The sequence below is a fragment of the Triturus cristatus genome, chromosome 3_2 (assembly GCF_964204655.1).
Source record: "Triturus cristatus chromosome 3_2, aTriCri1.1, whole genome shotgun sequence".
Taxonomy (NCBI): Eukaryota; Metazoa; Chordata; class Amphibia; order Caudata; family Salamandridae; genus Triturus; species Triturus cristatus.
The window spans coordinates 461,742,407-461,886,585 of NC_140584.1; the positions used below are offsets into that span (position 1 = coordinate 461,742,407).

General features: G+C 44.5%; 1 protein-coding gene across 1 annotated transcript; it reads right to left on the reverse strand.

Moving 5' to 3' along the window:
* Positions 1-13,105: 13,105 nt before the first annotated feature.
* Positions 13,106-98,674, reverse strand: C3_2H11orf58 (chromosome 3_2 C11orf58 homolog). The gene is made up of 5 exons (XM_085648092.1): positions 98,471-98,674; positions 75,987-76,070; positions 61,585-61,645; positions 46,335-46,444; positions 13,106-13,682 (listed from the first exon to the last, which is right to left on the reverse strand). The coding sequence occupies exons 1-5, from the start codon at positions 98,537-98,539 to the stop codon at positions 13,461-13,463; spliced, it is 546 nt and encodes a 181-aa protein (XP_085504218.1). The 5' UTR covers positions 98,540-98,674; the 3' UTR covers positions 13,106-13,460.
* Positions 98,675-144,179: the final 45,505 nt, after the last annotated feature.

The following is a 144,179-nucleotide window of genomic DNA, read 5'->3' on the forward strand; positions in this document are numbered from 1 at the left end:
CCAGTCACCAACATGACTTGTGGCTGGAGAACTTTCATTACAATGGTTGCAGTGCTGATGAGGTTTGCTTTTTCACGGACCTACGTGAGGCCCACCCTCCATAACTCTTTTCTCAGTAACTGAGAACTTTATGTTCAGGGACAGTTTCTTCGGGAACCTTTGGTATTGAGTGGAGCCCTGCTTCAATTAGGGCAGATGCGCGACACTTACTGCGACAGATGCTTCAGCAGTTTTGAGGTATTGGGTGGAGTGGGTGGGGGAGAGGTTGGGTTTGTTAAATGTTATTGATAATACGGTGTCCTACTTGCTTATTTCTGTGGTCTATATGCCCCGTGACAAGCCGAAATTCTACTCTTCTATTAGATGACTTGCCCTGAAATGGACCCCGCTGGTAGGCTTCAGGTGGTTATTCGGAACATACAAGGGGCTTTGAATAAGATCAAACGAGGTGCGGTCCTTCGACAGGCCAAGCACGCAACAGCTGATGTTCTCTTACTGCAAGAGACCCATCCTATAGTTACCAAGGCACTGTGCCTCGCTCGCTTTGGCTATATAAAAGTTTTTCATGCGGGGTTCAACAGGGGCTCCCGAGGAGTGGCAGTCCTCTTTCACCGCCGAGTCAAATATATACATTCTAAAACGTGGTCTGAACCCCAAGGTAGGTACATTATTGTGTCAGGGCCACTGCATTGAGAGACCATTACACGGGGCAGTATATACGCACCCCCCGCTTTCTGACTAGTTTGTGGAGCACCTAACGACAAGGCTGCTAGACATGCCTATGGGCTTCTCTATTATAGATGGGGCCTGGAATGATGTGGCAAATGTGGCGCAGGACAGGTGGCGGTCACGCGCGGTACCCAAGACACCGAGGGATACATGTCTGCATGCGCTAATCGGAGATATGGGATGGTTCGACACGTGGCGACACCTACACCCCACTACATATGGTTATATGTATTATTCGGCTGTCCATGACTCTTTCTCCAGGCTAGATTATATATTCATACCAGGCTCATATTCTCGAATTGCTGCGACGCATATATTACCTAGGGGTTTATCTGATCACTCTCCAGTGGCCCAGACTCTGCGCTTGGGGGTGGCTCGTCCCACCTTTCGATGGCGCCTGTAGCCGTGGCATCTCCAAGACTCACAATATAGATCAAACATGTATCAGGCACTGACATATTTTGCGGATAACCTGGGCACTGTGGATTCTCCAGTTACGGTCTGGGAGGCTATGAAGCCCACCATTAGGGGAGCGGATATTGCGTACTGTGCCACTCAATGTAAGTAGCGCTGGGAGGCATTGATTCAGACTGAGGCCCAGATATTAGAACTAGAGCAGTGTAGAGGTGAGCACAGCGGGCCAAATCGCCACCAACTGCTCCTTCTCCAACAAACCTATGCTGATACGCTACGCAATGAGGCCAGACAGGCTTGGCTGGCGTCCCGCAGTAGAAGTTATCAATAGGGCGATAAATCAAGTTCTCTTCTACACCGCTTGTGTCAGCGAGCTCTCCGCCCAGTGAGTATACTGGGTATTCTCGATAGTGACGGCCGGACACTCGCGGATCCTACTCAAATTGCTGCTAGTTTTTCAGCATACTATAAAGAGCTCTATGCTCCCAATGACGCCCTGCCGGAACCGCTGATTCACCAATACCTCGACGATTTGCCTCCCACGACCATTTTGGATGCCGCAAGGGAGGATCTAAATGCCCCGCAGACTATTGAGGAGCTCTGTGCTGCTCTGGTCGACCTTCGATCCGGGAAAGCACCGGGTCCAAACGGCTTCCCATGCAAAAAATTTCAATGTTACAAACTCAATTCCACACTCACTATCTGGGAGTCATCCATGCGGCCCTCGAAGAGGTGAGATTCCCGCCGGATTGACGACATGCTGAAATAATGGTCTTCCCCAAAGCCAGGCCGCCCCCCGGATGACTACTCCTCGTATCGACCTATTTCATTGCCGACTGTTGAGGCTAAGTTATTGGCCAAAGCCATGGACAATCGTATTCTCCCCTATATGTTGGAACTGGTTCACACAGATGAGGCCGGCTTTATGCCCCATCAGGCTACCCGTCACAACATCCGACGAGTGCACAATGAGGTTGCGTCAATTAATCACCTGGGGGATCCGGTGGCTCTGCTCTTAGCAGACATCGACCGAGCATTTGACTCGTTGGGATAGACTTACCCGTTTTCTCTTTTGCAACGCCTAAACATAGGCCCAGGCCTCATGTCCTACATTAGACTTTTATATACTGACCTCTTGGCCTCGGTCAGAATAGCCGATCTGGTGCGGTATCCGATCCCTTCTCTTTAGGACGCGGTACCCGGCAGGGGTGCCCCCACTCCCCATATTTATTTGCCTTAGCTATGGAACCATAGCCTCATGCGTTCGTATGGACGCACAGGTAAGGGGCTTTGAATGGCCGGGTTTTTTGGGGGGGATTGCTCTTTATGTGGATAATGTCCTGTTTTTTCTCATGGATCCACATCGGACGGGACCTTGTATTCTCCGCATCATGCAGATTTTCAGCCACCATACTGGCTTGTATACGAATGCTAAGAAATCTATTCTCTGGCCTATCCATGGGGGTTCGGACATGGGCACCTGGACGGCATTAGTAACGTTGGCTACAACCGGACTGAAATATCTGAGTGTACATCTCGGACACCCAATCGGTTATGTGTGAAAACAACATTCCCCTATCTGGACGCGCACTCTGACAGAGATGGAGTCTTCGACGCGTATGCCCCTCTGCATACTGGGCAGGTCGGCAATTTTCAAAATGGTGTCCCTCCCTCGCCTCCTATATCAACTACAGAACCAGCCCTTTCAGACAGAAATTTCCTGGTTTCAACAGCTAAATTCCAGGTTGAGCTGCTTTTTGTGGCAAGATCAGGCCGCTAGGGTACCACTTAAAACATGCTTTCAATCAACCTACTGTGGAAGTATAGCGACCCCTGATATCCAATCATATCATGCAGTATCCCACCTCTTGGTCTTAAACGACTGGTGGTATGGAATTAGCAATGACCCAGCATATCGGGTAGAGAAATGGCTGATTGGGGATATGTTGCCACACAGACTGCTCTACACGCTGAGAGAGATGCGTAAGCTGCTGCCAGCCACTCGAGTAATCTTTGGAGTGTGGACAGACTCACTGCGCAGGATGGGGTGGTGGAGGCGGCTGACGGGGGAGACCCCCTCTCTGGCAGAGCAGCCCTAAGCCACAAGTGACCGCATTAGCAGGGTTTAAACAATGGGGCGCTATAGGTAGCACCACTGTGGGTAAATTATACATGGCACCATGATGAAATCCTTCCAGGAATTCACACATGAATATGATATGCCACATACACAATTCTATAAATATTTGCAACTGAGACATGCCTTATCCCCATGTTATGCACCTAGAATCCCTTCCCGAATTTAACCCTATTGAGGCCAAAGTTTTTATGGGGGATTTGGACGAAAATAAAACCGCAAAGTTTTACCAAACTTATGTGACCAATCTTTCCACGACTCTAGATCCCCTCCGGGATAAATTATCCAATTCAAGTATTTACACTGCGCCTATTTCACTAGATATCAACTTTGGAGGGCGGGGCTGATAGACTTCCCTATGTGCCTACGATGTGGCAGCAAGGAAGGGTCACTACTGTATGCAACTTGGAGCTGTGATGCGCTGGGTCGGTTTTGGAGGGGGGATACTCGCTGCTTATCTGAAGTGCTAGGTTGGGTCATACCTCTCTCTCCTAGGTTTGCTCTTCTGCATATCAAGGATGAAATTGGGAGTAACATCTAAAAAAGACATTTACTGTTCTTGGGTCTTACCCTAGCTAAAAGGGATATTGCAAGGGCATAGAAGGATCCGGCTCAACCCAAATTGAGTGCTTGGAGGGCGGGGCTCGACTGGTGTATGGGTCAGGAGCAGCCTATCTTTAAAGCGCGAGGGTGCCCTTGGAAACAATGTAAAATATGGAAACGATGGGCGGATTTTAGGTGTCTCCTATTGGAACCGGCCCCACCACAAGTTGAAATCATATAGAGAGAGCACAGGGTAGTACGGTTGTTCAATTAGATATGATATACGTAGATAGGCTTGATGGGCATGACCAGGGTTTTGTTCTGCTGTCTCTGACAAAGATGTTAAGAATGTTTGGGGCTGTTTAGGGACCGAATAGTTTACTTTCTTGTTTTACCAATGCTATATAATAGTCACCTGCTTAGAAATCAATATATTGACTAGTGTATGTTTTGGCTACTTTGTAATGCTTGCAATTACTATATCTGGTGACTCAAAAAGTTTTGGAAAAAAAAGTGGGGAACACATTAAAGTCTAAGGAGGCATTTTATTTGTTAGGGAAGTGAATACAAGTAATAAAACTAAAGATATCATGCACCATACGTTGATGACTTGACAGATATGCTATGTATTCAGAATTTGGTCAACGGTAATGTCCATCATCACTTGATTGTTGATAGGATATTGGACACAGTTGCACCATGATGAATTCCTTCAAGTTCATAAACCATTTAAGAAGCTGTCACAATGACAGGATGTCATCAATGCAGTTATCAGTTATTTCATTTAACATGTCAAGAGTAATGTAATATATGACATCAGCAGTGCATGATGGTGCACAAGTTGTAGTTAGCTCACTAAACTAAAGTGGAGTATTTCAGAAGGTTTTCAGGTTTTAAACATCAGTTCATTTCAATACTTAACTAAAACGCTAATTTTTTTCCAGTGAATTTCTAGTTTTTTTTCTTAGTTACCCAACTATAACTTCACCTTAAACACATTTTTGCCAGTTGCCTATGTCCGTTTATGGTTCAGCCACTTTTTTCCATTAAAAAGGCATTTTTTTTTTTAAATTTGCCAAGAACTTGCGTACATGGATAGATTTGTATGACATCTGGAAATCCGTTGGCATAGTCCGCAGTCTTCGTGAAGATCTGTGCAGGTAAAAAAAAAAGTTACCAACACTAGGACATTTTGCTGCAAATTTGAGATTAAAGCAGAAGTTTACTTTGAAGCATGTATAAATTGGTGTGGTGTAAATCTGTTCAGTAGTTTTGGAAATCTAAGCAGAAGTTGCAGGGCAGCCTTGAAAGAGTGAACAATTGCATATTCCGCCATTCAGAAATATTCAGTTAGAAAATCACCCATCACGTTCTAACTTTTTTTTTAAATCAAATGTGATAGTCTAATAAAAGGGGTTAATTTTTTTTTTTTACTATCTTGAAATATGGGATAAAAAAACACTAGGTAAAACATGGAAAAATTGGCTCACTGATAACATTTTATTCAAAATTGCAATCAAATGGCTGCTATTTTGTGGACAGGAAAAAGGGCATGGTGTGATGAAAGTTTCCCTAAGATAGGGGAAAAGGAATATGCTACTTACCAGTATGCATCTGTTCTTGGCATGTAGAGCTGCAGAGTTGTACACTTTGCATAGATCGCCATCTGGTGTTGGGCCCGGATGTTTGCAGTTTGTTTTTGTTCTTTGGACAGTCTTTGGAAGTCACGAGTTCGGTGACTCCTCCTTCGGTCCGTACTGCGCATGGGCTTCGGCTCCATCCTCAGATTGTTTTTCGCCAGCAGGGAAATGGAGCGTAGTAATAATAGTGAGAAACCCATGTGTGTTGTATCTAAATAAGATAAACTGGAACGGATACAGGTAGCCGGGGAGGCGGGTGGGCGTGTACAACTCTGCAGCTCTACATGCCAAGAACAGATGCATACTGGTAAGTAGCATATTCCGTTCGAGGCATATGAGCTGCAGATTGTACACTTTGCATAGATTATATAGCAGTACCCAACCTTAGCGGCGGCCACCGGTATCCGTTGCAGCGGTTTGAAATAGTGTATTTAGTACAGCCTGGCCCACACTAGCTTGTTGCTTGGAGTGCACGTCTACACAGTAATGTTTTGTGAAGGTGTGCGGTGTTGACCATGTGGCTGCTTTGCAGATGTCATCTAAGGGTATGTTCCCTAGAAAAGCCATGGAAGCCCCTAACTTTCTAGTAGAGTGGGCTTTAGGTGGAACAGATAATGTTCTTTTTGCCTTTTGATAGCAAATTTGTATGCACTTTACAATCCACCTAGCTATCCCTGATTTAGAGATGGGGTTGCCTTTATGCGGTGGAGAGGAGGAAACAAACAATAGTTTAGTTTTCCTGAAAGGTTGCGTTCTCTGTATGTAGTACAGTAAAGCCCTCTTAACATCAAGTGTATGTAGAGCCCTTTCCGCAACAGATTGAGGTAGCGAGAAAAAAACAGGTAATTCCACCGATTGATTGAGATGGAAGGGGGAAATGACCTTGGGCAGAAACTTTGGATTTGTACGAAGTATCACTTTGCTGTGATGTATTTGTAAGAAGGGTTCCAGTATAGTGAACGCTTGTATTTCACTCACCCTTCTAAGGGAAGTAATGGCCACTAGAAAGGCTGTTTTCCAGGTGAGGAACTGTAGCTCGCATTTATGCAGTGGTTCGAAGGGCGGACCCATTAGCCTTGTAAGAACTACATTTAGATTCCATACAGGAGAAGGCGGTGCCCTGGGCGGAATTATGCGTTTAAGGCCTTCCATAAAGGCTTTAATAGCAGGCACCCTGAACAGTGATAAATGCTGTCTGTTTTGCAGGTAAGCAGCAATCGCTGCTAGGTGTAAGCGTATGGAAGAGTATGCCAGGTTATGCCTTTGAAGATGGAGCAGATAGCATATAATGTGTTGTATGGATGCATCTAAAGGGTTGATTGTATTGTTACGGCAGTAAACAACAAATCTCTTCCACTTTGCGGCATAGCATGCTCGAGTGGTAGGACGTCTGGCTTCCTTGATAATATTCATGCAGTCAGGGGGAAGGTTAAGGTACCTAAATTCTAAGATTTCAGGAGCCAATTCGCAAGGTTGAGCTGCGCTGGGTCCGGTTGTCTGATTTCTCCATGGTTCTGAGTTAGGAGGCATGGGGACAGGTGCAGTTTTTGGTGTGGTACCACTGATAGTTGTAATAGTGTGGTGTACCACGGCTGCCTGGCCCATGTTGGGGCTACCAGAATGTGCGTGAGGGAGTGCTGTTGCAGTTTCCTGACCACTAATGGAATTAGTGGGAGAGGTGGAAAGGCGTATGCAAATCTGCCTGACCAGTTCATCCATATCGCATTGCCTTTGGACAATGGGTGTGGGTATCTGGCGGCGAAGCTTGGGCATTTTTTGTTTTCGTGGGTGGCGAAGAGGTCTATCTGAGGATGCCCCCACTTGTGGAAGAATGGGCGAAGAACTTGTGGATGCAGTTCCCATTCGTGTAGTTGTTGCGTTTGTCTGCTGAGCAGATCTGCCATGGTGTTTTGTATGCCTGGGACGTGCTGTGCCAGGAGAAAGATGTTTTGTGGAATTGCCCATCTCCATATGCTCTGGGCTAAGCGGGAGAGCTAGGGAGAGTGTGTCCCCCCCTGTTTTTGAATATAATACATTGCAGTCATATTGTCTGTGCGAATGAGGACTGCTTTGGCTGAAATCTGTTTTTGAAAGGATTTTAGGGCTAGAAAGATCGCCAAGAGCTCCAGATGGTTGATGTGGAGCGACTTTTGCTGTGGCGTCCATAGACCTTGCATTGTGAGGTGTAGGAGGTGCGCTCCCCAGCCGGAGAGCGATGCGTCCGCTGTTAGAATCACCTGAGGAACCGGGTCCAGGAACGGCCGCCCTTTGGAAAGGTTTGTGGTGTGCCACCACTGCAGAGAGTGATGGGTGCGGCCGTCCACCAACACCAGATCCGTCAGCTGTCCTTGGGCCTGGTTCCACTGTTGTGCTAGGCACTCTTGGAGTGGACGCATGTGGAGTCTTGCATGGGGCACTATGAAAATGCAAGATGCCATCATCCCTATTAGCTTCATAAACACTCTCGCTGGGAGAGAGTGCTGAGCAATGAACGTTTGGCGCAAGGCTTGTATGCTTGCGATCCTGGCTGCGTTGGGATAGGCTATACCTTTGGAGGTGTCTATAGTGGCCCCGAGATATTGCTTTGTGTGAGATGGTACGAGGTGGGACTTTTGGTAGTTCATCGTGAAGCCTAGCTGGTGGAGCAGTTGGATGGTGCTGTTTGTATGTTGCACACATTGGTCGTAGGACGCGGCTTTTATCAGCCAGTCGTCTAAGTAAGGGAAGACGTGAATATGCTGACGTCTGAGGTGTGCTGCTACTACCGCTAGGCATTTGGTAAACACCCGTGGTGCGGTGGTGACCCCGAAGGGGAGAACCGTGAATTGGTAATGCTGACCGTCCACCACAAACCTGAGGTACTTCCTGTGAGAAGGGTGTATTGGAATGTGAAAGTATGCGTCTTTCAGATCCAAGGTAGTGAGAAAGTCTCTCTGACAGAGGAGCGGGAGGACTTGTTGTAGGGTGACCATGTGGAAATGGTCTGAATGTATGTATGCATTTAGAGGCCGGAGGTCCAGAATGGGCCTCAGGGTCCCGTCTTTTTTCGGTATTAGAAAATACAGAGAGTAGACCCCTAGATTTTGCTGATTGACGGGGACCTGCTCTATAGCGTGTTTTTGGAGGAGGGAGAGCACCTCCTGTTTGAGCAGTGTGGAATGTTCCTGAGACATTGGACGGTGCCTTGGTGGGATATTGGATGGGGTAGATGTTAGCTCGAGACAGTACCCTGACCGAATAATTTGGGTCACCCATTTGTCCGATGTTATGGACTCCCAGGTGTGGATAAAGTGTCGCAGTCTGCCCCCGACCGGAGTGGGATGGTCTGGGGGGAGCGGAGGGAAGTCATTGTGCGGGCGGGGTGGCAGAACGGGTGATGTTCGTTTTGCCCCTGCCCTTATTGTTGTTGCCCCTGTATCCACCCCTTTGAGAAGGTATTTTGAGGAGGGGACTTGTAGGAGGTAGAGGCGCTATCGGTGGAGTAGCCTCTGCCTGTGCTACGAAAGGACGAACGCCGAAAGGAGCGTTTAGGGGTCTGTGATTGTAATGCCCCCATAGACTTTGCTGTGTCCGTGTCCTTTTTCATTTTTTCTAATGCTTAGTCTACCTTTGGCCCAAAGAGATTTTGTTGGTCAAAGGGGTGATTTAGTATGGATGCCTGTACTTCTGGCTTGAACCCTGAGATCCTGAGCCAGGCATGACGACGAAGCAGGACACTAGTATTTATGGCTGTAGAAGCAGTGTCCGCTGCATCGAGGGCACATTTAATGGAGGTGTTAGTGATGAGCTTTCCCTCCTGTATTAGGTCATGAGCTTTACGTTTGTGTTTTTCCGGGAGGTGCTGCATAAGAGCCTCAAGCTCATCGTAGTGTGCTCTGTCATAACGCGCAAGCAGCGCTTGTGTATTCGCAATGCGCCAGATGTTTGCGGCTTGCGAGGCAGTGCATTTACCAGACGCATCCAGGATTTTTGATTCCTTATCTGGCGGTGGGGCCTCATCTGAGGACTGGGAGTTAGACCGCTTTCTAGCTGTGGACACAACTAGGGAATCTAAGGGAGCATGGCCCTTAATGTACGTAGGGTCTGTGGGTGCTGCTTTGTACTTTTTTTCTATTCTGGGGTTTAAGACCCTGGCCCTGACAGGGTCTTTGAACACCTCTGCAGCATGTTTGGTGACACCCTTAAGCATGGGCAGGATGGCTGTGGACTTATCCTGAATATCAAATGTATCCAGTAAGAAGTCGTCTTCCACTGGTTCGCTGTGTAGTTCCACCCCGTGGTAGTGTGCTGCTCTCTGCACTAAGTGGTGAAACCCTAGTGAGTCCTCTGGGGGAGATGGCCTGGAAGGGTATAGGTCATCTTGAGGCACATCTGGTATGTCAGGGTTTTGGTAATCTTCCCATGGGTCTGGGGTCCCCGTTGGTGTGGGGTCCATTGGGGCGTCCGCCGGGTCATAATCTGGATCCCCGAAATCCGGATCTAGGGACGGGGTCGGGGAATGATGAGGCAAGGGTGGCAGAGACCTGGGAGGGAGAGGAGGTGGAAGAGGTGGAGGAGGAGGCTGGAACCGTAGAAGTTCGAAGTCGGAGCACGAAGTATCACATCCGAGCCCGATGGCGGAAAAAAAACAATCTGAGGATGGAGCCGAAGCCCATGCGCAGTACGGACCGAAGGAGGAGTCCCCGAACTCGTGACTTCCAAAGACAGTCCAAAGAACAAAAACAAACTGCAAACATCCGGGCCCAACACCAGATGGCGATCTATGCAAAGTGTACAATCTGCAGCTCATATGCCTCGAACATAATTTTCCCATGCAAAGAAACAAATCTTGAGCTACAGCCAAAGGGCTCATAGAAGGGTTTGGGAGCACGCCTGTGCTGGGTTAGTTGCTGTGCCTAGCCTTAGGCCGGATCCTGTGGCCAACCAGCACTGTGCACGGTCAAAATCCATGGGCAACGGGGTTTCACAATATTGCAAATTTTATTTTGTCAACTATAAATTCAATGAAAGAAACAGCTAAACAGAATTTAGCTTTAATGTGTCAAACCTTTGAAATTGGAACAGTCAAGTTTAGCAATGCAAAAAACACAACGCACAGTCTGCCAAGCTGAATGCACTCTTTTGCCAGCCTCTCTCTTGTTGAAGGCAAATCCATAACAGCCTAGTGAAATGTCTTAACATCCACCTATGTGCAGTGCAGAGCCTAGGGAATTTACAGTAGAAAATGACCAAAATATGTGGCAAGAAAAGGCAAATTATAATCATGTGATAGCATTACTCCATTATTTTGTCAGTTTTACATATGTTAACCCTGTCTGGGGAAAGGTTTCTCCTCAATAGTACCAATTTAACACCACAAATACAGCAATATGCAACTGAAAGGTGACCAGGCAACCTTTATCAAGGGCCTTCCAATGAAGCATGCATCGACATATTTTTACTATCTTTTGATCCGTTTGAGGTAGAAACTAAATATTTCTGGTTAAGATCTGTAAATTATGCAATTAAATTTTGTGGCAAATGGGACTAATCCATAATTAGAAGGAAAATGCCACAGCACTACATCATTACAGTTGCCCTGTCTATGTGCTCCCATTTATTCAGGGGTCACAAACCAGGATAAAATGCACTGAAGGCTCCCCCAATGAGCATGCATGGCCAGCATAGACATGAAAGAAGGCGTCCTGCCACAAGCAACAAGGCTACTGAAGTGAAAGGGATGGGGACAGGGCAATAGCACCAGAATGCATAGGTTTGTGTGGTTTATTTTGGGTATGGGTACCAATACCAATCTGCGCATCACCAGAAGAGATAAGAAAAAAAACAATTTCACAGGATACAGCATGGAAATGCAACTTGCAAAATAGTCCCATTTATCACTTTGTGACCATAAGCACTTACCTTGGCAAGATCTTTGACATGTCAAGCCAATAAAGTATTCCTGTGGAGTATTTCCACAAGCCATCCTCCTGGAGGGAAGGGCAGGACCTGTGAGGTCCATGTGACACAGACCATCGCTGACCTGTCAGGAAGGTAAGTCAGGCAGAGGTATTGAGCTCTGGAAACTCCATCTACATCACATAAGTGAGTGGGCAGAACAGTCTGTTGATTCCATGTCTAGAGCGCAATTCTTAATTCTTTTTCTCCTCCCGAACCAGAAATTCCAGGAAAATGAAGGGAGTTGGAAGTAGGGTATGAACCTAAAAGCTCCTCCCCTGATCTTCAATCTTCTCACTCTCTACTGAGCAGTGGTTCCCATGAGTCAAAATATGGATAAGAGTATGCACGAATGGCGAGGGTATGAATAGAAAGTAGTCTGTCTTGTCTAGGTTCTCTGCCCCTTCCCCCAATAAATTAACTACTTCTGGATGCAAGTCCATGATACCTGCTATGGACATTCTCTTGCACCACGTTAACTAAATGCTATCGGATCTGTTGAACAAATGCCAATGTTCAGTTACTCAAGTTGCACTATCCCTCCATCTTTCATGCTACCTCCTTGTCCTCTCTAGTCCCTCTGCTGTGATTGCCATGAATTGCTATAACATGAAAACAACAAAAACAGAAATGTTTATCTTTTCGCAAATTGGAAAGGAGACTGGACATAAAACAGGCTGATATTTAGTATATCATACATGAGTTACGTCAAAAGTTACACTTTATTATACTGAACGTAGTTGTGGGAACAAATGGTTAAATGTGAGAGCATTCTAGACTTCTTAAAAAAAAATAAAAAATATATACTTTAAAACGGTATGTAACTTGAAACATTTTCCTGCACTGAACATTAATAATAAAAGGCATGAAAAAACAGGCTAAAGTTCAATAAACAGATTCAAAATTCTACCAATAAAGATAAAAGACATATCTTGCCTATACATTAAAGATTGGACTTCCCTCTGTGAAGAAACTCCTTACTGTGACAGACACCAATATAAAACAAGCATTTGCAATGCAATAGGTCTTGCATTTGCGAGAGTTTAAGCTATTGGCATTGTAAATGGCAATACCTTTTATTTCTCTCTTTTGAAAATTAATATATGAATAGAAGGCATTGTGATTTTAAATGCCAATACCTCAAATTCTCGTTAACGCAAGACCGATTGCATAGCAAACAACCGGCTGTCATTGTCCCGGGCTGCTTTGAAAGTGAAAGCATGCATGGCACGCTGAATGTTGCAGGAAAGAACGTTGAGCCTCTAGTAGGACAAAACTCATTAAAAAAATAGTGCTTACAGTCTAAATAATGCATCCAGTGTAACAGAAGCAAAAGAGCCAGTCCTCATGGGAGGTTACAAATGAAGACAAGACGGTACTAAGGAGGAACTAACAAGCCTATTAACGAATCAGAAGCCAGCATTTACTAAAAACAATGACAAGCCAATCAAAAATATTGGCACGGAGTGGGCAGGCCTTTAAGTCCATACTCCAATACACCAGGTCTCGCAGAGCAACGCATGCGCTGCCCACGCTCGATCTAGATTTTAAAAAAATGACTGAGACCTGCTCTAATGCAGTCTGTCACAAGCAATACATTTTCATGTCTCTGTTAACAGCACCAGTGTGGGTCTCACAAAATACATCAATGTCTACACATTCAGCAGTATCCATGGCATTACAAGAAGGGACACAGACAACCAGGTATTGAAACAAAAATTTATAACAGAAAGCAGAACAGAAAAAAATACATGAAACAAATTAGTATTACAGTTTTTAAAAAAGGTATGACCTATTCATAATCCATATTCATGCTTTCTTTCTCAAGTTATCCTAAAAACTACCAAATGCATTTATGATCCACACAATGAGATTGTTATGTGACAAACTGTGAACTCGCTTATAAACTTTCAGCAATAGTCCTTCCACACGGTCTTCCACGCCCAAGAAAATGACGCTTCTTCAAATGAAACCATATCTGGGTTTGAGCTAGAAGCAGATTTTTCAAATATGAATTTTGACCAGGCTTAATCTTAATACTGAAAAATACATAATACCAATTAGGAGTCACTGGATTTAACAAACATCATTTTATAATTTCCCTTTTTGTCCTGCGGGTTGTTTTCTTCACTTTTCTTGGTGGATTGACATTTGTCTGTAAGCTCTTCTTCCTCAGAGTCAGATTCCGACGAGACAGACTCACTTTCACTTTCGGAGTCTTCTGAACTACAAGGGCTTGGAGGTTGCACAACATGAACGGGTTCCTCTGCATTTTCCTCACTCTAAAAAGAACAACAACTAACAGTTAAGGATTGTAATATCACTCCTCACCCTGCCACAGTATTAGATTTAGAAATGTCCACTAACTTGCATCCCCTGTTAATAAAGGCACCGTTCAACGTTTTCAAGACCCATCATTACTGCTCAAATATGCAATTCGATTTACCAATCAGTAAACGCTGACATCATAGTATTGAAAACAAGACTAAGCGTTTGGAAGCACATATACAGCTGTGTAAGGAAAACTCACTATTTCTAACAAAACACATGAGTGTCTGTTCTCCCTCATCATAACTTCAACTGTGATCATGTAAATACACAAGAGTGGTTGCGTGCAAGATTAAGGAGATAATTAAATTTAAAGATCACATGCATATTTTGGTGGTCAGCAAAAGGAAATGAAAATCTTAAGTATTGTGCAAATTATTTACACCAGGAAACTTTGGACCAATCACAAATTCCTTGGGAAATATCTGACGTACTCCTGCACAGGAACTCTCCAAAAATTCAATAACTCCTGGAATTCTGCAAATTTTGTTTTTTTTTTCTTTCCCATGGCAAACACAATTCCCCCATAGAGAAATCTACACCTCCCCTTCAATTTGAGGAGATCCTCTCACAGTCCTCAAACACATACTTTTAGTCAGATCCTTGAGATCAATAAGTCTGCATGTACATTCATGTTGGGAAATTCCTAGCAAATGAGAGGTCAACACTAGCAAATTTGATGTCAACACACTAACTGTTCACTAGATTGCTGCTGATGGACCCACAAAGGAACGCTAATAGACTGGTGGGATATCCATGTAAGCAATTTCCATTTCCATGGGAAATTTTCCACCATTCACAAGCCTGTTAATCAGGAACATGATTTGGCTTAACAAATTGGATACTCTTGAGTAATTAAGATGAACTTCGGACACAAGGAACAAGATTTACTAAGGCTTTGTACTGGTGCTAGAGTAATGGAAAGTAGAGATTGCTTTTTATTATCCATCACAAAAGGTGGTTTGAGCTGGATAGGTGAATTTTTCACAGTACAAAACCCACTTTGCGTCATGGGAAAATTAGATAGGCAGTTCAACGTAAACAGCCATATCTTTTCACAAAAAGAACCTATCAACTAAGAAAGCTAGACCGTGGTGGGCATTAAAAACGAATAGCTTCTTACCAGTCGGTGTAGTTTTGCAGCTTGAAGAACTTTCTGGATTCAATATGCTGTGCATTATTCCGCCATCTAGTGGCTGGGTCCCGAATTGTAGTATTACTTCTTTTTTAGGTCGAGCCTACAGCAGCGCATGCGCTGTTGCTCGACTTTTAGTAAGTGGGTTTTAAAAGTGCTTCCCACTGGCTTTTGCTGGCCTAATGCTTGCGTTCACGCGAGCGTGAACGTGCACAGCTGCCAGCTTTCCGATTACTTTCACTTTGGGCGCTGCTGCGCGCACACCACTCACGTGTTTGCCGGCGCGCGCGTGTGCAAACAACTCCCTCCACCTCTCTCTCCCGCTGCAGTCCCCATCTTTGCATTCCCCGCGACCAATGCTCGTTTAGAAGTGTGGTAGCAATGGTCAAACGTTACACAGCAGGCAATGAACATAAAACCCTCAGCACACACGGAAGCCCGGAATAAATATATAAAAACTGGCCCCTAAAAAATCTTTAGACAGTCTGGTTGTGACTTCACTAAAAGCCCGTAATCGTCAGTAAAAAGACGAGCGCGTCAGTACTGTAATGCGTTATCGCAGTTGACTTGTAACCCCAATGTCTGCAACTCTACAGAGGTTGAGAGACCTGGGCAGAAGTTAAACTGGTATTATAACAACGAAAGGAACAATTAGCTTTTCAGCTCTTTCCTCTGATTTTTTTTCTCGCCTGAAAAGTTAAGGCCTTTAGCGGGCCATTCAAAGTACGTTATTTTTTAGAATCAAAATGAAACCTCCCCCTCCGTGTGACCCCACCCCCTACTTCCTCGTCCACGGGTAATGCCGGCCGCGACTGTCCTAAACCCACAAATTGGGAGCTAAATGCAAGTTTCAAAGCAGTCCACGAAATTACATGATCAACAAAGTCAGCACTCATTAAGGACACAGAAATATCAACTTTGGTACAGAAATAACCCCTGCTCTCCACTGAAGCACACCATTGCAACTTTTCGCTGCAATACTTTGTGGGATGGTGGTGGGCCTGGGGTTACAAAGGAGACCGGTGAGTTTTATGGCAACCACATGCTTGCTGTAGCAGTGCGAGCCAACTCTACTTCCGCATCCTGAAAGCTCGGTGTCTGCACTCACTGTAGCCCCGGGTGTCAATGGCGTAGACAATGTCCCGGAGGCCTTGCCTCTCTGCCCCTCCCTTCAGCATCAAGAATTTGCCCCACAACTTCTGAATCCGCAGCACTTGACACTGTCTCTCAGAAGCTCCATTCCTATGTGTGTCCCCTCGTTCCGTTCAGGTTTAAATGTGTGGGTGACCGTTACCGGAACAGAGGTCAGTGAAACAATGAATTACTATCAGCCCCTCTGAGCACTCATGGCATGCGCAAGACGAAGGCGGTCTGTGCCAGCAGCAAAGCACGAGCACCCAACTGCTTTCCTCGCCTGAACCACTGCTGCAGCAATGACTTTAGTGTAGTGCCCGCTACCCTGGTTCTTTCCATTTTAAATCCGCCATCTTCCTTCTGCCCGTGCACTGTCCCAGAACCTTCAATGGACTCCAGCAGCCTCTCCTTGCTCGCCAGTGCATGCTCCCAGACTCCTGGCAATGTTTGTAGGTATCTGGTGCCCCGTCTGGTTTTGGTACGTCTCCGACGGTGATATTTCTGACTCCTATGCTATTCCAGTTCTCTCTGTGGCTTTAACGCTTATATAGATCTTTCACCATAAAAAAAAAAGAATTATAAAAAAAAAAAAACGACAGATTTTTGCCGGAACAACTTCATGATCTTTTGGAATATACTTGCAGTTATAACTAAGCCTGGGCAAAGCACTACACTACGCTCGCGTAGTTTGCGAAGTTTGCGTACTTCAAGAATTGCACGTAGCACAGTGCAAACACGCGTAGCGTTGCGTAGTGCAGCGGTCATTTTTTGCTTGCTCGCGGTCCTCAACGTCAAGTTGGCGACCGCGAGCAAGCAAAATGACATCCCGGCGAGACTTTTTCCTCATTCGCGATCAGCAACATCAAGTTGGCGATCGCGAGCGTGGAAAATAAACCTCCCGGCGAGATTCTCAACGCGGGGAGGTCAGGTTTCTCATTGCGAGTGGTCGCGTATGCTCGCGACCGCTCGCGATGAGAAACTTCCAGTCCGCGTTGAGAAAGCTGCCCCTCGAGTAAAAATCTACTCGAACGGCAGAAAACTACAGCTCGCACTGTGCAAGATGCCGTTTTCAATGATTGCACAGTGCGGACAAGCATCCAGCACAGTGCAATCATTGAAAACGGCATCTTGCACAGTGCGAACAGGGTACTGCGAAGTGCTACGCGTGGCTCGCGAAGTGCACTTTGCGTAGCTACACGTAGCGCTACTTCGCGAACTACGCCCAGGGTTAGTTATAACAAGCATTGGCATAGCCAATAGGTCTCGCCTTTGGAACCTTATAAGTGTTTAGTTATCCAGCACAATATCCTTGGTGCAACAACATCAAGTGTTGCATGGCTAAACACTTATAAGGTCCCAAAGGCGAGACCTATTGGCTATGCCAATGCTTGTTTTTTTTTTTTGCTGTTGGAGTCGACGATGTAGTACCATTTGGTGCCCTTCTGTGACGTCGACAGGATTGCTCTGACGTCAACAGGATTGCTCCGAAAGCTCCCACCTTTGGTAGCCATCTTCATATATTTTTTTCCCTAATATTTATTTTCTCATAGTTCTCTTCCTTGGCGGAGGAGGGTGGGTTCGCAGGTGAATCCAGAAAATTCTTCAAGCTGCAAAACTACACCGACAGGTAAGAAACTATTCGTTTTGCAGCGTGAATCTTTTCTGGATTCACTATGCTGTGCATACACTTTGTAGCGGTTTGCTAGTCTTGTGGCTGGGTGGAAGAGTAACTTTGGCTTGTAAATAGATGCTGTAAAACCATTTTGTCCTACTTGTGCTTATTTGTTCATTTGGATGTGCACACAGTAATGTTTGGTGGAAGTGTGTACCGAAGGCCATGTTGCAGCCATGCAAATGTCTTGGACTGGTGTGTTTGCAAGAAGAGCAATTGTTGCTCCTTTCTTCCTGGTTGAATGCGCCCATGGCGCCCCTTGTAAAGTTTGTCCTGCTTGCTTGTGGCACAATTGTATGGCTTGTGATATCCATCTTGCGATTGTGCTCTTGGTTACTGGTCTTCCAAGAAAACTTTTTGCAAAGGATACAAATAACTATTTTGTTTTTCTGTTTTCTTTAGTTCTTTCCACATAATACATGAGTGCTCTTCTTACATCAAGTGTGTGCAAAGCTCTTTCCGCTTTCTTCTTTGGAGTTTGAAAGAAACTTGGTATTTGTATAGTCTGATTTATGTGAAATCTTGATACCACCTTTGGCATCAATTGTGGATCAGTCCTAATGACAATCCTGTTACTATGTATTTGGAAGTAGGGTTCCTGTAGTGTTAGCGCCTGCAATTCGCTAACTCTACGTAAGGATTCTACTGCTACTGAAAATGCCTTTTTTTTATTTTTTATAGTTTTTATAGTTAGCATTTGTAGCGTTGCTTTGTGTAATGGTTCGAAAGGTGCTCTCATCATATGTTCTAGAACGATGTTCAGATTCTAAGTTGGTGCTGGTACCATTTTTGGTGGTGCAATCCTTTTTGCACCTTCTAGGAACCGTTTGACCACGTGTGAGGTGAAGAAACTCTTCCCTATTTCCCAATTGCTGCTGAATGTACTTTCAGTGATGTAAAACATAATTTACTTTGTAGGAAGTGTGTTAGGTATATTAGCACTGTTCTTTCTTTTGTAATCTTTCTTGAAAGACTCCTTTGAAGACACCATTGTGGGTACCTTTTCTTTAGCTGTATACCCTTTTCTTGTAGTTGGTTTCCTAGCTTCTCTTAAAACAGCCATTGTGCCTTCTGGTAGTTTGAGATGTGCGAATTTTAAGTCTTCAGGAGTCATGCCACTAGGCCTAAGCTCTCTAGTTCTGGATGAAGCACTTTTCCGTTTTACATTGTTAGCAAATCTTTTCTTTTTGGAAGTTTGTGCATTGTTCCTTGTGAAATTTCCATTAGTTCCGAGAACCATATTTGTCTGGCCCACTGTGGCGATACGAGAATCATTGTCATTTTGCTGATTCTGCATTTGCTGATCACTTTGTTCAGTAATGGTATTGGGGGAAAAGCACACGCAAATATCCCTAACCAGTCTATCCATAGCGCATTCCCTAGAGACTGGTTGCAAGGTCGCCTGGATGCAAAGTTTTGGCATTTTGGATTGTGGGGAGTTGCAAATAGGTCTATTTGTGGTAATCCCAGTTTCTTGAAATTCGCACTTCTGTTTGGTTCAGTTCCCACTCGTGGGATAATGTTGTCTGTCTGCTCAGTCTGTCTGCTTCTACATTGTCCTTTTCTGGTAGGTGTATTGCTAAAATGTCTATTTGTTTTGGGATTGCCCATCTCCAAATCTCCTGTGCTAGAGTTGAGTGCCACAGACTGAGTCCCTCCTTGTTTGTTCATGTAAAACATAGCTGTAGTGTAGTCTGTCTGTATCAACACCCTTTTCCCGTATAGCTCTTTCTGAAAGGCTTTTAAGGCTAAGAACACAGGTCTTAGTATTCAGATATTGATGTGTGTCACCGCATCCTGTGGTGCCCACAATCCACTTACATTGAGGTTGTTCATGTGTGCTCCCCATCCTACTAGGGACGCATCTGTTATGGTCCCTCTTGGAGTTGGTGGTATGATAAGTCTCCCCTGTCCTATGCTTGCCTTGTTCCACCACGCCATCTCCTGATGAACTCTGTTTGTGACAACCACTAGATCCTTCCAACTCCCTGTAGCTTGTGACCATTGTGTTTGGAGCCATTCTTGAAATGGTCTCATGTGTAGAAGAATACTGGGAACTAAATGGATGCATGAGGCCATCATTCCTATAATTTCCCCACTGTCAGATGATGCCCCTTCTGGTATAGGTGAGTCTCCTTCAATAGAGCAGATCTCCTTTTCTCGCTGGGGAATGCTTTCCCTAACACAGTGTTTATCTCTGCGCCCAAGAACACTTTTTTGCATTCGGGTTCTATTGATGACTTTTCCCAGTGTATTGAGAAACCCAGCTGAACTAGTGTCTCTATCACTTGTTGTATATGCGGTTTGCATAGGCTGTAAGAGTTTGCTCTTACTAACCAGTCGTCTAAGTAAGAGTAAACACGAATTCCTTGTCTTCTGAGATGTGCTGCTACTGCTGCTGCCAGGCACTTTGTGAACACCCTTGGTGTTGATTTTAGACCGAAGGCAAGTACTTTGAACTGGTAGTGTTGTTTGTTCACGACAAATCTGAACATTGTTTTGTGTTTTCTGTTTATTGGGATGTGTAACTATGCATCCTTTATGTCTAGTTGCCATGTAATCTCCCCTTTGCAACTGAGGTAACACCTCCTATAGTGTAGTAATCGTGAATCTTTGCGTTTTTATAAACCGGTTTAGAAACCTTAAGTCTAATATTGGCCGTAATGTTCCGTCCACCTTTGGAATTAGGAAGTATGAGGAATATACTCCGCTGTTCTTTTCTTCAGGTGACAATTCTTCTTTTGAATGTGTCCTTTGCTTCGGCTTCCTGTGTGGAGGCTGTTTTGTTTACTCGATAAAGTAACAGTGCAGTATTATGTTTAGAATCCACTTGTCTGTGGTTATTTGCATCAATTTTTGTTGGAAAAATGTTAGTCTGCCCCCTACTGGGAGGTGGAAAAATGTTAGTCTGCCCCTACTGGGAGGTATTGTAAACTGGTTTTCGCTTGTGTTAGTAACTGTTTCTTTTTTGTGTTTACTTCCACTGCTGTAGTTTGAGAGTGTACCTACTTGGGAGTGCAGTCACATGGGAGAGGTTTGTTGTCCACCTCTTTGTGGCTGTCTTTACATTGCAAGAACTTTGCTCAAAGTAACCCCCCCCCCCCCTAGCCGTACCGGACATTTCTGGTCACCGCTGCAATGAACATGCTGAGTATTTCTCTACTAAAGTCCAAAATATTCTCCAGGGCATTCCCCTAAAGGATAGCGACATGATAATCGAGCATGTGGATTCCGGCCTGCATAAAAGTCAACATTCCTTGGAGGCCTTCACCCCATTGACACACGTCTCATTTCAAGCCATCCTGACATCGATCAGAAGTGGATCACCAATAGACCCAGCTCCACTCAACATCATGAAACCGGTAGCGGAGACAGTTGCCCCTACTATCATTGACCTGATCAGTGCTTCACTTTCCACGGGTACGGTTCCCTCAAGTGGAAAAGGGCAATGGTGAAAGCACTGCTGAAAAAGCCTAACCTGGACCGATCTAGGCAACTATCGCCTAATTTCGCTCCTTTCTGGAATCAGTAGGATTCCAGAAATACACGTTAACCTCACGCTCTCTTCGTTCCTTGAATCTCATGATCTTCTCCACCCTTCCCACACAGGCTTTCGCCCACGTCAAGGCACTGAAACCGCCTGGCTGGCGGTGGTTGAAGAATCCAGAAAGATTCTTGATTCAGGAGTGTCATCAGCCATAATCCTCCTCGACTTGAGCGCAGCCTTCGATACGGTGAACCATTGAATTCTGGTCCACTGTCTTAGGAGTGTAGGGGTGACCGGCTCAGCCTTATTGTGGCTGCAATCTTTTCTAGAAGAAAGATTCTTCCAGGTATTCGAAGGCGATGCCATCTCAAAACCTATCCCCTTGCAGTGTGGTGTCCCTCAGGGCTCATCGTTAAGCCCCACTCTTTTTAATGTCTATTTGGCTCTGTTGGCGGATATTGTATCCCACTTCAGGATCCATATAGTAACATACGCTGATGACACCCAACTGGTCGTAGCCTTGAACCACGCAGACCAGATGTCCAATGGCCTCCACTCCTGTCTCGAGGAAGTTGACAAGTGGAAGAGTGTCGCATTTAAATTAAACGGCGAAAAGACCGAGCTCATGGTTCTTGGCAACCCTCCAAGTTTCAAAGCAAGCACAATGTGGCCAGCCTGCATGGGCCCGGTTCTGGCCCTCAAAACAGAGTAAAAAAAGTCTGGGCATTTGGCTAAATCAGGACTGATTTGCATAAGGTGGGCCTCTATCTATATTGACAGAGTGAGTGAAAAACAAGGGTTTGGAATTATACCCAGAGCAATTGTCAGTGGTTTAGTCCATTAACATGTTTTGTGTGTTTGGAGTGTTTCGTTTAGCTGTTTGGATAGCTCAGTGGTCACACAGCCACAGTTGCTCCACCTGAGGCCATCAGTAATCCCCATATTTCAAATGTTACTAAAGTTATTCAGCTTTTTAGATGGAAGCCCACCAATCAGCACAGCTGTCTGGTTTACAAAAACATCTTAGGGATATTCTGAATGCTTCTCTGGGAATGCATTCCACCCATTGCTTGCCATTGCCTTTGGAGGTCTAGAGTGATTTTCGAGACTTCTAGTTTTTTCGAGGTCGACGACTCTTACCTCCTTCGAAGTCTTCTTCTCGACTTCCACAACCAAGACGTCTTTCCTCGTCGCCTTCTGGTCCTTCGGCAACGTTATCTTCCTTCTAACTGGAGAGGTCCAGGTCTCGCAGCGGTATTGGTGGTCCTTGGCCTTGCATGTCGTAATTGGCTCGTCGCTGTCTTTATCCTACCCTCAAAGTCTTCGGGGTGAAGACTGAGCAGGCGTTACAGTTGTCGCTTTGATGATCCAGTGACAGTCACAGGTTACAGACCGGGAGCTGATCCCTTTGAGCGTATTTGTGGTGGCAGTTCCTACAGAACTTGAACAGCCTCTTGTCCATTACAGCGCCCTGGGAGCGCCCAGCATGTGCATTCTCCGATCATCGACAAAGTTTTCGATTTCGGTGGAAGACCCGTTCTACCGATTTTCTTCGATTCTTCTCTCGGATTTTCCACGACTCTTCTCTCCAATCTTGGGAGCTTCTCCATATTGATCCAGACCCAACAGCGGAAAAAAAGAATCTGAAGATGGCTACCAAAGGTAGGAGCTTCCGGACGAAGCCTGTCGACGTCACAGAAGGGCACCCAATGGTAGTATAAAAGAAATACTACTATTCTGGACCCAACCACTAGATGGCGGAATAATGCTCAGCATAGTGAATCCAGAAAAGATTCACACTGCAAAACAAGCAGCTACTTTGGTACTGGGAGTTAATAAATGCAGAGGAGAAAAACATTAAAATCCCACAGCTCCCATGAGGACCCTTTCCAACACTGGATTAACTGAACTTATGGCAAGCATCTCTGAATCTTCTATACTCCGCTGTGAAATCTGCTATCTTTACAGAAAATATCATTTTTATATCTCACACAGAATACACCAAAGAAGTTCACTACATTTAATAAAGGGAAAGAACCCCATTGCAAAAGGTGTGGCGAGACAATTACCAATGATGAACATATGTTTATTACCTGCCCTGTTCTTGAGAAATTTTAGGAAGAAGTAGCTGGGAGGAATCCTTGGACCAGAAACAAGGATCCTGGGACCGGTTTTAATTCCCTGTTACCCCAAAATTGGTCCCAGGATGCTTGTTTACACTTCAGGAAAGACCTGGCTTGGCAGTTTGGGCTGGACTGTTCCCATGAGGCACAGGGTCAAGACTGATCTGCATATAGCCGGGCCTGAATGGAGGTTGCGTAGTGAGCTAAAGAACGATGATGGATTCAACCCAGATTTGTGACTAGGGGTGAGTGTCTGAAAAGTTTCAACGCTCTGTCCATCATCTCCTTGTGTTTGCTCTGTTCATAACCATTAAATAAAAACAATACCTAATTAAATGGTGTTAACCTTCACATCAAATGCCGTCACTGTTGATATAGAACTGGCCTTGCTATACTGGAATGTAACCTGCTGTGGATCTCAAAGGTCCTAAAACACAGGAGGCATGTTGTAGGGTTCGAAAAATCCCATTTATCTAGTAGGGCACTGGGATGACTGTGCCAACTTAATTATTTCCTTTAGAGAAGTGAGGAAAATTCCCATTCAGGCTTATTTGAAAAGTCCAATTCATTATGAATAACATCAAAGACCCACATGCCCTGGAAAGGCCAATAGAGCTATTGGCTTTTCAAATGTGTTGCAGCCATGTTGTACATCAACGTGGCTGCTGTTCAGCATGGCTAAACACTCGCTACTAGAGAAGAGTGGATTGGCGCAGAGTGGCATGGCGCAGAATAGAATGGAGTCAAGTGTCGTAGAGTGGCAAGCGTGTTGGGTGTTGAGTGGGGTGGTGTAGAGTGACTCGAAGTGGCATCGAGTGACGTGGTATTGAGCGATGTAGTGTCAGAGTGGCGTACCATAGAGTAGAGTAAAGTGTCGTAGAGTAAAGGGAACGATGCCCGATCGGTGTAAAGGGAGGGTCAGAGTGGAGGAAAGGTGGTGAGAGAGGGTCCGAATGGAGTGGCCCAGAGTGGCGTGGTGTGTCAGAGCAGAGTGATGTGGAGTGGCGTGGTGTGTCAGAGCAGAGTGATGTGGAGTGGCGTGGTGTGTCAGAGCAGAGTGATGTAGAGTGGCGTGGTGTGTCAGAGCAGAGTGATGTAGAGTGGCGTGGTGTGTCAGAGCAGAGTGATGTAGAGTGGCGTGGTGTGTCAGAGCAGAGTGATGTAGAGTGGCGTGGTGTGTCAGAGCAGAGTGATGTAGAGTGGCGTGGTGTGTCAGAGCAGAGTGATGTAGAGTGGCGTGGTGTGTCAGAGCAGAGTGATGTAGAGTGGCGTGGTGTGTCAGAGCAGAGTGATGTAGAGTGGCGGGGTGGGGCAGAGCGGGGTGGGGCAGAGCAGAGTGGGGCAGAGCAGAGTGGGGCAGAGCAGAGTGGGGCAGAGCAGAGTGGGGCAGAGCAGAGTGGGGCAGAGCAGAGTGGGGCAGAGCAGAGTGGGGCAGAGCAGAGTGGGGCAGAGCAGAGTGGGGCAGAGCAGAGTGGGGCAGAGCAGAGTGGGGCAGAGCAGAGTGGGGCAGAGCAGAGTGGGGCAGAGCAGAGTGGGGCAGAGCAGAGTGGGGCAGAGCAGAGTGGGGCAGAGCAGAGTGGGGCAGAGCAGAGTGGGGCAGAGCAGGGTGGGGCAGAGCGGGGTGGGGCAGAGCGGGGTGGGGTAGAGCAGAGTGGGGTGGGGTAGAGCAGAGTGGGGTGGGGTAGAGCAGAGTGGGGTGGGGTAGAGCAGAGTGGGGTGGGGTAGAGCAGAGTGGGGTGGGGTAGAGCAGAGTGGGGTGGGGTAGAGCGGAGTGGGGTGGGGTAGAGTGGAGTGGGGTAGCGTAGAGGAGTGGGGTGGAGTGGGGTAGAGTGGAGTGGGGTAGAGTGGAGTGGGGTAGAGTGGAGTGGGGTAGAGTGGAGTGGGGTAGAGTGGAGTGGGGTAGAGTGGAGTGGGGTAGAGTGGAGTGGGGTAGAGTGGAGTGGGGTAGAGTGGAGTGGGGTAGAGTGGAGTGGGGTAGAGTGGAGTGGGGTAGAGTGGGGTGGGGTAGAGTGGGGTGGGGTAGAGTGGGGTGGGGTAGAGTGGGGTGGGGTAGAGTGGGGTAGAGTGGGGTGGGGTAGAGTGGGGTGGGGTAGAGTGGGGTGGGGTAGAGTGGGGTGGGGTAGAGTGGGGTGGGGTAGAGTGGGGTGGGGTAGAGTGGGGTGGGGTAGAGTGGGGTGGGGTAGAGTGGGGTGGGGTAGAGTGGGGTGGGGTAGAGTGGGGTGGGGTAGAGTGGGGTGGGGTAGAGTAGAATGAATCTGAGCGGAGTAGAGTGGCGTGGAGTAAAGTAGGGTGGTGTGGCGCACATTGGTGTGGAGGGTCGTAGTGTGTTGTGGAGTATAATATGGCAGAGAGGACTGGCGTACAGTGGAGTATGCATGGTGTGGTAGCACACTGCCATTACAGACAACACATTTTCATTTGAAATTACCATTACATTTTTACAGATCTACAGTTTTACTGGTAAAACTATACAGTGCACAAACGCCAATAGATGGAAATGGCACCACAAAGTGTACGGATTTTTTTTGCTTGTATTAAAATGTGTTTGCACCACACATCACAATTACAAAAAAAAAATCTTCATTTGTGCTTTCCTAATTCCGATATATACTAAAATATTTGCACAGTTCACTTTTGTTGTGTGCTAGAGAAAACATCCTACAGCTATACCTCTCATATAGGTACACAGCAGGATCATCACATATATCCTTTCACTTTTAAGTCAGAGAAAGAAAAAGTAAACAATAAGATCCCTGTAATGTACAACCCGTCATTTGACTTTTGTCTTTGAATGCACAATTTAATGGCCTGTTTACAGAATGAGAGCACTCGTGATAGAATACAAGGAGCAACGATGCACAGGCTATACTCCACAGGAGAGATTAAAACATGCTGGACAGCCTAAACCAAATAAAGCCAGCAAATAGAAAGCAATCAAATGTGACTTACGAACAATAAAGGCAATGGGTGGAAAGCGTTCCCAGAGAAGCATTCAGAATATCCCTAAGATGTCTTTGTAAACCAAACAGCTGTGCTGATTGGTGGGCTTCCATAACTTTAGTAACATTTGAAACAAGGGGATTACGGATGGCCTCAGGTGGAGCAACTGTGGCTGTGTGACCACAGAGCTATCCAAACAGCTAAACCAAACTCTCCAAACACACAAAAGATCTTAATAGACTAAACCACTGGCAATTGCTCTGGGTACAATTCCAAACCCTTGTTTTTCACTCACTGTGTCAATATAGATAGAGGCCCACCTTATGCAAATCAGTACTGATCTTGGTCCTTCCTCCTCATGGGAAAAGCCCATCTCGAGCTGCCAGGTGAGGGCAGTTCTAGAAGGGACCATAAGCATCCCCAGATGTTTAGGCCTTATAGGCTTCAGTGAGAGGCAGCTTGGATCTTATGATCAGTGAGCAAGGGACCCACATCTGGAAATAACCTTGGCCACTTAGGGTGTAACATTAAACTCGTACAAGGTGAAGGAAGAAATGCATAATGAAATATTTCATGCCCAAAGTCTCAGATGTTGAGCCCATCAATGTGGAACAAGGACTGCAAAGCAACTTTCTAGAAGGACTAGAGTTTCTTGCACTATAAAATGTTAAAGTACAGGTAGGTTAATTCCATTACGCTCAGCCTGAATAAGTGTTTAAAACAGCAGTTACTCACGCAGAAGAAGAGAGAGTATGGTGAATGACCTGGCTTGCTCCATGGAGATGTAACCTCAGTTTCTCTGCTTTCCCAGAGGAAAATCCTCCTCCGTAGTTATAAATATCAGCAAACATGTCGGGGATAGTTTTGCCTCAAGGGCTTCTGCTGGTGAGATGAAGCTCTTATGCCAGAACTAAAGTGCCGATTATCTGACATGTGTGGCAAATAGTATACTAAGTTTTTTGATTTTGTAGGAACAACCTTCCAAAGTGTGGGTGTACTTCTGCCAAAACAAAAGGGTTGTGACGAGCTAGGCGCTTTCTAGGGGTAATTTTTGTAATTTCACTTGTAAGCCCACATAGGTTTCGCTAGCAGACCCAAATATGAAATCTGTAGGGTGTAAGGGCCACCCTTTAAATGGGGACCGTCTGACGTACATTAACCGGCACCCCCTTGGCGGAGGGGTAACTGGTCAAAGGTTTCTATGGTTTCAAACTGAGGCTTCAAAAGGGGAAAATCTAGTGTGTCGTTCACCTTTACATGGAAAAGGTAAACTGTAGCTCTGAACGACAGCAGTGGTGGCTGGCGCATGGGGGGTGGGGCGCTACAGCACCTCCCCTCTTACCTCAGCAGGCACGAAAGAAGCTGTGACTAACCGCTTAGAGTGGCAGAAAATGTAAACAGCCGAACTGACAAATGTGTCCGTCTGGGTGAATACTTTTCCACGACCTGGTGCTGACATCACAAAGTGTGCTTGACCGCAGCAAACGGGGTTGGCACAAAGATTGCCTAGTGAGGGGCGCTTTTCATTGCGACCCTCTCGCACATTTACAATTCGACAGACATGCAACACATGCTTCGTGCAGCGCAGCATGTCTAAAGATAGGGATCAGTTCGGGCGATGATGCATTTGAAGCAAGGCAGCCTGCAGTCCTATCAGAACGTTGGATAGAGCGGGTGAATTAGGATCAACTCCTGCCCCGTCCTGAATCCGGATAGGCTGCCAGCAAGGTACCTGCAGTCTTTGCATAGATGACGCTCGCGTAGAAGATTCGCCACGGAACAGTCTTTGATTAGAAGAGCTGGATGAAATGCATCATAAAAACAAGCATTTGCAATGCAATAGGTCTCGCATTTATACGAGTTTGAGCTATTGGCATTGTAAAGGACAGTGCCTTTTATTTATGTTTAAAAAAAAAAACTTAAATAAAAAGCATTGTCATTTACAATGCCAATAGCTCAAACTCGTATAAATGCGAGACCTAGTGCATTGCAAATGCTTGTTGTTAAAGGGAATTCAGAGACATGGTAAGATCTTATTTGCCGGAGAAACTTGCCAATCCAGTCCCTGCCCCAAGAGGCAGACACCAAATGTTGCCACCCACACTGCGCCTCATAATAACCGTAGAGCCCTGGAATGTGCCAGCCCCTTCAGGAACAAACAATGCCCTGGCTTCATTAGAATACAGCTGACATTTGCAACGGCACACACACTTCCCAAGCGGACGGCAGCAGGGAAAAGCACCCCAAAACTGAAACAAAAATGCCAGCAACACGGTCCTTAAAAAAGACAAAAACCACAGAAAAGTTAAAACTCTCACTCATGTTTTAAATTTAATTATACACTTGTGGGCATTTAATTTGAAGGTCTACAAAAAATGCACATGATTTGCTGGATAAAACAGCAGCTATACTGCAATCTCGGTTGCCAAAGTTCCTTCTTAATTAAACAACTAAAAAGCAAAAAATAAATGCATGTGAAAGCCACAAACTATTTGTAAATATATAAAGTATCGTGAAGTGAATGGTGTTTTACATGAATTTTTGTAAAATTGTTTTCTTTTAATAATGGCACGTTTTAGAAATGAAGGAGAAACGCTTAAAATTAAAATCGGCATTTGAAATAATTGTGTTTCAGCATTTCATTGACAAACTCAACCAACTCTTCACCCCTCCCCCAGTCCCCTCGCAGCACACTGTAGTTAGCCTGCCTGCAACTTGCAATGCTGGCTTCAATGTAGCATGGAGGCAAGGTGCGGTTTAAAAACAGGATACGTCCAGGGCGAAACGGCCGATGTTTATGCGCACAATAAATCACAGCGAACAACAAACAACAAGCGCGCACTGAAGTTGACGAGGAGGGAGGGGGAGGGGGAGTGGGGGCGGGCACAGTGGTGCGGGACATCAAAGGGGCCGCGAAAGTGAAAGAAAACGAGTGCTTTCAGGCTGCCAAATGGTGCGCGCGCCCGGGGCACATGCACTGTATTTGGAGGCCTGAAAGCACTCGATTGCACTTCCAAAACTCGCTTACTATAAGTCTCGCCAGAGCAGCGCTAAAGCGCTGTCTCAGGCGAGACCTAATCAAGTGATGAGGACGTATTTCAGCTGTACGTTAATGAGAGAGGGTGTGCAAGACGTTTTTACTTAGGACTGCACGTTTGTCTTCAGAAGCATGAAAGGCAATGTCCCGCTATACCGAACAAATCAAACAAATATCAGCAGCAGTCCCCTTGACCCGTTAAGCTATCTCATTAACACATGCGAGGCATTTGTTTGCCCAATAGATTTATGCACAAAGCATTTCCGGTAATTTAAGTTAGGAGGCCATGGTTAGTAAACATCTGTTCATTCACCCGTCATCACGGATCAGTGCATCCATCTGTTAGTGCTGTAGACACTGTCTGTTTTATTTTCCTAAACATGCATCCAACAAACCATGCCTTTTGGGCAGCTTGAATTACATTACATAAAAACGCTTTGCTGCCCTTTCAACGATGGCTGTACGAACAAAATAAATAAATAAAATAAACAAAAAAAAAAAAAAAAAAGAGGTAAGGCAAAACAATGTTAACACAAATACGCAGCTGCGTACAACTGCCTCTAATTTGGGCAGGAGGAAGTCCAGAAGCGGAACCTTAGCCTTAAAGAACACCCCATGCTTTTTAGTTGTAATATTTTTCACAAAGGAAAAATCAAAATAAATGCGATTGTGGTTTGTGCTGAAGGCGAACTGCCAAGAGGGCTTAGCATCTACCGCTCTCATTCTACTACTCCCCTCTGTTGGCAAGCGTCTCATTCTGTTCTGGGTTTAGTACAGGTTTGATACAGTAAAAGGTATTTCTTTATCATATAGGTGCTGGTGCGGAATAGTCCCCTTCCTAAAATCCATGCTGCAACCCTTGAGGGAACACCCTTCCCCAGCTTAGTAAAGACTTGTTTCATGAATCAATTTAAAGTCTGTTGGACCTAGAGTACAGTAGACTATACATGCATACAGTCAGTTAAAAACCCATATTTCCAACAGAGGAAATTTCAACAAATGTCAGGTATGCAGTTAGCTCGTCAGTCTCATAGAAGCGGAAGGAGAGATAGATGTATTGTGTGTTTAGAAGATCATGTATGACATAGATGGAGGCTGGCGCAGACACAGGGTATAGAAAATCACTTAAGATCGAAATGGCTGTACTCCAATATATAGGTGGAATATTCTGCTTTAAAGAGAAAAACCAGATGGGTAAAATGTGCAGAGTATCCTGCAGGAGGGAGATGGCAGTGCCTCAGAAGAGACGGATGTTGTGTGCCTGCCTAACATCCTGATCTGCATGGTAGAGTTCCAGCAGCAATATTCTATACGCTGGAGAGGCCCTGGTAGAGTTAGGCGCGTTGTCAGTTTATCCTAAACAGTGATGGAGGCCCAGGCAGGAACAGTGTCCCACATAATCGAGATTGTGTCCAAGGCAGATATAAGTTGTGCGTCTGCTGAATATGTTGCAAAGTCTCTAGGTAAAAGCTCAGCAAGTTGTATATTATATTGTTCAATTAGAGTTGAAGGGATTGGTCATTGACATTACTTCCTTCTTTCATGTTCTATAACCAGAACAGAGTGTATGACAATAGGTGGAGAGAGGACCAGAGTCTCCCATCTTTCTCAAATATTCATTGGGGTGGGGCTGACAGCGTCCCCCTGCCCCAGAATAGTTGGGGGGCTTCTGAAGATCTGGGAGTCCCACTGCACTGCAGGCTGTGCAAGAGCCTGCATTACACCCCTGGACACATCTTCCAGCGACAAGCCACAGAACACCGTCTTTCCTCTCTCTTACAAGACAGAACTGGTGTTTTCTATATCACTCCTACTGTCTGAGGCCCAAGAATGTACAACTGATGTAAACTGGTTTCATCTTTTTAGTTCATGTAATTAAGTTGTAACGTTGCTGTAGGAGCATGTAAGATCTACCTAGCACGTGTCTCTTGATCTACCAAGCACTTGTCTCGTCTTTGTCAAAATGTAGCAGAGAGCTGGACTAGGACAAAGACCATCAACGACTAATTGGAGGGGGGAGCTAGCTTCTGAGAGTGGAAGTAGAGTAACTTCACCGTCATGTAATGCTCTTTAATGAAATGTGTTGTTAGCTTGCTATTAAGTTGGAGCAGGGTTGGGCTGGCTTCATGGATGTCAGAATGCCATTGCAGATCTTGGATGCTTCAATGGAGAAGGCCTAATGTCTTGTTTTTCTCCTTTTTACACTTCATCCTCAGGTCCACGGTGTCCTATTTGCAGGTGTGCCAAGAACCATCAGAGCTAGTTATGTTCGTCACATAGGCAATGGGCGCTGGTCATAATGGCATTGTAGATAATGCTGCTGGTATAGAAGGTGGTGCTTGCTGGCAAGGGGAGCCAGTTGAGGCGGGAGGGTGATGTGGTAGATTTTTATAACTTTTAGTTCCTGCCTGTCCCTTTTTTTTTTTAGTCATTTTATTTTAACCAGTCAGAATATTCAAAACGTACGTTTCAAGGAACAAGAGTGCAACCATACACAACAGAAAGCGTCATTATGGTCACATAATAATAAACGACAACATAAACAATACATACAACCACAAAAAATGTTTAAAAAAAATTAGATATATATAATGCGCATGATATTTCTAAATACTAACAAAAATGTCTTAGTAATACAATGTGTCATGTCCCAGCTGAGACCCGTCCAAGTTTTATCAAATTTCCTGAGTGATAAAGGCCCTCTAGTTTTAGCAAGGGTCCGCTCCGACTCTTATATTTGTCTCAAAAGCAGCCACCATTTAGTTGCGTTAGGAGGAGCCTCTGCAACGCAAACACAGACCACACTTAACCGGGCACAGACTATCATTGACACTAAACCCTTGGTGCCGCTATCACATACGTATTTAACACAACACCCATCAAAATCTCTTTAGGGTACAAGACCATATATAAGCTTAGACAATGAGGCATTAACTTAGTTACATGGGACCAAAACTGCTGAAGAGCCGGGCATACCACAAACATATGAGCCATATCTGCTGACTGTAGCCTGCATTTAGGACACCTAGATTTATCCCCAGAGCCTTAGAGCTCCATTTAGAGATTATTTTGGCGTGTAAAATAAAAGACGGATAGTCTTGAATTGTTGCAGCCTCAGACTGATAGAATGGACCGATCAGTCCAATACACTCCGTATATCTGAAACACGCACATCTGTACCAAGTTGCCACCTCCATTTTGAAGCTAGTAACATATCTTTATTAGATACTGACAGAGAACCTGATATACCAAGCTTATCGTTGGTTTCCTGCCTACTGCATATAGGCAGACCATTGGGTTACAATCTACAAAATCCATCGGGTAGCAGAAACGTGTCAAGAAATAATAATTTCTTTGCAGTTATTTAAAGAAAAAGTGATGCGAAAGCCCATAACTAGCCTGTAAACCAGAAAAAGAACAGAAGCCATTCACATCAAACACCTGCCCATTGGTCTGTATCCCATTTCGATCAAGTTTGGATCTTGAAACATTGATAGGAAGGCAGGATTGCCCCACAGTGGCGCTGAAATATTTAAAAAGGAAATTGAATATTTGTTACAGATTTGGACAGATACCAATAGCATCCTTCAAGACCTTAAAGCGGACCCTTTTGTAATAGTTTGGGTCCCCAATTCAGTATAAAAAAAGCCAATAGTCTACACCTAGCGAAATGATAGCAGGAATCTGTTTGATCTGAATCGGCTGGGACTAAAAGGCTACGGAGATGGCCCGAGAACGCAGGCCAGAAATAGAACTTAAAATCGGGAAGTTGTAGCGCCATCCTCATTTATATGGTAGCTTCATAAGTCGGATTGCCCGTCTCACTCGCTTGTTGCCTCATAAAAAACATCCAATAACTCTTTCAAAACGTCCAAAAAAAAAAAAAGAGTCTGGGACCCGCAAAGGAATAGCCCGGCAAAGAAATTTCAGGAGGAGATTTATTTTGACGATATTACATCGTCTGATTATAGTGAGTGTTATTTGTTCCATGCCTTCATTTTGGCGCTGACCGATTTTAAAAGAGGCACAATTTTATACAGAGATAAATAGTGGCTGGAACTACCCCTGCCATTGGGGCATCTAGCTCGAAATCCATAAGGACCTGTGTTTTTGAAATATTTAACTTATACCCAGAAAGCTTACCAAACTCAGCAGCCTCCTTGACAACCTGTCCCAGGGCATTAAGTGGATCTGAAGCATATATGGCCTCATCATCTGCGTAAGCAGCGATTTTGAGATCATTGCCACTGAATTCCAGCGACAAAATGCCAGGGTTCAGTAACAACGATCTCAAATATAGTTCAATATATAAAACAAATAACAGAGGAGACAGCGGACATGCCTGACTAGTTCCGCGATACATCTTGGGAGGTACTCAAGTACAGTGCAGATACATCACCCTAGCACCCAGGGTCTTATACAGTGCCTGCAGTATTTGTATAAATGTATCCTCATCCCCAAAGGTGGTTAGTGTAGCCCAAATAAAATTCCATGCAACACTTTCAAAAGCTTTCTCAGCATCTAAAAGGATCATACCCATCCTAGTATCAGTTTTTCCTGCAACATCGAACGCAGAGACTGCTATTTTTATGTGACTGGTGGTATCCCTTCCTGACACAAATCCATGCTGTTCCTCAGAGACTAGCATCGGAACGAAAGAAGCAAGTCTCATCGCTAAGACCTTAGCAAACCATTTGAAATGAAAACTTAGATTGCATAACGTGTGTATAAGTGAGACAGAATGTAAATAAAAGTGGGTTGTGATCTGATACAATCCTAGGGCAAAGATTTATTTCTGCACTTACTAATGGAAGCCTCCTGATGATCACCATATCAATCCTGGAATACTGCCTATGCGGGCAAGAATAGAAAGTATATCCAGGATTAGCTGGGTGCAAAGTTCTCCATGCATCAGATAGCCTATGTAGCCGGATAAGTTCTTTGATTGACAACCTAATCCTAGTCATACGAGGGGTAGTTTTATTATTGGTTGAATCAATACTGTAATCCATTACACAGTAAAATCGCCCATAATAATCAGTTCTCCCGCCCAGTCTAAAAGCTCCGAGGAACGCATATCTAAACCTCTGAATCGTCTGTTAGGCCCATACAATGCACAGATAAATCTCTGGAATACAGTAGCAGCTGGGCAATCACTCATCTACCATTCGGATCAGCAGTCGTTTTCAAGATATTACATTGAAAATTCTTTGCAGATAATAAAGCGACCCCCCCATATAGAAACCGTTACTGAGGTGGTGCTCACTATGCAATAGCGAATGTGCTTTAGTAAAAGACTATCCTTATACGCCAAGTGGGTCTCCGTTAAGGCCAAAAGATGTGGTCTATAAGTCGCTATTTCCTCCAATACCAACTGTCGCTTACATCACAAGTTCAGGCCGGAACATTCCAATTCATATATTTAATCCTAGCCATTAATCCAACAGATTATACTGCCTGATCCTAGACCCACAACACCACACAACAAGCATTGGTATAGCCATAAGGTCACGCTTTTGGGACCTTAGAAGTATTTAGTTATGCAGCATAATATCCTTGGTGCAACAACATTAACTGTTGCATAGTTAAACACTAATAAGGTCCCAAAGATGAGACCTATTGGCTATGCCAATGCTTGTTTTCATTACGTTTGCTTATGACTGAAAATGCAGCGCCTGCCAACAGCTTTTATCAAGTATGTTATAACAACTAGAAATACGTGTAACTAATAAATGGCAAGACCTTTTGGGAAATGGTGGCAAATACTAAACAATTTTAGGTGCCTGCTGATGGGGGCTTGTTAGTACTTGAATTCCCCGGCTTCCCAGTTGAGGTTCTGGCCCATCAATTAACAGTTTAATACTTTATCTAATCCCAGCCAGGAGGTGAGTTCAGCGGCAAGCTTTTGCAGATGTTCACATCCAATAATCTATCCATAATTAATAAAACAGGGAGGTCAGATGTAATGGCTGCTTCTATTGCAGCAACAAATAAATGGTATTTACAACATACACCAGTGTGGTGCTGAGTGGCAAGCGGTGACGCACGCGTGGCTGCGGCTCCAAGGTGGAGGCTGCGCGCGCAGGGGAGGGTAGCGCCTCGTTACTGTGTGTAGTGTGACATACGGGCCGTGCTGAATGACTTGGGCTGTAAACCGATGGAGGGGGCTGCTGAAAGAAGAACAGGACAGCAAGCCGAAACAGGGAAGGAAAAAACAACAGGAGACTGATAGACAGACTGCTTCCGGCTGTGGTAAGTGGAAACGCATGTACTATTTTAAAGTGCGCCTGCATAGCATCAAAGCAATCGAGGCGTCGGTGTGGCTTTTATCGATCTGAAGTGTCTATGGAAATAGACTGTACCCGGCAGCCGAGCGGTTGTCGCGTTTAAGGAGTCTATTTACACAATTTCACAGGTTAGTGCCTTAAACTTCCTATTAATGCACACATGACATTTTACATCCAGTTCCACTTTGATATACGAAACGCTCCTCATAAATACAATAACTGCTTCTGCCCGTCAAAACATGCAAATACAGTATACAGTAGGCAATTTAGAAAAGAGAGAGCAGAAAGAGCAGTGAAAAGGATGATAGTCCATACATAAAAGCGAAAGGAGAAATTACGCTGACCGTAGAAGCCAGGCATTCGTTTGTACGGCTCAATCCACACACGAATAACCTCCAGTAAACAAACTAATAACCAGACAAGCACAAACTGATAGACCTTTCAGTAAAATAGGAAACTGTGATTTTTCCCCTGTACAAATTCACCTGACATAATTTTAGCAGGGAAAACCGTCGGGTGTGCGTGAAATTTGTCCATAACTCACATTCACAATCAAGGCTCAAATCGGCAATCGAAGGGAACGTTTGTCAGAGCGGATGTAGCTGCCAGCGGTGTAACTCCCAATGGTTGGCCTCCCTTCGGCTGTGAAAGTGATGGCAGGGACGCGCTCTTTGGTGGTGGGGGGAGGGGGCGGGGGGGGGGCCAGAGCGAGGCGCTTGGGAGAGCAAGGCTTAATGAGCTCGTGAATGCAAGCTTGAGGGCAGGAAATGATTGTGGTAGCACTTTGAAAAGCCACTAACTAAACGTCCCGCAGAAAAAAGAAGAAGAAAGAAAGATCCAAAAATATTCTGACTTGTTTTACTCCCCCCCCCCCAACCCGAAATAAAATTCTAAGTTGTTCCCTCCCTCTTGGAGTGATGGAACATAACCAACCCTCCCCACCACATCCCCTGCCCTGGTATCGCCCCCGTGATAATAATAAGTCACCCCAACCCTCGAAGCTGTCGGTGCCCTGACAGCCCAGATGGGAGCCAGTGCTTGATGCCGCACCAGGCTTCCCACCACCCACCAAGCCTGGCCTCTAATCCCAATCAGCAACATGAAAGCCAAAAAAACTGAAACTGGATATAAGCAGAGACATATGTGAAATAAAAGGGCATGGAGATGGTAGTGGAAACAGAAAGAAGAAGAAGAGAAAAAAAAAAAAAACCCACAGAAATACATCAGTCATATTATGATCATAAACCGTTCTAATTGGAAAAGCCCTTAAGGCTAGTCAGACCCTACGAGGTGTCATACTTAGGGTGCCACATCTGTACTTGGCCGTCCTTCATGATCTTGAGCCGGGCAGGTTCCTGGAGGAATACCTGTGCTCCAATGGTTTTCAGAGGACCAATAACTTAACGCAGCTTCCACCATCGGTCCATGGTGGATTTGCAGAGATCTGATCTGGCTACAATCGAAATTGCATCAACCATAACAAGTGTTTTTGGGCATGCTTTAAGAGAGATTGCCTGTCTAAGTTTCCAACATAGATTAAAATTGGACGAGGCGGCATGGAGTTGGAGTTATCCGTATTGCGATGCAAAGGAAGGCTGTGAGCAGGCTAAATCTGAGAATACCAATCCATTAGGTCCGGAAAGGCCTTGCTAAACAATTACACAATGAATTGTCGGGTCGCTCCTTTCCCTTCCTTCCGGTATTGCAAATATCCTCAAATTATTTCTCCTCTGTCGTTTCGCCAGATCTTCAATCTTGATTTGAAAGGCCTCCAACTGTCAATCGTGATTGCCAACTGCTTTAACTGTAGCTGTCCCCATCTCCTCAGTGTCGGAAACACGTTGTTGTAACTCAGCGACCTCCGTGGTGAGACTAGTGGATCCTTCCCGCCATATCTGAAACTGTATGTGGTGTTTTCAGGTTGTCTGCCCTTGACTCAGCGGAGTAGGACTGTGCCTCAGAGCACTGAATCTGCAGTATCTGCATGATTGCCGATAAGGATGGTTCTTCGAGGTCTTCCTGTATGGCTGTTTCGTTATATACCAGAGCAGCAGAACGTTCGGAGGGGTCTCCGCAGGTTGCATCTAAAGATGACTGAATGCGAGGGGTAGACAGCTGAGAGGAGATTGTTTATCTACGGATCGCTCATTCTCTGCAGCGTCTGCCTGAATCCTGACAAGCGGGAAATAAGTGCCTTTACCTCACCCTTAGATGCAACCCAATTCCTGAGTGGGCTACCCTTTGCTCTTGACCTGTTTGTCTGCCGTTGCCTCTTTGGCCATTTTGAAGACTTTTATGCGGCCCGAAGCCTTCTGTTTGCGGTTACTCTTGCTCATTAAGGCCCGCTGCCCCCCCCCCCACCCCCCGACTACCCATATAGGAGTCCATTCCATCCTCGGTGGCGGGAGGAACAACAGATACATCAAAAGGGGGCACAGTCACATATCTGCAAATCCAGCTGTCCTAGCCAAGGCCCTGGCCCCTCGTAGTTTACACCCCGACCACCACCTCCTAGTCTGCGAAAGAATCTGAAACAGCACTTACAGATTTTGCAATACAATCCAGTGCCTTGTGTTCTACCTGGTGCTATGCCAAAGGAATAGTGTTGTCATTCGTGTGCAGGGGCGATGTGCACATCACTCTGTGGGATCCTTGATGATGGGGATGGGAGCAGTCAGCTGGACAAGACTATGTGCCACAGACTCTGTGCCGTGTCCACTGGCATCTTTATCAGTAGTTAAGGGACTGGAAGAGGAAACCGCATTCCCTCCAGCCAAAGCTGCTGCCATCAATGAGTCAACTAATAGGTAGTCGTAGACAGCTGGCTGTTCTTTGGCTGCATATACATAATCCTGTGCTGCTCTGGAATGCAACTTCCAAAATTTGGCGCCCAACATACGACTTTGCGTGGCCTGTTACTTTTCAGCAGGCCACTCACTCCTTGTTGCCATCCAGCTCTGGGGAATCCCTATTACTCCCTTTAGTAGCTCTACTGGCTCCTTGTGCCCCATGTAGCACAGTCCCCTTTTCTCCCCAGATATCTGCGCCGTCAAGTCTCCAGACCAAGTCTGAAGCCAAGAATCTGCAGCAGTCAGGAATGTGGTAGAAAACATGCCTCCATCCATGCGGTGCAACCCACAATCAGCAAAGTAAGCAAATCCAAAAGTTACTTGCATGGAGCTTTATAATTTATGGCACACAAGAATTTTAGCAGTGTGGTTCAGCCTACCGTCTTCTCCCGTGATGTAAACTGGGCGTCGCGCCACACAGAAGAGCAGCCACAGCACTCTCCCCGCCGAATCTCCAAAATGAGCCAGGAAACAGGAGCAGGTGAGTTGCGGCTGTGAGGAATACAGCTGAAAGCATGCGCCATTCGCGCAATTCAGCCCACAGTTCAGTCCGCCGTCTTCATTCTCCTATTATGGTGTTTCTGGACATCACACCACAGAGAGCAACCGCAGCGCTCTTCTCGCCGAATCTCCAGTCTGAGCTGGGAGCTAGTGAGCCGCGGCAGTCAGGTATGCAGCAGGGAACATGCCCCCATCAGCGCGGTTCCCCACGCCATCTTCTTTCCCCCACAACCCTGCCTGTCCCTACCAAGTACAAACATAGTTATAAATGACAAAAAAATGCTATGTACATTTTGAACAAATGGTGTGCCCAGTGACATTCAATAACTAGAATGCCTCAACTATATGCAATGAATAGAGCTCTTTAGTCAAAGTTATCTTGTTGAGTGCAAAGTTTCCTGGCACACCACAAAAATTATGAAATGATCATGAAAACCCCCTGGATTTTTAGCAAATGCAATAGAAAATTGTGCTATGCAATCCACTATTATGCTCTGCTGCTTAAATATTTTCTCAGTGGGAGAAACCCCCAGACACCAGGGGTTTCGTTGAATTAGCCCTTAATGTTCTAAATGAGGCAAACACCTTTAATTGGGAATATCGCTAACTGCTCAAATGAATACATGTTATCCGCATCCACTTACAGTCTCCAGGGCAGGTGGTGAGTCATCTGGCCAGTTTAAAAGAGTATACTCCAGTCTGCAGAATGCCCAAAGCAAGTCTCCAAGAATTGACAGAAAAATGGCTGAAGTTTTCAAACCTAGTTTTCAAACCTAGTTTTCTGTGCTGAAATAGAATTGCGTTGGCTATCAGGCGATCTGAATACAACATGTAAGCCACGATGAATCTAAAGAAATTGATAAGGCAAAGGCTCTCCAGCTGCTAAGGCTCTCCAGCTGCTAAAAGCCTTCCTGGTAGGTTCCTGGAATATTAATGGACTGGTTGGCAAAATGGGCGACCCTGAAATACTACAATATCTGCGAACCTTTCAAACGGTGCTGCTGCAGGAGAAATGGGCAGTTGATTCTGTGCAAAGTGCAAATGTAGGGCTTTACAAACAACTTTGTCCCTGTGACTAAGGCCCTCAAACACAGGCACTGTAATAGGGGGTGGTCTTGCAATTTATATTGCCCTTGCAATGGAAAGCAAAGAGGTCTGAGACACCAAAAAAGGACTTCGAGTTGTGGAATCGGTCTTGGAATCGATAGAGGGCCCCTCAATAATCTTTGTAGCAAATGCCTACATTCATCGAAACAAGAAGGGAAGAATCGAGTTATCAGAAAACCTGGTAGATGAAATTATGACATTGCAAAACAAGAACATTAGGTCCGAACTCAGTCTCGGGAGACTTTAATATGTGGCTCATCAGAACTAAATGACATACTGATGGCACAAGAACGACATTAGAACATACCACAGCAGGAAAGAATGCATCAGCAAAAAAGCGACAGGAAAGGTCTGTCACTACTTGGAAATCTTGAGCATCTGTGCATCCCAGGGATTAATGGCCACTTCAGCCCAGACAAACTGCCTGGATTCTCATACCATTCAGAGACAGGAGTCTGGTTGACTGATTATACCCTGTTGAGTTTGCCTTTAATGCATTATGTACGCTCTTTCAGACTAGGAGATGGGTCCAATAGCGATCATCTCCCCCAGGAGCTAGAACTGTCAGTTGGAGGTCATAAGAGTTCTGCCAAACAATCATGTTCAATTTACACAATTGACAATAAACAGATAAAATGTATGCCTGCCTCCCTGCAAACTCTATTCAATGATGCTAAGCAAATTTTAGAGGAAGTTAAGAAGGAGGCACTAAGTCCCACCCACCAGGTACTGGGTAGACTTCAACAGTCAATTTTCAGGACGACATGTCAGATCAGTAAACCATCGGAGGCAGGTGACCAGCAGCAACAGTAATCTTCAAGTTTCCTGGGTGGGGAATATTCTTATCATGAAATTTAAAAAAGCACAAGGCACTCAGGAGAGACCAAAGTGGTCAAGTGATACATCTTGAACTTAGAAAAGCCACAAAAGGCTTCAAAAACCAAAAGTGGAAATTGCTGTGGGAGATCAAGAGGAAGAACCTGACCTATTTCTAGCATACAGTAAATTATATTAACAGATCTTTAGCCACAGTAAAAAAAATTGAAGATCCCAGAATCCACACAGGTACAATGTCTATCAGAGCATATTAACACAGGGAGCATAAACTACACCAGAAAAGATAACCCTGCCCCTAGTCTGCGAGGAGAATGCAGAAGCTTAATACCTTTGTCGAGGATCCTCAAAAAATACCTCCAAGGACAAAGACCGTTCTACAGGAAATCAGCTGGAATGGTGCATATGGGGTAAAATGTTCCCTGTGGACGCAAATCACAATTCGACCTGAACACCTGTCGAGTCCAGCAATAAAAGAGTTTGCCCATCAGCTTGGCTGCTATTCAAAGACATATATCTAAGGGGCAACAAGAAGAGGCTCCGGGTCCAAATGGTATTCCCCCTGTGATTTATAAGGAAGAGCCCACTTTTAAGTAAGAAGAATTGTGCGCACTTTTTAATGGCATCCTATGTAGTAACAACATACCCACTTCATGGAATGGTTCAATAATTTCACCAATATACAAAGTAGGAGATAAAAGCAATCCAGAAAACTATAGCCGGTCGTCCTTAATAAAGAACGGGAGCAAATATTTTGCGGGGACCTTACTAGAAAAATGTTTGTCCTGGTGGGCCAGAGACAAAGCGATAATTATACTGAATCAAATAGGCTTTATCAAGAACACAGGAACAACAACCAACATCACTGCCTTTTTTTTCCCTGCTGCCAGACTTTGCAATTGACCTACGTTTCATAGATTATTAAACTGCTTTCGACCAGGTGGACTGGGAGAAATTATAGCACCAACTGGCAGAATGGAACCATTTGTGTTTGCTAAGAGCAATACAAATGCTTTACACCACATCGGTCCAGGTTAAGCTGGGGATAGTTCCCACCTGTCGAAGCTATAGATACAACGCAGGGTCTAAAGCAGGGTTCAGTGCTTACACCAAACCTTTTTAATCTGTTCCTCTCTGACCTCCCACATGCACTAAATAAGATCAACAGCCATACCCTTAAATTGGGAGGAATCTCTCTCTCCAACTTACTTTACGCTGATGATGTAATGCTAATCAGCAGGACACTGGTGGGCCTACAATAGCTTATGGATGCAACTAGCTTTTTCTGAGAGCAATGGGCTTATAGTAAATATGGAAAAGACCAAAACCCTAACCATAAACTAAAAAGGGTTAAAGCACCAAAACTGGCCTCTGTGTAGAGACAAACCTTGGAGTGCTTCCTAATGCCAATGGAATGTTCAGTAATCAAATGGAAGACAACAGAAGGAAGGGCAACACTCTGGTTCGGGAGCTTCGTATATAAAACTGAAGGGCCCAATCATAATCCCACTATTACAAGTCGCCCAAGCAAAGATTCCTCCCACCATGACCTATGGGAGTGAGTCTCAGAGAGGCCGCAACAGTATCACTTCGGATATAATAACACAAATTTTCCAAAACACTATAAAATTACCAAAATACGTCTCCTGCCCAGATTCGATTAGAATTTGGCATAGTGAAGCAATCCCTGGCAGGCAGCTTTTGTGAACTGCTATCACAAACTTCAAATCAGCAAGCGAGGACTCTAAGTCACCCCTTTTGGTTTGAATTACAAAGGAGGGCCCGATCACCAGCAGGAGCCTATTTAAAAACAGCCATAACAAATCTGGGCCTCTGTTCAGCATGGAATCGAACACTGAGCAGAGTTGCAATTGAAAAAAATAACAAAATCAAGCACTAAAACCCTGCCACTCTTGGGAGGATAAAACCAGGAGTAGCCATGGCTCGCTAATTCTTAATAATTATACAAAGCTAATGCCGCTGGGGTTACCTAGAAGACCTCTATAACAACCTGTTAAATATAAAGTTCTTAAAATACAGTCTGGTAGCCCTGCCTGAATTGAAGCATGCTCCACCATGGAGAAGAAAAGAAGATTAGGACAATTGAAGTCTGCGCGGACAAGGGATTGGAGATATGGCCCACAAATTGTGCCTGTGCAAAGCCACTTATGAAGACCGCTGATCAATTCTATGTAGGAAATTCAACAAAAGAGGAATAAGGACATGTAGAGAGGCAGTGGTAGCTGGATTTAACTCAAATGATCCTCGAGTTTACTGTGCACAGGTAAAATACCTTCATAGACTAGAGAAAAAGGAGTCGAATTCGGCAACAGAAATGAAAACAGACATAAAACGCAGTTGAACTGGAACTAATTAAAATTATGTGAACAGCAAGAGCGAAACAAGATTCAAACTGTCAGCATGCGGACCTGTAAGGTGTAACTGGAAGATGAGCATGGTGCATTTTAAGAACAGTTTGCAGATCTGCGCCAGGCTGAGATACGCACCACAGCACTTTATATTGCGAGCACTGTAGAGTTTCTTATGCTCAATCATTTTAAAGCTATTTAAAAGCATTGAATGATGCAGTTAAGTTTGTTTAGTATATTATTCTTGGTATTTTACATACTTTACTCATAATATATCAAGTCTTTTTTCTTTCTCTCTTCTACTTTCTTATGACTTGTATGAACCAGCTCCATATATTTTTTGCACTTCCAAATATTTAATTGTATGAAGTATTGATGTTTGTTGACTTTCTTTCAATAAACTTACTATGAACTAAAAAAAATTGTTGTAGTTAAGGAATTACTTGAATAATTTGTGCTAGGTGTATACTAGATACAAAAGTACATTATTAATGCTAATACATCTGTATAGTAGATTTTTGCTGCTTACTGTCACTTTAAGTAGGCAATTAATTGCCTTGAATATAAATTGTAAGTGCTGTAGCCAGATCTCAGGACAAGTTATTATTGAATTGCATGCAGACCGTATTGCTAGTATTATGAAGAATCAAGGAACTATTATACTTTACTAGCTTTGGGTCGTGTATTGGCACAACCATGTCTATATAAGTATAAAGGCCCTGCCTACATTTCCTTTACTCTTATTTTATTTGCACTTTTCAGAAAGGTAATTTGTAAACTTTTTAAGTAGTGATCATTGTATGCAACTCCTGCTTTATATGTATTGCACTGGTTTTTATCAATCAAGAAAATTAACGAATACATATGGAATTATTCAGTGAGAGAACACACCCAAACCCCCCCATGAAAAACCCAGGCTCTATTGCTTCATTCTCTCAATATTGTTTATGGTGGGTGTTTACTGCTCACCACTTTCAAAGTTCACCAGCAGTCGGTAGCCAACAGGCATTCGCCACCTTTTGGCAGGTTCCCTTCAAAATGAAAGCAAAGGGTCCTAAAGATCTTGAGTAATGAATTCAATATTCCACTAATATTTATTTACTGTTGAGCGCATACAGTGGTGGCAGGTTGAAAGCTGCACCACTTCAAACTGCAGTGATTGGAAACAGCCTCTACTAAAACCTCTGGGGTGCATCCACCATAAAATGCTTTACAATCAAATTCCCTTTCCATCCCATCATGATTCTTAGTAAGATACCAGGCCATCCGGCAATAGTGCAGATGAATTTTTCCATAACTTGCCATTCCACCTTCCAACCGTATCGGAATGTCAAGGTCTGGATGCACATTTCAGATCATGGTCATTAATCCATTTTCAATGGCATTCATGGCTTCTGGAACTTTCTATGAATTTTCCAGTCCTCAAGGATCCTCTTCCAGATTGTGATCAAATAAAAAAAAATCTCCATGAAGCACTTGGGATATAAACTATCAACCCTAATCTTTACACAGCATTTTTTTTCTTTTTTAATCTCAGGTGGTCTTTTAACCTGAAAGGGATTCGAGGCATTCCATTGACTGTTGCAGTCTTCATTAGTAAATGGTGGGATCAGCTCCAAATATGAAGCCACTTGTATAATTGGGATGGCTTCTGTATGGAACCAGATTGCAAATTCATTGACCATATTAGACATTTCATCAGACCACCCCAAACTTACACACTTTCAATTCTACCTTTGATGCTGGACATGGCTCGGCAAAGTCATAGCAGACCTCTTTATAACTGATTAAAATGGCCCATGAACAAATGGCACAACTCAAGTTGCTGGCAACACAAGTTTAAATTAGGGGCGTTTCATTGCTTGTGCCAGCGTTTTTTTTCTTCAGCAGTGCGAGGTAAGCACTCATTAATAAACCCCTGTTTTAATTTTGATGGGGTGGTATGTGTTTAAATCTTAGAGCGGTTGATTCCTCTGGCCACAGTGTCCATAAGCACTATTCGATGTGGGTTATTATCTCATACGCCGATCTATTTCTTGTTTTTCATGTACTGGATGTGCACACAACGGTGGAACATCATGTGGCATCAAGGTGTTCCTGATGCTTATATTTGTGTTTTACTTCGTTTTGTTTTTTCTGTCCTAGGTACTGATCAGGAGCGGTTACATCATGCAGCTGTAGCCAGATTTCAGGTTACTGCCCGCCCTGATCTATTTTGAGGGTATTTTAATTGGTTTTCACGTGCACATTACATTTTAAAGTTCTGGTCCTGACGAAGCGCCAACGACCCTTATGGCGACGCAGGCGCGAAACATGTTGACCTATGTCTTTCTACACCCGGGCATAGTATGCCTTTGGGGCTAGATTTTATTTAGCAGTTGAGTCTGCTTAGGGTACACAATTCAGACAATCGCTGCAGGTTTACCCTTCACGAATTTTCTCTTGACACTTGCACGCACTTTTGTTTTCACCCTCATTGGACCCCCCACCCCACACACCCAAATGCACCATCCGGCAGTCCTATAAAAGATCTCCGACAAAGAGACCCTTCGGGGGACCCGTAGGGAATTGCAGCGCCGGCCCTACGAGGAGCAACTGCCCGATGATGAAGCATGACACCCTTTGGGGTGTGTGAGGGCAACAGAGGACACATTATGGTTTTCCCTTTCATCTGAGGGTCCCTTCACCTAGGTATTTCTCTTTCTTTTTCTTTTTCCTTCCTCTTTTCTCTTTTTTCTGATTCCTCTTCTTAACATATGGTGACTGTTTGCACCTTATTGTATGGGTGACTTTTTGCACCCTACTTTTCAGGAACAGTGTCCTTTTTGTGATATTAACACAAGTTTGATGTCAGGATAATTCCACAAAACATTGATCAAACACTGATCACACTGAGTTGGCTATCAGGACTGAACCGTTCATCTTCAAGTTCCACATTAAAAAAACACAAAGTAGTAACGTCAAAGATCCCCCTAGGCTAAGCAGAAAAAACATTTGTGGTAGCAAAACAATCATTTGCCAATAAAATAGCAAACTATATACAGTCTAATTGTTTAAACCCTAGCACACTGCAACAAGACATTAGAACACTGGGACATTGATGGATGCAGGATGCTTAAGCACAATGTTACCTCGCTGAAACCTAGCCCACAATGTCGACGATTTCTTCCAGATAGTTTGCTGTCCATGCCTTGATGAAACTGATTCTCTAGTTCATCACAAATTTTCTTATCTTCTTCACCTGAAAGTACAGTATATCAAGGTTAGGTAGGATTTTAAAAGCTTTCACTGAATAAAAAGAGCAAGCGATATTAAAAGTTATTTTTCCATGCAAACGTCATTACCCTTCCTAAAAGACAATAGCTGTATCTGTTCAACAGCAATGGGTGTAAATGGGTTATCTGCATGCTGACACGTGTCCCCGACGCCATGGGTCCGGTTATGACCAGGACCGTCAACAACCTGCACTATTAGGGCACCCCCATTATAAACTTCACCAGTTTTTCATCTGCAGATGCTTATTAGAGTTTTCTCTGGCCGCATTTCCGGTCGTTGGATCCCACACAGCTTGGCATTTTAAGTAACATTACATCCATATATATTAAAACCAACTAGTATTGAATATAACCAACCATTAAAGTAAGGATATGGTTTCTCCGCGCGATGACAACCTTTTTTACCAAAACAAGTGTCTGGTTTTTCAGAGGAACCATCATTAGATTGTGTATACTGTGACGGAACCCCGATGAAGGCTTTGCCGAAACGAGCGTAGTGCCAACATACCACCAGTTGTCCTATTGTATTATGTTATCTGAATGTCTATTACATCAGAAATGGTTGTCTAAGCTCTTGACATGACTCCTTGGATAAAAACAAACCACTAGAAGTAATTTAGGATTGATGTAATAAATCTGTATTCACTGAAATTTTGAGACAACAGTAACAATATTTGGTGTATATCTGTGGACATGTTTTTGTATATGTAATGTTTTCCACAAAACTGTTCATATTTTATTGAAAATTAATGTGTTTTAAAGATAAGAAAAAAATATATTTAACAAATAAATGTAACAATTTCATTAGTATTGCATGTTTTCCCATTTGGCATTCACTATATAATTCATGTACTAGGTTTTTTTGCCCATTCTTGTACTGTTCATCGCCTTGCCTAGGCTTTTATTCAATTGTGAATTTCCTTGTTAATGGCAAGTACATCTTGTTTACATGGGCCCGTTGTTTTTCAAGTCATTGTAAATGGGTTTATGACAAATATAATATAACTAAAAGACAGCTATTAAAAAATGACAATGTAGTGAGGAGACCTCAACTTTAGTAATAAACACCTCTCCAAAATAACACAATGGTCAAAAGCATTACAATATATTATCTAATGTTACATACTTGCCATTATAGGAGAATATATCCTGGGAAATCAGTATTGATCACAGCAGAAACTAATGCCAAATTATAGAATTGATTCAGACATACATTGGCGGCTTGCTTGCACAGAGCGCTACAAAACTAAACTTGTGTTGTAACTGAATTTATATAGCCTTGACTACCCCTGACGAGGCGTCAAAGCGCTGTTTCGGCGAGTAGCACGCTACTCTGGAACTCAAAGGATTAGTGTTGAATTAGTATAGTAAAATATGAAAGTAATTTGAGTGGCGGATAGGTAGTCAGTTATTTGGATTCAGAAGCATAGCGGAGGGATATAAGAGGCAAAAATGTTTGCATTTAAATAGCGCTCGTTACCCCTGATGGGGTGTTGAAGCACTTTTTTGGCGATTAGCGCGCTACTCCGGAACCCATGAGGATTAGTGGTGAATAAGTATAGTGAAATATGAAAGTAATTTGAGTGGACATAATTAATGACTTCATCCAAGCTTCTTTTGTACACATTACTCTATAAACAGGTATACCATTAGAGCTATGAAAGTGCACAGTAGCTCATAAGAATATAAAGAGTCTTTACTGCTATCATACATACAACCACAATAGGTAAAGCAAGCTTGTATTATTTGCAACATCATCCCTATACCCAGGGCTTTAAGTGGCATGAAAAAACTGGAAGGTGTCTCAAAGGGGTGTGGCCAATGTAATTAAGGGCATGGCTTAAAAACACTCAAACAAAAAAACCCTGTGCTTAGCATAGTGTGCCGCCCGACTTGTATTTTGCGGTTTCTGTCATTGCATCCAGATATATGATACAAGTAACATCATACCTACAACAAGTCAGGACTATTGGCTTTGGCAATGGTTGTTAGTTGCATTAGATTTAAAAAAAAAAAAAAATACAGCAGCTATGGCTTGTTGTATAGAATATTAAAAAGCTTCCACTTAGAGCCCTGGTGACACCGGGACAAGTTTCAAAAAGAGAAGGGAAATCCAGAGAGAAAATGACTCTCTTTAAAGGATTTCCCTTCCCCTACAACGCTCCCCTGGCATGACGTCATGCCATACTTCTCCACAAGTGAGAAGTGAGCAGTGTGAGCACGTGCACATTGATGTGCCTGCTGTCACTGCAGTCCGGAAAAAAACCGGACTGCAGTGACAGCAGGCATAAAACAGAGCCCGAAAGAGACCCGTTTTGAGGCCTCCTTTAAAAAACTGCCGGGGCTCAGACCTGGTGAGACCCGGCCCACTTAAAGCCCTGCCTATACCATTCATTTTATGGGTAGCCAAGTTCATGTTGACTATTACCCACAGGTGAAAGGGTAACCTATCCTGATCAACTACAATGTACATGCACATCTAGTCAGTCAGTTCCTGTCCTTATTTCATAGACTAGGAAAGCTTAAAACCATGAAGGTGCAGCTCCCCATTAATGAGGACTTTTGTCCTGTTGCTCAACGACATTGCAGGAAGCCGTTGAAAAAGAAACAGAAATGCTGTTAAAACATTACATAATTGAATGCTCTACTGGTCCGACGCCCTGGGTCTCACCCATAGTGATAGTGCTAAAGAAGGAGAGTGGAGGTGCTGTGCACATCTGTGTTGAGATGAACAGGGCCAACAAGGCAATCGAGCGAGAGTGACATCCAGGTCCACACATTGCAGATATTACTACACAGCAAAATGGTGCCAAAGTATTTTCCTGCCCATTTGTCAACAAGGGGTATCATCAACTTGAACTGGAAGGAAATTGCAGGTACATTACGACCGTTTCGCCCTATGTTAGTTTATTCAGATATAAACGATTAAGCTTTGTGGGTGTCATCAGCTGTCGAACTCTTTCAGGATGTCATTTGCCACTTAATACTGCCTGCCACTCATGCCTTTAATTACAGTGCTGATATATTGGTGCTTGGGGCCACTCGAAAGAAACATGACAAAGCCCGACACAAGTCTGCCGATTACTGGCTGAAGGTCTCACATTAAATGCAGAAAAGTGCGAGTTTCCCAAAATAAAGCTAAAATTCTTCTGACTTGTTTTCTCTGAAGGGGGAAATGACAAGACTCGGCTGAAGTACAAGTTTTACCATCCACTAGTCCCCTACTGAATGTGACAATGCTGCTGTCCTCCCTTGGCATAGCCAGTTACTGTTCCAAGTGCATTCGTGATTTTGCCATGGTCAATGCACCATTGAAAGATATAACAAAAACGGGGGTCCTAGGAGTGTGATCACAGCTTCATGAAAACCAAACATGCATTTCAGAACGCTACTGAAATGGCCTATTTTGATCCAAAATTGCATTTGGAGATTGTGGTTGAAGCAAACCCGATGGGGGTTTGGTACAATCCTTGCTCAACACAATGGTCATGAAAATGCAGAGACATTGTGGCTTATGTGAGCAGGAGTCTGTCACAAACTGAACGCGTTTATCACACTATTAATTCATGGTCCTGGTCAAAGCAAGCAGGCATGCCTGCAGCTCTTCTGACCGATGTCCACCACAAACCTTCAAGAAAGTTCTTCTAACTACCTCTGCTGCCACACCAGTAAGACGAATCAACAATTCCTCAACTACGGGAATATTACCATAAGACCTAAAAAAATATATATATTTTTTAAAGTCATACATACGCCCATTACTAAAGAAAACAAACCTAGTACTGCTTAACTCAGACAACTACAGACCGATTACAAATTGACCTTCCCTGGGCAAACTGATAAGAGAGCAACATTCGCCAAGGTGTCACAATTCATTAAAGATAATTCCATACTTTCAGACTTCCAAGCAGGACTCGTCCAGGATGAGGCACAGAATCTGCCCCATTGCAATAAGGGATGACCTTAAGAACACATTTGACCAAAACGGGGTTTCTGCACTACTTCTCTTGGACATCTAAGCAGCCTTTGACACAGTTGAACAGGATACAAATACAAAGACTATGGAGCCAGCATAGAGGGGGGACTGCTCTCGACTGGATCACATCCTACCTTCAAAAACAGAACTAATGTCGTCCATACCCTCCTTTCTCATCCAAACTGTACTTCACAAAAGCAGGGGTCCCTCAAAACTATTATCTCACCCATGCACTTCAACATCTACATGAAGTCATTACAGGCACTGATCAATCAATTTCACCTCACATGCTTTAACTATGCAGATGACAATTGCTCCTTAAACTGGAAAGCCTCAAAACATTTCAGTTGCCTCAGAGCCATTGTTAAGTGGATGACATGGAGCCATCTCAAACTGAATGCTTCAAAATTGGAAATATTCATGTGGCGATTGGAAATAGGACCCACTCGCTTCCTGGCCTCACTATGTGGGAACACCGCCTAAAGATTCTAAGGAAGTAAGAAACCTCAAAATTACCATGGAGTTCAAGCTTTTAATGAATTAGTGGATTAACTAGCAAGATCCAGTTTCATTACTATAAAAGCTCTGCAACGCATCTTCCCCCACCTGGGATTTCCACACAAGGTCCAGGCTACTATATCTCTTGTTCTGTAAAAACACCATAACCAATAGCTTCTACCACAAATCATCTTTGACTATGAAAAGACTACGACAGATTCAGAACTCTGCTGCCACGCTACTCTTACATATAAAGCCATAAGCCCATATTTCCCCCTGCTTTCAATGCCCTACATTGGTTACCAGAAGATCCACATTCAAGCTGCTTTGCATGACCCATAAAAAGTTACATGGAACATGGCCGCTCATCATCAGGAAAAAAAAAAATCACCAAATACATTCAAAGGAACCTGCTCTCTAGATTGGCACCTCGCCTCAAAATCCCACCATAGAAGAAAAAAAACATGGGTGGCAAATCCTTCTTTGTTCAAGCAGCCAAACTATGGAACTCGTTACCCCCAAACATAAAATCCACGGATAACTACCATTATCTTCAGAAGACTATCCCAGAGGTGGCTCTTCCCCACATAACCAAACTCAAACAAATATAAAGCATATCGCTGTGTATAAAAGCAGTTATTTGGATTATATGTGTACTAAGATATGTGTATTCCTTTGTATAAATGGGTATAATCTGGTTTTTAAATATATAGATTTTCATTAGTTCTGCTTAAGGTACATATTACTTATGGTTATATTCTAGGTTTAACATGTATATAGGTCACTGCATAAATTAGTAAATTTTTTGTAATAACTATTCATCTACAATTGTTTGACCATTGAAAAAGAAATATATATCTATCTATCTATCTATCTATCTATCTATCTATCTATCTATCTATCTATCTATCTATATATATATATATATATATATATATATTATATGAATACCCAGTCCTGCTCCCAAATATATATACATTTCCAAAGACACTGCTCCTACCGACTACATGGGACCCAAGGGAAGTGGCGCACACACCGGCGGAGCGCGCCGGTAATTCAATCAATGAAAAGTTCCAATGCAGTGCGCTCTAAGCATGCACAGATTCAACAACAATATAAGTTCCAAGGGTGTTTATTCAGTGAATAAACACCCTTGGAACTTATATTGTCGTTGAATCTGTACATGCTGAGAGCGCACTGCATTGGAACTTTTCATCGATATATATATATACACACACAAACACACTAATAAATTAGCTTAACGTACAGCAACACTTTAAAGTCTGAGTTTATTAAAACTTAAATCTAAATACAATATCACACTTATACATACATACCTATGTATCTTTGCATTTAATACTTTACTACTAATTCAGCACCTCCAATGCACTACCCAATATCTCACACTATACCTCTTATAATATCCTCTACCTCAACTCTTCCACTCATCCCAAACCCTAATCTACTATGCTCTCCAATGCAGTACCCATTTTCTCACACTATACCTCTCTCAATATATCCTCTACCTTAATAATATGATCCCCAAAATAAGCCCTTCTAAACTCATCCCTCCTCTACCCCTCCTTGCATCACCTCAAACCTCTTTTACTATTTCGGTCTCCTAAACAAACATTTCTAAACCCTTCCCTCTGTCTCTTCTCCCTCTCCAGCCCTCTGCTCATCCCAAACATCTTCCTGCTGCTATGATCTCCAACACTTTCTAGACCCATCCTTCTATCCTCCCACTATCCTTTTAAACCCAAACAACAGACTCACATGTCCACGGCTTAAATTAATTTCATATTTCCCTATACTAATTCACCACTACTCCTTTTTGGGTTGCAGAGTAGCGTGCTGGTCATCGAAAAGCACTTCAACGCCTCGTCAGGGGTAGTAAGAGCTATATAAATGCAATTACAATTCCCAAACTGAAAAAGAAAGCCTAGCTGTGGTGTGGGCTTGTGAACATTTCTATGTGTTTCTATACAGAAAACATTTTACCCATGTCATTGACCACCAGGCACTGCTCACAATGTTTGGGAATCCAAAAGCCAAGAAGCCTCCTCGAATTGAGAGGTGGGGGTTGAGATTGCAAGAGTAGGATTACACTATTGTGCACTGAAAGATCAAAATCCTGCTATTTTTCCCCAGAGTGCCTTTGGAGTGTCATGATACAGTGTTCAAAGTGGTTGAGGCCTACCAGAACTTCATAGTCAAATCCTGCCTGTCAGTAGAATGAGTTCTGGATGCGACAAACAAAGATTGAGATACGATTACTCTCAGACATTTCTCAACAATCCTGGGGGACAACATACTCTACCTCTAATGGAGGACTGTGAATATCAAAAGTTCAAAAATGTGAGAGAAGAACTTTGTTACTTAAGAAGGCATTCTATTACGAGGATTGTCATACCTGAGAACTTGAGACAAAAGGTTATTGAACTGGGTCATCGTGGCAACTAAGAGCTCGTCGAGATTGTGTGTGGTTACCGCGCATTGATGAGTCGAAAAATAATTAAATGCCTGTCACTTGTGTAACTATTTGTCTCCTAAAACAACTCAGTACACGCTAACCATGTCCGAACTTCGGAAACATGCTTGGGAGCGGATTGGTATGGACTTCTTCAGACCTCTCAATAATCATCTCCTGGTAATAACTGATGAATACTCAATATTTCCCATCGTGGAAGACATGTCGTAAACTAAACATGATAAAGTCATTGGGGTATTGAATGATGTTTTTGCAACTTTGTGTGTTACATCCACTCGTAATTCTGACAATGGCCTACCTTTCAAGAGAATTTAGAGATTGTCACAAGCATGAATGTCAAACATCAGAAAAGCACACCTGCTGGCCCCTGGCGAACGGGGTTGTCAAATGTTTCAAGGGCACCATAAAGAGAGTGGTTCAGCGTGCTGCGCTGGAAGGAAGTGACCTCCGATCTGCTCTTTGTTTCCCCCCTCTGTGCCTACTGTTGCACTCCCCACTCCACAACAAGGGAAAACCCTGCCACCTTGATGTTTGGGAGAGCCATGTGAACGAAGCTGCCACAATGGATCCAGACGAGGTTGACCAATGCAGACGAGATATGTGAAACAGATTTTTTGAACAAACTGTAGATGAAACAGAATGCTGATCAACGCCGAGGTACTATGGACATGGTCTTCAAAGATGGAGACCAAGTCTTAGTCAAATAGATGCGGAAGCGCAAGTCTGATGCTCCATCCGATGCTGACCTACTGTGCGTCAAGACGAGCAAAGGACATATGGTGACCGCTCAACGTACCAGAAAGTCCATTACCAGAGACTCGCTGCACTTCAAGCTCCTGCATAGATGTTGGACGGCTCCAGATATCCGAACTGAGGTATTCCTACCCAAGAGTCTTGAGAGTTCAACCCATACATCTGCATCCGCATCACCTGTACCAGGTGCAGGTACCTCTCCTTTGTCTCTGCAACCTCACACAAGATCTGGAAGGCTAATTTGGGCGCCTCGACGACTAATTGTAGAGCTATGAGTGTATGTATGTAAAATTGTAACTTTTTATTTAACAAGGGGGGGTGATGTAGTGTCTTGTATATATTTGTATAGCAGGACCCTTGTGTTCCCCAAAGGACTCCGCAGGAATGACAGAAGCATTGGGGCGAGTCTAGGTGTGGTTAAATCAAGTTGGTGACGTATTGTCAGTCAGTTAACAGTTGTACTCTAAAGAATAAAGATGTGCACTACAGAGCTACGTGTGTGGCATAGTCTTTTACATGCTACCGGGCTGGGGAGGATGCTACAGGTAGAACAAAATGCTGCCTGAATTAAGCAAAAAATTAAAAACCTAGAGTAAACAGTCAGCCCTAAGAAATATCGGTGCACACCTTGTTCAAATTAAAGCATTGAGCAAACTTTAGCACAGCGGGTAGATGCATCCTAACATTTTTTCCACTTAGCACCTTGAATGTGCATAGTGACAATGATTTCCAGGAGACTGGGCTGAGTTACTGAAAACTGTGTTGAGAAAAGAAATGGTGCCACAATAGTATCTACTGAACCAACTTAAGTACATTAACAACAAGCATTTGCAGTACAATAGGTCTCGCATTTACGCGAGTTTAAGCTATTGGCATTGTAAAAGACAATGCCTTTTTATGTTTTAAAAACTAAAACAAAAATAAAAGGCATTGTTATTTGCAATGTCAATAGCTCAAACCCATGTAAATGCGAGACCTATTGCATTCCAAATGTTTGTTAGATTAGTGAGTCGAAACACTCCCTTTCGGACTGCGTGGCAAATTAATTAAACAAGAGCGGTCGTTAAAGTGAAAGCGGACCACGCTGCAAATAAAAATAAAAAAAATAGTGCTTACCAACTTATGAAGGAGACCGTGTAACACCACAAGTAAAAGATCCAGTCCTCATGGGAGGTAACAAATGGTGACAGGGCGGTAACAAGGAGGGACTAACAAGCCTCATTATCAATCGGAAGCCAGCATTTACCAAGGACAATGACACCCGCCTATCAAAAATATGGGTGGAGAGAAGGTGAGGCATTCACAGCATACTGGACTACCGCATTCCTCGCAGAGCGAGTATTGCATGCGCGCTGCCGCTAGGCTCGACCTAAAAAGGGGGACAAACCACTCATTTGATGAAGCCCAGAGGGAACAGATAAAGAAAACAATTGTTATATTTTACTTGGTGTGAAGCAAGCCAGGCGCACAAACGCATAAAGGGATCTATGGTAGTTTACTAAAGCCTTGCATTATTGACAGCCACTAACATGGCTCCTTCAAACTTAAATGCAGTGCACAAAGGACGTTATAATGGCCTCTGAAAAGGCAAATTCATGAACCCACAATAAGGCATAGCGGCTATAATCCACAATCCAACCAAAAATAATAATGAAGAAAAATTAAAGTTGTCCAAATTACAATTTGAGATGCTGCCATTCAGAGCACATTAGAAGTGCAGCTCATTTTATGTTGCAAATTTTTCTATTAGAACGTGCCAACACCGATTTGTGAGGAATGGGGTGGTACTAAATGCACCCAGCGAATGCAGATATCCTGGGATGGGGAATTTATGGATGCATTTAATACTTCCTATTTAGTTTTTTGGATGAGGCATAATATAGAATCAGTATGTACTGTGCCAAATTCAAAACTTGTTAGTGTTGGGAGGCTATACCAATGACAATATCAACTTATGTAGTACTACCAAGGATTTTTAAATGATCTGGCTGGAGGGAAAGTTGGTAAATGCACAAACCAGTGAGAACGCGAAGATAGATTTGGGAAGGAAAACATTTTGTCACCTTGATCCAACATTTGCTTTATTTGCAGGAGGCGCTGGGTAACAGAAGACACTTGACATCAGTTTCATGTTCAGAGGTCTTCCCGGGGCATAAATAAGGGGCATCAGTTCTCTGGGGCATAACCATGCTTCTCAAACAAATTTCATAACCAGCAGTGGGAGCTCTGGCTCACGAAAGGTTCCTTCAACGTTTTGATGGACAGCCTTGAAAAAAACAGCTAAAGCAGGAATGCTCGTGTGTCAATACATCACGAGTACCATTAGATTGCTAGAGTCACTATACCATAGGAAGCTTTTTTTAATGTTATATAGAATATATATTTTATAATTTTAGTTTCTGGAGGTGTGGGCAAAGGTAACCCCATCCAACAACCTATTATGCAAGTGTACATAAGGAACAATATACCTGTGATGCAGCAACACAATGTAAAAGTACTTGCAGTTTAGGGTTTGCGATGTTGTGGATTAAATCTAGTGGCGATACGCTGTAGGATTGTTCTGAAGCCACGGACCTTTGATCAGCTTCTTAGTTTCAACCTCTCAAGAGTTTTTTCTGTCAAAGCCAAGACACACTTTCTGCATGCTGGAAGGAGTGCTAGTTCCTGAGGGGAGTGTTTGTCTGATGTTTTGTTTAATACCCTTCTTAGGATCTTAAATGTGCTATCTAGGAGGGATATCAGGCGGTAGTAGTGAGGTTGGCTCTTGTCTACTTTTTTGACAATAGGGACAATAATAGCCACCTACCAGGTCTTAACCAGGGGGCCTGTAATTGCACTAGTTATTACACTTGTTATTAAGGGTGCCCAGAACTGTGGCAAAGATTTGAAAAGGTCTGAGGGAATTTGGTCAGGGCCCGGTGCTTTGGCTAAAATTACATCTGACACTTTTATTGAGATACTTAATTCAAGGGTAGCAGTTGAATGCCAATTAACTATTTTGCTAAGGCTTGCATTCAAAGTCTGCTCTTTTAGGCCGAAAACGTTGGAAAAATGGGCCACTCAGTCTTTGCTTGGGATAACACAATCCATTGTTTGAGGGTCCCCCACCCAAGGAGTTCAGGGAGTCTACTACCTGCCAGAAAGCTCTGGAGTCTTTTGTCTCACTTGCCATTATAAGATCCTCCCAGGCTTTTTGCTAGATCAATTTCTTTCTTTTTTGGATTGATTCCATGTAGATTTTCCTCGCCTTGATAATTCTTGGTTGTTCTAGCGGGTGTTTACTCAAGGCAAGCTTTAAAAGTCCATGGGCTTTAAGCAGGTTCCATCAAACCACTTTGGATTGTGACTAAATTGTGTCGCTCCCTTGGTTAATCTGCCTGCCATATAATTGTTTAGCCTGGTAAATGCAGTTATTAAGTCTGTTGGGTTTGCATCTTTTCGGAGGATCTGGTCTATTACTGCTTGGTTGTTCATAAGAAGATCTCTATGAAATGCTTCCTTATCTATTTCCTCCCATTTAATAAGGGATTTTCAACATGACCTTATACATGAGGCCACAACTTTACATGTCACGAGCAGTGAAGTCAGCTCCTCGGAAATTAGAACAATCAATTGTGTAGTTTGAACTGGAGCTCATATAGGTCAGGAGCTTTGATAAGCTCTGTGTACAGCATTCTGATGTAGATATTAAATTATTTGCAAGGATCACTCAGTTTAGTGAGTCACCATAAGAGTTGTGTTCAAAATGTGTGAGGGGCTGATTAAATTCATCACTGATTCTGCATATTGTAGATACTCCAAAAGTGCACATTTCGATATTGAAGTCACCTACTCAAATAATTGATACTGCCTTTATGTTGTCACTTAAAATGTTATCCAAGGCATACTATATAACGTCCACAACTTTAGATTCTGCATGATCAAATAAGGACCACATCAAATGGCTTCTGCGAGGTGATCAGAAGGATATGGCAGAAAGGTATGATGGCCTTCTCATATACCATGCAATCAGCCAAAGAAACAGATTTAGCTAGGCATGACTTCGACGAGGTGGCTACAATGTGGTAAGTGACAAACTCATTCATATGTGGCAGGTCAAATAACCATGTCTCTTGGCAACATATTATATGGTGATGGTCAACTTCATTTAGCCAGACGCAAGCCTCCTGTTTAGTCATGTACACCCTCTTTCCAAGGCCATTACGAAAAAGAGTCTTTCAGGTCTAATAAATTCCTTCACTATCACCAAGCTTTCCTCTTTATTTCTACTCCCGCTTCAATTAGAAATTCGCAAGATAAAACCTATTGGATATGGTAATTGTTTATTTACCGTTCAAAATCCTAGTGCCTGGGAATTCTTAAAAGGTACAATCCAAAGTGAAAGCAATAACATGGAATGGCAAAAGATGTTAAACACCATTTGTGCTTAATGGTACTACTTAAAAAAAAAAAAAAAAAATTATTCTCAATAGCGCCAGGTTGCCTTTAGTCAAAAAGAACATGTCATGCAACCGTTAGGAGAGAACTGCATCTTGGTAGATGATTTCAACTGAATTATTCTGAATAATATCTGTATAATTAAAAAAGCAAAGCACAACTGATAAAATTAGATGTGTATTACCCAAACGTAAAATAAGTCTTTGAATCAAAGACACCTATTATGCACAGAATTCCAATCGTCAAAACAGTTAAATAAGTGTAAATTCTGCCATACAACATCATTTTATGAAGATCCCAGATATTTTCCGATGCTCTACGAGAGTGGCCCTTTCTTATGGCTTCTTCTGGAGGTGAATCTCTGAACGTTGACCCAATCCACTGGTGATTGGAACCACTATGAGGGACTGAATCCCCTGTGACAATCTAAATCCTTCAAAATCTTCCTGTACCTGTCCAACTACTGCTGTAATGGGCAGAGCAATAATCACACTACTGGCATGTTGTGTATTTACATTGACATCATGACGAATACCCAATTTGTAATTTATTCTTGGGTTTGTAGTTTTTCTTCACATGGGAAGCATTGCACCAATGTTTGGATTTTGTGTTAAGTCTTGGTGTATGTCAATTGTGGATAGACATTTTAACATAACGAGGCAAATGCGAAGGTTCCCCTTTATTGTAAAAGGTTTTGAAATTATGCCAATGAGAACCATTCTTTTGGGTGCAAGAGGACGCGTACATAAACAACAAGGACAATTCTGGTGCACTACAGATCTACACAATAATTACTAGGCAGTGAATCTTACAACATTGCCTTTCTCAATTTCTGACTTCCGATGGGCTCCTTGAAATTGACTCAAATGTAAAGTTGGTTGGCACACGTGACCTCTTAAAAGATTAGTCAGTACACTGTACGACTCTATACAGACACCTTAAGTATATTTTCTATCTCCACATTTCACTTCTCTTAAAAGATAAAACAATAGGGATATTGTGTACACCCTCAAAACCATTCGCTGTCTTAAAGGTAACCGGTCTTCTGATCTTATCAAATTGGTTACCCACAATTCTGGTGCCTTGCTAGAGAAACTCCCTTCAATTCTCAATAGGAGCTGCACTTTTTATAACTTACTTAAAGGGCATATCGGGCCCACGAATTCAATGCATGGTCTGCAATACTGAATTAAGCGGTACTGAGGGAGTGATGTGATCTCTATTCATAATATAATGATTTTAGCATTTCTGAAAATTCATATATATACTTGGCCTTGCTGTCCAACTGCCTTAAGCAGATAAAATCATCTGAAAATTACCATTAGATCAACAGGTTGTGCCAGAGGGTTGCAAGTAAAAAGAATTGTGTACGCTTAAAACTTTGTCACGCATGACAGCCACATTACAACTTGTTTCTTAAAGGAACAGGAGCTTCAATGCAGAAGTGTTACTACTTTGAGCACAGAAGAGGGGGGATGCAAAGAGGAAGATGCCAATTTAAGTCTTGTGCCTTATACAAAATAATGAGCTCTTTTCACCATCCAAATAGTGGCTTCTAGCAAAATTATTGTTTTTACTCTATAAAAGGTATGTAAAGCGATCATATCTCGCAGTATTTGGCATATGTCATATCCCAATTGAGAACTATTTAGAGACCAAACATGGCAAGCGTCTCCTGAAGTAGGGGACGTCCCCCTGCTCACAGCAAGAACCCCTAAAGGGTTTAAAAAGTTCGATAATCAGTACACGGTGGTTTGAAAAAATAGTCAGAGACTATGTTGGGATGATTTCAAGTTTTTGCCTCTTTTGAATGCGAAGATGGATTTTTCAGTAAATAAGCACTTGAAATCCGGTTCTATGGCCAAAATAACCAGTGTCGCAAGATGATTTTTCTAAAACGATTGCTCATTGTTGAAAATTTAGAAACCACAACTGATCGTTGACTAATGGATTTGACAGTTTTGGTTAGTAATTGTGTTCGGGTTTTCATTGAGCAACGTTGTTTGGCCTGAGCTAAAATCTGTTGTGGGTAACCGCGTTGAGAAAACTTCTTTACCATCGTTTCCATTTGTTCAGAACAAATGTCCGGTTGTGATAAAATGCGTTTGACACGGAGTAGTTGTGTGTAAGGCAAATGATTTTTCAAGGCTGGTTGGTGGAAGCTGTTAAAGTGCAAAAGATTATTGCGATCAGTTTTCTTGCGATACATGGTGGTTTCTATGCTTTGCCATGATGATACCAACATTGACATGAACGGTTATGTTTTTGGTTACTTCCAGATTCTTTGCTTTAAACTTTTCTTGTAGATATTACCCCTGATGAAGGGCTTGATAGGACCGAAATGCATTGGGCAAGGTTCACTATAACTAATGGATTGATACCTTCAATATTCATGGATGAATCTTTTGTGATATGATCAACTAAATATCATCAATTTAACCATCCCAACATAGTCTCCGACTAATTTTTCAAACCACCGTGTACTGATTATCTAACTTTTTAAACCCTTTAGGGGTTCTTGCTGTGTGCAGGGGGATGTCCCCTACTTCAGGAGACGCTTGCCATATTTGAATTCTGACACTCTAGACCAGAGAGTGATACCCCAGCAGCACACCACAGCCAACCACAACGCTCAACACGGATAGTGCGCTTATCAATTTTTTGTTCTCAACTATTTAGAGACCCCAGATGAAGCAGCACACCTCCTACTGCCAACCACACTACTTTTTTTCTTAAATTGTTTAAAACAGTGAGAGATTAGCTGCCAAGACAATGTTAGCTGATCTGTTATTTGCACACTCTGCTGAATAAGACAGTTGCCAAAAAGCAAAACAAATAAGGCCCACTGTACGCAAGCCCAGAGCAGACAATCTACAAAGACAGTCATATAAAAAGTGCACCTTACATTAAAAATCAAATGCGCTACCACTGTACATCAAATAAACACTAACCTGTTCGGAAGTGTGATGTTGACTTATGGTCTCCTATAACAAGACGTCCAGTGTGTTCTTTCTGCAGACCAACAAAAGGAGAAACAGGTTGGATGTACATGAATTACTATCCATAGCAATTAAATCTGCTCATCATATGAAACTGGTTCAACCAGCGACACAAGCACTGGCTTTAAGCCTGGTAGCTATGGTTTGTTTTCTCAGTTCAATTTTCCACATTGGATATATAATATTTTGCAAGATTTATGTATCTCTTTGCGGTTAGTCCTAAAACCATGATGTTAAACAGCACGTTTTAACATGGTGCTGTAAATTAATCTTTTATACACTGCAATATTTTTTTTACATTGTACTAAACCTGTTTAGCGATTCAGAAAAGCTTTTCTGAATTGTGAAAGGCATTTTGCGACTCATTCTTAATCACAATTTGGAGGGGAGTGAAAGGGGGTTCCCCTCCTATTTAGGATTCACAATGAGATGTATCAGTGATCTGGGACCACAATTGGGTCTGCAAGTCATTGGAAAGTTACCAAAACCTCACAATAGGTGGTAGATAACTTAGCAAAGACAAAGCTATCCCTATTGGACAGCTTCTATTTTGGAAATTGAGTTGGGCAACCTCAGGGGAAGCAGACAGCAGTCTGAAGGATCCCGGTCTGCCCTGCTCCACACAAGCTGATGAGGTCACAACTGGATAACTTTTTTTTTTTTTTTTTCAAGCAGCACCTGTCCCTTGAAGGTACACAAGGTCCTTTAAAAGCAATTCCATTTGGGAATACAAACTTGGGAATGGAGGTCTGGAGTTCTTTAAATGCTGCAGACTCTGGACTGGTAGCCAATCAAAGGGGGTGTAAAAAACCTGCCCAATTAATATTGATTAGGAATGCTGTTCTGAGGACCCCTACAAATGGGCATTTTGCAATATGACCTTGTTGAACAAAGGCTGTATTGCAAAACTACAGACTAGTCACAAAATGTCGGCGAGTAATATGTAACCACTATTGCGACCTGTCTGTAGGGACATCTGGCCTAATGTTCTCTTGATCAATCTCTCCAGGGAACCCTTGTAGACCGTATCCTTATCTTCACAGAACACAATCATCTTAAATTTTTTGTTACTGTACAAGAGCTATGAAAATACAGCAGTGAGCATTTATTTGGTATGGGCACTAAAAGTGTGGATTAATCAGCTATCTAGTTAAGTTTAAGATGTTAAACGAATTATACCAGACTTTCCTCTATAGCAAATACAATAAAATGCAGAAAATGGCCAAATGCACCACTCCATACGGCCCATATATACACTAAGAAGTGGGGTTATGCCCTAAATGATACGCTCAACATGTTTAGGAACCATATAATGCTCCCATCATACATGCATGTCTACATGCTACATCATGAAAGTACTGCTAGACCAGAAAGTATTGCTAGTACTCTTAAGTTAATCAACTAACAAGTTTGATATTTTATAGTATAGCATACGCCCGATTATGTGAGCTGAAATCGTTGAGCACTAATTGCAGCTATAACGAATGTAAGAGGGAATCTTTTGGTAATGCCAAACCGGTTACTGATGGCGCCAGCAGGAAGATTAAGCCTCTCATATAGGCGATCACAATGTAATTATGGCAGCATAATGTCATGTAATTTGGTGCTAGGTGAACTGTGCAAAATGTGCGAATGGAATACAAAGTTAATTGTGATATTTGACAGTGGGAGACGAATAGGAGTAGAAAACAACTAGCTTAGAGGCATTTGCTCCTTCAACAATATATTTTATCTTCGAACCATTTGCATGCCTGTATCTCAAGTGACTTATGTGAGGTGTACCCTCAAGGGGAAAAGTTTCTTGAGATACAGGCAAGATTTTTTTTTTTTAAATGACACATACATGCACAATCTTAACAATAATCATTTTTCAAGTCCTAGTTTATGAAAAAATGTTTCCTTCTTGTGTCTTCTTACAGACATTTGCCCCCACCACCCTTCCCAGTGAATACCACTCATTGTTTAACAAATGCACTTATTTGCGCTCAAGTTAGAAATCTCAGAAAAACAAAAAGCAATGGATGGACTGCTTGAAATAACCTCAGCCATAAATTATCACAATCACACAGGACCATGTATTTTTTTTTTTGTTTAATCAGGTGGGAACAGTACGTCCAGGCTTGCGCCCTGTAGCTCAGTAGGACATAGGACTCAAGCTCCAACTGTATTAGGCACAACAAATGTGAGACATCTGCCGGGACTACTTGTGCTCATATGCCGTGTGGATGTGGCTTAGCAGTTTAGAGTGGATTCTCCCTTTACGGATGTGGGCCTACAAGGATCTGACTATAGTTGGCTCTTCCCGTTTACACACAGTGCAAAAATTGAAGGACACGAATGTGGAGCACAGTAATTGACACCTACTAAAACTCACTAAAGCATGCCATCACTTTTTAGGTCTTGCCTAAGGGCACATTTTGTTATCTGTTGTCGAAGACCTATTGTGTACAATACTTTTACTTAGAGCAGGCTTTGGGTCTACTCATTGCCTATCATTTGTTTTTAGGTCTCGTCTACGCAGCGCGCATGGGCTGCATAGGAGGGGACCTTTTGAAATCAATCAGCATTTTGGCCAAAAACGTGCACGTTTTGCATTGCTTTCCATTGCAACGCGTGCACGTTTGGCGTTTCCCTTGCAGGAGCGAGCTTTGGCGCCATCTGTTTGTAAATATGTTGAAAACAGATTGTGCCCCTGCTCGCTCCCGCAAGGGAAACGCTGTGTGTGTGTCTGGGATGCAGGCCGTGTCAGTTGCCTTTCAATTCGATGGCACGCTGCACCTCTACCCCCTTCTGCCGTTTTGGTCTTTGGCCCTCCCGTGCTGCGATTGGCTCTGTATATTTGTTATGTTTTATTTTGTTTTGTGCTCTTCCACACTATATAAACTTATATTTTCAGCTGGCTACAAGAGATTTCGCTAAATGGAGGAGGTTACCCTTTCCTCCTCTGATAGCTCCCTGGAAGCAGTAATACGATACAAAATCCAAAGCATTATATTTTATAGTGCACGGACACGCTTGACTAGGATGAATGAGTATATGAGCCTGCAAACAGAAATTATTTCAGTGTTTGAAGGGCCGATTTTCTTTTCTCAGCAAGAATCAAATGCCTTTAGAAACCAATACTTTGAATAAATATGTTAAAACTGAGAACCCGGTTAATATTCGGCCTCTTTCTGCTCTCCCATGTGCCCCCTTCGAGATCCTCCTCTCCTTCCGCATTCTGCCAGCACCCTCCTAACGAATAGTCGTCCTCCACCGCCACCATCACCGCCACCATCACCACCACCACCACGTCGTCGTCCACCAGCACCACCACGTCCACCACCACCACCACCCATGACAGGTAAAGTGTCACTGGAGGGCAGGGGTAATAGGAGTGTCAACCCCGGCTGTACATGGGACATTTAAGGATGCATTGGGTGCGTGAAGACGGGAATAGGGGCTAGAAGTATTACACCAGGCCCAAAATACATTTTGAAGAGGAGCAGTGTCACTGTGGCTCCTGTAAAAGCACTCGCAGCATCGCTACCTCACAGTGGCATACCTGCACGAGCCACTCACTCAAAACAAGCACTGGCATAGCCAATAGGTCTCGCCTTTGGGCCCTTATAAGTATTTAGCCATGTAACACTTGATGTTGTTGCACCAAGGATATTGTGCTGGATAATTAAACACTTATAAAGGTCCCAAAGGCGAGACCTATTGGCTATGCCAATTCTTGTTTTCCTTGGAGTACTCCATGCAGTGCATGGGTTTCCTCGCTCCCCTCTCACATCCTCTTCGTGTTGCTCCCCACCTCCCCCTCCAAGCTCATTCGCGAAAGCATTGCAACAGGTATATTTTTAATAATATTGACTAAAAGAGCAGAAATCATAGGATTGAGTATCTTTTATCTCATGACTTCACATATTTCATGAAAGCCCAAGCCTTGGCACAAAATGCAGCAATCAGTGCTGGGTAAAGGGTAAGCTGCTGCACTCATTCTCTCTATGTTTGAGACAGAAGGTATATTTGAAGGGTCTTGAAATATTTCTTTTCACCCGAAGACCCATAAATATGCTTTCCAGGCTGTTGCACGTAACCAAATTGTTGGATCATTTGTTCCAGTTTCTAATTGCGTAGAAAGAAAATGGAAAGCGTTTTCCTTTCAATTATGACTATTTTTCAGGCAGCTTAAATTCTTTTAAGTACCTGCAACTATTACTATGTTTTTATTCCTGCTCGCTCACGTGCAACAAACCAGCTGTTTAATTTTTGTTCATTTTATCTGTCAATTTTAAATAATAAACCATGCTATTTATTAAAACTGGAAATACTGAATATTATGTTTAGTACTGAGATATCTTAATGTAGCCTTAGAGCCCGACTTAGCGGGCTCTACAGGCCATTAAAAGCCTACTTCAGCGTTAAAGAGGTTTAACAAGGGAGTAGGCCGGTAGCGCCTGCTAGGGGGGGATGGAAGGCTATTAGAACATTCCGCCCCTAGAGGGCAGAATGTTCTACTTAGTAAAACAAAGGCCTCTCAGAGCCCAAGTGGGTTTAAATCCCCATGGGCTCCGAGAGGCCTTTGTTCACAGCAAAAACATTGGAGTGTTGCTCTCCATGCTTCTACCAGCCATTAGAAGCCTGGAGCACTCCACTGTGTACAATGGAGCTCCCAACATTCCATTGTTCTAATATAGGTTTGCTTTTTTTCTAGTCTGTGGAAATGTAATTTTCCATACTTTAACAATACTTTACAAACAGGCATTGGTAAAGCCAGCTGCTTAGGGAACTTGCTTTATAAAGACAAGACCTATCATGTTTGCCTATGCTTATTTGTTTTTGCTATGATGCACATCAGTGTGAAGTGTTTTACACAGCAAGTGTTCATAAACCCCTCATACCACAGCATCAGCACTTAACCCAGAATACTAGCCCGTTCAAAATAAAATGACTAGCCTAATTCACAATGCACCCTAATATTTTTGATTGGTATAGTCCAGGGCAATTAGAATGTTCTTCTTGCCCAAATGATTTATTATTTTCAAGTGTACTCATCTGAATTAATCATCCACAGTTCCTAAACTGCCTTCATTGTGAACGTTATTAAATTGGAGCTCTCTCCATAATGCACTACAATCAAAATATTTAACTGAAGTAATGTGATTACACACCATAATCATGTCAAAGATACTCGGTTTGACATATAACTTTGTTTGCATAGCTACTGTCCTAAAAACGCTACAATTCTTGAAAAGGAGACAAGGCAGGTTGAATTTCAGAACATGTAAATTAGGTTATCATTTATGCAACTTAACCCTAAAATTATACTCAATTCATAAGTCAAAATTGTACTCTTGAAGTCCCTATCGTGGTTATTGTGCATCGACATGTACATGGATGTGAAAAAAAAACGCAGAGACCGAGTACAATGTTTGCCTTCATATAGTCCTCAGCAAGTTCTAAAAGCAGATAATTCTAACATGTCAGAAAAAATATAATTTCAGTACCTTTGTGTGAAAAAGTGCAATGTGATTCAGTTGCTTTTAGTAAACATTTCCTGTACGAGAGAAGTTTCTCATCTGTTACGAATTCTGCCCCACTCCTTACAAATCTGCTCATGCTCTGTGAGGTTTGAGGGTCTTTGCTTAGGCGGCACTCTTTAGGTCATGCCACTTCATCTTACTGGTTTTGAAGGATGGACTTTGACGTGACCATGCCAAAGTCCTAATTGTTTTCTTTTTCAGCCATTGATTAAATAGTGCTTTATAGGTCTTGCCTAAGAGTGCTTGTGCTGTCCTGTCCCTGCGAGACATGCTGTATCCAGAATATAGCTTTGAAAGCTCTGCCCATTTTCAAGGACTGCACCAGTTAGATGTTTTGTTACTCAGAACTTGTGAGCACTATTTATTTCTTTAAGCTGGAGCACTGGAGACCAGTGCTCGTGGTTTACAGAACTCTGTTGTAAACAGGGCTGTAAATATTGCTCTTATATCGCCCCATTTGCTGTGCATTCAAACACCGAGGTCTGTTTTTTTCCCCACTTGTGCTCGATGCCATTGGCATCAATGCTTCCCCCGTCCTTGTGTTAACCTGATTAATATGTCTGTGAGCCTCTATGCGTACCGTGGCCAATGTTAAAAATATATGGCTCGTCCCCAGCTCTCTCTCCTGTAGCCTCTTTTCCTCTCCTTCCCACCTGCCCCTTCCCAATCCCGCCAGATGGCCCTCACATCTGAACGTTTAATTTCTGTAGACAAGGAACCAATTACACTGCTTTATGTAACTGCTAATAAAGTTTATGCACATTTTCACAGTTTTGGTATTTCTCCTTCTGCAGTTGGAGTGCAATTCTTTAATGTAGTCCTGAATCTGATATTTCCTTTCAAGCCAATTGTTTAACTAACCTCATTCCATACAACAACACTTCACTCTACCCAACCCACTTCACTCTATGCAATGCCACTCCAAGTAGTGACACTCGAGCCAACCCCACTCTCCGCAGTGCCTCTCACGCAACACCACTCCAAGCTGCTGCACTCCACACAACTGCACACCATAAGCCACTCCATGCAACCCTACTCCACACAAATGCACTCCACTCAAACGCACTTCATGCAACTGCAGGCTATGCCACACCACTCTAATCTATGAAAGGGCACTCCATGCAACACAGCTCAGTACACTGTCACTCCATGCAACGCCACCCCGCTCTACGCAACGTCACTACATTTTATGCAACACCACTCCACGCAAATCTGCATTACTCCACTCCACTTTACTCCACCCTGCTGCGCTTTACTCCGCTCCACCCAACTACGCTTTACTCCCCTCCAGGCCGCTCAACTCCTGGCCACTCCACTCTGCTCCCTTTCGCTCCACTACAATGAATGCCACTCCATTTTACTACACTCTGATGCACTGCGCTGTGCCTCACTCCATGACACCCAGCTCTACGCAATGCCGCTCTACGCAACATCACTCAATACAATGCCAATCTATGCAATGCCACTCTATGCAATGCCGCCCCACTCTACACACCTACATTCAACGCAACTGCAACCACGTCAATCAATGCAGCGCCACCCACGCAATTCCACTTCTTGCAATGCCACCACACCCTACTCCACTCAACCCCACTCCTCTCTCCACAATGCCATTTTGCTCTATGCAACACCACTCCAACCAACTGCACTCCACTTTACGCCACAGGACTCTCAATAAAACGTCAATCCATATAACCACACCACACAACATAATTACAATCCACATAATAGCACTCAACACCACATAATTGAACTCCACCTAACCTTACACTAAATACCACCAACCCACTATATTCCACATAAGCCACATTAAAAAAAACAACTCATGCCACATAATTCCACTCAACATAATTTCACTCTATACCACACTAACTCCACACCACACAAAAAAAACATTATTCCACCCCACAACAAAATTCCACTACACATCACATATCCAATTTACAATACATCATTCAATACCATACCATAAAATTCAACAGCGCACAATGTAATTAAACTCCACTACATAACACTCCACCACACAAAATACCATTCATCATAATTACACCCAATTACTATCCACATAATACAACTGCACACCATGCCACATAATTCCACTACAAAAACCGACTATACCATACAATTCCATGCTACAACCAAGAATGCCAATCCAATCCACATAATTCTACTACACACCACATACATCCACTCCAATCTGTAACATAGGTAAGAGACATTTTCAGCACCAATAGCTCCAACTTTTTTTTACACCCAAACACACAGATCTGAAGCTTAGCTCCTACCTATTTCTTCTTTTTTATCACCACAGGTAAAGCTATGCACACAGTTCCACATCACACAATTGAACTCCACAAACAGCAATCCACACCACATAATTCGACACCAAACCACATAAAATAACACCACAATTACAGAACACACCCCAGACATCTAATCCACACCACAATTCCACATAGTGCCAGTACACCATATAATTAAACTCCACTACATACCACTCCACAACACAAAACACCATTCTACATAATGACACTCCATAACAATCCCACTCCACATAATTCCAGTACACTCAATACCACATATTTACTATCCATATAATTCCACGGCACACCATGCCACATAATTCCACTATTCAAATCCAATCCAACACAAACAATTTCATGCCACACAACTAATCCAATCCAACATACACAATTCCACTACACATAACATACATACATTCCATAACACATAGGTAAAATTCATTGCTATTTACAATGGCAATAGATCTAACTCGCACAAGTGCGAGAGATTGCATTTTCAATGCTTGTTTGATCACTGTTTTGGGGAGAATAGGCTTCACCTGGCTACCTTTCCACAAAAGCTGTACATGTTCAGCCTTCTCCTAATGTGAGAATTGTATTTAATAAGCACTCAGTCACTCCGGTAGCATCATGGCGCTAAAAAACACAACTGTGAGCCAGAAGCTCAGAAAGAAATAGTGAGAACAGAATTCAACAGTAACCTCTTGAAAACCTTTCTATTGAGTAATTTTTATAAAGAGTAGTATTTCTCTGCATAAATAGTCCACAGTGTGTGTGTCCCAGTTAGCAGAATTTGTGCCACTAGAGCAAGATTATTTTATTTTGGGAACTTGTTAGAACTTACTGCAAGGCGTCAGGAACGAGCAGCAGCTGGTACTTTTTACCTGACTTGTCCAGTCATAGTAAGTTGTGAGCACAATACTTGAAGTCATGAAGCAGATTCTTTAACTCATCGGAAAACAACGTAGATTCCCCTTTGAAGCACTTACACAATTGAACTTACTTCAGTGCTACTCTACACAAAGTTCTGAACGTGCTGCAGATTGTTATGAAATTGCCCCAGAGGCCCAAGTAGAGGCTACAGCAGTGTGCATGCATGAGCATACTAATGTATGAAAGAATAACCTTTAAGGAGCACATGTTGAAGCAGAGCAGTTAGATGAGTTGTAGCGTATTCTTAAGCAAAAGATGGGTCCCCTATTCACAACTCCTAAGGATTTGGCCTTAGTAGAGGAAATGGGAAGACGCTCCAGCGAGGATGCACAAATCGAATTGTGCCAGAGATTAGTGTGTCCAATGTCAAGAAGCTCATTTTTATTTACGCAGAGTTTCAAGACGTTCCGTCTCATCCTTATTTGGATGTCAAATCACCAAGAGTTGAAATTCTGGTGAGAACCAAAAACTCACTTTTAAGATAAATCACAGGCAGGGCATGAACTACCTTGTGATTGTTTGGCAACCTTGTGGGTCCCTTGCTCACTTTCCCACTGGATTCAAGCTAGCCTGGCTGATGAGGGGTGTTACCCCAAAAACGGTCCCAGGATGCTTTTTTCCAGTCCAGGGAAGACCTGGCTTGGCAGTTCAGGCTGGACTGTTCCCATGAGGCACAGGGTCAAGACTGATTTGCATAAAGCTGGGTCTGAATTGGGGTGGGAAAGTGAGCTAAAGAACGATGATGGATTCAGCCCAGATCTGCAACTGGGGTTGAGTGTCTGAAAAGTTGGGTTCCGTCCATCTCCTTGTTGCTTAACCTTGTTGCTTAACCAGCAAACGTAGTGGTGACACATGACTATCAAATAGAACGAGAGAGGGAGATGCGAACCCTAGAGGACTCCAAATATAACTGTGAATGGGGCAGCGGTGTTCTAACTGGGCACAGTTGGTTACCTGGCCCGGACACCCTTCAATCTATGACGAAGGGTAGCGTGGTTGATGGTGTGCTACTTTTACAGTTAGTACATCAGAGTTTTTACATTGCAGACACTGTGGAGACACAAATCACTGTGGACATGCCTAAAAAAAAAAATAATAAAAAAAAAAAAATCAGAAACACGCATAACAAAGAACATCGTCCAGCGAGTGGTGCGCGCGCTGTAAGGAAGAAAAAAACAAGGAATGCAGCTGCCACCCTGCGCGCCGCTGTCGCTCCCGCAAGCAAAACGCTGTGGGAGTGAACCTTTGCAAAAGAGGTGGGACATGCGATCGCCTTTAGCCATTTGCAGGCTAAGATAACGAAATGACACAGGCAACAACCAACCCAATGCGTGGGGGGAGTCAGACCCACACAAAGTAGTTTAGAGTGCTTACAAGAAACCTCGCAAAGCAGCGCAAGAGCGCTGGCTCAGGCTCGACCTAAAAAGCCTGTGGCGTGGCCTGCAGTGGCCATATCATAGCGCATTTTTCAGTGACTTTCAGTCATGCTGAACAGCAGATGTGCTGCTAGACAACATGGTTAAAAGACATTCACAGTGACAAGGCCAATAGCTCGGGCATTGCAGAGATCTATTGACTTTGCCAATGCTTGTTCGGTGTCGACTGGGTTTTGCTGATCAAATGTGGAAGTGATAGTGAGAAACAGTTCAGGTGTTTTGAAGTGAGCAAGGAATGGGCAGAGCTGCGGACTTGGGAACTGGTGAAGCAGGTTCGAATCTCTGGGGTCAGATGAACAAGTTTGTGATTCTGGGCAAATCACTTTAGCTTACCCCTGCCTACTACAACGAATGTGCCACTGTGTAATGTAACTGGTGAACACTGAAAATGCTCCCTTAGCGACGTCTGCTGTTAGCACTTTGGCAAGATTGAGGACAGAACAAGCGCTCCAATACCATTGGGTTGTGCAAACAAAACCAACAAAAACAACAACATTGACGGATCGGGTAGGAGGGGGAAGGGAAAAAGGGCAAGCAACAACGTTGAAAAAATAATCTAGTCAAGATGGACGATGGACCGATGATACAATACCATCAGATGATTAAAAAAAATAAACATGTGTTTACACAACTTTAAGAAATACATTTGTTAATATACATGCACATGCATTTTAGCGGTATGTGTATAAGGAAGGCAGCCTGAAAACACACAAGTATTCCTATGGAGTGCTTGAAAACAAAGAAAAAAATATCTCGAGAAACCGGGAGCAGTGTAAAGAATCATGCCTTGGTCCATGTACTATGGGAGGACCTAACACAAGAAGAGGGCATGACGCCTGCATGCAATGACTAATGGCATCAAAGAAAATTAGCTATGCTGAAGTTTACCAATCTTAGGAAATGGGTGGCCCAGAAGCCCACAGTTAAAACACTTCTCTACGAGACAGCACATGCACGGTCTAGCCGAGAGCTAAAAATGATGGCTACCCCTTTGCGAAATTGTTTGACTGTCTCTGTGCACTGTTTTCTAAACTTATGGACTGCTTCTTGAGGGATCTAGGTTAGGGTGTGGCGTCAGCCATGATTTCTTAATTAATAAGGTGTCGCTAACGTGCATCCGGATATCATGAATTACTAAACTATCTACCGGTAGGGAGTGCTTATACAAGAGACAATTGAAGAATGGTATTACGTTAAGGCAGTGTGCTGGAGGCTGAACTACTTGTTTTAAGCGAAGAATAGCATAGGAACAGGTGGCGACAGCTACTAGTCACAGGTTATTTAACCTCCCAGTCAGGTCTGAATGCACAGTGTATTAATACATCCATTGCAGGGATCTGTATTTCACATCATGGTCACAAGTCCGACCACTCTGCCTTTCATACTTTTGGGTGCAATACAACGAGTACCACTGAGGTGGGTACTGAAACATCTCAGTTCAGCAACAAGCTACCCTTCAGGGTGAACATGCCCTTTACAACGGCAAGTTGAATTAAGTAATATGGAGCTGTTCTAAATAGGTTAATGTAGCTTCAGCTGGAATTAGGCCCTAGTTTCAAAGATGAATAGTTCACTGAGACCGTAAATAAAAGACAGAAAATCAGGGTGCAGCCTGACAGGGCCTACATGATGTGTGCAGGCAGCCTTGCTTTAGGCTCACCTGCGTGACAGTCTCACTTTTAAATTGTTAAATTTGGCCTGCACATGGTTCCCTGCAGTTCAAAAAGCTGTAGCACTGATCGATACATGTCACAAATAGATGTGGGATACTCCAAGGAAGACTGTAGGCAGTAAAAAGCTGAAAGTGAACCTGACAAAATAAATAAGCAGATACTATTATGAAAAGTAAACAAAATTAAGTAGGGTAGAGAAACAATAAGGCACACCTACAAGACGATAGTGTCTACTACAAACAAAAAAACATGAAATTAAAGCGTCCCTGAACATATTTTTGAGATTATCTGCGTCCTCTTTAAATATTATACAGTCTGGGCAATGGTATGAATTTGACGGCACATTCACTTTGTCCATTTGTAATTTATCTTTCTCACTGTAGAGTAAGGGACATCATATTGTTTGATATTGGCTTTATAAACTTCCCCCAGACGACTAAAAAGCAAACATTCTTTCTCCCAGACCATCGGAGATATCATTTGAAGCAGCCTTTGGGTGTTGGTACAAACATGAATGCTCAAGACCAAAAGTTTGGGGGGGTTATCGTTAGGTGGTACCAATTCCTGATGATAATGTGAACTTCTTTAGCAAGTGCTTCGAATTACAGTCTTAAAGGATGTGAAAGCACTAAGGTGCAGTTAACTTTGTCCAAACATTGCTTTTGAATATTAACTGACATTTTTGTTTAATAAGTGAGGGGTACGTAAAATGTGTTTGTGCTATTTGAGGCAAGATGAATGTATTGAGAGACTTGTTGAGGACTACAAGATGGCTATGCATCTAAAACCATAGAATCTTAGGAGAGTGTGCTTTCTTTTTCACATCACGGTATATGGTACAAACATGTCCTATTCATCACAGTATGACATTGTTTCGTGCATCTTTTGTTGATCTTGTACTTGCGTGTACACACCTCATGAATACGCCATGCCTGAAAAATAAAAAGCTGCATCCACAGATGTGTAATCTACAACCTATTTTGAGGAGGAAAAAGAAAAAGGAATTTCACTAACACAACAGGGCAACTTCTTATATAGCCATAGCAAATCTGGATGTTTATGAAAGAGTAAACGTTATAGACAGCCTACATCATAAAATTTAGTGTACGCCTAAAAGTACCTAACAGCATCAAAATAGTTGAAAGAAATACCCGTTAATAAATAACTCAGCAACAATAAGATTCATACTTTTAAAGTTATAATTGAGACACACTTTTTGCCCATTCATACCTCAAATACAGAGACAAACTGAACACAAAAAATAAACTAAGTGTCAACCTCATTCATGCCATAAAAATCCGCATATTTCACTGCTGATATCTCGTAGGTATTTCAACAGCTAAGACAGTGAAACGCCCAAAGGGATGTTGCGGGGTAAACAGGGCCTTGTATAGAAACATGCAGCTTCCTTAGATACTTCACTGGTGTTTTTTGTGTGTGTGGATTGATGGGGGGACACGCCACTATGGCATTTTCCAGAGATATTTTAGCATGATGTGCTTTTAGATGGGTATAACTGAAAACCACTGCAACGTCGGAAAAGTTAAATAGGTTCAAGTGAAAAAATGAGGTAAATATGAACATCACTTTTTGTACAAAAAAACAAATGTTTTAAATCTGATTCTGTTCGCAACCAACAAATGATACTCACCTACTCCCAAAACAATAATTAATGCAGAATGTGGTTGAGGTTCTTGTTTCAAAATGCCCACTTGCCACCACTCCTTATCTCACTTAAAATATTGGATGACATTTACAAAGGTTTACACTGGATATATTTGTGATAAACACAACTTGATATAAGTTGACAGTCATGTAGAAATTATCCACATAAACAGAGCTACCTGTAGATCAGAAATAAATGTATGAAGGCCACTGAATGAACGAAGCAACTACATTTCCCATCACCCTTAATCTTTGAGAACGCTTCATGAACGCACACAATATATGCCATTGCTCAGAACAGCTTTTCATTGTACAGAGACCCCTTAACAACTAACAAGGAGCCAACAGTTTAGCCATATAACACGGCCTAGTTATTGATTTAATTAATGTCCTTATATAGCACGCTAACAAATGAAAAATCAAATAATGCAAGAGGTTCACAGATATGTCAGAGCAGGGGTGTAACTCAGGAGGCAACCGAATCCATACTATTAGGTCGGGAAGAAGGAAGCCACAAAGTCATTCTTCCCGTACCAGCCAGGATGGGAGATGGGCTGTCTGTGGATTTATTCAAACTGTTTCTGGTTGTGCTAGTCAGTCAATGGTTTAGCTCTGTTCTCACCAGGGTTTGAGAGCCTTCCAGATATAGCTCTGCAAGGTTACACAAACACACACTGTGCCACAAGTGATTTTAGCAAATTATACAGTGGTTAAAAATGACATTTGGACACCCCTATTCAGCAAGGCCAGCAAAATACCTTAAATCCACTCTGAAGCAACATGTGTGCTCCATTTGATTTTTTAAAGAATTCTTACCTTTCCAGCTCCCATAAGCCTCAAGAATTTTTGCTTTCGCTCTTCATTGCCTAAATCTGCACGTGTCCATGTATTATCTCCGTCCTGCAAAATAAGATCATTTTCAAAGCTTCATTAACCACTCAAATTTCTGTCACACATTGCACTATGTTTAAAGATGCTTCTTTGGACACACAAAAAAGGAGAGGCTTCATATTACCGGCACATTTCGAACATACGAAATGGTTTAGGTGCAAAGTGCACCTAATCAGTCTCTATATAATTATTCATCAACATCGTGCTTTATGTATTGCAAAATAATAGAAGGCAGTAATGGCGAGGCGAGTCATGAATGGTTTCCATTTATTCGCTTCTTTTGATGCAGCAGATTAGACTATCGCCTCCAAAGCTTCCGCTATGTCCGACTGTACGAGCATGTCTTTATTCATTTAACCCTGTCTCCAAACAAATGCCCTTATTCTGATTTGCCGAGTCCCATCCACAGGTTTTGAAAACCAGTTAGGAACGACTCTGTGGGACAAGGTTGTAAACGAGCAAATGCACATAACAAATGGATCATCTCGTCTCCAGGCACAGTTAAGACCAATGGGTTACATGGCTTTCCTCAGACGATTTAGGTGATCGGAAATATTTTCAGGGCTTTTTTTTTTAGAAGACACTGGGCCTTTTCTTTCAATGGACATTTTTAAGATTACTCGCAGAGCAGAGGGCAGCCGAGTTACAGGACACGTTCTCTATAGGTTGAAAACTATGCTGGCTTTGAAAGGGAATGTTATTCTGAAAGTCACGCATAGGCATCTTCGTACACCCACTAGGCGGAATGCCATTTGTTTTTAATGTTTACCAGAATCTTGCTGCAGTTTGAAATTGTCATAGAGAGGTCTTTGGGAGTGATAGATATAAAGGTTTGTACAGTTCAACGTAGATCCAATTTGTGCTGCACACGTCGAACTAAACAAAGCTTTATAGTTGGCACCAGTGGAGATGTAGCCGGTAAAGCAGAACATTTGTCACTGGAAGTGTAGATTAACACAGCTTTAGATTTGCAATGTAATCCACATCTATCCAGAGTCTGACGCTTCAGAAATCGACTTATTTTGATTGGAACAAACAGCTGAGTGCAATATTTCTTTCTAGAAGCACAGACCATGAGTCACCTCTGAACCGTCCTTATTTTGACTGACACTAGGTACACCTACCAAAAATATCAACATTGTACAACAGTCTTGAATAAATAGCATTACTGTCAGTGTACAGCGTAGTCTGCACATACTAAATTTACTATTCAGTTCTGTAGGAGTGAAATCAAAAGGCAACCGGGTGGAGCTGTGGGGAAGAGGCAAGACACATCTAAAATCATTTGGAATTCTGGACGTGGCTCTTCTCGAATTCCACAAGCATACAGAAGCAACTGCATTCACCAAGAAGGAATGGCTGATACAGACCTTGACTTGATCATGGCTACCCAAAGCTAGAACTTGCGACTCCACATGAACAGCTTTTGCAATATGCACAAAACCAAAACACTTCCCAGATATTCCACACGGCATTCATACATTTCCTCTGAATCCACATACTTAACATCTTAGAAGCCTAAATGTTAGGACTGTATATTTTAGTCGTGTTCCCCTGACTTGAGTGCCCAACTGCACATATTTTTAGGTCTCGCCTGACCCAGCGCATGCGCTGGTCTGCCGAGACTTATTGAGAGGGCTCCAGAAAGTGCTACCAGGCCAGCCTAGAGCTACAGTGCATGTGCGTGCCACGTTTTACCGCGATTACTTTCACTTTCGGCTGCACGCCCGCTTTGATGTTTGATCGTGATCGCGATCACTTTCACCGCTAAGCATAGCCAATAGGTCTCTCTTTTGGGACCTTATAAGTATTTAGTTACGCAACTGTTGCATGGCTAAACACTTATAAGGTCCCAAAGGCGAGACCTATTGGCTATGCCAATGCTTGTTTGATATTGGCTCTGGCCTCACACTAATCTTGGGGGCACACAAGCGTAGGGCTGTCCCTTAACATGAATGAGATACAAGGCCTGAATTGGGACCTGGAGAAGCGCATTAACCATGCCCTCATTTTACTGACAGCGAACTTTGTCCTGGGTTAAACATGTACAACAGTTATGGAACTATATACGCGTTTTGTGAATCCATAGTTGTGACCATAACGGTTTCCCTGCGTCACTGAAGTGAAGGTCTACTGGCCCAGTAGTATAGGGTTCTGCTTCTATTCACTAACCAAGATCCATAGCATTAACTTCCCAAGTGTAAGCTGTGCATGTTGAAATAGGTGGCCTGTGGTGCACATGTAATGTAAGTCTGGGTAATGGAGGGCTGTTGGTTCCATTTTGGAAGCCTCTGTCCTGTTCCTATGCAGAAGATAAAGGCGAAGTTGTTTTCCCTTACAGCACATTGTTGACATTTCTGAAGATGGAGGGAGGAGACCTAGGCACTGAAGTGATGTCAGAGAAGACATGGCTCGTTTGGAAACGCAATTAGGTCCTTTGCAGAGGGGGACTACAGATTAGTCTTCCTGTCGCACTGGCATTTGGCAGATGGTGAGAGTGAAGGGTGGGACTGCAGTTTCTGATCTTAAGTTAAAAGGTACCCCTGTGGGTGAGGCCACATTTCACTGTGGCTGATAAAAGCCAGGTGCACAAAGCACACACCTCTCGGTGTCTCTGTTGTGGGTGTTCCAGGCTAGGGAGAGAGGACCATCAAACTAAACAAAGGCTGTGCCTGGAGAGCAGCCTGGAAAGGAGAACCTCACCAAGCTGGTCTTGAAGGTACACAATGTGAATCCACATCCCCAGTCTGTTTTGACTGTATAAAAGCCGGACCCACAGACCCACTAGTAGCTCCGGGTTCCAAGCTCTCTTTGACCAAGGAAGAGTGCTCTCCAGAGTACTCCGGGGAGTGCTGTGCTACCAAAGCAGGAGTCTCTGCCTGACAGGCAGCTCCTAGACGTAAGGAGACATCACCTGAAGCATTTTGTAGTAAACTTGTGCTCCTCGTAACATGGTCACCTGTGGTCAATAGACCTTTCTTTGTGTTTCCACCTCCCACAATACCTGTGTGCATTCTACATTCCTCTCGAGTGTTCTGTTCTTGTCAGTTGATGGTCTGGTCAGCTGGTGAGGTGATGTGCTCTGCTGTGTCTTAATAAACCCTTCTTGTGATTAATCTACAACATATTTATTGCCTTGCTGAAAGATGTTCCTCTGGCCTGAGGTGCCTAGAAGCGAACAGAGAGGGAAGGAGCGAACCGCCACTAAGAATTGTGACCAAGGCAGACCGCTACCAAGAACTGTGACCAAGGCAGACCGCCACCAAGAACTGTGGCCAAGGCAGACCGCCACCAAGAACTGTGGCCAAGACAGACCGCCACCAAGAACTGTGGCCAAGACAGACCGCCACCAAGAACTGTGGCCAAGACAGACAGCCACCAAGAACTGTGGCCAAGACAGACCGCCACCAAGAACTGTGGCCAAGACAGACCGCCACCAAGAACTGTGGCCAAGACAGACCGCCACCAAGAACTGTGGCCAAGACAGACCGCCACCAAGAACTGTGGCCAAGACAGACCGCCACCAAAAACGGTGGCCAAGACAGACCGCCACCAAAAACGGTGGCCAAGACAGACCGCCACCAAAAACGGTGGCCAAGACAGACCGCCACCAAAAACAGTGGCCAAGACAGACCGCCACCAAAAACGGTGGCCAAGACAGACCGCCACCAAAAACGGTGACCAAGACAGACCGCCACCAAAAACGGTGACCAAGACAGACCGCCACCAAAAACGGTGACCAAGACAGACCGCCACCAAAAACGGTGACCAAGACAGACCGCCACCAAAAACGGTGACCAAGACAGACCGCCACCAAAAACGGTGACCAAGACAGACCGCCACCAAAAACAGTGGCCAAGACAGACCGCCACCAAAAACAGTGGCCAAGACAGACCGCCACCAAAAAAAGTGGCCAAGACAGACCGCCACCAAAAACGGTGGCCAAGACAGACTGCCACCCAAAACGGTGGCCAAGACAGACTGTCACCCAAAACGGTGGCCAAGACAGACTGTCACCCAAAACGGTGGCCAAGACAGACCGCCACCAAAAACGGTGACCAAGGCAAACCGTGCGGGCCGTCACCAAAAACTGGCCAAGGCAGACTGCGGGCCGCCACCACCACCAAGAACTGAGCCAGAAGTGAGTTGTGCCACCGCAACCACACCTGCACTCAAGGTGACCCATACCACTGCAACCATAGATCCCACTGCAGCTGTCTTTCTGCTGCTGTAACCCCTGAACCTTGTTTGCCACCTGCTGCACCTCTCACAAGACCTAGAGTGGGTCCACTGACAGCTGGAGATGCTTGATAATCCAGAGGGAGCACCCAGCTAGGATGCTGCCTGACACCGTTTTTCTGATGCAACCCTCCTCTGGATTGTGGGCTTTAAATCCAGCCAGTGCGTCTTCATCCAGAAGCAAAAGCAAACAGGCACAAGTCCCGACAGCTGCCAGAAAAGTGCTCGGATGTCTGCTGTGATGAGATTGTGCTCAAAGGGGACTTTCTAATTGACGCTATGTATTGAATTAAAGGGTAATCTGCCCATAACCTTTGATAGTTGCTTAGGAGAAACTCTAAACCCCCAGGAAGAGACCTGGTTAGAATTACAAACAAAACAAGCATTGGCATAGCCAATAGGTCTCGCCTTTGGGACCTTAGTGTTTAGCCATGCAACAGTTGCATAACTAAATACTTATAAGGTCCCAAAAGCGAGACCTATTGGCTATGCAAAGCGGCCGTGAAAGTGATTGCGATCAAACATCAAAGCGGCTGTGCGGCCGCGAAAGTGAAAGTAATCACGGTAAAGCGCGGTGCGAGCGCCCGCGCACGTCCACTGTAGCTCTAGGCTGGCCTGGTAGCACTTTTTGGAGCCCTCTCAATAAGTCTCGCCAGACCAGCGCATGCGCTGGGTCAGGCGAGACCTAAAAACGAATGACCCTCACACCCCCTTGAGTTCTTCTGTCGCCCATCAGGGTGTCTGACAGTGGAGCCAGCGGGAGCACAGCCGATGGAATTAAGATGCCCTCCCCGACTATTAATAAATAAGGCATGTGACCTGATGGTTTGACGGGCAGGTACCTACCCCGCACATTTGGGGCAAAGTACTCTGTCCGCTAAGCTCCAAATCAGACCCGTAGCCCTTTAATGTAAAATCACGTGAACAGACCTCCCGCAGAAATAAAATTCGATCTGAGAATCAGGTGTGTGTGTTTTTTTCCTCCATTTATCAACTGTGGTAAATAATCACAAGCATTTGCAATGCAATAGGTCTCGCATTAGTGAAAGTTTGAGCTATTGCCGTTGCCAATGCTTGTTAGATTTTTGTTTTTGTCAAACAATATCATAGCAGCAGCATAAGTAATACAAGAAAAACAAATGAAAAGGTATGCTGAGCTGCAATTTTTTTTTTTATAATTGCATTAAGGATGCAGTACTTCATGTGGCTAATTGAGGTCCCTGTAGAACTCCATAGGGACACCTAGTCACAGCCTGTGGTATGGCACCCGTTTCTTGCTTTGTGCATTTTCTTGTATTACTGATGTTACTGCTGGGATATTTTGTGATCTAAAAAAAAATCTATCAAACATTATAATTTGCAACAGCAATAGCTCAAACTTTCAGTAATGAAAGACCTTTTGCATTGCAAATGCTTGTTCTGATAGGTGGACATCTTTTGTCACAGGCCAGCTACTAAGAAATAAGGCACTTTGGTATGGTGGCCAAACTGAAATCTTGGAATACAGGACCAGTTCCCCTTCAGAACTACAGGCCACCAAGAGATATGACCTCTAATTAAATGTTATCTTAACTAGACCAGATATGCAGAAGAGAGGCATAGTTTTACATCCTCAGAGGGTTTCTGAAGGTGGGTTAGGGAAAGCTACAGTAGGGACTGTTATATTTTGAGTCCATTAGAACTGTGCAAATTGTTATCTAAGTGCGCATTGATGAAATCTGTCATAAATTTGAATTCCTGCAGGGCACGTTCAGTCCTTGATTCTTCCACTATTGATGGATTGAGAGCCATAAATTAGCAAATATCGACACCTAATATTTCTAAGCATGGGAATTTTTTTTCAAAACTGTTATCCCAAAAAGACATTCTAAATGTTGCAAAACAGTGAGACAGCACCTTGGAATGATAGATACTGTTTAAACCCCATAGAGTTTTATTCAATTCAAATGGGTGAAAGGATGAGTTCTGCTGAAAATCCAACCTCTGAATTGTAGTTTGAATATAAATCTCTTCAGCAGAGGCGACCCAGTGCCTACTCAACTACCTCTAATCTCACACACTAATCAACAGTGCAGCGATGCCAAATCAATACGTTTAGAGCATGTTTCTAAACCTCAATCCCTTCAGTCAACACCTTCCACAGAGATCAATTAACAACCCACACCCTTTCCAGCCACGCACTCTGAAAGAGCCCCCAGTACCCTGAAGCAAAGTTGGGTGATTTGGGGTGCATGTTTGCTTTTCCACGTTCTAGGGTGGTTGGAGGGCGCCCCTCGAAGCTCTCGCGATAACAACGAGCACATTATAATTGATGAATGTGATGCTGGTTTGGTAACTTTCTGTAAATTGTGTAGTTTGGATGTAAGCCAGTTTTGTGGATTTTCAGAATTGTTGGGTAGTGTCGCGGGACTGTGAAGTTGTCCAGCACCCGCTTGTCCAGTACTGACACCCACACACTGCCCTGCCAAAGCACCGCATCCCTGATCAGCAGCGCCTTATGCTACCCCGGCAGTGGGCCCTGCATACAGCTCCTCGGATGCACCTCAATGTTCTCTGTGGCACTGGATGCTGGCCCAGTACCGGCACTGATGCAGCTCCCCCGCTGCGCCTACCGTGCTGGCCAGCACAGCGCTCACTCCTGTACTGTGCGAGCTCGGGGCTCTGACAACACACTAGAATCCAGGCCCTGAGCTCCCTGATGTTCCAGTACTGGGGCTCACACACAGCTCTGCCAGTGCACCTCAGCCCTGACATATGCCCCCTGGATTGTCAAAGGGGTAGGACCCGCACGCTGCTGTTCTTTGCGCCTCTTTATGCCTACACCACCCTTTGCTATTGAGGAAATGTTGCCCAAACTGCTCTGTTAGTGCATCTCAGTCCAGCCCAAGCGCCGCTGCTGCTCCTGTACTGGGACCCACACACAGCTCTGCTTTGGCACCCAATCCGACCTGCAATGCCTTTGCTATTCCAGTACTTGTATCCGCATGTTGCTTTGCCAATGCTCCCTGTTAGACCTGGCATCTTTGGTGTGGTTTCTCCTGACTTTTTGCCTCTACCTCCTATATTTTTTACTCTGTGCTGGATTTCGTTTTGCTGGTTTAGATGCTTTGGGCACTTTGCCACTGCTGATCAGTGTCAAAGTGCAAGTGCTCCCTAGGTAAATTCTTATTGTAATTGGTTATCCATGATTGGCATATTTGTGTTACCAGGAAGTCCCTAGTAAAGTGCACCAAGTGTGCCAGGGCTGGTGATCCAAATGCTACTAGTGGGCCTGCAGCATTGATTGTGCCACTGTTAGACCTGTCAGCCCTTAAGCAGTTCCCTCCACATTCTACCATTGTGTCCCTTTTCCCCCCCTTCTCATTTTTTCTGTCTACTAAACTTTTTGGGTGCTGGTGTAGAGGTTCTGGGCGCCTTATCTTCACCACATGAGGGAAAGGCGCAAGGTGCTCCTCTGAGGAGAATAGAGGAGGAAGGTGATATTCACAAAATGGTGGCTCCAACTGTCACCTCAGCACCTGGACCATGACTGCTATGGGAGATTCCAGAACCTTCTGGACCTCTCTAGCAAGTCAGGTCCAAGGTGATAAATAGAGGTGACAGGAGGGCGGCCATTTTAGGATAGAGCAGAGCAGCCAGTTGCCAGGAGTAAGGCACCTGAGTGGGGAGGTGGTTGCACTAGTCGAGGATGGACAGGTCTCCGGGCCTGCAGCGTTCCCTGGCCAGTGATAATACCCCCAACCTGTTGACCGGTCCCTGGGCGCTGCCAGTGATTCCAGTTACCCCAACATCTGTGGAGGACTTAAGGAGGAGTGAAACCCTGAACCCTTCGCTCTGGCCGAGGGCCACCCACTTCTAATACTGTGGTTGCCAGAATTACCATCTCCCTGGACCAAAGGGGAAAGCTGCGGGTGCCCAGGCCATGAGAATAACGTCAACTTCTGCCGCGGTGTAAAGTGGAGACAGAACCCCCTCCCCCCTGTATCGTCACCCTCCCCTCCATCCGAGAGCTCTGCCTACGAAATCGGGGTGCTGCCCTCTTACCAGATTGAGAGTCTGCCTGGTGAACCTCGGCGGTAATTTGGAGTGAGGAATGGCTTGAGGAGGAGCGACGGCGCCGGGGTCGATTAGGGCAGGAGGAGCGACGCGACTGACAGCAAAGAAACCCCCAGTCAGGAAGTGCCAGCCGAGTCACCTGATAGGGGACCCGAGCGCCGCCCCCCAGGCTGTGGTGTGAGAACGGAGGCTGCGCACAGGCGGGACGCGCTGCCTCAGATTGGTGCAGCGGGAGCAGAGGGACGGCTGAGGAGGTAGACTTCCTGTCGGATGACCGGTGAGCAAGAGGCCCGGCCTCCGGAGGCGGAGTAGGCGCCCCCCTCGTCAGCGAGGGCCAGTGGGAGGTGACCTCGAAGGAATGAATTATCGGGTCCGTGACTGGTGAGAGAAGTTCCGAGTGGGACCTTCCCTCCCCCCACCTTTTTCATCTGCCCCATGTGAGGACCTTTCCCGTGACACTTCCCCCTCTTCCTGGCTCCGTGTCTAAGGAGCAGAAGTCTGACACGCAACGTTGTGGGCGAGGAAAACCACAAGGGAACAGTAAACGGAGTGTCGCTACGGAGGAGAAGGGGTGGCAAGGTCTGTGATCGCTGGAAATAGGAGAGGGTCCTTGGAGAACCGGCCTAAGGAGGCGCTCGGGAGTACAGTAAAAAGGGGGTGGAGGGAATTCAGGGGACAACCATACTGACTAGCTCCTAGGTGGGAGAAGCCCCTTTGATCGCCAACAGCTTTTCCAAGGTACCGTGACCGAGTACAGTCAGGATCTAAGCGGGGAAAAATGATCAACTAAGGGCCCAGCCTACCAGGGATTAGTTATCCTTCTATTAACCAGAAGTCCTGGGGAACCCACGTAGAAGGGGGGAGAGGTGCCAGACTAGAAGTAGGACCCCTGGCCCAAGGTTGTCCCGGTAATTCCCGGAAATGCTATCTTGAAATGTAACAGTGTGCTAAATGTAAGCTGTTTTGATGAAAAGTTTAACCTGAACTGTACTGACCAGTTATGCCTCAAGATATTGGGGAATATTAATTTGAAAATGTACTGAAATGTTACCAGAGTAATGGGAAATTGAAATCGGAGCATAACAAGGAAGAGAAGTGATAGTTTTGTTCTTCTAATAAAGCTTCTCATTTAATCAGTGTAGCGTCCTTTTTGGATGAGGCTGCGCCAGATTGCAAGCTGGGTAGGATGCAAGCATGAAAAGCCAGAGGGAGATATAAGCCTGATGACCTGAGCCAAGCTACCCCTAGGACTTAGGTCTAACAGCCACCCACATGAGTAGCCCTAAAATGGGGTCTCAGGCCTGCCACCGCAGTGCCTGTACGCTGTCTGTGAACTGCCATGCTGACCTGGCCAGTGTCCCCACTGACCAGGCCTAACCCTTCCCTTTCTGTACACATCAGACACCCCTCTAGAAGGCCCAAAGTACCCCCCTGGGCAGGGTGCAGTGTACGTGAAAGGTAGAGCATGTACTAGTGTGTGCGACATGCTCTGGTAGTGAATTACAGCCATTTTAGTTTTTCACTATTGAAGGGCTATCTTGCCCATAGGCTATAATGAGGGATGCTGGGTATAAGGTTTACCTGCATATCTTCCCATAGGAGCAAGATAGAAAATAAAAGTCTGGTATCCCTGAACTCAGAATTTAATAACACATCTTTTTAGAAGGATGGTTTTTAAATCCTGTGTTTGAAAACAGCGCTTTATAGAAAGTGGCTATTTTCTTGTCTGACCTTTCTGTGTGCTTCTGCCTGTTTGTGAATTGGCTGTCTGGAAGTTGGAGTGACAGGTCTGGGAAATTCCAGGAGGCAGGGTGAGTCAGCCCAGGGCTGAAGGGAGCTATCTGCATTCAGAGTAGTGGGAGGAGTTGCACCTGGGACCTGAATAGGGCTGTGCCTGCCTTCCACAATGCTGGCTCCACCTCCTGCTGAGCAGCTGACGACCTTGCCCCTCTCTCTCAAAGGAAGAAGGTGCCCACTGACAGAATCCATCCAGAACTGGTTTTTGCTGGGCTCAGAGCCCTCCTGCACAAAGGGAACAAAGACTTTTTGGGGTATAAGTACAGGACCCCAAACCCCCGAACTTTAGACTTCTACAACCAAGGGGAACCTCTGCCGGAAGAAGAACAGCTGGAGAAACTAAGAAGGAAGATTGCCCTTGCTGTGTGCTCTGGGGCTGACCTGCTGTTTTGCTGATTCAACTAAAGGAGAGAAAAAGGGAACTTTGCTGTGTGCTGTGATTCCCCCAATCCACTTGAAACCAAGACTTTGCTGTGTGCTTTGTCTTACTAAAGTCTCCAAGGGCCTGAGAAGAGCTGGCCTCCTGTTGGGACCGCAGGGATATCAAGGTGCCCAAGAAAACATTCTGCAAATAGTTGTGTGCGTGTCTCTGCGCACAACCGGTACTTATGGTAAAGACTACCTGCCCATGTAATCCTGGGGCTTGGTGTGCTACCGGCACATAGCGGGGCTGGGTGAGGTCTGCCTGTCTTTTTTCTGCCACGCCGGCGCTCAAGAGTGCGTGCCTGTGCACTACCTGAGGCCGTCCGCCGAAGGGCCGAAATCACCGCCGCTGGCCCGGCACAACCAAGAAGTGCTGCAACCCACTAGAGCGCTGTGTCCGTGTGCTCCCCCGCCTTGCCTGCATTGTCGTGGCCAAGGTATATCGCTGGGGCCTGACCTGAAATCGCCGATTCGAAGCTCACCGCCACAGGCCCGGAGTCTCCTAAACGTCATCTCTCTGCCGCACTGGGACTGGCCCAGCGGGAGCGAGTGTTTCCCCGTAACTGGAGGCTCGACCGAGGGAGCCGCGCTGTGATTGGAGGAGCCACCTCCTCGCTCTTCCCCGAAGCCGCTACAGACGGACGAGGACTGCCAGGCCCCCCCCCCCTTCGCATCAACAAGGTAACTGGGGTTGAGACGGGCACCGTGTTCTCGCGCACCACACCAGAGGGGTGATTTCTCTTAAACCGGCAATCACAAGATTAACGCTGTAGTTGACCCGCGCGGCCTTTGGGACACCGGGGAGACGGGCTGAATCTCGCCAAATTGACAGTGTCACCGCCGCATAACGCGCTAGTTGACTCGTACCTCTGTGACACAGGGAGGTTGCTGATTTCGGCATTTGCATCCCAGAGTCAACCAGCGGCGCACCCCTCACGCTCGGAAGGCGGCCTTATTTGCACCAGTTTTTACTATTCGGAGGGGAATCGGGCTGATAGCAGAGAGTACAGAAGTGAACTATTAACACCAGAAACCTACCAGTTTGCTTTACTAAGGAAAGCTACTAAAAGAACATTAACAAAGTGAACGCTTGTCAAGAGACCATTTCAAAATGAAGGAGTAATTTATGTATGTGCATTTTTGGGTGTTTTGATCTGACCTAAAGATATATAAAGATAGTTATATTTTTATAACAACCTGTGTGGTGTACCTTTGTGGTGTTTCACTGTATTGCTGTGCGTGTTGGTGCAACTACTTTACACATTGCCTTTGATAAGCCTGTCTTCTCGTGCCAAGCTACCAAGGGGGTGAGCAGGGGTTATCTAAAGAGTGTATCCCCCTTATCCTGGCTAGAAGTAAGGGTGCCTATTTGGACAGTGGTACCTACCTCTGCCAACTAGAGGCCCCCAGATCTAACACTCCCTAATTAATTATGACCTGTAGCAGCCATTCTTTAAGTGACAAGACCAGAAAACAGCTCCGTTAATGCACCCCACTCTAGTCTGCACCGCTCCCCATTACTTAAGTGATCGGACCCACACAGCTCTGTCAAGCCCCATCAGTCGTGCGTGTAATGCTTCGTATTATCGAGGCGCTAGGACCCAAGCAGCTGTCAGTGCACCTCAGTCACACCACCCTGTGTAAATGGTATTATTTGTGCATTTGATACAGGCAGAGGCTCACTCTTGCCCACGAGCAGATGGTGAGACGGGGGCAACCCTTCTGCGCGCTGTATAATATTACTCCCACCTCAGAACCGCAGATTTAGCTGCTTGCCACTCGCTTGTAAAAACAAGGGACAAAAGGCAGAGGGGCAAGGTGAAGAGCAGGAGAGGGAGGGGCATGAATCAAGAGACAACAATGTATGGAGCAAGGGACAGTGTGGCAGGGAGCAGGAGACTGAGGAGTATGAGCACAAGAGAGTGCTAAAGGAAAGAGGGAGGGTAGACAGCAAGAGACAGGATAGAGAGCAAAAGATAGGGGTAATATAACATGAGACAGCGGGTATCGTGGAAACGTCTCAAGTTTTCCTGAACGTGTTGCTCTTTGATAAGTGCGTGCAGGGACGCTTAGTTGTTATGGATAATGTTTTGTGGGTGTGTCCCTCCCTCCGTATGAGCTGGTGTTGTGTGTTGGTATCGGACCAATTTAAGAAAGCACGAAGCCCTGGGAAATAACAGACGCGGCATATCGTGCTGACTGAACTGATACCACTTGAGGCGCTGGCGTGTCCACCACCTACGTGAATGACCCGGTGTCAGGCAGTTGGGGGTTCATGTTCAGCAACTTAGTAACCGCTGCAAAGTGGGAAGGATGGTCGGGGCTCTGTATTTTTAACAGTAACACGATATGTTGTGAAATATGCATTCTTAGTGAAGTGTAGACTAAGCGTTGACAAGACGCGCGTGCTTGGTATAGGGAGAAGATAGACCGACTCCATCCTTGGACTAGACAGTTGCTACAAGAAAAAAAACAAGAAAGGTTTAGAGTAGGGGAAGAGCTGTGTTTCGCATCGGTGCAGCGAGCGACTTCTGCCGCCTCACACACCACGTTAAATGATTTGTGATGTTTACCCAGATGTCGAAGTGCAGTAAAAACAAGAAGGGCTGGGCGAGAAGGGAGGGTGGAATACGAGGAGCCTGAATACAAGCGACGAAAAAAAGAGGAGGAGAAGGGAGATGCGAGCAGAGCATCAAAGGGCTGGGTGAGAAGGGAGGGGGGAATGCAAGGAGCAGAGGAGCAGCTGTGCACGTGCACGCAAGCTCTGGGCCAGCAAAATCATGTGGGTAGCACTTTTGAAAACCCACTTACAAAATGCCTCAAAGAGACAGCTTGCGCTGTCACAGCGAGACCTAAAAAGTGTGGGGGGGGGGGGAGGGGGGGGGGGGACACCTCGGAGATGGAGCAAGGTGGGGCTGAATCCTTGGCACACTAGACCAAGCACTACTGTTTTATTTGTACCCATTATCTGTTCTGTGAATTATTGCATGTATTTTACTAAAGTAAAGCACTAGGTTGGATAATCATTTACTGCACTACTAGGTGATTGCTAACTTTTGGAGAAACCTGCTAATACCCGAATACATGGCATTACTATCACTGAGAATCCAGTGATGATGGGGTAGTACATGGCCCAATTTTACATGGAGAATAACAGGACGTACCCCAGGACAGCATATGGTAAGCAACCCCACGGCTGAAGCCCAGTAGCCCCTACTTGCCCTAGGGACCTGAAGAGAGTGTCATTATTCATCCAACAGCTCACTAATTTAAGTCTAGACACTTGCAAAGGTGCAGTAATAAAAACACACCTCTAGGTCTCCTAGTAGATTAAAGGACTGGTCAGTCTCACACACTTACATCTAGGCATGCTCTGGGTCTAACATCCACACATGGACTTTGGCGACTCCTCAGGAGTATTAAGTGATACATATATCTCATCTCAAAGCAAATGCCCCTGACATGTGGGGTTCCTCAGGGATCTTTCCTAAGCCCCACCCTTTTTAATATACAAGTTCCTTAGCAGAAATTGTACTTCTGGCCCGTGGTACAGATTGTCATGTATGCCAACAACACCCAGTTGGTTGTCTCTCTTAATCAGCAGGATTACTCTGGACCTGGCCTAGCCTCGTGCCTCAAAAAGGTATCCAGATGGATGGGCAGCTCATATTTGAAGCTTAATGGGGAAAAAACGGAGCTTATGTTTCTCGGTAACTGCCCCTGCAAACATAGATCCATTCTGGGCCCACCTCCTACTCCGAAAAAACAGATTAAGAGCTTGTGCGTCTGGCTCAACTGTAACATGGATTTTCATGAACAAGTTTGGAAAGTCGCAGCCAGCTGTTATAGTCTTTTGAGGATGATTATAAAGATCCGTCCTCTATTAACTTTTGTTGCCAGACGGCTGCTAGTTCAAGCATTAATTTTGTCACGGCTGGACTATGCCAACACTGTTTACCTAGGAGCCCCTCATTTTACGACCAAAAGACTACAAACTATGCAAAACTGTGCAGCCCGCCTGCTACTGAACATACCCAAACAACTCTTGGCTAAACCCACTCTTGACACTTTGCACTGGCTCCCAATACAGGAGAGAATTCATTTCAAGGCGATGTGCATTGCACATAAAGCACTTTCCGGAAAGGGCTCGCCAATGATTCACTCTATGATTCAGCTCTATCGATCCAACAGGGCTTTGAGATCCGAAAGCAAGTGTCTGGTAGTAGTCCCGAGAATCAGACGGGCACGAAGTGCAGGCCGCCTGTTCTCATATAACTTGGCTAAGCTTTGGAACCATCTTCCTCATCACATTCGCCTTGAGCCAAATTACTTGAACTTCTGAAAACTTTTCTCTTCCCTTGCTCTGCTTGAAGTTTAATGAAGCGCTACAGCTAGCGCTGGATGCCCTCGGGTAACCACGCGCTTTGAAATGTTTCTTCATTCATTCATCCATTCATATATGTGTAATCCAATGCAGCTTCTGAGGATTTGATTTAGAATATTTAGAGAATGCTGTCTTGGCTTCTGAGAGCAATGAACACCGTACATAGTTAAAAACACAATAATCACAAAAAAAGACAATACTATAACAGTTATAAAAGAGACAAGGGTGCAGACGTGTGGGATAGCTCGGAGGAATGATAATCGAGAGGAGACTATACAAAGGCACAAGTTTTGCGGGCATGGGGTAGGATGTGCCTACTAGGAAGATCTTTAGCTACTTTCTAAACTGTACGAGAAAGGGGTGTAATGAACTGACTTCAAAATTTGGGGGCATGCAGGGAAAATGTTTGTCCGCGTATGTGTCCTTTCCATTTCTGGCTCTTGAATCTTGCTGTGGTTCGGCACCACAAAAAGCTTAATGGGGAGATGATGGACGGAGTGTTGAACAATGCAAGCACTCACTCCCAGTCAGTGGTCGAAGTGGGGGGGGGGGGGGGGGGGGGAGGGGAACGGCAGGGCACTACTTCAATTCCAGCGATTCCGTTCCCCTACTTTTTTATTTTGAAAATGCGTCCCGGGACGCAAGAAATCGGCATGGCCTATAAAGCTCGGCGTTCGAGGACGGGCGGCAGAGAAGTAACAGGACCCTGTCTTAACAGGACCCTGTCTTTTTCTTCTTACCCAGAGAAGAAAAATACAGTGTCCGCTTCTGCTCTGTATCTTCAGCTGCCTTCCCCCCTCCCCACAACTCTTTCCCTCTTCCCTCTCTTTCTGTCTAGCAGTTCTTCTCTTACTGAAAACCATGACTTCAAGACGGGGTTTTCACTCTCTTTCCTCTCCTTTCTCTTATTTCCTCCCCTGTAAAATGGATCCAAAAATGAAAATAATTTTTGCTGGAAATGTCGTATTTTAATTCCAAAGTGCAGCATCTGGAATAAAAGGTTAAAAATAGGAAAAATAAGGAAGTAAAGTAAGACAGACTGGTAGCCAGAGGGCAAAGAAAAAATTTCGGGGGGAGGCTTAATCTTTAAGCAATAGGCAGAGTGGAGCTGCAGGGGCTCTTAGAAGGGGTGAAACAACAGCAAGGTCTCATTAACATGCAAATGGTCTTTAAAAGACCTGTGAAGTGCTCAGGTGCGGCTGTCTGGGTGCCCGGGAAGCTGTCTCATCTCGGGCTGCCACACACGGGGGGGCAGCTGAAGCCCTTTGAGTCCAATGGGTGTTGCGCGCCTGCTGGTAGCAAACTGACCAGATTGATTTTATTCACACCCAAACACATTAGCGCCACTTTTACAGAGTTTGCCAGTGAAGCGCTATTTTTGTTTTCTTGTCTTTGTTTTCCCTGGGCTTGCAACTAGTGCACCAATCCTGGAGGTACTGCAAAGTGTGGATTGGAAAACAAAATGTGTACTGCGGCTCTACATACAGGGATGTGGTCTTTTTACCATACTGCTTACGTTTTGTAAGGATATAAGCAATGGGCATTGAAATGGGTCCATTCATGGCCCTGTAGTCATGTCCTTAACTTTTCAGGCAAGAGCACTCACTAATTTCTGAATAGTGAGTGTAAACGCATTAAGGTAACCATGTTGTTCCTGCTTACAATTCACATGGTTTGCTAAATTTTGCATTCCTTATGAGTGTTTGCTTTTTCCAGGATGTTGTCACTTTTTTTTGTAGGCTGCATATTGCTCCGCGTCATTTAAATTGAGCCACCTCCAGGTGTTTATAGCCGGCAGCAATTGGGTTGTAGTTGAAGGTAGTGTGAGTTTTTCTCAGTGAGGCAGTATGGTGTTCAGTGGGGGAGAGAATGTGGCACTATGGCCAGAGCTACTTAATTTGTAACTGAGGAACCAGGTTCAGCCTTGATAACCAATCCACCAGACCACTCTCCTTAGAGAGCACAAGCCCATGCTAGATCTTAGAAGGCTGCGCAAGACCTTAGAAACCCTGGTGTCTTCGCACCAGCAGGTGGACCCTAGAAGTGGCAAGTGTGGGTTAACCTTCAAGGATTGTCCACCACAATCCATATTGAAGTTCACCTCCAGTCTTGCAGACAGGCCTATGAAGCAGCACACCCTAGAGCGACAGTGACTCTGTCACTGAGGTCACAGGACACTTGAGAAGGGCCAGCTCTAGGGCAGTGCAACCGGTGTGACCGCACCGGGTGCTGACTTTGGGTGGAGGCATTATGTTTGCAAGTATATTAAGGTTTTAAAACTGCTTGCTGCCTTCTTCCTGGCCTCCAGCAATTTTCGGCAACAATAAAAATTTCATGATGACTGGTGTTTAATGTTCTTCCTAGAGAGATCATTTTGTCTAGTGGAAGTTCTGATTCATGGAAAGGTAGCTCAGAGGGTTAATGTGCCTGCTGCAAAGAACATGTACCATACAGATTGTGAGAAGTTGGCCTGGTATATGCTGTCCATTAGTTATAGTGGGCACCTTGTACCAGTCCAAACAACCCTTATTGATGATAGGTTTAAAGACAACCTTTACTGAAAGCTATCCTAGTGGTAGCTATGGAGAGCAGCCTTCAGGCTAAGTCTTGAAGGAGTGTAAAGCAGCTTGGTTTACCAGATTATAACCTCTTGAATTACTAAATGAAAGGAGATCAACACAAGGTATATATAAAATATATGTATTTATTTCTAAACACTCACTACTAATCTCTTTATGAGATTAGAGTCCAAGATGCACAATAAAACAGTTCTAAAACGACAATAAATAGCACAATATACAATGGGCCCTAGGAGCGGACCAAACCATATATTAAGAAAGTGGTATAAGAACCACGACTTCACTAGACACAGTGCCTAAAGCACGTAGAATCGCTGGGACCCCAAGGAACCACCCAAGGTAGTGACACAGGAGACCCACAGGGGACGTGTGCAGTGTGAGAACACAGGCGCGAGCCCCGCACTATTTTATGGGAAAGTCACGGTTGGAATTTTAGAAGTTAAGGACACTTAGGAGAGGACTTTGAGAAAACCTTTAGACTTAAGGGGTTCTAGGGCCAGCACACACGGGAGCACCGGAGTACTTGAGTTACCTCACCCAGGGAAGCCGGGTGCAAAGGTGTCAAATGGTGTCGGGGATCGCCGTTGATTTCAATGGCGATCTACTGCAAAGTGCTGCTGCCGGGAAGGAGAAAAGTGTCCGGTGTGATCCAAGCCTGGATCGAATATCAGAAGAACCTGAAAGCAGAGGGTACAGAGTCTGGGTCACTTGCCAGTGACCAGGGGCACGGTAGACGAAAACACACCGATGTTGGGTGATTCAAGTGCGAAGAGGCGAAGCTTGACTCTGCAGCCACGAGGACCAGGAGGCGTTGACGACAGCCAGAAGCTGGATTTGAGCTGTCCCATAAAGGATGTCGAGTGCTGGGGTGTCGGTCCTCGTATTGAACACAAGCCTTGGCAACAGCAACCCACGCAGAAAGAGAAAAGATGCTTTGGTGCGGACCAGCAAGGCGCTGGGGATTCCCCAAGCAATGGAGAGTCAGGACTTGTCTGGAGCAATCAGGTAAGCCTAATTAGGGGTAAAGTTGCCTTCACAGGGACCCACCAGTTGACGGACTAGGGATTGCGAAGGGACCTCGAGAGAAAACAGAAAGGGCCAGCTCACGGAACACTCGTGGAGTGTAGGTGGGCAATCTTCAATGCAAATGCTGCTCGGGGTAAGGGCTATAAGTAATCCAAAGCTTAGCTGCAGGAGTTGTTGGAAAGCTGATGCTTCTGCAAAGTGACGTGGTGTCCAGGGGTTCGGTTTGCACGGTCGCCACGAGGGATACGGGCCTCAGACTTGCTGTGGGCACTGTTCTACCTCTAAGACCACGGAAACCCACCTCCTGTGTTGCAAAATTCTTCAGAGTCTGGCGGGAGCTTCGGAGCTGCAAACCGGTCAGATCTGTCTTTGGTGCCTGCCTTGCAGGGGAGTAACTCCTTTACTCCAAGGGAGATTCTTTCCTTATCTAGTTCAATGTAGATCGTCAAAGTTCCAGGATTCAGTATCAGAGTTTCCTCCAGGTGTAATCTAAAGTCCTGTAGATAGGGGTTCCTTTCTTATACCCAAGGAAGGGGTGGGACAAACTCTAGGGACCCACCTATGGGAGGGTCTGGAAAGAGGGGTGGCTACTCCCATTTCCTTTGTCCAGTTTCGCGCCAGAGCAGGGGCTGGTAGCCCCTGCAACCGGTTTGAGCTGGACTATGCACAGGACACCAAATGTGCCCCCAGTGCTGAACTTCAAAGCACTCTTGGAGTGCACCCACCCAGCCCCAATACACTAAAGCCTTTCTGGGAGGTGGTGACACCTCCCTGTGACAGGAAACCTATTGTCCAGGCCTCCCCTGCCAGAGTTTCGTCCAGCAACAGGAGGGCAGACTCGTGTCTGTGGCTGGCAGCATCCATTTTGTGATGCCAGGGCACTGTTAGCTGGTACCGGGTATACCTGTGCTGTCATGTCTCTCCCTCTAGAAGGGTGGGATCATACTCCCACACCAGTTACTTGTGTGGGGGTATGATTCCAAAGTGTTTGACACCAAATACAACATGTTTCCGTGCAGCCATTCCAAAGTTAGCATTTACCGTTTGGTTATAATGCACTTAAGAGTGTATGGTTTGGCAGCATCACAAACAACCCCAGAATAAAGGTTCTGAAGGCTGCTGAGGGGCTCTGCTCATGCATGGGCACCCTCTCACATAAAACCCAGCACCCTGCCTTCAGGATTGGTAAGGTCTGCCATAGGGGTGACTGATAGGTTTATATGTGCAGTAATATGGAGAGATATGGTGAACCTATATCTCAGTAAGGGGTGCATGCACCACCTTACCCAGGCTGCAGTAGCAGACCTGTGGTGTCATTTTGGAAGGCTTCCCAGTGGTGACACAATACATGCTGCAGCCCCTGGTAGGCCTCTGGGGTACCTATGCCCTTGGTACATAGTATACCATATACTAGGGACTTATAAGGGTACCCCAGAATCCAATCTGGAGTGTACCTATAGTACTTGTAATCAATTTAAGGGAGAAAGCAGATAGTCTGGCTGGGATCCTGCTATTCAGGACCCCAGCCTAAGTCGAAAACCAGCAAAACACCAGGAAAAAAGTGGGGGCAACCATGTAGTCAGATTCCACCTTCCTACACAGATCACAAAGTGCACATAATGTAAATAGGCCAGTGGGCTACTGCTTTTGTCAAAGCTCCTTTTGTTACTTGCAGTTTATAAGTTAAAATCCTAACATACAACAGTGAGCTATTAACTTTCATCTAAGAGCTGCATACAAACAGCAAGGTATAGATTAGAGCGTTATGTTTTTCCCCCCAGTCTCTGATTATCCTAATGTTGCAAAAAGTGTTCTTTTGGACAGAAATAAATTCTGATTATTAAAGAGAACCCCCAACCATGGTATTATGTTTTAAAATTCTGAGTTTGTTTCTCCAGACCAATCACTATTAAACTATACCGCCTAGTAGTATGGTTGGCATGTGACTCATCCACCTTCTAGTCCTTAGACTTATGTAACATTTTCTATACAGTGATTTACACACATATTGATTGTCTCTGAGTAATGTGTTTTGATGTAAAGTGCTCTGACACCCTACACTGGTCTGAGTGGCGCTGTAAATCAAATTAAATGCATCTGAGAGAGAGTGTGGTTATGGAGACTTGAGGGGCACTGTTAAAGTGTGGAAGTGAGGGAATCCATGGCAGAGGTGGTCATTGGGGGGTACTAAAAAACATTAATGCAGAGGGCACAACCAGTGCTAAGACCGGCCCTGCCCTTGAGGCCAGTCTGCCTCAACCTTAGTTAGCACCATTGGCCTGGTTTCAGAAGTAGTAGCTGCAACTCACCAGGGATTGGCAATGCAGAATTTGGCACGCACACCAAACTAAGTTCGCAAACTTCACAGTCTCTCTGCTTCATTCACAAGTACTTTTAACATGTGCTGCTTGCTGTGGGGTCACTGGAATTAAATATGCAGCAAAGGAGGACAAAATTATGCCAGTGTTGACTAAATTATGCATTTAAAAAAAGGCTGCAGCGTAATGCAGTATATTTTCTGATATTTTATTATTTTGACATGTACACATGCTAACAGTCTTTGGAAAGATTTTGCCTTATTAGCACCAGTGTAACATACAAATGCAACAGTGAGAAAGATGATCAGTCAACCTTTGCAATAAGCCATCCACTCCGCAGCAAAACAAGTCACATTTTTTGTTAACTTTTGATACATTTGAGCTATAAACAATTTATTAGTTTAAATGGTCAGATCATGCAGCAGATCTTGCATTAGGGGGCAAATATGGCAGAGCCAGAGTTATATAGAAAATATTTGCAAACTAGGATATTTTGCCATTCATGTTTGAACTGCTGTTGTGGAAAAAGGGAGAAGTGCTGATGATAAACACCATGGCTCTGCGAAAAATTGCTTGTGCTTCCACATTTTATCGTATTTAGGACATTCTGTGATTAGAAGCATATCCCACTTTGTGAATGTGTTTTAATGTCAATAACTTATTATAACCTTTATATAATCATGTGTATCCATTGGTTGATTAAACTGGGCAGTGAAATGCCAAACAAATACTAAAAATTGTGATATTTGCGCATTCTGGCCACACCTCTGGTTCCGCCCACTGAGCCTATCCTTGGGTTATTCCCGCCCTCTGATTCTCCGCCACAGTTCCCCTATTTCTTTTCCCCCACTTCGACCACTGCTCCCAGTCAACTAATCTGGGTTTAATCCATCATCATTTTTTGGCTCACTCGCCACCCCAGTTCAGACACGACATATGCAAAATCAGTCTGACCCTGTGCCTCATGGGAATAGTCCAGCACGAACTGCCAAGCCATGTCTTCCCTGGACATGGAAACAAGCATCCTGGGGCCAGTTTCTAGCTTATCAGCCGTCATCAGCCAGCCTAGCTTGAGTTCAGCACCTCGGCATGCAGAACCAGACTATCAGCATTGGCTTTGACCCCTCCCCAACAGCATATCAACTAGGCAGAAAATATGATCCCGCTAGGATCTAAACATCAATCCAGGAACTCAAAATGCTCCGAAGGTCGGTCTCGATGTATTGCTTAGATTCTGAGGGGCGGGGGTTCCCTCAGCATCTCGCGTGGCCCTCCTTGGTCACAAACTTCGGTTCCCTCGCCTGGACATCATACTATGTGGAGAAGCTATGCGGGGGGTGAGGGGCGTCGTATTGTACACCGCATGGGGAAAGACTCCCCCATGCGGTGTACAATACGAGGGTTTCGCAGCAGGTAGACGCTGCGCTGGTGGTAACGGTGTGTCGTAAAGCAGTGTTTCCTGCGCGTGCATAGTGCACCAGCAGCACCTGGCCAGTCGCTGTACATTGCTAGGCGTGCAGGGTCTCTCCCTCTGACCAAGCACACTAGTGCAGGAAGTCCCACGTTCTCTGCCGCTGCTCCCCTTACCTCATCGCTGTGTCCGTCAGGAGTGGCGCTCCTCTTCGAGCCACGCCGGGAGTCGTCGGACGAGCTCATGCTGTCTTTGGCAAGGTACCTCGCCGAACGACTTAAGCCAGTCGGCGGCCTAAGCAAGAGCCTTCCTGCAGTAGCAGGCAGCGGAAGTGCTGCCCTGGGAGCTGGAGTCCCGCATGCTCTTCCGGCAGACTGAAAAACCTGCACACCAACTACAAGCCCCAGAAGCAATTGGAACAGAGGCTCCGCCCCAGGCAAACAGAGACTAGAGCGCAGGGCTGCAAGTTCTGGGATGGAAGTTATGAGCCTGATACATACAGCGCATGCGTTTCAGTACCTTTTCACTGTGCTTATTCTTCCATCATTATGAGGATTTAGAAGCACTTTTCTTCTACCGTAGATGAAGCGCGCCCTCTACCGCTATTTTATATTAAATGTATTCAGATTTAAGACACATACTAACCGCTTTGAACCACCAGCGTTTCTTACCATTTTGCCTTCTGTGAAACCCTCATTGAATAACTACTGAAAGCTGGGGAACCATACCTATGCTATGCTACCTGCTATGGTTTGAACCTCAAAACAATACAAAAAATACAGAAGCAAGTGTACATCAAACAAACACACTTATTATGAAATATGTATTTAATTCATCAACAAAAACATCTCCAATGCAAAGTGAAATTGTTTGCATTTCTAAAAGGCGCTGGACTAACAAATCATTATGGATCTTTTTTTACAATCTGCTAAAATTATGTAATCTTCTAAACAGTCATAGACCTCTATAGAAGGCATTGCAGACTCCGAGAGATCATGCTCAGCAGGTTAGGAATCACTGTAATAAAGAATCCTTAATCACTAATCTAAACAATCCCTTGAGATAGTGCATACAATTAATTATTTCTTATGGGGCATCGTCATTGTTCCGACGGGTATCCTGGGCCGCAGGTTGACCTCGTGGGCAGGCGCAGCGCGCAGCGGGCAAGCGCGACACAGCACACCTACGCATGTAGTCTCTAGTTGGGAACCCCGCCCCCGAGCGGGCGTCCCCTTTTATTGGAACCCCGCGGTCCACGCCTGGCCCGCGGATGTGGTGTGACATCACTTAGGACCACTAGACTGTAGAATGCTACATCCCTATCCAACTCTGTTCAAAACAAACAAACAACGATTCACAATAGTTCAAAGGGTTCAAACCACCGGAGTGGTGATACTTGCGTGCCTTCCGGCGTCAGCGTCTGGCGGTCTTCAATAGGCAAAGTCTTTAAGACGCTGGCTGGGGCGCGGATTTGGTCTTAGGCAGTACCTTTGCGGAGATCCCAGCATCCGAGGACTGGGGTCTTGCCTGTCTTCAGCTGGTAGGTTCTCTGTGGACCCCCTCGCATTCTCAGGACTTCCGGGGGTATCGGCGGAGGTGCTCTCCGTGGATTCTCCCGTGGGTCTCTCGGGTTGTTCTGAGGGCACTTCTTTGAACCAGGATATATTCCTGGATACTTCATCGCCTCCTTTCCTGGCAGTTACCATGGTCCCTCGGCTTGCGGTTACTGTCCATGGCCCCGGTTCATAGTTCGTTCTGAATTTTCCTCCCGGGCGGCGGTCCTTGAGGAGGACGGTGGCCCCGGTCCGAATTGTTCTGGATGTGGCCCGGCGGTGTGTGCTCGCCCGTTGGTTTTGGCGTGTTCTTCTGGCTTGCACTTCCTCTACATCTACAGGTGGTGAGGCGCACCCTGGGCACGTAAGGAAAAGGTCTCTCTGTGAACATCAGGGCCCACAGGCTTCTTTGAGTGGTGCAGTGGTGCGTGCTTCGGTACTCCCGTAAGAACTCGTGAAGTCGCCTCTCGGGGTCTGTTTGCTCCACGCCTGCGATCCGGAATACCTTGTTTAGGGTGCGCATGAAACGCTCCACATCGCCGTTGGCTTGCGGCCATTGGGGCGTTATCTGTCGGTGACGCACTCCTCTCTGGCTGAGGAACGTGGCAAACTCTGTCCCCTGGAAGGGAGGTCCATTGTCGCTACGGATTTCCTGGGGAGAACCGAACATCGCAAACATCTTTTCGAGGATGGGTTCTACTTGGGCGAATGCTGTCGAGGCCACTAGTTCCAGTTGAGAACTCATCCATGAGTACTAAGGTGTGTTTCCCCCCGGGGAAACTCCCGAAGTCCATGCTCACTCTTGACCACGGGACAGTGCTGGCATTTTCTGTAATCACTGGGGCCGGTCTTTCTGCCCCTCCGGTCAGCTGGCACAGCGGGCACCGCCGGATGTACTCTTCTACCATCGTCTCCAACTCGGGGAACCATACCTTCACCCGCATTCTGGCCTTCATCTTCGTGATGCCCTGATGTCCCCCGTGGGCTAGTCGAGTTGCTTGGTGTCTCAGCGCTTGAGGGATTACTAGCCGTGCCCCCCGTAGCAGAATTCCATCATCGGTGGCGCTGAGTTCATGTCGTACATGCCACATCTTCCCTGCGTAATCCATCTCGGCCTGGCTCCAGGAGTTGGCTGGCCGCAGATAGTTGGTCCACAGCCCTGCCTGAACGGCGGCTAGTGTTCTTCGGTACACTTCGTCTGTGGCAGCCGCTTCTTTGATGTCTTCTAAGGTCATGTTTACCGGGCAGGCCGCGGTGGACACTAAGTGGATGTATTGTTCGACTTCCATGGTGTCTTCGGGTGCAGCCGCTGGGGCCGGGTGCCTGGACAGGAAGTCGGCCGGGTTTTTGGTGCCGGGCCGGTACACTACTTCCATCTCATAGGGTTGTAGCTGTACTGCCCATCTCTCTATCCGCGGCGGGGGGTGCGGTGCTGTTCCCTTGAAAAGGGGCACGAATGGTTGGTGGTCGGTGACCATCGTGAATGGTTGTCCCTTGAGGTATAGGTGAAAATGGTTACAGGCCCATTTAATCGCTAGGGCTTCACGCTCAATCTGAGCATATCTGGCTTCTGTGGGAGTCAGTGACTTGCTGGCGAAGGACAAGGCTGCCCACGGCCCTGGTTCTTGTTCCTGGGTCAGGACGGCGCCCAATCCCACCGGGCTGGCATCTACCAATACTTTGGTCGACTTTGCGGGATCAAAGTACGCGAGGGTAGCTTCTCCTAGGAGGGTATCCTTGATGCTCTGGAAGGCTTCTTCTTCTCTCTGTCCCCACTGCCACTTTGCGTCTGATTTCGTGAGGGCTCGCAGCGGCTCCGCCCGGGTGGCTAGTCCTGGGATGAATCTCCCACAGTAAGTAGCCATGCCTAAGAAGCTGCGTACTTCTGTTGGAGTCAGCGGGCCGGTGCGTCTCTGATGGCTTGGGACTTCCTCGGGTCTACTTGGATGCCCTCTTGGTTAAATACATATCCGAAGAATTCCAGAGATGGCTGAAAGAACTGGCATTTCTCTTTATGTAGGGTTGCCCTGTGGTCTCAGAGGCGCGCCAGTGTGCTACGGTGTTTGTAATGCTCGGCCGCCGTCGCAGAGTGGATGAGGATATCATCGCTGACGTTTAGTACGCCGGGCAAACCAGACAGCATCTCTCTTATCGTGTTCTGAAACACTTCGGCGGCAGACGATATGCCGAAATTGAGTCTCTTGTATCTCCTTAACCCTAGATGGGTGCTGAACATGGTAATGTATCGACTGTCCTTGGCTAGTGGGAGTTGGTGATACCCTGTGTTCAAGTCGATTTTCGAAAACCACTTGGACCCATTCACATCCGCGATGATGTCATCCATTGCTGGCGTGATGTGACGCTCCCGCCGTATTGCTTTATTCGGCAATCTCATGTCAATGCAGAGGCGTATTGCCCCCGGTTGCTTTGGCTTCTCCGCGATGACCATCGGCGACACCCAGGGAGTTGGTCAGGTCAACTTCTCGATAACGCCTTGTTTTTCTAGGGTCTCCAGCTCTTTCTCCACTAGTGGCCGCAGGTGGAACGGGACTCTCCGGTGTCGTAGTGCGACCGGGGCGACTGCCTCATCAATATGTAGCTTGACTGGACTACACTTGATACGTCCCAGCCCCCTGAACAGTTCCGGGAATTGGTTGAGCAGTTCCTCCACTTGGTGAGTCTGTACTCTCCGTGCGAACGAGACTAGACCCAGGTCTTCTGCAGTGTGACTGCTTAGGAGAGTGTCCGCTTCCCTGTCAATCACGTGTATCGTCACTGTTACCTCTAGATCCTCCGCCTTGATTGGTACCGTGATTTTTCCTTTTAATGGCAAGGGTGTGTCGGCTCCGTAGGCATATATACGCGTTTTGGACGGCCTTACCACCGGCCGGGGCTTCAGCTGGCGGTATTGTTGCAGGCCCATGACATTCACTGTGGCACCGGTATTGATGACCGCCTGTATTTCTTTTCCGGCCACGTGGACAACGCACGTTGGTTGTGGCCTGCGGCGCAGCTTTAGTTCCCGCGCGAACGAGATGAGGTAGGTCTCTCCTTCCTCTTTGTCCGATGACTCGTCGCTCGTTTCGTGGTACTGCTTTCCTCTTCTCTTTGGGTCTTCAGGCGGCCTTACGTCCGTCACCGACAGGTGTCTTACCGCTTTCGTCGGGGGTCGTCTGTTTCGGAACGCCCTGTCCCTCGTGCGCCTCCGGCATACCGACGAGAAGTGGTTCGGTATCCCGCAGTTGGTGCACGTCTTCCCTTGTGCGGGGCAGTCTTTCGCAGCATGTGGTTCATGCCCACAGTACCCACACTTTGATTTGGGCTTCTCTGTGTTCTGGGTCCTGAATGGGCCTCCCCTTGGTTTGGCGCGAATGGCATCCGCCCGCTCTACCTTGACGTTTCCGGCTTGTGCTGGGGTCTTCGTGAGCGCCTGGTCCATCTCATTCGCTCTGGCTGCTGATAAGTCATGTGTCCTCACCAGTACGAGCATGTCCTCGAGCGCGATTTTCGGCTGCCGCAGAATGAACCCTCTCAGCGTCTTGTCACGACACCCCTGTATTAGTTGCGCTCGTATCTCCTTTGGCTGGTCATCTTCTGTACACGTGCTCGCGAGCTCGCGCAGCCGGGCATAGAACGCGTCCATTGACTCCCCCTCTCTCTGCCGAGCCTGGCGCAGTTTGAACCGTTCAAAGTCTGGGTTCAGTTGGGGGTCAAAATGGGCATTCAGGGCAGTTACCGCTGCGTCGTAATCATCTGCTGCTCCTGTGTTTGGCAAGTGCTTAAACAGCTTGAATATCTCGTCTCCTGCGTAGTGCAGGAGCAAAGACCTTTTGATAGCGTCGTCGGTTTCCCTGGTCACAATGAAATAATTGTTGAGCCGTTCTATCCAGATCTTCCATCTGGGCGACGCTGTTGCAGGGTCTTCTAGTTCGCTGAATGGTGGTAGCACTCCAGACGCTGCGTGCTGGAATGGGGCGGAAGCAGGAGCTGTTGCTGGTCCCAGTGCGGCTCTCTGGGCATTGTCAACCATGGTGTCGGGTGCGGTAGGTGATGGGCCTCTCCCTAGATCTCCGGTGTCACCCCTGTATTGTCTCTCGTGTGCTTGCGATTCTGCTGCTCGGTCAGCTGGGGGTGTTCGCCAGTTTCGTGGGTCTGTGCCACCTTGGGGTACTGAACGCCAAGCTGTTGGTCTGGCGCTTAAAATGAGGCTGGGTGCACCCTTCCTGGTGTCCTCTTGCAGTAACTTTCAGTTTTGTTTTTACTTTCCCTTTTTTGTTGTTGTTGTTGTTGTTGTTGTGTTTCACCCAATGTCTCTATCTAATATTCCCCTCCTTTCCAGCAACAGTGCTCTATGACCAGTGGTCTCCTGTGGATGATCCTTCAACTCCCTCTGCAGCGGGTGTATCCACCTGTGCCTGGGCAACCCCTGTTCTCTTCGTGTTCCAAAGTCTAGTTGTTTTTTATTTTTTCCTCTGTTCTAGCAGCCTTCGTAGTGCTGCTGGACTCTATTCAGCAGTGGAGAGGCGGTCAGGCTGCTCTGGGGCATGTAGCAGCGGTAGCTGCGTGCAAAACGGCAGGCTTCGTGGCAACAGGGTCGCGTACAACTCACCGCGGGCTTCTTGGAGGAGTCGGCGGAGCACGCGCGGCCTCGTGCAGGCAAGACGGGCCGGCGCCCGTGTGCTCCGGTGCAGTAGCCGGGAATCTCTGTCCGTGATGTCAACGGAGCTGCAGCGCTGGGGTTTCGTAACCGCCACCCTCGTCGCCAGTGTTCCGACGGGTATCCCAGGCCGCAGGGTGACCTCGTTGGCAGGCGTGCTGGAGCAGGGTTTTCTATTTAAACTCAAACTTCAGTTTATATTTTCTGTATGTCATAATTAAAATTACTAATGATTAACTATTAAGTATTAAGTTTTGTCGAGTTTTTTTTTATTAATCAACCTTACTAATGAAAGAATTATATGTGGGAATGCAATTGCATGGCTAAATTAATAAGTGAACTAAGTTGGTGAGCAAATTAATTAAATAAGTGTGGCTAATGTGCTATTTGTTATGTGATTGCACTTTAAATAATATGCTTTAATGCTTCTTTATGTCGCAAATAGCTAGATAAATACATACACATAAGGGTATTAGTGGGAATTAACACTGTATAACCAATACGATGTAGTAACGTTGTTTTGTGTTTCTTTTTAATTAAGTTGTCCATTTTGGCCTGTTGAGAAAATGGCCGACATCTACAGCCTGCATTTGAGTAGATGAAATATGAAGAGAGGCTTCGCTGAATGTAACCTCGGCCTCTGTCTGAGCTAAAAGTTATGAAAAAGACGACAACTCTGGGATGGTCGCCAAATATCCTTGGTAGAGAACATTTGTCACAAATGAACATTTTTGATAAACTTGCGGTGGCTTCACTGTGAGTGATACAATTCCGGAGAAGAGCATCCATGGATGTTGCAAATTTAGTTTGGACTTCCTATTTCTGTGTTTTATTTTTGAGATATCCGAGAGCGGAGATTTTTCTAATGTTGCAAGCTAACATCCTTTCCTGCTCAACGGACGTTTGGAGCTTTGTTTGTAACTTTTAGTATGTTAATTTTTAGTATAAATATAACTAGACTAGAGAGGGTCTATCGCCACTTCTTCCTGAACTTATGCTCGAGAGGATCAATGCTGACTGAGAGGACGGCGGCTCGAGAGATTTTGATTCGTTACTGAGAGACCTGTCCTGATTTAGAGTACGATATTTAGCCAGAATAGGTAAATATGAGAATAATGATCTTGCAATTGAATGACTTTTCATTTAAACTAATTTAGATAAATAATTTCTTGTTTGAATATCAGTGTCGGGTGGTTATTTCTTTGTCAATTATTGAGATCTCAAATGTGTTTAAACTGTTTAAATCATGACTCGAGACAATTCAATTTGGTTGCATTGACCTCCAATTAGGTGCAGATTGATTTAGGAATTCTCTCTTATATTCAGTGTGGATAGAGTAATAGAATGAATGTTGGTGTAATGGGCCCCACCAGCGTATGATGAGTGTATGTGCGTATGACTGTGAAATTACTCTGTCCGTGGAAGTAGGGAGAATTTATAAGCTCTGATCTGCAGCAGTTTCCTGGTAGCAGTATGATTGTTTTGATTATTGTCTTGATCTGATAGATTGCTTGTACATAGGGTTTTTTTTTTTTGGATTTATTGATTGATGTTGATACATGTACTAATACTAAATGTTGAAGTCGTCGTATTGAGTTATTTGTAGTGTGTACGGCTTCTGGAACGTAGGGAGTCGGTGACGGTTCCGTAGTAGGGCAGAGGGAAGTGAGTGCTGCTCTCGGGAAAGACGGAATTGTTGGCCCTGTACGAATGCAGGGAAAAACGTGTGACAATTGAAGTTGCGCCTCGCATTGTCTGGGTTCGATTCAGTGACATCGTCGTGTGTTACTACTAGAGACATATTTTCTGTATAAGAGAAGTGTGTATGGTTGCGAAGGTTATCTGTGAAGTTCTGGTCTTAGGTATCAGGGATCCTTTTTTAGGATTGCCGTTAACGCTTATCACTGGAATGGTAATAGGTATTCTCTGAGCTTGTTTGAAGGACGAAGCAGAGGTAAGCGCTGCTTGGTTAACGTGTGTTATAATTCTGTAGTAGGACAGATTGTTCGCTGTTCTCGGGAAAGACAGGATTCTGTGTAAATGTGCTACATTTTCTGGTGTGAAAGTGCGTGAATGTATGGGCATTTAGTTGATTGTGAAACTCTTAGGAGCATTCCGGGAGGAAACAGTTAATGGATGCATGTTAGAAGGGCAGAGTAGAGGGATGTGCTACTGTGTCAACAAAAGTAATAATTCCGTGTTAGAGCAGAGGTAAGCGCTGTTCTAGAGAGAAGCGGGATTCTCGTGGGAAAGGTCTTTTACTATTCTGTGGTAAGCGGAGCAGACAATGGAGATGTTTATATGTTGTAACTAATAGATTTGTAGAATCTGAAACAAAGTCTACCAAGAAGATTTTGTAAAGGAGGGGTAGACGAGTGACAGGAGACAGGAGTAGAAGCGACTGCAGCGACTGCTGATGTCAGAAAAGACCGCGCTGTGATTGGACAGTGGGTTAGAACAGTGCTTTCACTGCGATTGGTGCGTTGGTGTGAGCCGCGCAGGGATTGGAAGAAGTACAGGGTGACGTAGACGCTCCGGGATTGGTGCGTTAGTGTGGGTCGCTCTGTTATTGGACAAAAAATCGTACAGTTGTAGAAAGGACTAGAGGGTTGTGGTAAACGCAAAAATGTATTACCAAACAGAGGAAAAGAAAAAGAAATCCTTGTTCAGTAAAATAAAAAAATGGTTTAACAAGGATAAGGACATAATAACTAGAGAAGGTGAGTTACTACCTCCGACAAGAACGCCTGCATCCTTCATGGTTGCGAAATATGGGTATCATACCTGTATTTGGTTAGACAATTGGGCTAAGTACACTAGAGAAGATGGTGTTCTAGCATTCCCGGAACATGGTTCATTTAATCTGGCCGTATTGAGAAATTTACGGGAGAAGATGATGAGTCTAGAGCCTAGACCAAGGCCGACACAGTTCGAGGCATTGGTAGAATGGGAAGATGAGGTGCATGAGCGAGAAAAGCAGAGGAGTGGAGGTAATTATAGGTACATTTTTGGGAGGAAATATGATCGTGAAACTCATCATGATCGAATGAGGAGATGGCGAGATGCTAGTATGTCAGAGGGACTATATCCTATGAGAACTGTTGAGGAAGCGGAAGGGAGGAAAGGTGCGGAAAAGGTACATGATGCAGAATTGAGAAGGTATGGGGCTAATGAATATGAGGACGAAGTCTTGGATGACATGATCTATAAGAGACCACCTCCATATAGACCAGAATCAGAAGTGAGAACACCAGTTGCTACACCAATGAGAGATACTTTGCAAATCATAAAAACAGAAGTTGTGACCCCTGATTTGAAAAGTGGTAGCTCTTTCGCGGGAAGGGAAAGAGAGAGAGAGCGAGAGAGAGAAAGAGAGAATGGAATTGAGGATGAAAAAACAAGAGAATTAGCAGGAACCACATCTGAGTTGACGGAGAGAATAAGGGAATTAACGAAGAATCTAGAAGCTGTTACAGTGCCTGTAACCATAGGTCCGGTTATGCCTATTTTTGATAAGCAAAGAATGGGTGAAAGTGGTTTAACAGTTCCATATGTAGGAAATGGACTGGTTAGTTCTCCAGAAGAGTCAGGAATGAGGACGGGAGAGAATTAGTTGAGACATACCATATGTAGTGGAGAGTTAAATGTACAGCCTAATTCAGGATTGAATACCGGTTGTGTGGAAAGAAATGTTATGATGGGAGGCTCAATTTTGGAACCACAGAGGATGACAGTACAAGTGAGTACAGGGAAAAAATCTACAGAAATAATGGCTGAGGATTTGAATGATTGGTTGAAAGTTCTCCAAAGGAAGGACAAAGATTCGCAGGCAATTGATGTAGCTAGGTTGCGTATAGAACTAGAGGAGCTTATAGCGGGAACAATTCCTACAGAAATGCTAAAAAATCATCATGATGGAGAGTTGTTGTTCATGTGCAAGAGCATTACATGGAGGGCTAAAAATACACATGACAGGTTAAAAGGAATAGCGAGTGAAATGGGAATTGACATGGATAAGGTGAAAGCTTTACAGAAGCCTTACAGAGTGGACTTTTCGGATAAGGACATTGAGAATCTAAATGATGTTGGCCGAACAGGGCAGATTAAGGAAATTATTTCCTTATTGCGAAAATGGGGTGATGTTGAAAAGTGGAAGGATAGATGGTACAAGAAAAGAGAAGATACAGTGGACAGGACTTACTCAGCATTCCCCATGAGAGAAAAGGAAAAAACAGTGGATGCTTATCCTATGAGAGAGATTCCTGGAGGAGGATATGTACATGTCCCATGGACTAGGCAGGATATTTTGTCATTTACAAATGATTTCCCTCGATTGAGAGAAAAGCCCGTCGAGTGGTATAGGCAGGTAGACAGGTTTGTGAAATTGTCAAAAGTGCTGTGGATTGACCTGAATAGTCTGTTTGATATAATTGTTCCAGCAGACTTGTGGGCAGAGTGTAAAATAGTTGTAGATTGGCCTACTAAAGAATACCCGAGAGATCAAAGAACAGGAGCTCCAGACCCGGAGGTTATGAAGAAATACGAGCAGGTTATTGTGTTTCTGAAAAATAAGGTACCCCCTAAAGAGACAGATTGGGTTAAGATAGATCGAACACATCAGGAAGCAAAAGAATCAGTTCATGCCTTTTATGAAAGGTTAATACTGGCTTTTAAACAGTTCAGTGGAGATGAACATCTGGGTGATAAGGATTTGAGTCATTTTGTATACAGATTTGTATATGGCTTGAGACCTGAAATCAGTGAAATGATTCGAGAGCACACAGTTGATTGGCAGAGTAAGAAGACTGATGAGATTTTGAGACATGCGAGGTACTTCAGTGATGAAATTGAGGCGAAACAAAGAAAGCTGAAGGAAAAAGCGATGTGGGCACAGGTGAAGGTTGCAGAAAGACAAGAAGCACAGCTGGTTGAACAAGCAAATAATCCAGGAAATAGGCCCAGATATGGTACAGGAAAAGGAAAGGGAAACATAGAAGAGGCGAAGAAAAAGTTTCCGTGCCACAACTGGGGAAAATTAGGGCACTGGAGATCCGAGTGTACGAATCCACCATTAGTGAATAATGACAATCAATCCTTGAATCAACAGGTGCAGAACGAGGGCTGTAATCATCCGCAGCAACAGCAGAAGGTTGTCAAGCAGCAGAATCAAGAGCCAAAACCGCCTTTGCCACAGAACAGAGGATCCCAGAAATACAATCAAGACTCGGGATTCTACAATGAAGAACAGGTAAACAAACCGAGACGTACAAATCCAGTACAACAATACTGGCTAAAGAATGAGGGGAGTGAGTCTGAAGGGGACTACTGACGGTGCCGAAGAGAGGAGGAAGAGTGCATACTTGGAGCAACTCTAGAAATAGACCAGGCAGGACCATTTGTAGATGGGAAAATAAATGGGGAAAGTGTTACTTTTTTAGTAGACACAGGAGCGACGAGATCGACTGTCAGGTCAGCAGATATAAGAAATCTTCCTCTCTCGGACGAAGCAATCCAAGTGGTTGGTGTGTCTAATACACAGATTAAGACTCGTCTTACTGAACCAGTAAGGGTAAGGATAGGGACATTTTCAGATATGCACAGATTTGTAGTGTGTGACACTAGTCCAGTGAATTTGTTAGGTAGGGATTTGTTGTGTAAAATGAATTGCACAATTTTTTGTACTCCAGATGGAATAGCCTTTGAGACACCGGATGAGGATGTCTTATACAGAGTAACTCTAGATAATAGAGAAAATGAGATTGTTGGAACATATGCTGTATTTAATCCAGACGACTTGCCTCAGGAATTGAGACACACAGTAAAAGCAGCAGTTTGGGATTTTACTGGAGAAGATGTGGGATTGATGAATAATGTAGATCCAGTAAAGATTACAGTAAAAGAGGGAATCTCTTATCCCAATATCCCACAATACAGACTGACACCGGAGATAATTGAAGGAATAACACCTATAATTGACAAAATGATTCAGCAAGGAGTCTTGAGAGAGTTACTGAGTAGCCCATGTAATTCACCTATAATGGGACTGAAGATACCTAATGGGAAGTTCAGAATAGTACAAGATTTGAGAAAAGTTAACAACTTTGTGGTATCATGCTGTCCCATTGTGCCAAATCCATCAGTAATTTTGTATCAGATTCCTCATGATGCTGAATGGTACATAGTAATTGATTTGTGCCATGCTTTCTTTTCAATTCCATTGCATCATGACAACCAGCCGATTTTTGCATTTCGGTTTGGACAGCGTATTTTGGCATGGTGCCGAATCCCACAGGGGTATACAGAGAGTCCTTCAATATTCAGTTGCTGAAGAAATCTTTGGAGAGTCTGACAATGCCTGAAAGCTCAGTACTAGTACAATATATCGATGACCTACTTGTGGCATCGAAGACACGTGAAGCTTGTGAAGTAGATACCATAGCTTTACTGAATCATCTGGCTGATGGAGGATTAAAGGTATCTCCAGCCAAATTGCAATTTTGCAAGAAAGAAGTTCATTATCTTGGACACAATACTGAAAAAGGTCTAAGAAAAGTGACCATTGACAGGATCAAAATTATCAGAGGAATGAGAGCCCCAATGACCCAGAGAGAAGTGAGAATGTTTCTGGGAATGGTGGGTTATTGTCGTCAGTGGATAAGTAACTTTTCCCTGATAGCAAAGCCACTGATTAAATTGACCAAAAGTGAAGTAAAAGATCCATTGGAATTGAATGCAGAACAAATGGCAGCATTTGAAGAATTAAAGAGCAGATTATGTGAAGCTCCTGCTCTAGGAATACCAGACTATGAGAAGGAGTTTGAGCTGTACTGTAGTGAGAGGAATGGATGTGCACTTTCAGTGTTAATCCAGAAACATGGACGTCTGAGGAGGCCAATTGCGTACTTCTCATCAACACTTCACCCAGTAGCTGTGGGTTTACCAGGTTGCCTGAAAGCAGTAGCTGCTACATGCAGAAGCTTGGAACAGAGTGAGGGTATAATAATGGGATATCCTGTACGGGTATTCGTACCTCATGATGTGGCAATTCTTTTGACTGGAAGCAGAACTCAATATATGTCACATAGTCGGCTGACTAAATATGAGAAAATCATTCTTGGAGCATCAAATGTGACTCTTGAGAGATGTGTGAATGTGAATCCAGCAACATTGTTGCCAGATGCTGAAAATGTGAGTGTGAGAGATGATGTTGATCATGATTGCTTGGATGTGCTTGATTACTGTACAAAACCGAGACCAGACATAAGAGATCTGCCACTGCCTGAGAGTGATCATGTGTTGTTTGTGGATGGATCATGTCTGAGAACAGAAGAAGGTGTGCTGAGTGCTGCATATGCGGTGTGTAAAGTTTCAGAAGTTATGGAAGCTTCACCTTTAAAAAGGAGTTAAATCTGCTCAGGTTGCGGAATTGGTGGCATTGACAAAAGCTTGCAAGATTGGAAGAAATGTGAGAGTGACTGTAATGACTGATAGTCAGTACGGATTTGGGGTTGTTCATGACTTTGGCCTGCTTTGGCTACAGAGAGGTTTCCTGACCTCAAGTGGAACTCCTATAAAGAATGCTGAAGTGATTGGGAAATTGCTTGAGGCGATACAGCTGCCTAAAGAACTAGCAGTTGTAAAATGTGCTGCTCATGGACAGGGTAATGATTTTGTTACTCTCGGTAACCGGTTTGCAAATGACATAGCACAATATTGTGCAAAGAACAATCATTCCATTAACAGGGGAAAGGAGAAAGAAATGTCTTTTTGTTCTGTGATGTTTACTAATGTACTGGAAACATGGGATGAGGTGAGGCAGTTGCAGGATGAAGCAGGAGATGAGGAAATGAGAGATTGGATCAAAGCAGGTTGTGCACCACGAGAAAAAGATCATGTTTGGATCTATAGGGATGGAAGACCAGTCATGCCAAATGCTATGTTGTCAACAATGGCAAGAATGTATCATGGCCAGGGACACCTGGGGAGGGATGCTATGATTAGATCCTTTAAACAGACCTGGTACAATGCAAAGTTCAGGCTGATTGCAGAGAGCGCACAGTCCGTTCAGAAAAAATGGTTAACCAATAGTTATTGTGGAGAAATGCATGAGATCCTACACGTAGTTGAGACACCACCTAGTAGGAGGTAAGAGTCCATCAGCCCACCCTTAATGGCGGAGCATCGTCATTTGGAACTCTAAGGAATCACTGTCTGAGCCCGGGGTCACAGATCACCAAGGACTCTACCTGGTGCGCAGGCCAGTGATACCCAGAAAGAAAATGAACTCCTGCCAGGGTGTGTACCCAAGTAATCGAGGGCTCAAGTGATGTGCAGTGCTAGTGAGTGATGTGAATTTAAAAATGAATACTTGATCAAAAAATGTGTTTAATATGGATCAACCAAGTTTCATAACTTAAAGAACCTATAGTCTGCTATGAATTTTTACAGGCTAATTCTTGGTTCGTATAAAAGTGTGGCCAACATGTTTCAGCCGTAGTGGTCACTTGACCCGGCTTTCATCAGGACCGAAAAAACAAAAAAAATGCTACTGCCAAACTAATCACAAAGTGAAAAATCTAAACCCATGCAAACCAAATGTGAATGTTGGGTACAATAGTGGCACTTGCCACCCTACCAGATAAAAAGGATCGTGCTTGAGCGTAAGGACAATGTCTTCATTCCTGAAAAAGAGATATGAACATAAACCATAGGAAATGGACATCATACACATCAGAACAAAACCACTAGTCACCAAACGGCAGAGCTGTGTCAGCATCGCCCTAATTGCCACAAAAACTCTTAACGATGTTTTGTAAACACAATTGTATGCAAAAAATTAATAATGAAACTCACCCAGCTTTATGTGGGAGAACAGCCTCACCTCACCCGGCTGACTGCTCGGAGAAGGAGGCACCGCTCTGTTTAAATGTGGAGAAAGAAACCAGACAGATTGCAAATTGATACCCATCTGCTCACAGCTCAACACACATACTTTTAAACATAAAAAAGACCTACAGTGTTAAAAAAGTCCAAAACCTCGAGACTCCCTAGATGTATCTTATATTATTTTAATGAAGTCTAATTACAAATTCCTAACAATCATTTGGTATAGCCAGGTAACAGGTAAACATATGAATGATTATTACCTATGTGAGTAGGGGAAAGAAAATGCTGTAAATAAGTGAAAGGCTTACTATAGTGGCTTAATGTGTCCACATTTCTTTAGAGACTTAGTCTGTAAAGAAATTACATCCAAAAGAAGTATACAAGGACAATCAGCTGAGACTCAAAAACCTCCGACCTTACATGTCCGTCGATACCTCTGACTGACTCACGAGCTGTCTGGGAGGTACCGACAGGAAGGGGAGGATACTATTTATAGCGCTAGCAATTGACGTGCTCGCCTATAATCAGAGTCAGCTGTGAGTGTTTGTTAGCAGACACAAGCGTATGAGCAACAAAGCGCATGCGCCTAGTTTGGACGCATCACGTCAAAGGTTGGACAAAATGTCTAGCGTCCAATGCGCAGGCGTCAGCGGTGGACACTCTAGAATAGCGATGTGTCTACAAAAACATTTGTTGTTTAAACAGTTGTAATAAAGATACAGGTGGCCACATAGTGAAAACACAGGCGTATAGATATATACGCGAGGCATACAGCATAAATCACGCCTCAGATGAACACTTCATATTCTTTGCGGGCACGCGCTAGTGAGCAGTGTGGTCGACCCACGCATGCGCAAAACACCACAGCATTGTGATGAAGAATAAACAGCTAGACCAGTTGATATGGGTCACCCTATCGGGATATCGCAACCGTGATACGACACTCTAGTGAAAAGTCAAGAGTCAAAAGAGTGAGGGGAGAATGAAGTAATACTACCACCTCCCAATTAAATGTGTATTAGGTGGCGCAGTCTCGTGTTGGTTAATTGCAGACTCCGTATTGGGACTGGATCAAAAAGATGATACAAAGACACAAATGTGTGACCACACATGACAGTAGGACCATCAGGAAACATATAGTCCCAGCAAAATTTGCTGCTATATCCATACAACCGAGGCTGCCAAGACAGGTGTCATGTCAAAATGATGTGGCGACCTCATCAGTGTAGATAGTGGCCAGGAGGGCCCGCTAATACGTCCTACTGGGCAGTGTTTCAATTTAACCCCTCACATGCCGGTTTAGTACAAAACTGGCATCCCGGTTATAACAACGAGGGTCGGGGAAGTGGTGACTAACATTGAACAGGCCCAGTACCCAGATAGTATGCTAGTCAGTCGTATTCTCATTATGAGACGACCTGACGAGATCCAGAAATTTTCTAGGGACAACATGCCCAATGTCAAGCCAGATGAAGATAAAGCTAAATATATCAGCACAAAGGTAGGTGCTGCAATGACAACACTGTGGTTAGCGTGTAAAGGTGTCTATTAAGAGAAATATGACAGCTAAACCTTGGGATTCCCACTAGAGATGGAATATCTAATCACTCAAAATGAGAAATACTGAGAAATACTTCTCAAGATGATCAGAAACCACAGGAATGGGCCAACTCTCAGTGTTCATTCAGATTCGAACGATCTTCAGGGAGGCAGTTTTACTGACTTGAGTTTAAACAGAGGCCCACGGTATGTTGTCGTTCAGTCCTTTGGTATCAGTCTTCAACTTGAAAATCCATCTTTGTTCTTTGGAAAATAAGAACCGGGAGACGTCCGTTATGTGTTGGGGAATAAACGGGCGTTCTAGTACAAGCCACCTGAGGTCCTCAGCCTTGTGTTTTTTGGCTAGGAAATGCTCAGTCAGACAGGTAGATTGTTTCATGCAGCGGATGGTACTTTTATGCTCGCTAATGCGAAGCTTGTCTTTGCGTGTGGTGTATCCTATATAATGTAGGGTACATGGACAAGTGATTCTGTAAATTACGCATTCCGAATTACAATTCGTGTGGTTGCGTAATATCCAGGGACGTTCTGTGCCTATGTCCACTGATGTAGTCTTGATGGTCTGAGGGCAGACGCTACACGTACCACACGGAAAATGGCCTCGAACTGGAGGTAGTGACCACAAAGTGTTGGTCTCACAAGTGGGACGCGACAGCGGTCTTGTGTGGACCAATCTGTCGCGCAGACTTGGGCCCCTCTTGAATGCAAATAAGGGAGGCAAAATGTTACCAGCCGCTATATTAAGTATCTGCCAATGTTTCCGTACTGTTTTTTGTATGTGATTGGACAGAGTACAGAAGGTGGTGACAAATGTGAGTCTCTCGTTGGTAGTCCTAGACACATTGGTGTCGAGTAGAGCATCACGGTTATTATTTGATGCCCGTTTCCAGGCTTGTCATACTAGACGTTTAGGGTATTGTCGTGATTGTAATTGTGTAGCTAGTACTTCAGCATGTTTGTCAAACAACTGTCTGGTGGAACAGTTTCTGCGAATCCGCAGAAACTGGCCAACTGGGAGATTCTCCCGGAGTGCCTTTGGGTGATAGCTGTTAAAGGACAACAGGGAATTTTTGGACATGGGCTTTTTGTACAGTTCAGAGCTTAATGAATTCTCGTGAACGAAGATAGAGATATCTAGGAAGGCCAACCGGTGTTGATTGTATTCAATGGTGAAACGCAAATAAGCGTTCTGTTGGTTAAGCCAGGAATGAAAAGCATGAATTTCATCGCTTGTGCCTCGCCATACCACCAGAATGTCGTCTATGTATCTCTTCCACAGCAACAGTTGATGACAATATGGGTTGCTGTGGTTGAGTACATAGTTCTGTTCGAATAGATGGACATAGAGGTTGGCGAGGCTGGGCGCGAAAACACTACCCATCGAGGTGCCAGACGTCTGGAGAAAGATCTGATCTTCAAACCTGAAGTAGTTCTCCATCATGGCCAGTCTGGCACACTCCATGATAAAAGGGACGGGGGTAATGCTGTCCAATGTACGTGCTTCCAAGAGTCCTCTGATGGCATCGAGTGTCTCTAACTGCGGAATGCACGTATACAGTGACTCTACGTCAAAGCTCGCCAAAAAGTCAGTATCAGAGTTGAATTCAACCTCAGGTAAAATCCGTAAGACATCAAACGTGTCTTTGAGATAGGTTGGCATCTCAGTGACCATAGGTCGTAAAAACACGTCTACAAATTTGGACAAAGGTTCCAATAATGAACCAATCCCAGAAATAATGGGACGTCCAGGAGGCGGTCGTTGCTGTTTATGAATTTTGGGGAGGCAGTAGAAGTAGGGCATTACTGGGTTGTTGGTCACCAGGAATTTGGCCTCATGTGATGTTATCCATCCCTCTGCCTCCCCTTCCTCGACCAGCTGTTTGATCTCTAAAGAGAGTCTAGAAGTGGGATCTGACTCTAAGACCCGATAAGATTTGGGATCCGATAACTGTCTGAGGCATTCTGCTCGGTAGACGACGGTATCTTGTAGGACTGTCGCCCCTCCTTTGTCTGCCGGCTTGATGATAACTGACGTGTCTTTGGTAAGATTCTGGAGGGCAGTTTTATCCTTCTTTGAAAAATTACAAAAGAAGTGAGGCCGGGTGTCATACAATGACATCAAGTCATGGACAACCGCCTTTTCAAAGGCAGAAACTTGTGGAGGGACCTGGTTGGGCAGAGGAGTAAAATTACTTTTAGGACGAAGTCCCGTATTCACAACATCGAGCTCATTATCAAGGGTTGAGACTGCTGAATCTTTTTCTTTAAAGAAGAAATGCAGCCGAATCTTTCTAAAGAATTTCTCAATCTCACATCTCAGAGTGAAAGGATCACCTGAGTGTGTGGGTACAAAGCCCAAACCCTTATTTAGGACATTCTGTTCATCGGTCGTAAGGATTTTTGAACTGAGATTGACTACGAGATCATTTACTCGCTGGTCGAGTTCGTTGATGGTTGTTGGTTGCCCCTCCTGCTCCGAGTGTTGGGAAATGTCTGGTCTGGTTGCCAGTTGACCGTTGGAGTGCCTCTCCGTTTGCCTCTGCTGCGTCCCTGTTCTAAAAAAGACTGACTAGGGAAAAATTGCTGCTGAGGTGGATAGGTGTGCATGTGTGGTGGAAAAGGAGGTGGTTGGTAACCCCAAGGGGCCGGTGGCCACCATTGACCTTGATTGGGGTAAAAGTTCTGATTACCACGCCTTCTATTATACCTACGGGACTGCCCTCTCCCTCTTCCCTGTTGGGCCCCTGTCGCACCAGAATCAGAATCATCAGATCCAACTTCAGACCCGGACGATGAATAATTGGATCCATAACGTCTCCCCTTGTTGTTAAATGTGGGGGCTACATAAGTGTCACTTGTATATGTGTAGATCTTCTCCCACGAGAAACGGGCCAGATCTTTCTTGAATTTGTCAATTTTATTAATCAAGATGTTATCCCTGTACTCTTTATTGGTTTTGTTCGTCTCATCCATTTGTTTTTTGAAAAGGGCTGCTGTAATGGTAGTTTTGATTTGCCCTTCCAGGGTTTGGATTTCAACGAGAATTGCATCAGCCTGGCGTTTCGCCGTGCTGATAATTAGAATTAGCCAGTCACGGGTACACCGCCAGGCTATAAGCGACCAATCTCGTATAAACTGTTTATCTGTGAGGAACAATCTCGGAGCGTTTGTCACAATCAACCCCGTGGGGGCACATTTCACTCGCAGATATTCAGCCATGACTAGGCCGTGAACTGCAGTGCGTGATTGATTTTTCCTGAGATTGAGTAAAGTGGCCCAGTCATCCTTAGGATTCCCTGTGATCTCTGGTAAGGAATCAAGGATACTGGGATTGTCAGATAAGATGTTGCTCAACGTTTCATCGTCGAAGGCGAAGCCTGCAAAGTCGGCCATTGTAGGGGAGAAACTCGAGGTCAGGGACAATAGGGAGCGGAACACGACTACTAGAGATTCCTAGAGTCTCAAAATAATGACCCGCAGCCGTAGCTGCTCTAAGAACCAAAAAACAACTTTATAAGAGGGTCAAAGAAAGGGAATTAGTTTAAGGACTGATACACCTCCAATCCCAAATAGACAAGACAAAACCAACAGAAGGTGCACAGTCCGTTCAGAAAAAATGGTTAACCAATAGTTATTGTGGAGAAATGCATGAGATCCTACACGTAGTTGAGACACCACCTAGTAGGAGGTAAGAGTCCATCAGCCCACCCTTAATGGCGGAGCATCGTCATTTGGAACTCTAAGGAATCACTGTCTGAGCCCGGGGTCACAGATCACCAAGGACTCTACCTGGTGCGCAGGCCAGTGATACCCAGAAAGAAAATGAACTCCTGCCAGGGTGTGTACCCAAGTAATCGAGGGCTCAAGTGATGTGCAGTGCTAGTGAGTGATGTGAATTTAAAAATGAATACTTGATCAAAAAATGTGTTTAATATGGATCAACCAAGTTTCATAACTAAAAGAACCTATAGTCTGCTATGAATTTTTACAGGCTAATTCTTGGTTCGTATAAAAGTGTGGCCAACATGTTTCAGCCGTAGTGGTCACTTGACCCGGCTTTCATCAGGACCGAAAAAACAAAAAAAATGCTACTGCCAAACTAATCACAAAGTGAAAAATCTAAACCCATGCAAACCAAATGTGAATGTTGGGTACAATAGTGGCACTTGCCACCCTACCAGATAAAAAGGCTCGTGCTTGAGCGTAAGGACAATGTCTTCATTCCTGAAAAAGAGATATGAACATAAACCATAGGAAATGGACATCATACACATCAGAACAAAACCACTAGTCACCAAACGGCAGAGCTGTGTCAGCATCGCCCTAATTGCCACAAAAACTCTTAACGATGTTTTGTAAACACAATTGTCTGCAAAAAATTAATAATGAAACTCACCCAGCTTTATGTGGGAGAACAGCCTCACCTCACCCGGCTGACTGCTCGGAGAAGGAGGCACCGCTCTGTTTAAATGTGGAGAAAGAAACCAGACAGATTGCAAATTGATACCCATCTGCTCACAGCTCAACACACATACTTTTAAACATAAAAAAGACCTACAGTGTTAAAAAAGTCCAAAACCTCGAGACTCCCTAGATGTATCTTATATTATTTTAATGAAGTCTAATTACAAATTCCTAACAATCATTTGGTATAGCCAGGTAACAGGTAAACATATGAATGATTATTACCTATGTGAGTAGGGGAAAGAAAATGCTGTAAATAAGTGAAAGGCTTACTATAGTGGCTTAATGTGTCCACATTTCTTTAGAGACTTAGTCTGGAAAGAAATTACATCCAAAAGAAGTATACAAGGACAATCAGCTGAGACTCAAAAACCTCCGACCTTACCTGTCCGTCGATACCTCTGACTGACTCACGAGCTGTCTGGAAGGTACCGACAGGAAGGGGAGGATACTATTTATAGCGCTAGCAATTGACGTGCTCGCCTATAATCAGAGTCAGCTGTGAGTGTTTGTTAGCAGACACAAGCGTATGAGCAACAAAGCGCATGCGCCTAGTTTGGACGCATCACGTCAAAGGTTGGACAAAATGTCTAGCGTCCAATGCGCAGGCGTCAGCGGTGGACACTCTAGAATAGCGATGTGTCTACAAAAACATTTGTTGTTTAAACAGTTGTAATAAAGATACAGGTGGCCACATAGTGAAAACACAGGCGTATAGATATATACGCGAGGCATACAGCATAAATCACGCCTCAGATGAACACTTCGTATTCTTTGCGGGCACGCGCTAGTGAGCAGTGTGGTCGACCCACGCATGCGCAAAACACCACAGCATTGTGATGAAGAATAAACAGCTAGACCAGTTGATATGGGTCACCCTATCGGGATATCGCAACCGTGACTGAACAGGACTGAACGACAACATACCGTGGGCCTCTGTTTAAACTGAAGTCAGTAAAACTGCCTCCCTGAAGATCGTTCGAATCTGAATGAACACTGAGAGTTGGCCCATTCCTGTGGTCTCTGATCATCTTGAGAAGTATTTCTCAGTATTTCTCATTTTGAGTGATTAGATATTCCATCTCTAGTGGGAATCCCAAGGTTTAGCTGTCATATTTCTCTTAATAGACACCTTTACACGCTAACCACAGTGTTGTCATTGCAGCACCTACCTTTGTGCTGATATATTTAGCTTTATCTTCATCTGGCTTGACATTGGGCATGTTGTCCCTAGAAAATTTCTGGATCTCGTCAGGTCGTCTCATAATGAGAATACGACTGACTAGCATACTATCTGGGTACTGGGCCTGTTCAATGTTAGTCACCACTTCCCCGACCCTCGTTGTTATAACCGGGATGCCAGTTTTGTACTAAACCGGCATGTGAGGGGTTAAATTGAAACACTGCCCAGTAGGACGTATTAGCGGGCCCTCCTGGCCACTATCTACACTGATGAGGTCGCCACATCATTTTGACATGACACCTGTCTTGGCAGCCTCGGTTGTATGGATATAGCAGCAAATTTTGCTGGGACTAAATGTTTCCTGATGGTCCTACTGTCATGTGTGGTCACACATTTGTGTCTTTGTATCATCCTTTTGATCCAGTCCCAATACGGAGTCTGCAATTAACCAACACGAGACTGCGCCACCTAATACACATTTAATTGGGAGGTGGTAGTATTACTTCATTCTCCCCTCACTCTTTTGACTCTTGACTTTTCACTAGAGTGTCGTATCACGGTTGCGATATCCCGATAGGGTGACCCATATCAACTGGTCTAGCTGTTTATTCTTCATCACAATGCTGTGGTGTTTTGCGCATGCGTGGGTCGACCACACTGCTCACTAGCGCGTGCCCGCAAAGAATACGAAGTGTTCATCTGAGGCGTGATTTATGCTGTATGCCTCGCGTATATATCTATACGCCTGTGTTTTCACTATGTGGCCACCTGTATCTTTATTACAACTGTTTAAACAACAAATGTTTTTGTAGACACATCGCTATTCTAGAGTGTCCACCGCTGACGCCTGCGCATTGGACGCTAGACATTTTGTCCAACCTTTGACGTGATGCGTCCAAACTAGGCGCATGCGCTTTGTTGCTCATACGCTTGTGTCTGCTAACAAACACTCACAGCTGACTCTGATTATAGGCGAGCACGTCAATTGCTAGCGCTATAAATAGTATCCTCCCCTTCCTGTCGGTACCTCCCAGACAGCTCGTGAGTCAGTCAGAGGTATCGACGGACAGGTAAGGTCGGAGGTTTTTGAGTCTCAGCTGATTGTCCTTGTATACTTCTTTTGGATGTAATTTCTTTCCAGACTAAGTCTCTAAAGAAATGTGGACACATTAAGCCACTATAGTAAGCCTTTCACTTATTTACAGCATTTTCTTTCCCCTACTCACATAGGTAATAATCATTCATATGTTTACCTGTTACCTGGCTATACCAAATGATTGTTAGGAATTTGTAATTAGACTTCATTAAAATAATATAAGATACATCTAGGGAGTCTCGAGGTTTTGGACTTTTTTAACACTGTAGGTCTTTTTTATGTTTAAAAGTATGTGTGTTGAGCTGTGAGCAGATGGGTATCAATTTGCAATCTGTCTGGTTTCTTTCTCCACATTTAAACAGAGCGGTGCCTCCTTCTCCGAGCAGTCAGCCGGGTGAGGTGAGGCTGTTCTCCCACATAAAGCTGGGTGAGTTTCATTATTAATTTTTTGCATACAATTGTGTTTACAAAACATCGTTAAGAGTTTTTGTGGCAATTAGGGCGATGCTGACACAGCTCTGCCGTTTGGTGACTAGTGGTTTTGTTCTGATGTGTATGATGTCCATTTCCTATGGTTTATGTTCATATCTCTTTTTCAGGAATGAAGACATTGTCCTTACGCTCAAGCACGAGCCTTTTTATCTGGTAGGGTGGCAAGTGCCACTATTGTACCCAACATTCACATTTGGTTTGCATGGGTTTAGATTTTTCACTTTGTGATTAGTTTGGCAGTAGCATTTTTTTTTGTTTTTTCGGTCCTGATGAAAGCCGGGTCAAGTGACCACTACGGCTGAAACATGTTGGCCACACTTTTATACGAACCAAGAATTAGCCTGTAAAAATTCATAGCAGACTATAGGTTCTTTTAGTTATGAAACTTGGTTGATCCATATTAAACACATTTTTTGATCAAGTATTCATTTTTAAATTCACATCACTCACTAGCACTGCACATCACTTGAGCCCTCGATTACTTGGGTACACACCCTGGCAGGAGTTCATTTTCTTTCTGGGTATCACTGGCCTGCGCACCAGGTAGAGTCCTTGGTGATCTGTGACCCCGGGCTCAGACAGTGATTCCTTAGAGTTCCAAATGACGATGCTCCGCCATTAAGGGTGGGCTGATGGACTCTTACCTCCTACTAGGTGGTGTCTCAACTACGTGTAGGATCTCATGCATTTCTCCACAATAACTATTGGTTAACCATTTTTTCTGAACGGACTGTGCACCTTCTGTTGGTTTTGTCTTGTCTAGTTGGGATTGGAGGTGTATCAGTCCTTAAAATAATTCCCTTTCTTTGACCCTCTTATAAAGTTGTTTTTTGGTTCTTAGAGCAGCTACGGCTGCGGGTCATTATTTTGAGACTCTAGGAATCTCTAGTAGTCGTGTTCAGCTCCCTATTGTCCCTGACCTCGAGTTTCTCCCCTACAATGGCCGACTTTGCAGGCCTCGCCTTCGACGATGAAACGTTGAGCAACATCTTATCTGACAATCCCAGTATCCTTGATTCCTTACCAGAGATCACAGGGAATCCTAAGGATGACTGGGCCACTTTACTCAATCTCAGGAAAAATCAATCACGCACTGCAGTTCACGGCCTAGTCATGGCTGAATATCTGCGAGGGAAATGTGCCCCCACGGGGTTGATTGTGACAAACGCTCCGAGATTGTTCCTCACAGATAAACAGTTTATACGAGATTGGTCGCTTATAGCCTGGCGGTGTACCCGTGACTGGCTAATTCTAATTATCAGCACGGCGAAACGCCAGGCTGATGCAATTCTCGTTGAAATCCAAACCCTGGAAGGGCAAATCAAAACTACCATTACAGCAGCCCTTTTCAAAAAACAAATGGATGAGACGAACAAAACCAATAAAGAGTACAGGGATAACATCTTGATTAATAAAATTGACAAATTCAAGAAAGATCTGGCCCGTTTCTCGTGGGAGAAGATCTACACATATACAAGTGACACTTATGTAGCCCCCACATTTAACAACAAGGGGAGACGTTATGGATCCAATTATTCATCGTCCGGGTCTGAAGTTGGATCTGATGATTCTGATTCTGGTGCGACAGGGGCCCAACAGGGAAGAGGGAGAGGGCAGTCCCGTAGGTATAATAGAAGGCGTGGTAATCAGAACTTTTACCCCAATCAAGGTCAATGGTGGCCACCGGCCCCTTGGGGTTACCAACCACCTCCTTTTCCACCGCACATGCACACCTATCCACCTCAGCAGCAATTTTTCCCTAGTCAGTCTTTTTTAGAACAGGGACAGGGACGCAGCAGAGGCAAACGGAGAGGCACTCCAACGGTCAACTGGCAACCAGACCAGACATTTCCCAACACTCGGAGCAGGAGGGGCAACCAACAACCATCAACGAACTCGACCAGCGAGTAAATGATCTCGTAGTCAATCTCAGTTCAAAAATCCTTACGACCGATGAACAGAATGTCCTAAATAAGGGTTTGGGCTTTGTACCCACACACTCAGGTGATCCTTTCACTCTGAGATGTGAGATTGAGAAATTCTTTAGAAAGATTCGGCTGCATTTCTTCTTTAAAGAAAAAGATTCAGCAGTCTCAACCCTTGATAATAAGCTCGATGTTGTGAATACGGGACTTCGTCCTAAAAGTAATTTTACTCCTCTGCCCAACCAGGTCCCTCCACAAGTTTCTGCCTTTGAAAAGGCGGTTGTCCATGACTTGATGTCATTGTATGACACCCGGCCTCACTTCTTTTGTAATTTTTCAAAGAAGGATAAAACTGCCCTCCAGAATCTTACCAAAGACACGTCAGTTATCATCAAGCCGGCAGACAAAGGAGGGGCGACAGTCCTACAAGATACCGTCGTCTACCGAGCAGAATGCCTCAGACAGTTATCGGATCCCAAATCTTATCGGGTCTTAGAGTCAGATCCCACTTCTAGACTCTCTTTAGAGATCAAACAGCTGGTCGAGGAAGGGGAGGCAGAGGGATGGATAACATCACATGAGGCCAAATTCCTGGTGACCAACAACCCAGTAATGCCCTACTTCTACTGCCTCCCCAAAATTCATAAACAGCAACGACCGCCTCCTGGACGTCCCATTATTTCTGGGATTGGTTCATTATTGGAACCTTTGTCCAAATTTGTAGACGTGTTTTTACGACCTATGGTCACTGAGATGCCAACCTATCTCAAAGACACGTCTGATGTCTTACGGATTTTACCTGAGGTTGAATTCAACTCTGATACTGACCTTTTGGCGAGCTTTGACGTAGAGTCACTGTATACGTGCATTCCGCAGTTAGAGACACTCGATGCCATCAGAGGACTCTTGGAAGCACGTACATTGGACAGCATTACCCCCGTCCCTTTTATCATGGAGTGTGCCAGACTGGCCATGATGGAGAACTACTTCAGGTTTGAAGATCAGATCTTTCTCCAGATGTCTGGCACCTCGATGGGTAGTGTTTTCGCGCCCAGCCTCGCCAACCTCTATGTCCATCTATTCGAACAGAACTATGTACTCAACCACAGCAACCCATATTGTCATCAACTGTTGCTGTGGAAGAGATACATAGACGACATTCTGGTGGTATGGCGAGGCACAAGCGATGAAATTCATGCTTTTCATTCCTGGCTTAACCAACAGAACGCTTATTTGCGTTTCACCATTGAATACAATCAACACCGGTTGGCCTTCCTAGATATCTCTATCTTCGTTCACGAGAATTCATTAAGCTCTGAACTGTACAAAAAGCCCATGTCCAAAAATTCCCTGTTGTCCTTTAACAGCTATCACCCAAAGGCACTCCGGGAGAATCTCCCAGTTGGCCAGTTTCTGCGGATTCGCAGAAACTGTTCCACCAGACAGTTGTTTGACAAACATGCTGAAGTACTAGCTACACAATTACAATCACGACAATACCCTAAACGTCTAGTACGACAAGCCTGGAAACGGGCATCAAATAATAACCGTGATGCTCTACTAGACACCAATGTGTTTAGGACTACCAACGAGAGACTCACATTTGTCACCACCTTCTGTACTCTGTCCAATCACATACAAAAAACAGTACGGAAACATTGGCAGATACTTAATATAGCGGCTGGTAACATTTTGCCTCCCTTATTTGCATTCAAGAGGGGCCCAAGTCTGCGCGACAGATTGGTCCACACAAGACCGCTGTCGCGTCCCACTTGTGAGACCAACACTTTGTGGTCACTACCTCCAGTTCGAGGCCATTTTCCGTGTGGTACGTGTAGCGTCTGCCCTCAGACCATCAAGACTACATCAGTGGACATAGGCACAGAACGTCCCTGGATATTACGCAACCACACGAATTGTAATTCGGAATGCGTAATTTACAGAATCACTTGTCCATGTACCCTACATCATATAGGATACACCACACGCAAAGTCAAGCTTCGCATTAGCTAGCATAAAAGTACCATCCGCTGCATGAAACAATCTACCTGTCTGACTGAGCATTTCCTAGCCAAAAAACACAAGGCTGAGGACCTCAGGTGGCTTGTACTAGAACGCCCGTTTATTCCCCAACACATAACGGACGTCTCCCGGTTCTTATTTTCCAAAGAACAAAGATGGATTTTCAAGTTGAAGACTGATACCAAAGGACTGAACGACAACATACCGTGGGCCTCTGTTTAAACTCAAGTCAGTAAAACTGCCTCCCTGAAGATCGTTCGAATCTGAATGAACACTGAGAGTTGGCCCATTCCTGTGGTTTCTGATCATCTTGAGAAGTATTTCTCAGTATTTCTCATTTTGAGTGATTAGATATTCCATCTCTAGTGGGAATCCCAAGGTTTAGCTGTCATATTTCTCTTAATAGACACCTTTACACGCTAACCACAGTGTTGTCATTGCAGCACCTACCTTTGTGCTGATATATTTAGCTTTATCTTCATCTGGCTTGACATTGGGCATGTTGTCCCTAGAAAATTTCTGGATCTCGTCAGGTCGTCTCATAATGAGAATACGACTGACTAGCATACTATCTGGGTACTGGGCCTGTTCAATGTTAGTCACCACTTCCCCGACCCTCGTTGTTATAACCGGGATGCCAGTTTTGTACTAAACCGGCATGTGAGGGGTTAAATTGAAACACTGCCCAGTAGGACGTATTAGCGGGCCCTCCTGGCCACTATCTACACTGATGAGGTCGCCACATCATTTTGACATGACACCTGTCTTGGCAGCCTCGGTTGTATGGATATAGCAGCAAATTTTGCTGGGACTAAATGTTTCCTGATGGTCCTACTGTCATGTGTGGTCACACATTTGTGTCTTTGTATCATCCTTTTGATCCAGTCCCAATACGGAGTCTGCAATTAACCAACACGAGACTGCGCCACCTAATACACATTTAATTGGGAGGTGGTAGTATTACTTCATTCTCCCCTCACTCTTTTGACTCTTGACTTTTCACTAGAGTGTCATATCACGGTTGCGATATCCCGATAGGGTGACCCATATCAACTGGTCTAGCTGTTTATTCTTCATCACAATGCTGTGGTGTTTTGCGCATGCGTGGGTCGACCACACTGCTCACTAGCGCGTGCCCGCAAAGAATACGAAGTGTTCATCTGAGGCGTGATTTATGCTGTATGCCTCGCGTATATATCTATACGCCTGTGTTTTCACTATGTGGCCACCTGTATCTTTATTACAACTGTTTAAACAACAAATGTTTTTGTAGACACATCGCTATTCTAGAGTGTCCACCGCTGACGCCTGCGCATTGGACGCTAGACATTTTGTCCAACCTTTGACGTGATGCGTCCAAACTAGGCGCATGCGCTTTGTTGCTCATACGCTTGTGTCTGCTAACAAACACTCACAGCTGACTCTGATTATAGGCGAGCACGTCAATTGCTAGCGCTATAAATAGTATCCTCCCCTTCCTGTCGGTACCTCCCAGACAGCTCGTGAGTCAGTCAGAGGTATCGACGGACAGGTAAGGTCGGAGGTTTTTGAGTCTCAGCTGATTGTCCTTGTATACTTCTTTTGGATGTAATTTCTTTCCAGACTAAGTCTCTAAAGAAATGTGGACACATTAAGCCACTATAGTAAGCCTTTCACTTATTTACAGCATTTTCTTTCCCCTACTCACATAGGTAATAATCATTCATATGTTTACCTGTTACCTGGCTATACCAAATGATTGTTAGGAATTTGTAATTAGACTTCATTAAAATAATATAAGATACATCTAGGGAGTCTCGAGGTTTTGGACTTTTTTAACACTGTAGGTCTTTTTTATGTTTAAAAGTATGTGTGTTGAGCTGTGAGCAGATGGGTATCAATTTGCAATCTGTCTGGTTTCTTTCTCCACATTTAAACAGAGCGGTGCCTCCTTCTCCGAGCAGTCAGCCGGGTGAGGTGAGGCTGTTCTCCCACATAAAGCTGGGTGAGTTTCATTATTAATTTTTTGCATACAATTGTGTTTACAAAACATCGTTAAGAGTTTTTGTGGCAATTAGGGCGATGCTGACACAGCTCTGCCGTTTGGTGACTAGTGGTTTTGTTCTGATGTGTATGATGTCCATTTCCTATGGTTTATGTTCATATCTCTTTTTCAGGAATGAAGACATTGTCCTTACGCTCAAGCACGAGCCTTTTTATCTGGTAGGGTGGCAAGTGCCACTATTGTACCCAACATTCACATTTGGTTTGCATGGGTTTAGATTTTTCACTTTGTGATTAGTTTGGCAGTAGCATTTTTTTTTGTTTTTTCGGTCCTGATGAAAGCCGGGTCAAGTGACCACTACGGCTGAAACATGTTGGCCACACTTTTATACGAACCAAGAATTAGCCTGTAAAAATTCATAGCAGACTATAGGTTCTTTTAGTTATGAAACTTGGTTGATCCATATTAAACACATTTTTTGATCAAGTATTCATTTTTAAATTCACATCACTCACTAGCACTGCACATCACTTGAGCCCTCGATTACTTGGGTACACACCCTGGCAGGAGTTCATTTTCTTTCTGGGTATCACTGGCCTGCGCACCAGGTAGAGTCCTTGGTGATCTGTGACCCCGGGCTCAGACAGTGATTCCTTAGAGTTCCAAATGACGATGCTCCGCCATTAAGGGTGGGCTGATGGACTCTTACCTCCTACTAGGTGGTGTCTCAACTACGTGTAGGATCTCATGCATTTCTCCACAATAACTATTGGTTAACCATTTTTTCTGAACGGACTGTGCACCTTCTGTTGGTTTTGTCTTGTCTAGTTGGGATTGGAGGTGTATCAGTCCTTAAACTAATTCCCTTTCTTTGACCCTCTTATAAAGTTGTTTTTTGATTGCAGAGAGCATCTGTCAAAGATGTTTGATTTGTCAGCAATTCAATACTGGAAAGAAAACAGTGGTGAGCCTAGGAACAATAGGCAGAGAAGGAGGTCCTTTTACCAGAATGCAAATAGATTTCATTGAAATGCCTCAAGTCAATAGATTGAGGTATGTTCTAGTGGTAGTCTGTTTGTTCTCAAGGTGGGTGGAAGCATATCCAACTAGGAGAAATGATGGAATAACAGTGGCCAAGTTGCTGTTAAGAGAGTTGATTCCTAGGTACGGGTTCCCAGTGACAATTGAGTCAGACAGAGGAGGACACTTCTATAATGAACTCATGAGTTTAATTTGTGAAGCATTGAGTATACAGCAGAAGCTACATTGTGCATACAGGCCAGAGGCTTCTGGCGTTGTTGAGCAGATGAACGGCACAATCAAAAACAGAATTGGCAAGATGTGCTTAGCCACTGGAATGAAATGGCCTGATGTCTTGCCTCTAGTGCTGATGACTATTAGATCTACTCCAGACAGAACTACGGGGTTGAGTCCACATGAAATTTTAATGGGACGTGCAGTGAGACATGCATTTGTGCCTGTCAACAAGCTGATGACTATAACTGATGACATGATTTTGGATTACTGTAAAGGCCTGGCTGACGCAGTTCATTCTGTGTTTCACCAGGTTGGAGAAGACGCCACCACACTTGAAAAGAAGGCAGCCCATGATCTGAGCCCAGGGGACTGGGTGAGAATAAAAGTGCACAGAAGAAGAAATTGCTTGGTTCCAAGGTGGGGAAGGCCAAGACAAGTCATTCTGACTACGACGACTGCTGTGAAGTGTGCTGGAGTGAAGAACTGGATTCATGCAAGTAATACTCTGAGAGTTCCAAATCCAAAGGATGGGACTGGGAAAGAGTACTTTGATTCCAGTGATGATGCAGACACTGAAACAGTGAGAAGAAAAAAGAATCCTGAAAGGGGGGAAAGAGAGTCAGAAAGAGAGTCAGGTGATTCTTTTTTCTTACCAGAAGAAGTTTCAAGAGGAACATTACGAACCTCAGAAGAGAGTTCAGATTCTGGGAAAGTGCCTGAAGTTCTAACGAGCAGTGGAGAAAATAAAGAGAAAGAAAGAGAAGAAAAGAGCGATTCCACAGAGACTATACCTGAGTCAAATGAAGGGATTGAGAGGAATCCATCTGAGATAACTTCTGAAGAAGTAGGGTCAGAAGGAGATAGAGAGGGACAGATTGCGGAAGACCCCCGAGGAGGTGTAGGGAACATTCATGATAAGCTAGGTGAAGGGACAAGTAGACAGCAAGAAGATTGCGTGTCGGAGACCCGAGGAGGGACAGTAGTAGGGAAATCTCAATCGGTGGAGGAAAAGACTGTGGAAAAAGAGAGAATTGTTGATGAACAAGAGGCAAATGAGACAGAATCGGATGAGAGTGAGAATGAGATACCAGAGGGTCGAGTTCTGAGGAAAAGAACTTGGATCGGAGAAAGAAACAATAGGGAAGGGAAACAGAAAAGAAGTGTAAAAGGAGATCTTTGGCCTAACAAGATAAAGAGGCTGACATATCGATTGACACGAGTAAATTCATCGAAAGCTGAACAGGTGAACGAGGTGTCAAGTCAAAATCAAGCGAAAGAGGAAGAACCAAAAGAACCAAAGGAACCAGAGGGGATCAAAAGAATCAGAAAAACCAACCAGAAGTATAGGTCACCGGAATGGACGTATGTGGCACTGTCTGAAGAAGAAGAAGAGACAGAGGGTCAAGGAAATCCAGAGGGGACCTTACGGAGAGTGGTTGAGGAAGAGAAAACTGCTGGAATCCTGAAAGTTATCTTGTCTGACATTGGAGAAGAGACAGATGTTCAGGATCTGATACAATTTGATGTTGCTGAAGAAGAAGTGAAAAGTGATGAAAATCCAAATTGAGTGAACTGAGGAAGTCACTTGGAGAAGAGTGAAGAAGAAGAAATCTAAAAAATCAACAAGATTGTAATAATCTAGTGTTCTAGAGATTCAGTAGTGGAATAGTAGAGGCTAAGTCAAAAGACACAGTCAAAGTAATAAGATGGCTAACACAGAAAATAATCAAAGTAGATGTACCTTTCTGAAAAGATGGTGCAGAATGTGCTGCTGCTGTACAGGATTATTAATGCTATTATGGAGTGTGCTTGCTTTATTAGTTACTTTTATAGTTACAATAGACACTTTGGGAATACATAATGAGAATATGACTAACATAGGGAAGAGTTCACAGAAAGTAGTACCAACTAGAATTAGTAATATATATATATACACAAGGATAGGTCAATTAATGATTTTTCTAGCAATGTTTTTTCAAAATTATTGTATGAATATGTAAAGACAATGGAAGTAAGGGATTGCTACGTCTGTATGCAATTACCTGCATCCGTTTCAGAGGGAGTTACTTATCATCATCTTCCAGCAACGTATGGGATTTCATGTAGTGTGTTGAGTAGTATTTTTTATTTGTTAGGGAAAATAGATTATGAAATGTCTAATAAGGATAACATTTTTGGGCAATTGCCTATGAATAAAAAACTGAATCCTGCTAAAGAAGCTAACATTTTTGGTGAGATTTTTATTGAAATAGAAGAATTAACATTAGATTACATTTTTAGAAATAATTTAACTTGTAGTTTGAAGGAAGAAGAGAAAGCTTTCCTAGACATGGTAGAGAAAAGAAGAATGAGCATGCATGAAAAGGCAGGAGAATATAAAATGAGTGAGACAATATGGGACATTGAAATGGGAAAGGAGTTGAAGAATGGGGCCAGACCAACTTTGGCTTTAGATGCACCACAGAAGGGTAAACTATACATTACCAGAAGGAGATCCCAATATGATAATTATTTTGTTGGGACTAGTGAGTGCCATGATACATACTTTATTGCAACAGGATGGGGATTTAAAGGAGGAGAAGATCCAGTTTTCCCGGGAGTGTATTATATTTGTGGGAATTATTACAGGTTGCCTGACCATTGGTATGGCACATGTTATGTTGGCCTGGTCTTTCCAAAGATTTTCCATATGGATAGAATAGAAGATGCAGAACAAATTAATCTACTAACACGCTTTAAAAGAGAAACTTGGACAGAAATTGTAGGAGATATTTTTGGAGCTTTGATACCAGCAGTGGGAATTTCAATAAATGCATATGGAATTTGGAAGCTGTCAACAGTGGTGGATCGCTTATCGACAAGCACCGCTGGAGGGTTTCTATTGGTAAATACAGAGATGGTTGCCTTACGCGCCATGTCTATGCAAAATCGACTTGCCCTTGATATTCTATTGGCGAAAGAGGGTGGAGTCTGTGGAATGCTGAAAGTTCAACATTGTTGCACTTACATTCCTGATGAAAGCAAAGATCTAAAGGTCTATATCAAAAATATTACTGATTTGCATGAAGAATTAGTACCACTGGAAGCTGAAAGTATCTGGACTAAAATGGCTAATAAGATGATTGCTGTTAAGAATTTTATAGCTAAGATAGGTAGTACCATTTTTGGTAAGATATTATTTCCATTGACATGTGTGATTGTTGCTTTATTGATTTTTAAATTAGGGTGTTTATGTTGTAGATACAGGAGAAGTAAAAAGAAAATAATAAGAGAAAATACTGAAAAGAGACAAAAGAGGTCAAAAAGAGAGCCACAAGAAATTGAATTAGAAGAATTTAGGGAGAGCATGTATCTAGAAACAAAAAGAGATGATGAAAGAGAAACTGGAGTTTAATAAAAAAGCAAAAAGACATTTGAATTCTTCCTAAAATGGGGAAATACATTTTTGGGTAGGATTTTTGTGGTGATGATATATCACCAAAGGGGGGATTGCTGGACCAGGGTTTTCTATTTAAACTCAAACTTCAGTTTATATTTTTTGTATGTCATAATTAAAATTACTAATGATTAACTATTAAGTATTAAGTTTTGTCGAGTTTTTTTTTATTAATCAACCTTACTAATGAAAGAATTATATGTGGGAATGCAATTGCATGGCTAAATTAATAAGTGAACTAAGTTGGTGAGCAAATTAATTAAATAAGTGTGGCTAATGTGCTATTTGTTATGTGATTGCGCTTCAAATAATATGCTTTAATGCTTCTTTATGTCGCAAATAGCTAGATAAATATATACACATAAGGGTATTAGTGGGAATTAACACTGTATAATCAATACGATGTAGTAACGTTGTTTTGTGTTTCTTTTTAATTAAGTTGTCCATTTTGGCCTGTTGAGAAAATGGCCGACATCTACAGCCTGCATTTGAGTAGATGAAATATGAAGAGAGGCCTCGCTGAATGTAACCTCGGCCTCTGTCTGAGCTAAAAGTTATGAAAAAGACGACAACTCTGGGATGGTCGCCAAATATCCTTGGTAGAGAACATTTGTCACAAATGAACATTTTTGATAAACTTGCGGTGGCTTCACTGTGAGTGATACAATTCCGGAGAAGAGCATCCATGGAAGTTGCAAATTTAGTTTGGACTTCCTATTTCCGTGTTTTATTTTTGAGATATCCGAGAGCGGAGATTTTTCTAATGTTGCAAGCTAACATCCTTTCCTGCTCAACGGACGTTTGGAGCTTTGTTTGTAACTTTTAGTATGTTAATTTTTAGTATAAATATAACTAGACTAGAGAGGGTCTATCGCCACTTCTTCCTGAACTTATGCTCGAGAGGATCGATGCTGACTGAGAGGACGGCGGCGCGAGAGATTTTGATTCTTTACTGAGAGACCTGTCCTGATTTAGAGTACGATATTTAGCCAGAATAGGTAAATATGAGAATAATGATCTTGCAATTGAATGACTTTTCATTTAAACTAATTTAGATAAATAATTTCTTGTTTGAATATCAGTGTCGGGTGGTTATTTCTTTGTCAATTATTGAGATCTCAAATGTGTTTAAACTGTTTAAATCATGACTCGAGACAATTCAATTTGGTTGCATTGACCTCCAATTAGGTGCAGATTGATTTAGGAATTCTCTCTTATATTCAGTGTGGATAGAGTCATAGAATGAATGTTGGTGTAATGGGCCCCACCAGCGTATGATGAGTGTATGTGCGCATGACTGTGAAATTACTCTGTCCGTGGAAGTAGGGAGAATTTATAAGCTCTGATCTGCAGCAGGCGCAGCGCACAGCGGGCAAGCGCGACACAGCACACCTACGCATGTAGTCTCTAGTTGGGACGCCTGGCCCGCGGATGTGGTGTGACATCACTTCGGACCACTAGACTGTAGAATGCTACAGTCATCACCACATTGAATTCACCTTTGTATGACATTTATTATCTTTTGAAAACTTTTTTGAAAATGTTGGGACATAACCAAAAGAAATTTTATGTCAAGACCGGAGGCTCCTATTATGCTTACTTATCTTGCATTTTATACAATAGCAGCCAAGATAAGTGAGAAAAACTACAGTTCCCAGGGGCACAGGTAAACAAACTGGCCAATGGGAACGCAGAAAAAACGAGAGTTATGCACCAATCATGAACACACTGTCCATAAAACGTCCCATCTGACTGCGCAGCTTCCTCATTTCTTGCTGCTCGCAGTCAGATAAGTGACTTCCTTGCCTTCTTTATTGCTTGTACATGAAATGTTGACTTGGTTTATGTGTTAATGCTATCTGTTTGAGATATGTATTCATAGCGCGCTCGTGCTTTCGAGCGCTTTTTCCCTTTGCCCACCGCGGTCCTGCTTTCAGCACCCCTCCCCCTCCGCGGGGCTCACCCTGTGGTTTAAGCCGGCGCGCTCTTCCCGTTTACCTGGGCGCTCGCGCTCGCGCTACCGTAACAGTTTTTACTCATGCGCGTAGTTACTTTCGTTGCCCCTTCAGCGCTCCTGACTCCAGTGCTGCTAGCGTTGGGTATTTCTTGCCGGTTCAGTGCTCCTGACACCAGCGCTTCAGTTCCTTTCACTCCCGACTGCCTTCTGAGCCCAGGCCACGCTCGAAGGCTAAGTCACTCCCCCAGGGAGTGTTCTTTCTGCCTTTGTGTCCCTCCGACTGCCTGCCTGTTAACCCTTTATCGCCTGGCTCATTTTGTCTTCTATTATGGAGATAGACAGCTCCCCTGAGCACGTTCAGCTCGATGAGGAAGGCAAAGCCTTCAGACATGATTTAAATAAATTAATTAATTCCTCAGTGGAGAATGCTGTGGAGGCATCCACGAGGCGCATGTCGAAGGGCATGGAGAATTCCATGTTAAGTCTCTTGTCCAAAGCTCTGGCCCAGTCTGCGGGGGATAGCAGATCAAAAAAGGTGGTTTCCTCTGTTTCCTCTCATGCTTCCAAAACTGTGTCATTGTTGACTGGCGAGGTTTCCTCGCGCTTGAATGAGGACCTAGTTCCTCCCAGTCCTCCTTCTAAGGAGGGGACTTTAGGTACCAAGGGCAATCGTAAACACAAATCCAAGCATGTAGAGTTACCCCAAAAATTGGTAATTTCCACCATTTTGGACACTGATGACGACATGGGTAACGCAGATGATCTCTTTGATCTTTTTGATGTTTCTGACCCTCCCTCTCCTCCTTCCAAAAAATCTAAATTGGATTCTTTTGCTTTTGAGCCAGTGGTAGACTCCGAGGGCGTCCCTATGTTCGATCCCTCGTCTATACGTCATCCCAACTCCACTGAATGGTTGCCTGCCTCCCATGTGGGAGATTACATTTCCGCCAGACTTCGCCTCCCGTAATACACTTCGGTAAGGGCCAGGTTGAAATCAGAATGTCCCAAACCCTCCTTGCCCGAAAAGATTACCCTGGTCCCTGCTATCGACCAACACTTACTTACCTTCTTCTCTAAGTTTGGTAAGGACTCACGTAAAGGAGTGGACAAATCCTGGTCCACTTGTCAGGATAAAATCCTCGCCTTGATGGGTCCTTTGGCTCGCATTTTCGATATGGCCGAGACTGCTCGCTTGGAAGGCTCGGAATTGTCAGCAGAGGATGTCTCTTTGTGGGTCCAACGCGCCTTCTGTCTGCTTGGGAACGCCAATGCCGCCATCACTCACGAATGCCGCAAAGGCCTGCTGATCAAGTTGGACCACAAGTTGGCCAACTTAGCCCCTCAAGATCCGGGCAGTAAAGCTAATGTTCTTCTCTTCGGAGAATCTCTAATTAAAGATCTCAGCAGATTTGTGTCCACTTTCGCGTCTCTAGACAAGGCGCAGCAATCTATAAAAAAAGTTTTTTCGCCCCGGTTTTTGGACGGGCCAGCAGAGGCAGGGGTCGCTCTTCCGGCCGTCCCTATCACAACGAAGGCTCCAGGGGATCCTCCCACCCAAGAATACAAGCCTCAATTCTACCCTCAGCGGGGTAGGGGTTTCCGAGGTCGAGGCCAGAAGAGTTATCGCAACAACAACTTCAACCAGAAAGGTAGGTCCTTTGCACCTTTCTCCTGTGGGAGGCCGTTTAAAACTGTTTCTTCCAAAATGGCAAACGATCAGCTCCGATCCTTAGGTGCTAAATACTGTTCAAGGCTATCTTATAGAGCTTTACTCGCCGCCTTCCCAAACTATGTCCCCCCCTCCTCTAGTTTTTTCAGAAGGCATGGCTTCTCTGATCTCGGCGGAAATCCACGCCCTTCTCCAGAAACAAGCCATTCAAATCGCTCCTTTCGATACAACGGGTTTCCTAAGTTCCATTTTTCTAGTTCGAAAAAAGAACAAAATACTTCGTCCAGTGATCAACCTGCAATGGTTCAACCAGTTTGTGGTATACCGCCACTTCAAAATGGAGACCATTCTACATTTAAGGGATACCCTTCGTCCAAACGATTGGATGGTACGATTGGACTTGCAAGACGCTTACCTCACGGTTCCCATTCATCCGTCTCATTCCAAATTCCTTCAATTCCAGTGGTCGGGCGTGACCTATCGTTTCACCTTTCTTCCTTTCGGCCTCTCCTTAGCATCCTGGTGCTTCACAAAACTTTTAAAACCAGTGGTGGCGTTCCTACGATCCCTCGGGATCAGACTGATCATTTACTTGGACGACATTTTGATCATGAATTCAGACAAACAACTCCTTCTGTCTCAACTTGGCACCACTCAAACATTGCTTTTGGATCTGGGTTTCCTGCTCAATCTCGAGAAATCTATGCTTATCCCGTCTCAGAACATCGAGTTCTTGGGTTTGCTAGTGGATTCCGCGGCTGTCTCTCTTCCTCTTCCTCAGTCAAAGGTCTCGACAATCAAGGCGGAAATTTCTTCCGTCTTTCGGACCACCCTCATCTCTCTAAGATCGCTGGCGAGAATAGTCGGCCTCCTTTCTGCGTCCAGTCAAGCCATCTTTCCGGGCCCCCTGCATTATCTTCGCTTGTGCCCCAGATCTTGTATTAGAATCAGATGCAAGCCTGGCGGGTTGGGGCGCCCGCTGTGGTCCAATCTCGACTGGCGGTACATGGTCTCGCGAGGAGTCAAAATTGCACATCAACTGTTTAGAGATGCTTGCAGGTTCCTTTGCGATCCAAAGCCTTTCAAAGAACAGAGTTCGATGTTCCATCCTCCTTCGCATGGACAATGTTTCTGCGGTCCGTTACATCAACCATCTCGGCGGTACCAAATCCAAACCCCTGGCGGAATTGGCAAAGAGCCTTTGGGAATACTGTCTGTCAAACCAACTATCCTTGACTGCGGAATATCTTCTGGGAAATCTCAATTCGGTGGCAGACTGGCACTCTTGATATCTTCGAGACTCCAGCGACTGGAAGCTACTGCCATCCGTCTTCCGATCCCTTTCTCTCATATGGGATCCTTTTAATATAGACCTCTTCGCTTCCCGTCTCAACTCTCAGTTACCCCGCTTCTTCAGTTGGCGTCCAGATCCTTCAGCCCTTGCGACGGATGCTTTTCTTCAAGACTGGTATCTCCACCTCAACTACGCTTTTCCTCCTTTCCTCATGATCAACAGGGTCCTGTCCCAGGTGCGTCGTCAGTCGACATCCCTGGTCATCCCGTTCTGGCAATCTCAGATTTGGTTCCCGTCTCTTTTAGAGATGGCGGAGGACTTTCCAGTTCTTCTTCCAACGAGCGAAGACTTACCCCTCAATCCCCTGGGTCAGCCTCACAGCCTCATCTTGAACAATTCTCTGATTTTGTCCGTCTGGAAGGTTTCCGGTCTGCCCCTTCTGACATCCTCCTTTCGCAGGAAGCTTCTCTCTTTATCAGCAAAGCCTGGGCCCCCGGGACCTCAAAAGCTTACAAGTCCACTTGGTCTCTTTGGGCAAGCTGGTGTCTGGAAAGGCGTGTCGATCCCCTTTCAGCCCCTCTAAATTTTGTAGTCAATTTCCTGGCTTCTGAAGCTAGTGCGGGTAAGTCTTACAGAACGGTTAATTTATACATATCTGCCATTTCCCTCAATCACTCTCCTATCGACGGCAAACCAGTTGGCGCTCACCCTTTGATATGTCGCCTTCTGAAGGGAGTTCGTTGTTCCAAACCTCCGTTGGTTAAGTATTCCAGTTTACGGGATGTTTCTGTAGTGCTCAAGTTGTTTTCTGATTGGCCAGACAATGCTTCTCTTTCTCTAAAAATGTTATCTGCTAAACTTACTATGCTTTTGTGCCTTGCTTCCATTAAACGCGTTTCTGATGTTTAAGCGTTAGATATTCCAGATCGTCAATTTTCTCCTACAGGTGTGGCATTTCAGATTCATAGACGAACCAAAACAAATTTGAATTCTGTATTTTATCCTTACTTTCCCTCAAACTATGCATAGGCCAATGTCTTAAAATCTATGAACAAAGGACTGCTGATCTCAGAACGCCTTCTCATTCCCAGCTCCTCATTTCTTTTCGCAAACCTCACCTTCCTGTTTCTTCTGCTACTCTTGCCCGTTGAGTTTGTTGGGTTATGTCCCTTGCAGGCATTGATGTCTTCGTTTTGGGAGCGCCTTCCACCAGGGGAGCCATGGCTTCTAAAGCCTTTTGGGCAGGCTCCCGCCTTGAGGACATTCTGAGATCAGCCGACTGGACTAATGACAATGTTTTTCGTATGTTTTATTGCAAACCTATTGATACTGTAGCTTCTTTAGTAGTTGATATGCTTTAGACAAGCATAATAGGAGCCTCCGGTCTTGACATAAAATTTAGATTTTCCTAGTTGTTATGACGGAAAGTCTTAATTTTATTAAAGACACGGAGGCGAGTATTATCCCGCCTCTAGTCCACTAACCTGTGTTCTCTCTCCCTTCCAGCGAATCCAGCCTTGCCACCGGCATCTTCGTAATGGTCCAGTTCATCACTGGATGTGGTCTTCTCCTCATCAGAGCATCTCTCCTTCCTGTTTGGAGTCATTCTCGGAGCATCGGGTTGTTCGTGTCCTCTGGATGGACCTGGTTCAAGAAGTTTGTTCCTGGACTTTGGCGTTCTCGATAGTTTTGGCGATTATTCCACTGTTTTCTGACTTTATCTGATCTGCTTATCAGCGAAAAGAGGAAGCTGCGCTGTTAGATGTGACGTTTTATGGACAGTGTGTTCATGATTGGTGCATAACTCTAATTTTTTCTGCGTTCCCATTGGCCAGTTTGTTTACCTGTGCCCCTGGGAACTGTAGTTTTTCTCACTTATCTTGGCTGCTATTGAATAAAATGCAAGATAAGTAAGCAGAATACTCGCCTCCGTGTCTTTAATAAAATTAAGACTTTCCGTCATAACAACTAGGAAAATCTACATTACCAGTCACTACAGCAAAAGGTTGCCAGAAACTCCACAGACAACACAGTTACACAACACAAGAGGTGTGCAGTATTAGTGTCACCTCTCCTTGTAAATTCTAGAGATGTTAGTAAAGTTCCACAGAGGAATACGTTTTTATCTCGTTGGTGTTTCTTGCTGATTTTATTCTTTCACACAGCATTATTAGCAAGTTTAACATAACCACAGTAGTCTTATAACTTTGGACACCAATGTGCGATGGGTAGGTGGTGAAATACTTGGAGTCTAGGTGAAGCAATAGCTGTGTTAACCGTCATTAAGATCGACTTAGAGAACCGGTGAGCTCCATTGTAGCTGTAGTGTGGGAGCCACCCAGACCACACTATACAAAGTTGCTCCTTGTATCACCCTGGGGGTGGGCTCGCCCAAAGGGGATAAATAAACGGGTGCATGACCGCTCTTGGCTTTGCCCTTCACTACTGAAGTGTGTGTGTTTTATGCAGCAGGGTTTCCACTTGCAGGTCTCACCACGTGGCACCAGGGAACCCACCTACCGGTCCACTACAGTAGCCTCATAATGTGGTACACCCTCTTGGTGGTGTTATGACTCTTCATGTCCACACAGCCTCACTGCACCTCATTGTTTGATTTTTTTTAATGGCCACTTTTGGTGATATTCCTGGAGAGGTACACTTAACCTATTCACCTTATGAAACCCCATGAAGTACTGAGGAATTTAGAACCCCAGCGGTGCCAGGGGTAGCACCCTATGACTTCGAGTTCTTCCTGTCTTGGACCACAGAAACACAGAGTCTTGTGGTGGCGTCAAAGATCGTTTTATTATTGACTGCAGCCAGTAACAGCAATCCTAGAAGTACACACGGGTATGTTCTCAGGAGACTGCTCAAAATTACAAAACCAGTGTTCTCCTTATATACAAAATATCATGCTTCAGGCACACATTCCTCGTTTTACGATATGGTCATTCATATGTATTCATTACAAACGAAAAGGCAGAGTCATGATGACCATCCCACATTTCAGTTCAGCCAGCACGCAATTATTTACCCAGCAAGGCTCAGATCCCTCATCAGATACCGGCAGACCCCAATAAACACGGGCACCTCCTCCTCGTAAAACAGGCCATAAAGCAGGAAGCAGAGTCAGGTGTGAAAGAGATTTGTTGGGGGTTGTGTGGGATGAAAGGCTTTATGGTGTGTCAAACCCTGATGCTAATCACAGGTGGCCATAGGAAGGGGAGCTCGTGAGACCGGACTGACCTCGGGCAGTGGAGCCAGTTCGCACAGGTCACAGAGAAGTCAATAGAAGGTACATGTGTTCTGAAGGCCTGTGCTTGTCCTTAATGTGCAGCCTATGTGAGGGCAACCATAAGATGGCTACCGCTCTAAAATGGAACCCACGAAGTCAATGTGTAATATCGTATACAAAGTGAATTTATAGATGAAACGTTATGCAAAACACTTGTACATACTGCATTGGCCATTCGCGGTTCGCTGATACCGAAATAGGCAGGGTAGGGCCATGCCTCCTACGTGGTCCCAAAATTCAAAGTACCACAGACCCTCCTTTTGCCCTTACATAGGCAATAACTATACTCATATTAATCCGAGTCCAGGTCTATATTCATAAGGTCATGGAGATGTTGCTGTAGCATCATCCTATTACTTAGCTCGTCCCTTGATACAGGTTTCCTTACACACAATGTAGCACAGAGGCCACATATCGCAGGAGCACACTGTACACACAGACAGAACAGGAAAAGAATGGCTAAGATCATTCCAATGTCCATCAGAATCTTCCAACCCCAGGCAGATATCAGTTCCCAGAACCACCCCATCAGTGACCAATCTCCTTTATCCACGTGAATAGATTCAGATATTTTATGCAGTTTGGAGATGGCTTGATAAACTGTTGGAGCATTATCTGGTATGAAAATGCAACAGCTAGATTGGATGACCTTACATACCCCACCACGGTCTGCAAGTATGACGTCTAGAACAATACGGTTCTGCAAAGTCATGAGGCGATCCGCTTGGTGCTCAGCTGTCAAATTACCAAGGGCACCAGCCGTTACATTAACAGTGGATTCAACCACACGAGTCAGTTGTCTCAGGTTCCTACTATTGACCATCGGTCCCCAAAATGGCAGGAAACCCAAAAAGAAGTCTCCCGCTTCCTGACCGGCAGTATCCTCCTGACTAACAACGCCTCTCACAACTCTGGTCTTGTGATAATCAGAGGCAGCAGTAAATGTTGGCGGTAGCAAGTTTGCAATATAACATGTGCCCGAGAAATCAGGGGGCAACCATGTATATGCTCGGTCATTGCAAACAAAATATGTACCCTTGGCAGCCAAAAACGCAGGGGAAAACTGTGATGAAAAAGTGTACGTTTCAGTACAGTCACTTTTCCCCAGTTGAGCTCTTGGATTCTGACCATTACCTTGTAAACAGAACCGACCTATGTGGGGTATGACCCAAATTGGGGATGACATTTTTCCCTGCTTTTCACCCAGACTAATGCTATACCCCGTCGCGTTCCAACCTACATAAGCTCGCAACTCATCCTTAGGAATAGATGAGTATGCGTCGATATCTCTGCTCATATCAGCAACTCCTTTCATTAAGGCCTTATTGTTTGTGCTAGGTCTGATGGAACGAGGTTGTCGCGGGGAGTAGGCATCTAATGCAAAAAGAAACATGGTCTGGAATGCCCATGACGATCCATTATAGCTAAACAGCAGCACTAGATATGGGATACCCTTATTAATGGTATGTGGCATTAAACCACACACCCAGCAATTGGTTGTATTCATAACTAGTTGGTGCTGGTGCAGGAGTTGAATGAACGAGTTGTTTACAAACTCAGACCGTCTAGCTTGTTCGTGTTCCGGCAGAGGGTGGAAAGAGTGTAAGGAGACAGTAGGAGGAGGTATAGGCTGTACAGTGGGTGCAAATGGCACTTGAGAGGACAATAATACATATCCCACAGTAAACATCATCATACTAACTAGTGCAAACAGACATAATAATACAAAACGTTTGCTCTTCATTATTTTTCATATTTTTTTCTTAAAGTTCATTTCCTCAGCGGGTCTCTCCATCTTGAAAAACTCCATCCTCTAATCGTGCTGTTCGCGGCGGGTGAGTTTCTTCTGCTTAGGAATACACCTGTCAGTCCAGGGAACGCCCCAGACTAACCAGAACCGTTGACCTAACGTCTCCGGCTTGTACCCCAAAGTCTTGGCACCGCGACCCTACAGCTGAACCCGGATGGTGGTTCGAAAAAGAAAAACCAAAAATAAGAAAGTTTCTCAGATGAGAGAGAGAGCTGTACTGTCAAAAATGTCAAAGAAAAAGAATTTTTATTTGTCCATAGTTCTAGGCCTCAAGTTATAGCGTTCTCGTCCGGGTACTGTCTGATCTTGAAACAAAAGTTCAGGCTCTGTAGTATCCAATCGGATTGACGGTGGCACAGCTTCTTGCAGAATATTGTCACTGTGTTGCTCAGAGCTTGTTCCTTTCACACGCGCATCGTTAAAAGGCAGAAAACGACGCACGGTCTCAGTTTCAGAATCAGCGATCCCCTCCTGGACCCACCGGTCATATGGCAAAGGCAAAGGGACCCTTTTACAGTGGACGCCGTGGATCCAGTTCTTCTTTCCTTTCACTCGGACAGCCGATCTTGTAGAAAGAAGGACGAGATGGGGGCCGGTCCAACGAGGCTCATCATTCTTTGCCCGTTGAAAATTTTTCACCAGCACCCACGTTCCAGGATCGATGGGATGTCCTGGAGCGTCAGAGGCCTGAGGCAGAGTATCGTGCACCTGTTGGTGTAAAACACGCAATTTAGCCGTCAATTCATACAGATAGTCAAGCAGTATTGGATGTTCGATTTCACTGAATTTTGTAGGCCTTGGCACTCCCCATATATTGGCCGGGCGGCCAAACACTATTTCATAGGGACTAAGTCCCACTCGTGAGTGCACAGTCATTCTTGTTGACAGGAGTGCTAAAGGCAGCGCGTCAGGCCATTTAAGACCAGAGCTTGCTTGAATCTTGGCCAATTTAAGTTTTAAGGTGCCGTTATAGCACTCTACTAATCCAGCTGATTGGGGGTGATTTGCAGCGTGAAATTTCTGCTGAATCCCTAGCCCCTCACATACTTCTTTCATCACTCGACCCACAAATTCACTCCCATTATCACTCCAGACCATTCTCGGCATTCCAAACCTAGGGAAAAATTCTTTGACAAGGGCTTTAGCTGTGGACAAGGCAGTATTGTCTTTTAAGGGGTATGCTTCTATCCACTTTGAGAAGGCACAGACAACAACGAGTACATATTTTAAATTGTTGCACCTTTCCATGTGGATGAAATCTAGCTGCAAAACCTCGAACGGATACGTTGGAGGTGCAAAATGACCAGCTGGAGTTGGGGTTCCCCTACCAGGATTGTATTTCAGA

What these genes read in the sequence shown, in the direction of transcription:
- C3_2H11orf58 (XM_085648092.1), bottom strand. Translation starts at nt 98,539, where the DNA reads ATGAGCTCGTCCGACGACTCCCGGCGTGGCTCGAAGAGGAGCGCCACT. An exon ending in AACATCACACTTCCGAACAG is followed by an intron (nt 46,445 to 61,584) that starts GTTAGTGTTTAT and finishes CTGTACTTTCAG; the next exon opens with GTGAAGAAGATAAGAAAATT. An exon ending in GTGGGCTAGGTTTCAGCGAG is followed by an intron (nt 13,683 to 46,334) that starts GTAACATTGTGC and finishes TGTTCTTTTTAG; the next exon opens with AGTGAGGAAAATGCAGAGGA.